We start from the raw sequence: 144,179 nt of genomic DNA, 5'->3' as shown, positions 1-144,179 counted from the left end.
TTAAAGATCGATATGTGACGATTGTTACTAAACCAAGAGTAACAAAGGAAGTAACCAGTGGGCCCTCAGGGATAAATTATAGGAAATTATAGTTGGAATGTTGTGATGGACGAATTATTAGAGAAGGACTGTATTGGATGCGAGCCGATCGTATGCTGTGGACTTGTTGTTGTTGTTGTTGTTTGTTTATGGGCAGTCGTGGAAGCAGCTAGAGGAAAGATCTCGTCAAGCCCTGGGGTTAGTGGAGGATTGGGTACCTCTGCGTTAGATGGATATTTCATTAAATAAGACCAATATGGTGATGCTTAAAGGGAAGCTTAGTGAAGGAAGAAGACCTACAAGGTCTTTGGTAGCCCGATTGCATATGTCCCTTGATCAGACAACTGGGAGTAATAATGGATGAGCGGTTAAGGATAAGTCCCTTGACTTCCTTTTTAAGTAGATATTTTTCCCTATTATTACTTATGCTTGTGGAGCATGGGAATATCACGATCTGTACAGCAATTTGCCCTTCTTGCTGTGACTGGAGCTTGTAGAACCGTTTACAATGATACCATACAAGTATTGGTTGGTAGGAAACCAGTTGATTTAGTTGTAGCAAAAAGGAATTTGTTACAAAACAACATTTGTATGAAGATTATGGGCATGAAATTTTGCCCAGAACGGGCTGGATGCCATTACAGATTAACCCTCGGGGGTAGCCCAGTTGGTAGAATCGCCGTCCTCCCCACAACGAATGGAAAAGACCTAAGTTAGTCAGTCTCAAGAGAGGGTAGCATGGTTTTCCTTCTCAGAAAGTGGGGATTTTAGCACAGCAAAACAGAAAATCGACTACAGAACACACAACTTACAGATAATATACAAGGAGCAATATGGCCTCATTCGCTGATGCTCCGGAAGACCCTAATAAAAAAAAAATACAGACTACTTGAAGCCATACAAACGACAGTTTTCGTATTCTTGAAAGAGTTCTCTGATGTTTTCATTGTGATCGACGTCGCAAATTTGTGCTTGTTGAAAGCAAACATGTCTTTGGGAGAAGCGAAGTTGATTCCACGGACTACAGAATTAGATTCCGAGTTTCTTCGATCAAAAGTGATCCTAGAAATTTGCAAACGAGCGCCACCTGCATAGAAGAACAAAGGTAGTTTGGGAAGAAGAAAGTGGAAGGAGGAATATCGAGCGACAACGAAATTCGAACCACTATTTTTATAAATATTTGACTTCGTGCCTGTAAATCTATCTAAGAGGAAAAGCGAGACAATGGCAGAGCTAAGGAAAATGTAATACGAGGGAAAAATTCTTTTCATGTTATTCAGAGACTTGCTGGAGGGTCGGACCAAAGTCGCGGTTGGGATGAAGAGAGATTGTCGATTTTCATGGAAATTTTGCAGCTACATCTAAGATTCCGATCACGAAGGGAAAGAGGAGGGCCATTAGAGCCACTTTGAAAGCAATGAAAGACATGGGAAGACAGTTTTTTTACTTATTTAGCCATGACTTAAGTTCTTCAACGTTGTTATTCAAGTAAAAAGCAGGAGCGAATGAAAACCTGCACTCATTACAAACGAGCAGTTTCCTAATTGCAAACGGATGTGCAAATGAATCCTGTGCTCAAGAAATGCACTCAGATTCCTTTTTGATGGTAAATTTTTCAGCTGTTCGTTGTGCCAAACTTTTAGAGATCTCGTCTGTTTGTCGATGGCTTTAAATGGAATCAGTTGAATGTAAAACAATTCAGTCCAGTCCGATATTATACCACTTAACGCGGGGTGGAAAGTTAGTCTACCCTGAGTGGATTAGCTTTCAACCGGCAGACTTGTGAAAGCTTTTTTACAAGGCATTGCACAATACATCTGTTCAGCTAACTGTCATTAGTTGAGGGCGTATCTGGTTCTAATGTACCAGATGCTACCTGTATGAACCAATAGAAACCTTTTAGGTAGACAGAACTCAACGGATTTTTTTAAAATTTATTGCCTTTCATCATTTCTGAACAGCTAATGCAAACTTCACTGTACCTCTTCATTGTTAACCAGTAGAATTTCTGTGAACTAAACTGGCCAAAGAATTAAGAGATCACTGCAATTAGGACAGCATACCGTATAGATTTTTGGCCAAATAGAGCCAAAAACAAAAATTCAGACGTTAAATACTCGCCCCTGTCTCATTCGTAAATTACAACCTGCTGAATAAAACCCTTCTTAGATTATAGCCATAAAGCATCATCTCAGATGGATTTTCCCGAGTTTATCGCTTAGAGAGACACTTAGAGACTGGACTGGCACAACGCCAAGTTGTGGCAGTCCACTTTCCAGTGTGGCATGGCTTAGTATGTCAACAAGTGTCATCAGCAGGTTATCGAAGTGATTCCAAGAAACTCAGAGCGTTCTCCAGGCATCCACTTTCGTAGACCACCAACAACGCAGAGGCAGGATCATTATTTCTCTTTCTTTCCCATAGGAATCAACTTGTGAAGGCTATCCCAGTAGTCGGACGCTTTGTATCGGCGACATGGATATGTTAAACGTCAACCTGCATCAAGTAGGACAGTGTCAACCTAAATGGTGAGCACAAGTACCAACTTTAGGTAAGTTCCACTGAATATCTGAAATCCTTGGGGCAGAAGAATTTGGGCACTTCAATATCGCAATTAGACTGACGAAGAATTATGCCCTGTGCTCTTCACAGATGTGGCCTCGAAGTCTACAGTCGAATTATCGTTCGATTCTAGCGTAAGATGAAACAAAAACTCGAAACAACCCCGTGTATGTACATGACCTAGTTCGGTGGAGGTAGATTGGGTATTGGGTGGTTGCACAAAATCTGCACATTAGGAAAGGGCATAGAGATGAAATTCAAAAACCCATGGTACTTCTCTCTTCTGATGCTGCAGGCGTTCGAACAAAGAGTAATGGTTCTACTATTGTGTATGTTTGCTTTCAATGGAGAAGTTACACCGTCTCTATTAGATCCCTTGAATAGAGTCTTAAAATAATATCATTCCACAAAGGATTAGATCGAGCTCCATCAAGTAGAATTCTTGAATCTTGGATTTCGTGGTGGTAACTCAACTTTTGGAAATCAGTGTATTTATACCTACAACTCTTAAAAATACATCATTCGCCATATAGTTCTGTTTGTTTTAGACAAGTGACACTAGAAGAGTCGCCGATCCCTGAACACTGGAGTGTACCTAATAAATTTGCCACTAAGTGTAATTGAGTCTTGAAATAATACTCGTCCATAAAACATTAGATTGAGTCCTCCACGTAGACTTGAATTCCATGATGGTCACTTAACTTTTGGATATTAGTGTATTTATATCTGAAAAATGTATCCTACTCCATTTTTAATATAATAATATACAGAAAAATAAAAATATGTATTTCGTAATGAGCACCAAAATCCTGGTGCGCATTATTGGGTGCTACAAACATGGAACTGGATTTCTCAATGTATTAAAAAAAATTATTTTTCTAGAGTTTGGATTAGCATAACAAATAAAAATTCACTTTAGTGAAATTTTGCTTTTTATCCTCACCAAAAGATGGCGCTGAATGACTCGCACAGCGTGCACATTTAATGCTTAGAATACGTTTAAATCAGAAAAAAAATGGAAGGACAATGTCTTCCCGAACAGCAAGAGTTCCACAATTGGCACAAATTCGAATAAATGAGCTAAGGAATAATAATGACGTTCGCAGTACGTTTAAATGAAAGGTGAAAACTCTTATAAGATCTGCCTTCTTTACATTAAAAGGCAGGGAACGAAAACCTCACCATAGCATTAAAATACGTTCGTTTTAAGCCCAGATGCATTCTGGTCTTAAACTGGCCATTTAAATATTAAAAGGCAGCCAGATGCATTCTGGTCTTAAAACTGCCATTTCAATATTAAAAAGCAGCCAGATGCATTCTGGTCTTAAAACTGCCATTTCAATATTAAAAGGCAGCCAGATGCATTCTGGCCTTAAAATTGGCCACTTGAATATTAAAAGGCAGCCAGATGCATTCTGGTCTTAAAACTGCCATTTCGACATAAACATGCATTCGTTTAACAACTAAAAGCAAAACACGGGCCATTTCAGTATCTAACGTAGTCTTATTATGTGAATAACAAATAGGTGTATTAATATTTTCAATTTAACCAAAAAACACACAGAAAGTTTTAATTATTTTTAAAATTTCTCTCATTATTTTATTATTTAACATTATATTTTTAATAAAAGTTGATATATTTTAAAAGTATTTGTTACGCTAAGTAAAGTTTTTTAAGAAGTGACTTGCAAATATTTTTAGAGGTAAATTTTATAACCATTTTAATAATGGTACAATCAAAGTTGGTTGATACGAAAATTCAAATAATTATTAGAAAATTCAATAATTTGGTAAAATTCAATTTTGTAAAATAAATTTTTTTATAGTATTGTAATGATAATTATTATTTATTTATTTTAGCTGATGATATATGTGCTTGCTTCCTTTCATCATGATCCAAGGAAATGATGCGAATTCTGTTTTGAGGTAATGTTAAAACCAACAACGCGCACGCCCTTCTATGCTGAACTCCATGTTATTTTGCTGCTTGCAGTGAGCATGCGCATTAGTTCTACTGCTTATCAAATGTTACTTGTAAATTTGATGTCTCTAGCACTCTTTCACATGAGTTATTCGCATTTGCATGGATTCACATTTAAAATGGGGGCTAATAAAAACCTATACTTTTATTAAAATAGAAAAAACATGCTTGAAGAATTAGTTACTTTAACTTTTTTATATTTTATACTTTTTTACATTGCACAGCAATACTTTTTTATTTATTACAAATATGACTTATGAGAATTCATCAGACCAATATAGCTCGCTATTAGGGCCGGAACAGATATATAAACACGATATCAGATGCATCCGAATATGCAGTCAAGTACAATAGAGAGAATGCCATATAAAATTTGCAATCCACTAATAACAGATGCTCCTCTGCTCACCTCTAACAGCATTGTCCTATTTTCAAGCGAATCCTGTTTGATACTCTTTGAAATGGGCTACGAATCCTGTTAGAATTACCAGCCCATTCCAACAGATCAAAATCCAGTAAGGAATGTAGACAACCGATATCTTCACAGGATGAAATATCCTAAAAATGCTTTGAAAGCCATCGTTAAACATATAAATTAGCACATCTTTGGCCCAATTACCATACTACACTGTAAAGAAGAACAGATCAACAATATCAAACCTCTTTGAGACCTGTTGAACTCAATGGAATTCTACAGAAGGTCCAAAGCTCCCACCAGTTGAATTTACATTCAAATGAAATGGAGCTGATGATGACATCGTGGTAGACCAGTGGAAGACCACAATCAGTCAGTCCAAGCTAAGAAATCAGCACTGATGACGGCTCAAGATGAATCCAACTGAAAATGAAGTTCAATTCAGATCTAAGTAAAAACAATGCAGTTAGGTGATGGTGGTTGTAGTGTTGATTTGAACAACTCTGTCATCAAGGCGTTCAGTTCGATCCAGCCAGATCTGTATCCAACTAAACACATTTGGAATGTTTCGAAATAGGTCAGAGTTAGAACAAGGCGTCCTAGTTCAAGAAAAGAACCAGATGCAGCCTTACAACAGCAGCAAGGATTCGAGTCTCCACAAGTCAAAAACTTTTAAAAAAAGAGTGTCCCCAGTGAATTCCTAATGTATTTAAAGTCCGTGAAGTTGCACTTGATATTAAAATTTTAGAGAGGCAACGAGAGAAGGAAATACGCTTGATCTGATTATTAGAAACAAATGTTCATTAAGAATCTTCTGATAAAAAGCCAGAATAGGTAGCAGTGATCACAACGGATTGATGTGGGATTTATTTCAAGATGTACTGTCAAGGCCAAAGAAGAAGATTTTTTGCCTTTGTAAAGTTGACTACAGTGGCGGTTCTTAGATTCTATGCAGTGGGACCAACTAATGAAGTTACCAACAGTAAATTCAAAGAATCACAGTAATCAGTAGATGCACCCGCAACAAGATCTAGATAATTTAGGCATTTCAACTGAAGTTTAAAATCGACGCTTATCACGAGTGCGAGCCGAGCTTGGTCATTGAGGAACAGATTGGCTCAAGACGCTGCGCAAATTTATTATTATTTGCTCAATATTAATTTTACAAATTGAGTAAATAATAATAAATTTGCCCAGCATCTTGCGCTGATCTGCTCCCCTGTGGTCAAAACCAGCTGGCACTCAAACGCGGTATCCTTATGGTGGAACATTCATCGATGGCTAAACTGGAGTTTTTGATCCCAGATAGTAGTCTGGGGAGAATCTTTGTGAACACAAAACTTGGGATAGAAGAGGAGTGAAATTATTTACAGAGTGTATGTAAATAATAAATTGTTTATTTCTCAGCGCTCCTCCAGGAGCTTCTCTTTCGATGGGTACTCAGCGCTGGAAGGTTGTTGACTTGGAAACCACACCAAGAACTTCGAGCTGAAGCTGACAAATAGTGGTGGGCGGACAGCATATTTGGGCATGACGTAGCCGAGTAAATGCGCCAGTTAGGTATTCACAGAAAGCAATAACCTCGGTTGCCATGGTTGCATAAGTTTTAGCAATATGATCTCCTTCTCGAGGTCCGAATGGCACAGAAGAGCGCGAACAGCAAACAGACTCGGTTTGGAAGGATAAGTTTGGAAAGCGTGCGCGGATGTATAACTTGGGAGTGGTAAACATAGCTGGGATTATAACCCCCGCTGCGGATATCGACTGGGTCAGCTAATATAATCAAACGCGGGCCATAACAAACCAGCAGCCATTAATTCAGAAGAACACGCCAAAAACTGAAGTCGAGCATCGCTGGAGTGGAGTTGGGGCGCCAGGAAACTGCCCGATCGCGTGATATTAGCTATCCTACCAGGGGGGGAAGGGGGCAAAGCAGAAATGCAACGCTTCTAACGTGCAAAGACTCCGTGACCATAAATCAAATTTCTGTACGTTTTGGAAAGTTGTGACATTGGAAGTCGCGCGCTAAAAAAAAAAGAATTGTACATCCGTTTCCTGAGAAGTGATTTCGAACCGCGTTTAATTTCATTACACATATACGTTTGCACCTCGGTAGAATAATTCATACACGGTACACGCACTGCCACGCCCCCTGTCGGTCCATTTTAATTTCGACGACAGTGATTAATCGTGTGGATTTGCTCCGAGGGCGCCTTGTTTTTCTCTTCAAAGGAGGGCGAACAGAAAATGATTGCGAATGCGTGCTTAGAAGAAATTACTCTCCACCTGAACATCTCGCCTTTGGGTTACTCACGTGACATTGGAAAGCAGTGTAGAAAACGAATTATCTACTCCTTTTCACGAATAATGTTTTTTTTTCTAATGTAGTGCAATATGAAGGCAACTCGGGGTAAAGCAAAGCTGATCTCTTTAAGCCACACTTACTACACTGTACAGTACAGTTAAAATACAATGACCACCTAACAAATAGTACTACCAAAGTGTCTTCCTTTGGATTGTGGTCTCGGAAAAACCTCTGGTCGTCTTCTGGATTAAGTCCATGGTGAAAACTGTTAATTAGAGCTGACTCATTGCCCATCTATAATATGTTCACAAATTATGTGTGTTCTGTATCGATTTTCCTGTTTCGCTGTACCAAAAACTTCAATTTATATTGTTGAACCACTTTTGCGTATTTTTCAGCGCATACTGGAAACTGGGACTGCCCCATCTCTTTGGAGGACCTACTATGTCAAATTGGTTTCAAAAAACAAACATCCAAAGGTACCGACTGATTTTACGTCCTATATCCATCGGGTATTCACTCCTGAACATCCTTGAAAAGCTGTTACACCCTGCAATAATTGACCACTGCCTCGGTGACGGACCATCACCTCACTGCACCACCGATCTACTATGACATTCTATGATACTATGGAAAAAAATGATATTCAAGCCTTAATAAAGGTCAATAAAGTCGCAAAGGTTTCGTCACCCCGACCTTGGTCTAAGCTGGGACTAAAACTTTACTCTCCAGGACCTTCTGGAAGATCCGACAGAACCTTGTTAGTTGTCAAAATACGTCCCTCATATGCAAAATATATTGAAAGGTGTCTCAAGTCCATCGCTTTATACGCATCTGAGTTATGGCCCTCAGCTCCATCAAGTATTGTAAAGAAATTCTTGTCAATTGAATGTTGGGTTCTGAGGCGGTTGAACAGGATCCATGGGAACCCGTTCACCATCTCTAGATCTATTCTACATGCAAACATGAACATGACACCATGGAAGATTAAGATTCTGGAAAACAACTTCATCACTCTTGCCAAACTATTAACTAACAGGATTGATTCTCCCAGCGTGAAAGAAATCATCTTAGCCTCAAGTATCCATCCAAGAGTGCGACATAAACAACGTTATAGATCGACTCTTACCAACCTAGTCTACCTTAGAGATATGTTCCCTGCAAACATTATGGGCAACTTCAACAATTTGCAAATTGACTCCAATCATCCCCTTTTCGAAGTTTGTCAGATCACGTCCCTTGCTCATGTTGATCAAATACATCTTATGGACTGCTTTCCACGGTTCTGAAGTGTATCAGTTACCGGTTCTCACTGCGGTGATCATAATATTTTGAATGGACAGTGTATATTTTATAAATCACTATAAGTGCATGGTATTTTTAGAGATGATTCATTTCCACGATCAGTCAGAAACACAAAGAAAGGACAAAAACCTGTCTTCCAGAAACGCTCTACTAAGAGGCAATTTTAAGACCCTGCACGCAAGTGAAGACTTGAAAAATTCGATTTTTCTCTTCTGATAAAGCAGTAAGGGAGCCTGGAACTCTCGGTGACACCACAGAATCATGATGTACTGGCGTTATCAAAAGAGAAAGCTCTGCTGCGCCACCAAACGGCTTGGAATTAAATCATAAAGACTATAAAACACCAAATGGGTCATAAAGTCCGTCAGCTTTAGGCGAATGATTAAGATCTTGGGTTTAGAAGGTCGGATTGGTGTAATTCACAGCACGAGGGGATCTGGCTCTCCATGGTGTAGTGTAACGATGAAAGTGGAAAAGTCCACAATGTCCGATATTTAAAGTTAAAGAAAAGGAGAAAGTAGGGATTTAATTCCTAAATTAATGAAGACAATACACGCAACGGCCCATGAAGGAAGAGGACTTCATTGCCGAATAACTCTCTCCAGCATATCCCACACATTATCAATAGGATTGAAATCAGGTGAATGTGGAGACCAGGGAAACACATGTCATGTTCTCCGAACCATTCTTTCACGACTCGCTGTTGCCTTGTCATCACAAAGTGGCCATCATCACCTTCGGAATAAAAGTGTAACATTGCAGAGTGCAGTATATCTGATACAAATTTCAGGTACTCCCTGGATGACATTGGACCTTCCACCAGCATCAACGGAACCAGTCCAGGCCATTGAAACAGTTCCCATACCATGATACCACCTCCAGATGCTTGGATTGTCATTCATGAGGTTCTCGCCACTCTCTCTGTCTGCCAGCAGTGTAAAGTAAAGTGTATCGTGATTCGTCTGACCACATAACTTTCTTCCATTGTTCCACTGTCCAATCCCAACGTTCTCGACACCTCAAACGGAATTTTTCTGTTTTCTCTGAAACAAGTGCCTTCCAATACCCAATTTCTTCAATATCCTGCGCATGATAAGAGTTGAAATAGGGCAGTTCTGTGGTTGGTTGAATTCAGATGTCATTTGCTGCTCACCCGTGCAGTTGTCCTTGGAGTACGTGGGTTCGCTCTTGAAGTATTTATCTGACACATTTTACACCTTGGAGATGTGAAGAACCGCTTGCTTTCCACTCATTAAAAACCTTTGAGATGGATGCTTTTGAAAAACTAGTCATGTCTTTAGTTTCTTGAATCTTGGCTCCTGCCATCTCATCCACGATAAGACCTTTCTCAAAGTCTCATAGATCACTCCTTTTCTCCATTCTGTGCAGTCTTTGCAGCTATTTGCATTTCTTCTGTCTGCAATTGTCTTAATACGAAGGTTCGTATCTTTTTGGCCAATGTTGGTCAAATACCATGATGGTTTACAGATTATCATCGTAGTAACAAATAAATAAATAGAAAAAGAAACACCAATAATTCGCTAATCCTCTATCAGGTTATTATATCAACTCAAAACCATTGAACCATGCAAAGAACTTTATAGTTTTTATCTAACGAATGGTAAACATTAATATAAATTTCACGTTTATTTGTGGTAGGAAATCTTCTAAGAGCGATGTGTTTCTGAAAATATCTTAAGAATCTCCTGGAGATTCTTGGAGATATTTTCTCCAAGAACCTTCAGGAGCAGTTGGGTAAAAAAAAAATTAGGCCGGTGATTCACTAGGATTGGAGTAGGCCTTCAACGCCACTCGGCAGGTAATTATTCATCTTTGGCGTTATCTTCCTAAGGACATCTACCATAATTAACCCATTTACGAAGACCTCTTAGCAGCTCGTGTTTGATGTTTTCGCTGTCTTCCCACTGCTAATTATAGTGCCAATGTCAGCAACACGACGTGAGAGTAAATTACTGCTAATAACTGCGCATTACCTCTCAGGACAGGCTATGAACTGCCGGTACCCGCTGATAGAGGCCACCACATTGCCAAAAGGAATACTTTGATTCAAAGTTCTAACACGCTGGACTCTCCAAACAGCCTCGCGTATCCTTTTATTCAAATTATCCAGAGTTGCACTCCCTGTCGAATAATCAAGCAATTACACGGAGATGATATAATTTTAATGCGGCGCACCATCATGCTGAAAACAAAGCATCTGATTTTTCCCTCAAGGAAATCGGCACTATCCACAATTTTTTTTTTTTTTATTTCTTTTTTATTAAAAAGTTTAAAATCGGGAAGATCATCTGAATGGTCAGTAAACTTTAAATTATCAATCCTCAATTCATTCTTTAATTCCCAATTATTTTTAACGAATGCAGTAATTCGAGATATGGTTGTTCCAATTTGATGGCGCAATCTGCTGGAAAAGTTTTCATTTTTCAGTTGATTAATGAGTCAAATAAGAGATAATTACATTTGCCAGCCCAAATTACAATTTATTTGAGTGGGAAACAAATTCCTCAGGCGATTTGTGTTCGGCTCCAAGTGATGTGATAGCAGCAGGCATTTCGAGACTCTATCGGGGTCCCATATTTCATTTTACTGTTTCATTTGCTAATGGAATATCTGTTACAATTACTGGCTGTTCTCCGCGCGCCGGCCCTCAAATAAAAAAAAACTTTTGGGGAAACGCTTTAATGCGGGGTTATTTAAAACAGATAGCTTTAAGCTCTCTTTGCAAACTGCAGAGACATGGAAGAGTCATCTATAATTGGACGACACGTTTCTCCCATGGGTTGAAATTATAATCCATTAAAAACATCGAAGAGCCCTTAATCTAATAGTTGGGGGATTTTTTATACTTCACCTCTGTCACGTGACCAGCAGAACTTTAAAAAACAAAAACAAAAAACCGAAACTGGAAGTTCTTTGGATTATAACTTCCTTTTATCTCCCAAAGCTGAGGCAAACTCATCAACTCAACTAATAGGGGTAATCAGGCAGGATTTACAGTCTGGCAACAGTAACAATTGCCCAAATCTTTAAGAATATACACTCATTGCTCAAAATATTGGAAACCTGTATTCAATATCCATTAAAGCCACCTTTCGGTCCAATTATGATCTTTAAACGCCTTGGCATGGATTCCAACATGCGGTTGAGGTAGTGTTTAAGGTTTGAACATTCTTCCATCAGGATATTTGTTCTGGTCGATAGAGAGCTACAAAACTATCCTTTCAAACAAATCTCAGACATTCTAAAATTGGATTCATATCTGAAGAATTAGGCAGCCAGGAGAGATGTTGCAAATATCGGGAAAGTTCCTCGAACGTTCAGATACAATTTTTTCAAGGTGGATAGTTGCGTTGTCTTGAAAGGATCCATCGAATCCAAGTAAAAATGAGGCACTGCAAGTTGAAATTGTTCGGATACTACAGAAGGATATTCACTGCTGGTAACATGACCATCTAATGGTATGGGAGGATTCAGTACATACCGATGGTACGTACCATGACACTACCTCCAGTTCTTCAGTGGTGGACACAAGACAGTGGATGCATAGCTTCATACGGTTCACGCCACACTTTCACCTTGTCATTGGCATAAAAAAACTGTACATTGATACTCATCGAACCACATGACTTTTACCCTCTATTCCTCAGTATAGTCTTGGCATTAGTGACACCACTCCATGAAAAACGCTTGTGGACCATATCTTCAGAAAATTTGGTTAGACTCGCAAGAAGAAACATTCCTGAAGTTCCTGGCGAATGTTGGGTCACCTTTGTTTTAAAGTGGAATGATTGGTGATTTTCATGATCTCTCGAAAGATCCCGGATTCCAGTGACTTGTTGAAGAGGTGCAACAGGGGCTTGGCCAGTTCACTGAGGAAAACTTTGAAAAGAGTTGCATGACGATTGATGTTTAGGTGTTCAACGGCGTCCTGGAAGTTGGCATCCGAGAAGATGAGCCTAAAGATGATGTCCTCGCAATTAACCCTGAAATCTGCATTGGTGGGGACTGGATTGATTAGGACGACACGATTGAAAAAAGACCTTCCAATCCAACCAAACCATCTGCAGGGAACCACATTTGGAATATTGTATTCATGGCTGGATTCAGCATCTAAGAAAAGCCATTGAGCTTTTGAAATAGTCCAAAGAATTGAGAATACATTGGTGAGAACAGAAAATGGGATGCCCACTTCAAAGATGTCTGTTTTAGAACTTGGAAATCAGTGGCTAGGGGGCGCAAATATAAATTCTTGAAATTTGTGGTTGCGTGTTAAGAGAAATTCAAATTAATTTCAAGCATTGAGCAATTAGTCTCAGATTGTCAATATCAACATGGTTTTAAGAAAACTTATTGATTTAAATAACAACAATCATACATCTCCATGTTTGGATCTAAATGGAAGGGGCCCCCTTCTCTCTATAGGGCTCCTATTATCATCAGAATTCCGAAAGGTGGGCTCTCGAACAGAGATTTCCAATGCTCAGCGCTAAGCATTCACTCTAATTATGCTGGAAGTGATGAAATTTGTCTGTCAGAAGTTAACTCCAAACAAGTTATTATTGCGCATCGTTAAGATAATTATACACTTTGTAAATTCGCGTGGATAATTAAAGGGTTCTGGATTCGCACGTGCACCATATAATCTTTGTCCAACAACGAAAATAAGAAAACTAAACGAGCTGAACGGTTTCGAGATTTAGCATTTTAACCTTTGCTTAGAATGAATTCGTTCGGTGATGGTTGGTGGTTCCTACTGGTTGTGATACTCGCTTTCGTCAGCGCTCAAAAGCTGAGCATCTCTGGATGAGAGAGAGAGAGAGAAGAAGAAGAAAGATACAGAAAGAATAATATAAACTTAAATATTTAGGGCTCTGATTTTATAAGTGAAACAATCGGAAAATGCTGTCAACGCTTTCGTAATGCAGTTTACTTATTTATTCTGGATTTTAATAATAGTAGAAATATAACGTATTCGTGTTTCTGATGTGGTTAATATAATAAGCAAATATGAAGTAATAATTCATGATTTATGTATTTAGTAAACTGATAATAAAAAAATGAACAAAAAGCAGGCAAATTTTTTGCGCGAACTGACAATATTTCGTTTTTGCGCATTCACCTCACTGTCCATTCATTACTACAACCACCGCGTGGTAACTAGCATAATGTCCACTGTTTCAGCTAAACTATGCGAGTAAGGCATGTAGGTAGCCTATGAGATGTACATATGGAAAAAATGAATAAATAATAATTGTCAGATTTGTATTAGTCTGATTTTAATGAAATTGGGAATGGCTCGACAAATCTTTTCTAAAGATATAAAATTTCATTAAAATTCATCTACCGGGAGTTGAGTTATTACATGCGGACGGACAGACAGACGGACGGACATGGTGTGGGGAAATAGGCACTTTATACATGTATGCTAACGCGCCTAATAAGTGGATAGAGAAAAAATCAAGAAAAAAAAAAAAAGAGAAAAGACAGACAGACAGACAAACAAAGAGAGAGAGAGAGAGAAGAAGAATAGGCGCCTCCTTAGCCAGGTGGGCAGGAGCAGCAGTGCGTAGCACGTGCTTCTTGATGAGACCGGGGTTCGAGCCCGTGAGCCATCAAATACGGAGGATGTGGAAAGGTCAGGGAATGACCACCGCATATCCCCGGAGCAATATGGCCTTAGTTGCTAATGCTCCTAAAAACCAAATAACAACAAGAGAAGAATAATGATAAGAAGGAAATAATGAAAAATAGAAAAGATAGAAACACAGAATAAAACTGAAAAGCTGATACACGAAAAAATATGAATACAAAAGCCAAAGAACAGGCAACAAAGAGAAAGAACCATAGATAGATAGATAGATACTGACAACTTAAAGAAGAGAAAGGAAGAGCCAGAAGAGAAAAAGGAGAAAGGAAAATAAACATAAAGAGAGAAAAGAAAGAAAGAAACAAAGAGAAAGGTGGAGAAAAGGAAGAAAAGAAAGAGGGAGGGGGAAACAAGAAAGAGAGAGAAGGAAAGGAAAGAAACAGAATGAGAGAAAAGGGGAAATGGAGAGAAATACAAAGGAACATAAGAGTGGAGAAAAGGAAGAAAAGAAAGATGGAGTGGGGAAATAGGAAAGAGAAAGAAAGAAATAGAAAGGTGGACAGGGAAATAGGAGAGAGAGAGAAAGAAAGAAACAAAGAGAAGGAGAAACGGAAAGAAACAGAAAAAGAAAAAAAGGAGAAATGGAGAGAAGAAGAAAGAGAAAGAAAGAAAGGTGGAGAAAAGGAAGAAAAGAAAAACGGAGGAGGAAATGGGAAACACAGAAAGAAAGAAAGAGAAGGAGAAAGAGAGAAAAAGGAGAATAAAGGAAGGTGGAGAAAAGGAAGAAAAGAAAGACAGAGGGAGAAACAAGAAAGAGAAAGAAAGAAAGAAAGAAAGAGAAAGAAAAATAAAGAGGAGAAAATGAAAGTAAAAGAAAGAGAGAAAGGAAAGGAAGGTGGAGAAAAGGAAGAAAAGAAAGACGAAGGGGAAATAGGAAAGATAGAGAGACATAAGAGAGAGAAAGAAATAAAGCAATAAAGAAAGAGAGAAGAAAAGAAAGAAAGAGAGAGAGAGATTGAAAGAAAGAAAAAGCAAAAGAAGGAGAAAGCGAGAAAGTGGGAAAAAAAGGAAAGAAAGAGAGAAAAAGGGAAATGAAAGAAAGGTGGAAAAAAGAAAGAAAAGTAAGACAGAGGGGGAAACAAGAAAAAGAAAGAAAGAAAGGCTGAGGTGGACAACTGCACAAAGGACAGCGGAAGAATTTCTCAATATGCCGGTAATGCCACCTGGTGCCGAACGTAAGAAGTTGAAAATAACGAACTTTTTTTGTAGTGTTGAATGATAAAGGAAGTGCCCGCCATTGAGGCCCTGACTCAAAAACAGATTAAACGCGAAAAAAAATTATCCAATGAACGATCAGTGGTGGGGTGGGGTGGGGTGTGCGCTGTGATGTGGTCTGAACATAATATTGCGGGTTCCGCGCTGTTGCGTGCGTGCATATGAAATATCCTTCCAGACGAAACAATTAACCTTCAGCTCGAATGAAGGTCACGGATATTAACTCTGCTCTTTTTGAACCGCCAATTCCAACACTTTGCGTTCTGGCAAAAAGTCAAACCGCTAAACCAACATTTTACACTTTTTCTTGGGGCCGTGAGCTTTTATTAAAAAAAAAAATCATTTTCAAGCTTGCTCGCACACGCGCCCACCTCCATACCTCGTCTTTCAGATTTCGGGACACAAAGCTGTAAACACCTGACAAAGCGGTATTTATTCCTAGTAACGACGCGTCTCTAATTGAGCACAATGTTCATTAAGGCGAATGGTGAAGAGCGCCATCTATTTGCAAGTAATAGAAGCGCACTGATTTATATAATTACTTAGTAAGAGACACCGATTCCCTTTAAATCAACTACAAACGTCACTCTCACTGGTGTTGCTTTGCCTTAATTGTCTCCAAGTTCCTTCCAACGTGGGAAATGAATCAAACGCAAACTGAATGGAGAAAAAAATCATTACTGTCCTCCACTATCTTTTGTCACGTGATCCAAATCACTTTGGAAGGGTGGATGCTACTGGCAAATTTCCAACTTCAGCAGATCTATGAAAGGACTTCTGGACAGATAGCCGTGATGACTTCGTTGGCACTGGTCCAAACGAAACTATGTCTTTAAATGCTCTACCGGCTTCCTTCTCCACCCTCTTACCGATATTGTGTCAATCTTACGACGAACGCTCAACCACGAATAAAATAAATCAGCTCTCCCAATTTCACAAACAAACCCTCCATTGTTTTTCTCTCTACTATATTTTTCTCTTTCAAAATCCTTTAACAAGCCATAGAAACCCGTTCTCCATGTCTTAACAATATTTCATTTTCAATCGTTTGGAACTTATTGTCATTTTTTTTGGAGTTTCTGCCCGCATTCCAGGGTCCAACACACATTGCACTACACAGATAAATGTGCTGATGGAACTCACAAGACCGGGGAACATTCCATCATCACTTTGAGCTATTCAAGTGTCCGAATTGGTTACCAGCAACACGTGACAGGAGTAAAAAAAAATGAAGACAGCGCTCAAAGTACCGTCCCTGTTTCTTGGCTCCACAAGGGATCATTAATCTAGCTATAGAATGAAGGATGATTCTCCCAATAACTTCCCAGTCGTGTTCGGCGTTCCTAATACCTATTTGCAAAACAGGTGGCGCCACTGGTTGCTGGTGTAAAATCCAGCAGACGATAAGTCATAATTCATACACGGCCATGGTTAGAGCCGCTGTACATACAGAACGTCAGTGACTTGCAGCGCTACCTGGAATTTATAAACAAAGCAGATATGTTCGCGGCGTGTTAATTAGATGTCAAAATAAAATCTTTTCTGCTCGCAAACTCCCCCTTCCGGCCATAACTGCAACTCTACCAACCCCTTCCCCTCCTACGCTGTGACACAAGGAATGAAATATTTTGCCACTCACACCGAATAATCAAATATTTCCACTCGTCTTCCTCCCAGCTAATTTGCATATGGCAACCACTCGTAGCCTCGAACCAGACGCACAGAAACTCCCGCGAGAAATCAAGTTCGTCATTAGCAAATATCTTGTTACAGCTGTTCAACGGTGGAATTCATTACTGCAAAGTCACGTGAGCTTAGGTGGCATCATTAGGTCACGTGTCATGTTAAATCTGTAAGCTGTAAATCCGAGATGTTGAGAATATGCCGGGCACGTGCTCTAATAAGCATATTAAAGAGCAAACTAAATCTTGATGACAACTACAGTCCAATAAAAGCTCGTTAATCATGGACTGAATTAATTTGCATATCACGTCCCACACTCGGTCATAAATTTAAGTCTGTTCCAGGAGCGGAAATATCTATGAGACCCCTGTACACGTGACACATGGGAACTTAAAAACCAGTTAAGCGCATCTGATAAAGGATGGGATGAATATTAATGCACTTTTATCTCTGTCAGTTAACCCAATGAATGAAAAAAATATGTCATTTAGGATAAAAATATGGGTGGCGACAGAGGGCGCCACTGATTCGCCCTAACTGTTATCGATTGAGTGAGTTTTCATGTTTAATTGTGATCTGAAAGAGATGGAATTGTCACTACCAACACGAAAAATCTTACTGAGGATACAAAACACGACCGATCCACACTACGCTTTCAAACAATGAAATTGGTATGGAGAGAGAGAGGGCGCCACTGATTCGCATGAACCAACACGGCTACAAAACCACTGCCGATCGACACTACACTTTCACACAATCACATCCATCGTTATCAAAACCTACAGGATAAATATTCGCTCCTCAAATTATCGGGACGGTCCTGTGGAAGGTCCCTAATTAAAAAAATAATTTAAATTAATTTAATTAATATGCAATTGTTAAATTAATTAAACTTGGACTATTGAACTCGACAAATCCATGATCTTTGGGAGAGTGCGGCCATGAATATTGAACCTTCCAGTAACAGCATTATTTAGTGACATCAGCGCCCTCTGCTGGTGGAGATTATGACCGCGCTCATGACCTTAGAAGAAACTTGGAGATGTTTGTGATCATTAGGAAACAGTCTGCTGTGCCTTATTGTCCTGCTCGATCGGCGAGTCCTATTGCTTGTAAGTGTACCAGCGGAGCCACCCCATCGATCTTCGTTGTCACCGTGGGTCAACACTCCGCCTTCCGTAGCGGAGTAATTGTGTTTTGCTTCCGAAAGACATTTCGCTTGTTTGCCCAGACGTAACGACCACCTTGATCTTCCTTCATTTTTCCTACTCTTCCACTCTTTTTCTATTCACAGGGCCGGCCCTCGGAATTTTTCATTACTTCCTCCATATATTACCATAGCGGCTACTTAGCGAGCCGGCCCTGTTGCTTTTTTTTAAAGATGAGCAACTCGGAGAAACTCAATGAAACGGAATGCTTGAGAAAAATTTTAAAAAGGGGAAAAAAAAGAACTGTCATTGCCATGGTAACCATACATGGGTTGTGACGGTTATGAAGCGGCAAAATATTGTTGGTGTCTGGATTTCAATTAAGATTGATTTGAAAAGTTAACACACTCCAACAGCCGTTTCGAGGTTAACTGCCATCTCCTCAATGGATTCATTTCTAATTAATAAATAAAATAAATTTAATTAAAATAGAAAACGCGCATGTGTGAACGAATAAAACATCTTGGACGAAAAACGTGAAAATTTTTAAAATCTAACAGCTAGAACCGAAGTTATGAACAACGTAACGTTTTATGCTCACGCCCGCTACTTACTCTACCGAATCAATAGGCGCCTCCGTAGCCAGGTGGGAAGGAGCAGCAGTGCGTAGCACACGCTTCTTGATTAGACCGGGGTTCGAGCCCGTCACCACCAAATACGGAGCATGCGGAAAGGTCAGGGAATGACCACCGTCACCGGAGCAATATGGCCTTAGTTGCTAATGCTCCTAAAAAAAAAAACCAAAAAAACCAAACCGAATCAACGTTAGTGACTGAGTTAGCGTCATTTAGTAAGTGACGTCATATGCGTCTCGCATTTACGTTATCAATAGTTTTTACTTCGGTTCAAAAAAATTCGTAGCGGTTTTTAGGAAGTGACGTCATTTAATTTCCGTCTCGCGTTTTCGTTACTAATCCGCTTTACTTAATTTAGAAGCATTTTGTATGAATGATGTAGCGTTTTGCGCTCACGCCCACTACTTACTCTACACAATGAACGTTAGTGACTGAGTTAGCGTCATTTAGGAATTGATCTCCTTTGCGTCATTTCCGTGTCGCATTTTCGTTACCAATCGGTTTTACTTCAGTCCGAAAAATTTAGTAGGTGCAGTCAAAGATGATTTCACATCAGAAATAAATTATACAATGGTTATCACCTCGTAGTGGTGTGTACGCACAATGCAGAGTCCCATCAGGGGGCCCCGTGGCAAAAAGCCCTAACACACACACTTTTTCTGGCTTTTAGAGATCGCTGATATAGTTCAAAAAAGTATTTATGGCGCAGTTGTGGGATATCATTATGTACACTGTGTTCAAAAATTCAAGGTCCTCCCCGTTTAATCGACCTCCGGATAATCGAGAGCCTCGATTATACGAAGGCAGATTAACCGGGACGCAGTTTCCTCCTCCATCGTGTTCATCCACGTTACCATAGTTACTCATTTTCTTAAAGTGCATTACTTAAGAAATTGCGCCCCTTCCATCTGCCAACAGAAAAATCCATTTGGGGTCAACGTCTGTAATTTACGTCACACTTTTGATTTGTTTCTCTCCGATAACAACACGCACCGCCACTCGCCATCGGAATACGAATCGGAAGATATGCGGGGGGGGTGAAGGGGGGGCGATTATTACCGAAAAACATTTTAGGGGTCCACTTTAATTACCGCAATATGCGTGAATTATAACGAGCGGTGCGAACCACTTACCGCAAATGTTGGCACGCAAATAAATCGGCGGAAAGTCCCTCCGCCTCGAACCTCGGTCGTGTCACCGTTCGGCGGAACAGCGACAACTCACAATTAACATAAACCCGATGACTAATTAGCAATTAGCAAAACTTTCTTTATGAAAATTGATGTCCGTAATAAAATCTAGAAAGGCACCAATCATTACCAACCTTTGATTCAACTTTACCATCTTGTTGCTAAGGGAGATCTCTTCAGGTGTTGCTAGGCAACGATCTAACTGTACTCCGAAAACTCTTTGATGACATTAATTTTTTTAATTGCGTGCGCGCATTAGTCGAGTAGAAATGGAGTCGAATCTGACGCAATTATGAGCTTCTTCGATATTCCTCCTTTATAATGGAGCGCCCTCTGTCGTCAGGAAGAAGCCAAAGAGGATGGAGAGAGCATCCCTGGGGCTGCTACTCCCCTATTCATTCACGTCTGAGCGTGTGAAACTGATGCAATTAGACCCTCTTCGCTCCGATGAATGGTACTGATTGAGCCGCGCGAATTGGACTGGCACGTGCTATAGATTTATTGTGATTTCCCTCTTTGGTAGGGGAGGTTCGCCCCTCCAACTGTGTCTATTTTCTCAGTAATCAAATCTGAGATTTCGGTGTTGAGTGCCCGGATTTAAGGTCGCTTAAAAGGAGCTGAAAGTATCACGATTTCATTGGCAGTGTTACAGACGACACGTCCTTTCTACGGAAGTTTTTCGTGTCGTAGGTAGTGGGCGTTCACCCTGCTGCTCGAAATAAAGTTCGCTTTTCTTTAACTCGATGAATTTAAGAAGCGAGCGGGGAATTTCATTCTCTTTCTTCTGCGAGTGCTTTGTGGAAAACACCCATCGGAGTACACAAACACGGGGACTTATTGAGCAAACCCTCCATGGACACAGAGAGGATGTTTGGTGCTGATGTAATCAAAGTTTACTTTTCGGCTGTTCGCCTAAGAGATGTTAACAAAGAAACAGTTGGTTTAATTTATTTACATCGAAGGCTCTTGACGATACACCGATTTGTTTTCTTAAATTTTTTCATTGTGCAAATGTTCTACGCGAAATATTTTAGTTTCTCTATTTGCTTTGCGGTATCAAAATTTCCAGAAAGAATTTTTCTTATCTATCGATTCATTCAGCAACACCGTTTTTCTTATCTTCACATTAGTTCTTGAACCCCATTTTCTAATCTACTACTTTTATTCTGCAACCCCAGTTTTATTATGTATTGATTCATTCTTGAATCCCATTTGCATTATTTACTGATTTGTTCTGGAAGCCCATTTTTCTCTTCTACTAGTTAGTTCTTGAACTCCATTTTTTCTTATCTACTGATTTGTTATGAAACCCCATTTGTGTTATCTACCGATTCGTTCGCGAACCCCATTTTTCTCCTCTATTGATTAGTTAGTTCTGGCACCCCCACTTTTTTATACACAGATGTCTTCTAGAACCTCATCTGTTTTATTTACTGATTTGCTCTGAAACCCCATTTTACCTATCTATTTATATTGATTCGTTCTCGAACTCCATATTCTGATCTACTACTTCCATTCTGATACCCAATTTTTCCTATATACTGTTTCGTTCTGAGACCCCCATTTTTTTATGTACTGTTTCATTCTATAATCCATTTTCCTTTTCTACTACTTTCGTCTGGAACCCCCATTTTTCTTATCTACCACTTTCGTCTGGAACCCCCCACTTTTCCTACCTATTTATTACTTCTGGAATCCTATTTTTGTGATCTACTACTTTCGTCTGGAACCCCTATTTTTCTTACTTACCACTTTCGTTCTGGAACCCAACGTTTCCTACCTATTTATTAGTTTTGGAACCCTATTTTTGTGATCTACTACTTTCGTCTGGAACCCCCATTTTTCTTATCTACTACTTTCGTCTGGAACCCCCATTTTTATTATCTACTACTTTCGTCTGAAACCCCCAATTTGTTATCTACTACTTTCGTTCTGGAACCCCACTTTTACTACCTATTTATTAGTTCTGGAACTCCATTTTTCTTATCTACTACTTTCGTCTGGAACCCCCACTTTTCTTATATACTATTTTTTTCTGGAACTCCATTTCTCTTACCTATTGATTAGTTCTGGAACCCCGTTTTACTTATCTTTTACTTTTATTCTGGAACCACAGTACATTGGAGCACATTGAATAGACAGAAAAGAGAATAACGAGATCTTTATACACGAGGTAACAAAAAAAAAGTTAAAATTAATAGTTTCTATGATTAATACAAATGACTTGCGATTAATACAAATTATTGAATTCCAGGGCCCTCCTTGGAAGCCATTCTGGATTCATGCATTCCATGTGTCCATCCCATTCTAGCTGTCTTCTTGTGATTATATCCGACACGGTCTCTCTGATGTTAAGTTCCCGACTGATCTCTCTCTCTCTTTCTCTCTCTCTCTCTCTCTGCCCATCTGTTCTTTTCTTCTTTCAATTTTCTCATTGAACCAAAGCTTCTTTAAGAATTTTTAGATGATTAGCAAAAAAGGGTTCTATGAAAGACTTCAAAGAGGATATGAGTGTTAGTGACTAGAAGTTAAGACAATCGAACTAAAACGTTTCTCCCTTTCCTGGCTTACATTTTATACAATTTGTGATTCACACCCAACTCCTGATAAACTAATACCGTAGTAAGAGTCTACAGGTGGCGCAGTGAGCGTACAAAATAGCACTCCCCGAAATCTGATCTTACTTCGCGCATATAACATCGACAAGGAGGTAACCTAATGATAAACGCGCCTTTGAGGTAGCCAGAAACACGTGATGCAGTAGAGCCGGCGCGTGCGTCGAAGCTATCCCCACGGTAATTGGGGATACAAAGCAAAGAAACGAACATCCGCCCTTTTTTTTTTCGGTCTGGAACACGCAGCCGACAGAGCTGGTAATTGAATCATTGCGTGTCTGTAGGTCGCGTGCCTGTTTCGCTGAATACAAAACAGCAGCCAGGAACACGAGAAGTAACACAAAACACCAACTGCGTCCAGTCCTCCCCCTCCCCCCCCCTACTAATTTCCGATCCCGTCAGAAGGACAGCGTAAGTGTCGTTTCGGATTCCACCATCTCGTGTTACAACGCCACTAATCACCATCCCCCAAACTTTAATTGACATAGTCACCAATGCAAAGACATGCTATGACATGTTTCATCATACAAAAACTGAATTAGTGTGTCATATAAACGAAAAATAGTTCTTTAGCCTATTTAAGAAATAAAACCTCACCATGACAATGTGCCAGCTCAGAACTTGCTTCCTGTAAGATAGTTTTCTAGAAAAAGGCCATCAACGTTCTCCATATTAATGGAATGGCTCAACAAATCTTTCTAATATAAATTTTCATGAAAATCCTGGTGGTACATGCGGACGGACAGACTGATCATCTTTAATTCTAAATGGCTTCTGTGTGTATAAATATTTACATAATTCTCCACCGGGTTTTAATTCACCAGCGAAGCGCCTAATTTTTCAATCGAGAACTCCAAATGGAGGAATTCTGCGAGTAATTATGGTATGAACTTCTCTGGTGATGAATTACTTGCAAATCAGTTTGCGTCTAAGAAGTTCCTCGAGACTTTTGTGCGTTGCTCACAGAAAGGTTTCGTCCAACGTCGACTTAAGGAATGCGAGAGGGTAATGACCTTTCTGGGGAATGACTGGAGTCGTGTTTCCACAATAGTTTCAGTTGCACCTAAATGAAGTGCGGTAAAAGGTTCGGGGGGTTGGTGGGGGGGAGGTTGGCAACGTCTTCTGCAATTATGATCAAGCAACCACGAGACTTATAGAACGATGGCAAGCTTTTGACGGACAGAAAAGGGTCACGTGATCCACCGAGGGGAAGAAACGCAATTAAAGGTTCACGAGGGAGGTGCCGACGTTGTGCATGTTAATTAAACACCCGCACAACGCCCGGGGGAGCTAAATTAAACTTGCCCAACAGTGGTGGGGGGATAAGATTGAGGCAGCTGGAACACAAACACTTCCCTTATTAAACACCGAAGACATCCGTTGCCATGGATACAAGCAAGCGCGGAGAAGAGAACGTGTAAAGAGTGAGTCCGTGAACCGCACGTTCACGCCTTTATTAAGTTCAAAGGTCAACACCTCTCGGTGCCTCTCAAGACGTCTACTGGCCTCCCCCTTTCAACCTAATTGGCGACCCCTCCTTGACAACGCACACATCCCTTCGCGCTAGGGCTTCGAACGCGAAATCTCCATCGCTTGTGTGTGACGGAGGTCATGCAGAAGCCACACTAGGGCAGACGAAGATCGACCTTAGTAGGGGGCAGACGAAGACCACTTGGTTACGCAAGAGGAGGTTTCCTGCGAATTATTAAAGTATGAGAAGTAATTCAAAGCAATGGGTTTGAAAGAAGGTTAAGTGGGGACCGTCTTACCCATTCAGAGTTCGGTTGTTCACCCCTAGTCACCATGACAACATCCCCAAACTAAAAAGGACCAATCAGAGCTGTTTTTTTATATTTCTTTACTGTGAACGCATTATTATAATAAAATTAAAGAAATTAAAAGTAATTTTTATTTTAAAGTAATAAATTTATAAATTCCCAAATCTTATCCAACAATTTTTATTAAAAAACAACAAAAAAAGTCTTAAATTGGTTTTAAAAGTTTAAAGTTTCTTAATGTGTATTATTAGACATTTCAGATCTTCCACCTGTGGCAGATCGAATTCACAGGTTGTTTTACTAGTGGTGACATCTGCCGGTTGTTCTGCATTTCATCATCATTAATAATTCCAAAAAATTGTTGTTTTATAGGCTTAACTTCCAGCAGTATATATTGCAGTTAGAAGCGGATATAACCGTGGAGAAGAAACATTGTGGGGGCTGTCAAGGAAAATTACTTCCTTAAAATATTTGTTTCCTCAAGAATGATGTTTGGGAGCGTTGTGGACAGACGCTAAAATGAAAATGGAGTTTCGTTGGCGGCATACCGGAAAAACAATAAAAAAGTTTGTATTTGTGCATATTTTAATACTCAAAGGATAGCAGGAGGTACAATCCCTTCATCCTCCAGGGATTAGAAGTATCTCCCTATATGGCGGTAGCGTTTCTTCTCAGTCAGTCCCCGTCCGCAGCGAGGCTTCTCTCCACAAACCCAATTTCCCAACTAACTCACAAGACGCCCTTCTTAACGATTTCTTCGGGCTGTTTGCATTTCTGTTCGCCTTCCATTTCAATGAAGACAGCCTGGAGATCCGTGTTAAGCAGCTTTTCCATCGGATTTTCCCCTCAGAAGGACTGGTATTGTCATCAGCGAGCTACATCATGCAGATACTTGAAATGCCGATCGATTTATATGATATCTTAGTTTCCCAAAATGGCAACAGGGGGCAGTGCGAACCTTTGGCTCTTTCTTGTTGTCAACCAACTTAAGAATTCAATTGTACGAGGAAGACTCAGTAAATCAGAAACAAAAATCTGAACGAATAATGATTTTGGGAGGAAATTCTTGATCCTCTCTACTACCCTGACCTTGCCCCTAGCGATTTTCACTTTCCTGGTCTACTTAAACAACAGTTTTGCAGAAAGCGTTTAACTGAAGGTTTCCTTTCCTTTGTGGTGAATTAAATCTATAGGAAAATACAATTTGATTTACAAGATATTGCTATAAGTGTATTGAGGAATACATCTTTCATTTGAGAGGATGATTTGTGTATACTGATGTTCACAATTATTCACTGCTCTTCCTCTGCATCCTCTACAGAGTTATTTATCCTCGAAATTTCCAAAAAGGAAGCGTTCCTTCATGCTGTAAGCCAGCTAACAAATGCGTCAGTCATCTGCATCCAGCATTCGTACGCAGACAACAGTTTCAAACATAACTCATAAACTTCATTTACAATTCTCAGCAACCAATCAGAGGGAAAAGTTCCCATTATTAGACAAATTGCCTCTCCCCTTTAGGGAGGATATCAGTTGGGAGGTAGTCACAGCTACGCAATGTTGTGAAAACTCCCAGGAAGAACGTCTGGATTAAAATCGCTTTTCCCAGAACGCTTTGTGAGTTCGTCGGCAAAATTCCTTAAGGCGTCTATGAATAACGCGCCTGTTAAAGTTCCTTCATGCAATGGGAATTGTGACCGATGGTAGAGATGAAACTCATCTCATCGCCTACCCCTCAAAGCAACGCTCGCATGACAAAACTTAATTCTTGTAGTTCTGTAATTAAAGTTTCTGAAAGGCGCTTTTGAAAATGTGGATAATTCATCTGGGGAGGGGGGATTAGAATTTCAGCGATCATTTCAATTAATATATCCAGGAAAGATTGATACTTGAATCAATCACAGTTTATAAGCTTCACTAAATCCCTTACAATTAATTTATACGTAGTATTTGTAGTCTATAAGGATCTATGTTCGTATAAGGCGCTCTCTGTGGGCGCCTATTTTTGATATCGAACACTTTAAGATAGCAAATCTTTAAATATTCGATTATATAGCCTCTTCTGTACATTACTTGAGTTATATTTAACTAGTTAGGACTGCAGGTAAACAAGGCACAAACGAAAAAGAGATGCTCACAATAGAAAGCGTCATTTCCCGAAATGGTAGGTGGACTATAGTTGTGCATTCATCGGTATGTGATGGGGTGGTAGAAACGTGGACAATATTAGGGTGAGGGTCATCTAATCCTGGACATCCAAAACAAGCTATTAGTGTTCAGGATACTTTAAACGTTGTTGTAAGTCAAGTTTTTCTCCATTCTGTGCACAAATGTTACCGAAAAAGATTTCTGAACATCAAATTTGCATTACTTCAAACTCAGTTCTATAAGTGGTGTTAAAAAGTTTAATTATTGGAATTAAGGTTACTGAACATTGTACTAGGGCTGTTTGTAAAGTAAGGTTATGGAGCAGGGCTGATTGCAAAGTAAGGTTACAATCCACATTTCGTCTATGTCGTCTGTTGCATTAAATTAATCCTACTTGGATGTACTCTTTCATAACTTTCTGAAACTTTTAGTTAATCAAAATCTGTACAGATTCTCGGTCTAATAACTGATAAATATGTTTAACTTACCTAGATTTACACAATGGACGTTCACTTTTTATTTTCTTTTGTTCATGCGCAGACTGGAAGTAATTTCGAGCAATTACATTAATAGACTTAAAACGACCTCTCTACTACTCCCTTTAAGACGAATGACCACAATCCTGTCTGTTACGTGATACTGCGAAGATACTCGGATGAAAAATTAATGTCGGACATTATGTGAGTCCAGGAAGAGGCGAGTTCGGGTGGCACGTGTACATTGGTAATAATGTGGGTCAATTGGGAGTCCCTAAGAAAAGAGAGGATGTTAAAGCCTTTGTTAAGAGGTTCCAGAATCGAGTTTCAGACTTCTAAAAGTCGGTTACAGTCCATGAAACGTAGTTTAGAATCAATTTTATCAACGAGAGAACGCATTACATAGGTTTCCTGCGAGCCTCAACAGAAGTGAAGTGGCAAAGGAAATGACGTAGTTTATACACTAATGGAACATACCGGAAGTGCATTTGTGGAAATAAATGAACTGGCTTCCTTATCCAGCTCTTCGAGTGAACTGGGTGCTCACAATCGATATTATTTCCTGTAAGAACTGTGGTATTTTAAAAAGATAACATCGGAAGCATTCAGGTACATTTTCTTTGCAATTGCATTATGGGTAATGGAGTGTGTCAGCTGATATTTCTCTATGACAACCACATCACGCTCTTCTAACATGCTTCATTTTAGAATCCGTTGTGGGTGGTGAATGCGAGGGGTTTTCTTTCTGATGTAATATCGAATCAAAAGAATGTTTGCAGACAAAAAAAGTTTAGCTGAGATTCAAGTTTACTGAGATAAATGGTGAATTGTATCATGGATGGTTAGAAGTGTCATAGTGAGGAGTTTTGGCCAATCTCCCTGCTCTAAGACCCTCCAAAAAAGCTTGGTCCATGATATGGAATCATAATGACTAAAAGACAGAGGATTGCCATAACTGGTTAGTTTTCAGCATGGATAGTGGTACAAGTGGAGTCCCTCAGGGATCGGTGTTGGGTCCTCTCTTATTTTTAATTTCCATAAATGATATTGATAAGATTAATTAAGGGCAGCTCTTGAAGTTTAATGCTTTTAATGTTTAATGTTTTAACGAAGGTGGGAAAGACATTGAACTTCTTTGAAAGGATCCAAAGACGGGCAACTCGCATGGTGAGATCGATAAAAGGGCGATCATATGAGGAAAAATTCCGATTATGTGGGATACAGAGCTTGGCAACCAGGCACCTAGGAGGTGAACTGATTGAGGCTCTGAGAGGGTCAGTAAAATTAATGAATCCCAAAAAATCAAATGAATGACCAGCAAATAGTACCATTCACTGATCAAACTTTTGAGAGGGCAGAAATGCTGAAGAAATCCATCCTTTCTATGGAGAGCATTTCTAATATGTTTATCTGGAATTTATTAATTTTACTAACCCCTCTCAGAGCCTTATAAACCTCAATCAGGTCACCGCTGAGGTGCCTGGTTGCCAAGTTCTCTAGCTCACATAATCGGAGTTTTTCCTTATATGGTAGCCCTTTTGACGATCTCACCATGCGAGTTGCTCGTCTATGGATCCTTTCAAAGAAACTCAATATGTTCTTTCAGATGAGGTCTCCATACTTGAACACAGTATTCCAAATGAACATAATCGTACATTTAGAAGCATTGAACTTTGTTTGCCATTTTCAGACCACGCATGCAACCGATCCAAGTCTTTTTGAATTAACATTGCGAAACTGAAACTTTTAACCATTCTTTCTACCTTCGTAAAATCATTAAACTTCGAGAGCTTCCCTCGTCAATATCATTTATGAAAATAAAAATAAAAAGAGGACCCAACACTGATTCCTGAGAGATTCCATTTGTGCTACTGTCCACGCTGAAGTCTAACTAGTCACAACAATCCTCTGTCTCTTATCTTTTAGTCATCATGCTTCCAGTGTACGATTTTATCACAACTCCAGCTTCTTCCAGTTCATGAAGCAGCTTTCCACGAATGTCCACAGAAGCAAAAGCATGGACCTTTTCTGGAGCAGGGCGATTGGCCACAACTCCTACTATTATACGTCTAACCATCCATGATACAATTCACCATTTATCTCAATAAACTTGAATCTCAGCTAAACATTTTTCTCCATAAATATTCTTTTGATTCCTTATATTTTAGCCTTTCGATTTTACCTCAGAAAGAAACCCCCGCATTCACCTCCCACAATGGATTCTAAAATGAAGCATCTTAGAATCGCGTTTCTCTGGGATTCATTCTTCTTCAACCTTAAAAAATAAATATCAGAACTGCATAAAACAATTTTTTAAAACTATTTTATGAGACATTCCGACATGAATTCTGGTTAGTATAATTCAGCAGTTTGCTTGCTTTTGAACCGATCACCCAATCATTATTGATAGGTCCCCAAGAAGGAGGAAATCAAAGCCAAAAAGGAACCAAAGACCTAGTCATTTCTGAAGCTTCAATCCCATTTAGAACAACTGGATACGTTTTGAAATCCCAGATGTCGGAGATGAGAAAATGCTCTTCCATTTCGATTAGTGTCATCCTACTCGCTGTAGCCAAACATTCCTGCTGAAGAAGCCTGTGGGATGCGAAGGACTAAAATTGGGCAGTCAAATAGCTGGGTTTTAATTTAAATAACAAAGGGATTCTCTTAGTTTCCTTTACGCTCGGTAAACACCAGAAAATGCAAATATTCCAACAAAAAAAGGAGGAGCTCTGGTGGCATGTTTTCGTTTCCTGTTGAATGGATACAATGGCACGTGAGCTGACGCATCCCCACATACAACGAACACGGTTTGCAGATAATCGGAACGCGCGGGCATTATGCATGCATCAGGGAGATGAACGCTACAGTCACTACGCTTTCCTCCCCCCCCCGCCCTCCAGTCGCCTGCCACAGTTGATCGTACAAGCGAAGAATGCGAAACTTGATCGTCGCTATAGCGTCTTAAGTCTTCTTTGATGGTATTCATTTCACCCCAGATAGCGAGATCTTTTTTATGGCTTTTGTCATGCGCTGATGAATACCACCCCAATTAAATGTGTTAATGGGAAGAAGATGAAACGAAGCCAACACCCTGCAATTAACGTGATCGATTCTTTTCTTTTTTCACCAGCATGTTCTTTCTGAGTTTTCATCCCAACTTCAAATGGCCCACTGACACCATCAAGATCCTTCTGTTCTGCAGAATAGTATCTTAAAAATTTAAGTTATTTTATATTTTGATAAATGGTTCGTTCGCATGATATTGTGGTATTACCTGCTTGACATGAATCCTAATTCTTCTTTAGTAATATTTTCAGATGGAATACATGTCCAGAAATATTTGATAACTTTCAATTTGGATTTACTTAATTTAGATGGTTAAATTGCCATTTGGAAATTATCGCATAAGGTGTGCAAGAAAAGTGAACCAAAAAAGAAAACCTATCCACTGGCCTTTGAATCTCGGAGTATTGGTTTCAGCTTGAACCTCAACAGGGCTTAGACCTCAATAGGTCCTCAATAATGTGTATGGTTGACAAACTCTGTAGCCCAAATATTCGAAGTCTTTCCTCATACTGGTATCCTTTTCTAGATATCACCAAGGAGGTTTTCCTCTCTTTGGACTCTTTCAAGAAGCTTGGTGTCTTTTTTTACTTGAACACAGTGTTCCAAATGTGGTGGTACATTTGCCTTATACGATGGAATTGTAACTTCCTATCTCTAAAAGAAAATGTTTGATACATCATTGACAGGACACCACAGTCCCTCCTTGTTGCCTGTCTATACTACGAGAACTTAATGTCTGCCTGAATCGAAACCCTCCATATACATTTCATCCCTTACCGTTTTTAATTCGTTCCTTCCCAGTGTATGTTATTTCTGAGTCTTATTTCCAATTTCGCAATCCTTGAAGCCTATCCAAATCGTCTTGAAGGAGCGTTGGTTGATGCTGATCTTCCAATCTTCACACCTGCAAGTTTCGACATCTTGTCCTCTGTCCCTTCATCCATGACATTTATGGAAACTAAAAACAACAGTGGTCGCAGAATCTATCCAATCTATCTCGTGTCCAAGAGATTACCCGAGTAATCTCTTGGACAACTCCTGAGTCTAATGAAGCCCTAATGATTGATATTAATGAAAGGTTGTGCAATTTAATAATCTCTACAACCATACTCACAAAATTGGGCACGCTAAGGAATGCCCTCGTTCAATTTCTTCTTTATAAAGAAGAAATTGAACTGCCATCTTTATAAAGAAGGTGTAAAGAATCCAGTTTCTTTAAAAAACGTAAATATTTCGGTATTGCAAATCACGAAAACAACAGTAACTTGTATAAAAGAAACTTGTAGAAGTTTGGGGTTCGTTATAGATTGTCAGGGAAGACGTGTGTGTGCCTACATTCAATTCTTTGGGTTCCGAGGAAGTTACAAGCATCAGCACTGACAAATGGCACGTGTCAACGCAGTTGACGGAGAAGGCGGCGTCGCTACCAACGACGTGTGTTTCCCCCTGCAAGCAAGAACGACATGACTTCGGCAAGTTAAATGAGCGCGTGTAGATCTCGTGCCAAATGAGACCGCGTTCCTCCAGTGGGTTCATGAAACGCTAACCCATCTATCATGTGTACAACCGAGTCCTGTGTTTGCTGTTGGAATCACGGTGATCTGGTCTTAGAACTGCCTACCAAAAAAGTGGGAAAACCAGCAGTGATAGCCTTGCATAAATATGGAAGGATAGAACTCACCCCACTCTAAACATCTTATCTTATCCCCTGAAAGTTTTTCGTGCTCCCGACTGACAAATATTTTATTTTAATCCAATTCATCTGCAAAAAAATTAGAAACCTTTAGTCAATATCTAGTAGGGCCCTATTTTGCCAGAATTACAGCCTATGAAAGACGGACATGGATTCCACTAGGTGTCTAAATTAGACTGGTTCCAGATTTGACTATTCTTCCATAAAGTTATTTCTCAGTTGCTGTACATGGTCAGTAGAGACCTGCCCTTTCCAACATAGCCCAGACGTTCCCAAATGGATTCAGCTGTAGAGAATTAGGCAGCCAGAGTAGATGGAAGTCTTGAGAATGCACTTTGAAAGATTCAGATGCAATGTTGCGTTGTCGTCTTCAAAGACTCCATCATAATCTGGATTAAGATGGAGCATTGCAGAGTAAAGTTGGTCTGATACGACAGAAAGATATTCAGTGGGGTAACACGACGTTCGAATGGCATAAGCAGACCCAGTTGGTGCCAACAGAACATATCACATACCATCATGCCACCTCCAGCTATTTGAGTGGTGGACAAGAGACAGTGTTGTAATTGTAGATTGGGGCTACGAATAATATAGATTTGCCCAAATCCATAGTATTCGTTATCTTTGATACCCGTTTAATTTACAGACACAACGTATCGGTTCCCCACCATCTTAGCTGCCTGCGCACTGGAGCTGCCTTCTTTATTGACAGCCCAATTTATTAAATTTGTTTCAGGTCGAAAGGGTCCACGCTGAAGTACACGGTTAGCGAAATGGGATTGTAGAAGTCAAAATAAATGACCGACTGACTAATTTGGCACCTTTGACGCTTCAACGAAGTATTCCCAACTGATAACACGAAAATTAATTTCAGAAACAATCTCAGAAGGAGACTCGGTATGGATCTTGGTAATCTCATTAAGATACTCACGAAGGACATGCCACGAGGTGTCTTCTCAGCACGCGACTCTATCCTCCAGCACAGATACACACCGTAGATGTTTGTGACGATATATGTAGGCGCATGATTGCGTATGGATTACTCCTGCGTCTCTACACCAGGACTAGCGCAATCAATAGACTCTTGTAAACACGGGATGCCTACCAACACCCTAATTAGCGCCTAGACACGATTAGTTTATCTTTCCCGTCTGCTTTTCGCTCTCCTGCTGCACCCACTCTAATTAGTTTAGTTTCGGTGACACAAATACGTTCATATACAACGCACCTTTAAACAACCCACGAAATAAATCCACAATAAACAACTCCATTCGTTTTGTTTTATTTTATTTGGCAACAAACTTAAAATTTGCCAACTTGTCATCTGTCAAATTGAATATGCTCTCTAAGCTCAATGACACAAATCTTGTTAGAACTGTTGCCAGTGTTGGGCACCGCGATGTCAATCAGATAGGTAGCCTTTTCTTTCTTGTCCACAAAGGCTATGTCCGGTCTGTTGTGGAGGGTTGTCTTCTTCATTATTATGGCACGGTCCCAGTACAGCTTGTGGGTTGGGGTCTCTATTACAGTCTGAGGTAGCTTCTGATGTATTATCCTGGCTACCAGGTGATGTCTACGAATGTACGCTGTCTGAGTGATCCCCTTGAATCCTGCAGTGATGTGTTGGATCGTTTCTGAGGCCAGGTGACATCTCAGAATGTGTCATCTGACACTCCTGCTCCTCGGCGATGTATTTTCAATAGCTCCTGGTGTTGATTACCCGGTCTTGGATGGGGAGCATGAATTCTTCAGTCTCGGGGAAGAGCGTCCCTCTCGTGAGCCATGAATTGGAAACCATCTTATCTATGTAGCCATGATGGAGTAGTGTCTACCATGGAGTGTCTTCTTTGCCCATCTTTCTAGCTTCGTTTGTGCCGTCTGGGCAGGAGGGGACTCCTCGCTTATGGTCGGATATTGTGGAGCCTGTGTTTTTCTGGAAATAATCCTTCAGGTTAGTTAGCACTGTCTTCTGTTACTGGATGAGATCTATCAGTTTCCTTCCTCCTACTTTTCAAGTTATGGTCAATCTTTCTAAGGCCCACTTCGAATGGTGTTGGCAGCTCTTGGTCATTATTGTTCTTGTCTTTTTTGATGATCTCCTCCAGCTGGGTGTTATTACATTCTATGATTCCGAAGGAATACGTTAGCACAGGACTGCATAGGTGTTTATGGCTTTAATGTTCCATCCATTGAACTTTGCATTGAGCAACCTTATGAGTCTCTGATGGCATTCTGAATATCTGATGGTATTTTTCAGGTAGGCCTTCATCTCCTTGTGCTCTAACTTGTGCTATTTCCAGTGATGGAGATATACTTGACATGCCCAGTTTTATTGAGATATTACCATTTTGTTTCAATTATTCTTTGAAGAAGCTTCTATTAATAGTTAAAATATTGATGAAGATTAGCGTGTCCAGAGCGACATCTGCAGGCTGTTCGTTAAAACAATTTCCACTGAGCTCTTTCTGTTGAAATATTATCAGAAAAACGCTCCTCATTACGTCTAAGGCATCTCCTTTAACGTGTCATGAGGGAACGTTAAAGAAACACAATTTCTTCAAAGAAATCAACCGTTTCCTTAAGCTTTAAGGCTTAATAAAGATTTTCTCCTCATTTCACGCTTCCATAAAAATGGTTGTCCTTAAAAAAGGGGTTGTATTGTGCAGGTGCAACAGAAGAAAAACTCTTGGGGGGATTGTCTCGATGAGGTGGTTAAGTGCTTGTGTGTGAAAAACTCGATTTACAAGTAAGGAAATGTGGGATGCTTACTGTCGGCTTAATTATTTCTATCGGGGAACTTCAAGGGGACAGAAGTGAAAGACCCCTGAATGTCGCGTGTCGCGTTTGGAGATTAATTAAATTTGTAAGACACGAAAATGCTTTTACAAGAAGGGCTGACAAAGAAATAAAAGAAATGTTCGTGTGAGGCTGTAAGAAGTACATTTTTTCTTACTTCTAAAAGCTTCTGTTGTACGAGATGTACTAACTTCTTCTTCAGAGTGTAATTACGCCATGGACGCTTCATCGTTAAAGAAGGTGACAACATCTTCCATAATTAGATTCAACATCTTAAGATATTAAGCTAATAGAAGAGCGCTCTTTTTTTTTCGCTCCCAATTAAGGCTGTAACCATTAAGGTGCAGGAACAGCCACTCACGTGATGGCCGAAGGTATTTAGCGCCATCCAACGACAACGATATGTACTTAACGTTGTTAAGTAAAGATTTAAATTGTATGTAAATAAAGTTTTCCCATTTACATATACACAACTTAAATAGTAAAACAAATATAACGTGTCTTGCATACAAAAACCCTTCAGCAACTGTGTCAATATATTGGTTTTATCTCTTTATACTCTGGGATGACTATACTGCAACAACAGATATTATTGTTACGGTAGCCGCACACGGTCCTCAGTTAAAACTATCTTCTCTAAATACACCGTTTGTATCCAGAACGTCTTCAGGTATTTACAACTTTGTTTCCCAAAATGAGAGGAACTACACTGAGCATAGACTTATGGTCAATGAACGTTCCAGGAGGTATGTTGTACCATGTCACAGGATTGAGTACCGCGGTGGGAATCGGTATTGCGAAACTGCAGAGTCAGGAACTTCACCCCATGGAAGCGAGGATCAGCAGGTCTGGGGCCTCAATCGTCGCTCACTGTAAACGATATACAACGCTGTATTCATTCCAACTATAACCTACTGGTATCATCAGGCGCTCATTGTTTGTATTCAAAGAAAACTCGCCTCCATTCAGCGTAATATCCTTCTCACTACCACCCGTGCCTGCTGAATGGTAAGCAATCCAGCACTATTGGCTCGCCAAGGGACTCTTTACCACCATCCTGGATTTCACTACTAACTCAGCAAACACCATCAAAGAAGGAAAAAAATGCCTTGCAGTCCATCTTCTTAAAGCCTGGCAAAACAGATGCAATACCACCCCCAAATGCTCCATCACTAAAAAATCCTTACTTCAAATAGATCTACCCTAAAGCTCAAATATGGTACAGCCCAGGTTTATACACCACATTCCTGATAACAGACCATGGATCTATGAATCACAAACTTTCCTTTATGAACATCGTGGATGGCCCTCACTGCCTTTGCGGTTAAAACGAAGACTGGGATCACCTATTCCTTGCCTTGAGGAAATGAACAACTTTTGATTAATGACGAAGACCAGTACCACGCTTTCTCTGCCTTCGTCCATGATCTGTTCACCAGAAGCAGATCACTGGTACAGCATTCTGGAACCAAAGCGCACTAATCAACGCCCTCTTCTCCGATATTGAACATCTCCACCAGATTCGAACGCATCTGTGACCACCTTAACCCGAATGTGACCATATTCGCCTAGATTGTGACCACTTCCACCTACTGGACTTGACAGTAGGTCGCTTGAATTGTTTCTCATGTGTCTCCCTTGATATGTAACTGCCTTTTCCACCCTCTTCTTCCACTTTTTGCCTAGGTGGGAGAAATCCCACCCATCTGCAGAAGATGCCTTCCCTTGCATCCTCCTTCTGTCTATCTACACCTTCTTTCCTTCACCCTCTTCAGTGAATCCTGTACTCTTGTACTCTATCTTTTTTTTTACTTGGTCACTTTCCAGAAAGCTCAGACGACCCCGGATGAGACCAGCCAGAGAATTATTGGCAGCCTGCTTACCTCCAGGCGGTGTGTGCGGGAAACGTGGGATCCCACCAGGGGCCCTAGGGCCAAAAGCCAGGACACACAATACTTCATAGACAACACACAACACTTTCTGGTTTTCACAGTGATACTGTTTGTCTCCACAGAGTTCATATGGCGCAGGTGTGGGAAACCACCGGAGGCGCCTTTCCCCTAACACCCTGCACACTATTGCTAAGATAGAAGCAGTTTACAAGAAGACAAGATAGAAGAAAGAACATAAATCTGCAAACATGCAAATGAAGAACGTTTCTAATATAATTTCTTACTGAAAACGTTTGGTTGGTAATATAGAGGTGGGAGGCCAATTTAAGCTGAATCCTGTAAATAATTAATTTGAAAATAAAATATACATCCTCTATCGATGTAGACATCTAGGGTGACACCATTAAAGATTAAACTGTTATAAATAAAAATAAATAAATACTTTGGTCGAATATCTCTTTGGATACTTCATTAGAATGATCTTCGCTTATGAACCCTTAATGGGAGGAAACCGAAGAGTCTCCACACATCCGTTCATGGCTGAAAGTCGAGAACAAAACTCCACACCAAATTCTGACGCTGACATCGATTTATTACACTTCAACTAACGTAAACTCTGTTTCCCAGAGGTCATCTGTCCTTGGTGTTTCATGACCTCTAGCTTCGGAGAATGTCAATATCTCTAGAGAGACGTAAAACTTTGCAGAGGGACCACGAAGTCAATAAATCTTCCGAAAGCGCAATCTCCACATTGAAGAAACAGTAAAGTTAGTGCGCAACTTATAACTTGGGGAAGAAATCTCTCAACACTTTCTGATCTCCCCTATATAGTTGATGATCGATTTAAGTTTCTTACGTACACCTTAAAGATGGCGATAGGAGTTTTTGATAAGTTGTAGAGATTACGTAAACCCATAATCCATCGCATCCTAGAAAAAGTCATCTCCTCGACAACCAATTCGTATTCAGCTGTAACTTATACATAAACTCCATTTTTAATGTCCACCCATCCACAGATTAGGCAAACCAAATAAAATAGGGAAAATTTAGAGAGGTATAGATGGATCGTGGATTTAGATCAATAAACGTAAATTCTAAATAACAATAACCGAAGCGCTTATTCTTTTTCAGGGAAAATAGGGACCTATATCTTTAAAATGTGGCAATTACCAGCATCCCATTCGGGTTATTTCAGTCAAAGATCGTTGATAAGGTTACAGCAATTCATTAACCATTTAGTTCATTTAGTGTAGACACTTACAATCGATAGCTGAGATTAACGATCCCCTGTCGTTAACTTTTGATCCTAAAATGGAATCCAAGAGTTGAATTTAATGGGATGAAAGACAGTTTCACACATCATGTAACCACGTGGATTATTGAAACCTCGCCACATAAGGACAGAGTTGAAAAAGTTCGGGAAGTTGTGGTAAGAGATCATCGTTTGAACCAGAATGATGGCTGATGAGTTGGATATGAATACAGAGATGATTCATCAAATTTTGAATGAATATTTAGAGAATTTGTGCTGCATAGTTTCACGGATGAGCAAAAGCATCAAAGAGTGTCATCATGCGAAGATTTCATTTAAAGATAATCCTAATTTCCTCGACTGTATTGTCACTGGAGATGCGCGGTGGGTGTCCCAGTACGAACAGGAGACGAAGCGTCAGAGCATGCAGTGGACTTCAAAGTCATCACCAAGGCTCAAAAACTTTCATTTACAGAACTCTAGGTTTAAGACGATACTGATCATTACAAGAAGAGATGGCTAAGGTTCCTTGCTGAGACCATAGGTAAAAACATTTCCAACCGGACTGTTTAAAAATACTCAAATCCGGTGGACTCTATGCAAGGAAGGCAGTGGTTTTGTGTCCCATTAACCTCAACGCACCGCAGAGCTGGCCGAAACTGGTACCATGAACATGCGACTTAGAGCCCTTAGAAATGGGGTAGAGTTCTGTTCGCTGATGAGCCCTACAAACATATTCTAGACTTTATTTTATCTGGAGATAACGAAGAATGCGATACCATCTCTCCGACAGCATGGACATGTGGACATGTGTATATGTAAGGGCGGCACCTAGAACGTTTGTTCAACTCCGCCTCGTGTCTCTGTGAAGAACAGTATCACTACAAATGGGCCAGATATGTGTGTGACGTACGTTTGTGTGTTTTATGTGTGTGTTCTGTTGTTATGTTCTGGCCTCTTGGCTACCCAGAAGCATCAGTCACCTGGACAGATGATTCTGGGTACTCGTCCACACCACGGGAAGGTGGGCCAGTCCCAGAAAAACACGTACTGTCTCAAGAGAGACTCTGACCCACCTAGTGTTGCCAGAAGGTGGATCAGATTCCTCTGGGGGCCCATTCCAGAGGGAGGAGATAAAGACAGAAGAGCCAAAAAAAAAAAAAAAAAAAAAAACCACCCGTGGTGCAGTTAGGAAAAAAAAATAGGAATACAAATAATAAAATAAAATAAAAAATAAAAATAGTAATAAAAATAATAAAATAAATAAATAAATTGGCTGCACTAGAGTGGGAACTCGAAGCAGAGCGCGTGAAAAAAAAAAAAATATATATATATATATAAAATAATGAAATAAGTAAATAAATTGGCTGCGCCAGAGTGGGAACTCAGGGCAGAGCGCGTGGAGAACAAATTAAATAGTAAGAAAATAATAATTTAATAAGAATAAAGAAAAGAGTAATTTGATTTAGAAAATAAAGAAAGAAAAATAAATAAAATAAAATAAATAAATGAATGAAATGAAATGAAAATGAATGAATAAATAAACTGACTGCACTAGAGTGGGAACTCCAGACAGTACGTGGAGAACAAGAAAAAAAAAAAAAATGAAGAAGATGTGCAATGCGAATATAGAACTCTTTAAGTCACTGAAGAGGTATTGTTAGGTGCAGTAACAACTCTGTAGCTCTGCTTCCTGCGCTCAAAGACTTCGGATGCATAGGATTGGAATGCCTTTAGATTGTCAGGTGTTTGGAGTAGAGGCTCTGGTTGCTGTTCTGAGATACCTGGCACAGCCTGCAGCAGGGCCCTTCTTATGTCATCGTACAACCTGCAAAAGAAGAAGAAGATGTTTCCAATTCTCTGAACTGCCGCAGAAACAGCGATCTGTTGGTAGCAAACCCAGTAGATGCAACTTTTCATTGAGGGACCCGTGTCCGGTAACCAAGTAGGAGGATTCCAAGGTGAGGGAAAGCCAGGTCTTTACCGTTTTCAGGGTTGTGAAAGTGACATCAGGGAGGAATTTTCTGGTAACGGAGCCTGTGTGTGAGGTGTTCCATCTAGACTGCCAAATGTTGACGAGTTCCTTATAACAGCGAGCTCTTTCTGCTTTGGGGTCAGCATTGAGATTTAATTCTAGGCCCTGTATCTTCGTTGGTATTTTCTTTTTAATTCTGAAGTTAAGCCCTCTGAAGATAACAAATAGATCAAGTGGCAGAGTTCCAGCTATCACCTGGATGGCAGCTGTGGACACTGTTCGGCATAATCTGTGCGTGGCCAAGAGCATAGCACGTTGAATGGAGTTGACCTTGACTTTCATATGTACTCGTTGAACCCGGTGAAACCACGCTCCTGCTGCGTAGGTCACAATGGGGATGAAAACAGCTTTATAATACAGAGAGAGTGTTTTGTTGGAGAGTCCCCAGTTGCTCCTGGAGATCCTCATGATTGCAGCTGAAAATCTTTTCGTTTTGACCCCTAGGTATTGTAGATGTGGAAGGAAGCTCAGCTTATGGTCAATGACCACCCCTAGGACTTTAGCCTGTGTCACAATAGGAAGCTGTTTTCCGGAGATCTTGATTTGTGGTGGGCGGCGTAGGTCAAGCTTTGATTTAAAAAGCATCATTTTTGTTTTGCTGGTACTGATTTTAAGCTTGTTGAGAACTGTCCAGGAGTAGAGATCTGCTAGGATAATATTTGTTTTGTTTTCAAGGTCGGAGCGTGATTTCCCAGAAACAACCATAGTCAGGTCGTCTGCAAACGCCACAATTTTGCATCCTTCAAAGGTTTTAGAAAGCCAGCTGTGCAGGACCATGTTCCACACAAAGGGCCCCAAGACAGAACCCTGTGGGCACCCCCGAGTGGTTGGTCTAGTTATCTGCAGAAGATTGGATTTAACCACGATAGTGCGCTCTGTGAAATAGTTCTGGAAGAGCTTGTAGAGATGGGAGGTACAGTTGGCTAGGCGGAGGCATGCCAATGCACTGCCCCACCAGACAGTGTCGAAGGCACCTTCAAAATCCACCAAGATGGCCAGTTCAAATTTAGATGAGGAGTTTTCAATATGGAGGACGAAGTCAAACAGCGCCTCTTCTGCAGATCGCCCTGGTGTGAAGCCATACTGCGCTGGGGAGAATAGGTTCTTTTCCTGGAAGAGTTGTGTGATTCGGAGAGCCTTGAGCCTTTCTAGAACTTTGCCTAGATTTGCCAAGAGTGCAATTGGTCTAAGGGAGCGCGGATCTCCTGGGGGTTTTCCGGGCTTCCTTATGAGCCGCAGCAGGGCCACTTTCCATGCCTTCGGAAAAACTCCCTCAAGAAGACATTTGTTGTAGAGCAATTGGAGATATAGGGGTCTAAGCTTGAACAAACGAAGGACAAAGACGTACTCAATGAGGTCCATTCCTGGACATTTTTGAGGATTGATCCTGTTGAGGACGGCTGTGAGCTCTTCCATTGTAAAGGGATTGGTTTCTTCCTCAGAAGCATAGGTTTGATTAGCTAATCGTAATGCTCTGTGCTCAGGTAGATCATCTGCTGGATTATCTTCAGGAAACAGTCTGTCAAGTGTGGAGTTGATGGAGTCGGTCCAGTTAGAAGTCTCGGTGTTCCCAGTAGTTATAGTGCCAAAGATTTCAGGCCTGAAAGTCTTTTCCCTGGCTATTTTGTATAGAAGTCCCCAGGGGTTGGAATTCCCTGAGTCTCGGACAAACTCCGACCAGGTGGTTTTCTTCTGGGCAGCTATGGCTTTGGTATATTCGTTCTTTTTAGCAATATAATTGCTGTGGAATCTAGCTACTTCACAGGGAGGCCAGTCGCGGTGGCGTTGATAAAGTCGACGGGCACGATGGACCTCTCTGCGGAGTGCAGTAAGCTCTTGACACCACCAAGAGCAGGCAGTGGGACTGATAGATTTTTTCCTAGCCGACCTGTAGGAGGCCTTCAACAACACTTGCTGCATCATGTCTGCTATTTCAGTGGCTGTGCAGGAGTTCAGGTAGTTTGGTTCATGTGGAATAAAGTCTTTGATTACAGAGTCATCAAACAAGGACCAGTCGATGCTCTTGATGGAGAACCGCACTAATGCAGGTGGTCTGGGCATCCTAGATGTGTTAGTTACGTTTGGGGTTAGGTCGAATGTGATAACTCTATGATCGCTAAGGGTCCAATCTGGTATAGTCTGCCAGTCATGGATATACGGGCCTAAATTGTTGGTGGTGACAGTGACATCAATATTAGATTCCCCTGTGGAGCTGCTGTACGTGGTGTGCTGGTTTGGCTGATTATGGACTATGAGTTTGTGGGAGACAATGAAATCCTCTAGCATTGTTCCTCGAAGGTCCGTGGTGTTGCTGTGCCAGAAATGGGATTTGGCATTGACGTCCGAAACAAGAAGGACTGACTTGTTTTCAAGGAAATTGAGTGCAAATTCTAGGTAATTCAATGAGTCATTGAAGTCTGCAGATGGTGGGCAGTACAGTGAAATAAGATAAAAGGTCAGTACTGGGCTAATGATTTGAACACAGGTAGCAAATTTGTTACAGAGCCCATGTACGACCAAGATGTCCAGTTCATGGTTGAAGACGACAATGCAGGATTTTGGGTCCTCTGGGACAGGCTGAATGACTCTGGCGATGATGGGAAAGCCCATAATCCTCGTTGATGGTCCAGATTGTATTCTAGCAGTGTAGGGTTCCTGGATGGCGATAACATCGATCTCATGGTCCTCAGCAGAGACACGAATTTCGTCAGAGACGGTTCGTGATCTCTGTCCATTTATCTGCATAATTCTTAGCTTTGCCCTAGCCCACACTGAGTTCGTGGAAGCCTGTGGAGTAGAATGAAAGTTTTTTGCAGTGGCTCTGCTTGGTTTGACTGTATTTAGACTATTCATTAGTGGTTCTCAGTCGTACCATTTCTAGTGCACGTTGGTACTCAGGGCAAGTAACATCACGGACTGAGTGGGAATGCTCTCGCTTCCGTCGTTTGCAGTTGGCACAGCAAGGCTGCTTATCTTGATGAGAACACTCCGCATGTACATACGTTGCCCACTACGTGCACAATGGCCACATGTGGGGGAGTTATGGGTACAGTGTTGGGAGGTGTGGCCATATCCTAGGCACAAGAAGCACTTTGTGACAATTGTGAAGGGTCGAAATCTGTATGCACTGCAACCCAAGAAAATTCTATCAGAGGAGAGAACTCTCTTGTAGATTTTGGGTGAAAGGCTAATGACCCTGTGCGCCGTTGAATTGGAATTTGTTTTTGTTTGAAATCTGAATGTAATTTTGCTTTTGACTTCTTCTTTAGTGTACCCATAGTCGGCCAGATTTTTGTAGTAGAGGTCGTCTAAAATTTCTTCATTAGACCAATCCTTGGGAGTATCGTAAATGAGTAGCGATGGATTAGCTTTCTTTGGTGGTGCTGCCTGGACACCAACAGATGAGAGGGAACTGCTGGAGGAGATGCTTTTCAGGTCCTCTTCAGTGGTAGTTTCGAGGATGACTCCCCTGTTCCTGATGGATCTAAGCGATTTGACTTTGACATTTCGATAATCACTCTTTAGCGTGTTAGCAACCATCTCTTGCACCTCAGTACTGGTCTTGAGGTTCGAGTCTTCACTAGCACGGAGTAGTAGCACATGCTGCATTTTCCTATCAGAAGTTGATGGGGGTTGTAGTTGCTGCTTTGCAGCCTCAGCCTGGGTCACTTTCCCAGCTTTCACTGCTCCCGCATAAGAGAATGGAGTGGGATCAGGTGTATCCAAAGTCAGGCCATTCATTCCAAGAGGGGAAGCCTGGTCGGGAGAAGGCGAGAGCTTGGAAAGGGTATCCACCACCTTCTCGAAGATAGTTGTTCTTGTCTTCAACTCATCATTTACTGCTCGAAGTTTCTCGTTATCTATTATTAATTCTGTCGCTAGCAATTCCAATTTAGTCCACAATTCCTGTACATAAGTGCTAGCCGTTTTGGTAATCCGGTTGGTGTCGTTATTCAGATAGGAGACAAGTATGAGGCGGAACTTGCAGATGGTTTGATGAAACGTAGTAGATTCAGCAGAGGTTTCCCAGTCAGTGGGTATCAGCGAGGACGAGATGGCCAATCGTTCAGAAGGTTTTAGACCCATTACAATCGTCTGATCAAGGGCTGAAGGAGGAAGCGTAGGAGTTGAGAGTTTGGGGTCCACATTGGGGCCAGTGGCTGTGGAAGCTCTCGTACATGCAGTACTACATTTGGTCTCATCAGGACCAGAGTCAGGGGGGCTGGAGCACTCTTGAACTTCTTCCTGAGAATGATAATCGGTGCGCTTTGTTCTCTTTTCCTTTTTTGTGGTTGAGTGACAGACTTTTGAGGGGTTCTTATGTTGCATGAGGCTATGATGTGCCTCTGGTTCATCCAGAGTGGTGGTAGATGAACTTTGTACTGTGCTCATGTTGAGACAGGGCGGTTACAAAATCTGGGATGAAATATCCGGGATGAAAGTGCGGGATGAAAATCCAATTGCCAACAGTATAAGTTTGTGTTGGATGTCGATAATTTGCGTTTCTCACTACGCTCGCCAAGGGGCGCTGCGAAAAATCATATTAATCTTCCAATGTTTATATGTCCAATTAGAGTTTATAACTAGGCATCCCTGAAACTGCTACAGTATTCCTTATGCTAGCTTACAATGCAATAATCAATCAGTCAACAGTTAACAATTTACAGACCAAACTACGTATCTTGTATATAATCATGAAAATCGATTCAGTATCTTTATGATAAGTAGCAATAATCAAGTACCTACTGCTTCAGCCAAGTGGTCATCCAGCGACAACAGGGCAAGATGGCGTCAAACAAAGGAGAACTCCTGGAACAAAGGCCTTTGTTCTTCACGGGGAAGAAGCAATGACGACTTGAAGCTTACTTAATTTCATGGTCAAAACAACTATAGTTAAGTTGGCAAAATATACAGTCTCAAAGGCTTCTCAATCAAATGCGGAATTACAAAAATTAGCCATACTGAACAAAAATGCAATAAAAATCAATATTCTACAGTACAAAACAGCAGCAATATCAGTTAGAAAATTCCACGAATATATTAACATTAGTCAGTCCTATGTAGGAGCAGCCATTTTGACGGCCGTTCCAACGCAAGCAAGAACAACAGAGCTAAGTTAATTAAAAATGCTTCTAGCTTCGATATCCCTACAAGATTTGACACAAAAGTACTATGAATGGACTCACCGTCAGACGAGGAACTCGATGGACACTTTTACAGCTAGAAATCACAATTTATATCACAATTTAGAGACTTTTTTTGAGGAGCTCAAGAAAGATGTACAGCATGCATGCACTAGCGACACTACTGACTCTCCGACAGCAGAGAAAGGGACACGTAAGGTGGAGGTGGAATAATTATCAATGGCCGCGCTCCTGTTCATATTTTTTGATAGGGTACCGTAATTGCGCACAGGTACCGGGAACAGATTCTTGAACCATTTGTGCAACCTTTTTAGAGGTGCGGTTGGCCCAGATTTTCTTTTTATGAACAACAACGCCTCTGTACATTGAGCTCAAGTGGCGGAGGAATATCTTGAAACTGAAGATATCCAACAACTGCCGTGGCCAGTACGATCACCACACTTAAGTCGTGTGGGACTCCACTGGGCGTTGCATTGCACGACGACAACCAACTCCTCGGTAACTTGGTGAGCTAAAGAATGGGATTTGTGGCCACAGAATGTTATAGACTCCTTTAGGTCGAACATGGTTCCTGCTATCAGGCCTGTTTAGCCGTTGAAGGGAATCATACACCGTACTGATATCATATGATCATATTTTCGAGCAACTTGCGTCGACTTCTGTAATGTGACCATTTTGGTATTTCTTATTCAACTCCTATAAATGGCCCTTATACCTGTCCAATGTTGTCTCGCTGTCTCCTTATTTCATCGTTATTCTATGGTTCCAAATTTTGTTCTACTTCATCGCAAGCTGCACGAGTTGCGCCACGTCTTCTATGTGCTCTCTTAATTTTGTCTAGCAGTGTTGTAATTTACAGCTGCATGCCAGACCGTGAACTTTACTCTGAATGTGGTCACAGTGGCTATCGATACCACAGATTGCCCAGTATCTTGTGCAGTGATTCTCTTATTGTTTTTACAAAGAGAACAAGCTTTTCCCCAAATACTCTCATAGGAAACATTTTAATCCTCTACCATCATTTTGATCTCTAGGAGTGAGTACCAAAGAAGTTGTGGAACTCCATTAGTAAGGAGGTGGATGGGGAAGAAAAATAAAAATACGACTGCTCGAGTTTCACGATGAATTTGCGTTGCCCGTTTCGAAGTGGCCCTTAATAAATGATGGAATGATTTGAAGTGCAGCATAATCCCTCCCATCGAGAGAGGTATTTGAAACTTAATGTACGTTGGCGACCACTTTAATAATTACGCGTGCTTATCGTTGCTGAAGAAAATGGAAGCAGTGGATTGTATAAATAACCACGCATTTCAAAATCGTAACGTTCAAGGGACCGCCCCCGAGGGAACTGCTTGAACGGTGTCGTCACTTTGAAGCAATCTGAATTGCAGATTGAGAAATTATTCGTTCAAATGATTCTTTTGTGCGTGGTTAATTAAAGGACCACGCGGAATAATGAGCGAGGCAGTAATCTATCTTCGACATTTGTACGCAGTTTGCACGTAAAGATGGAGCTGTCGACAACCCTTTCTGACGTTGGTGTCACCATGGTAACTGCTTCTTGTAATTCTCCTTTCATACTTGGGAAGAAATAGAAATTATGGTGGGTGAGTTAATTCCGTGAATGATGAAACACACCCCGACGCACCTTTTGTGCCTCAGTGAATATTTAAAAAGATTCTGGTAAATCGCATCAGGGACTGGCCCGCTCTAACACCAAATGAAGTTTATCAACCCTTTATTATTCTAAAAGAAAACTTTAATAAGCAACTTCCAACATAAATAGTTTATTCAACAATAAAAACCTTTGTGGACTTGCCTCAATCTGTTCCCATTTCCAATACTTGCACTGGTTTTTTTTCCTTCTGCATCAGGATTTGTTTCTTTCTGTAAAAACCTTGGCGTTGTACCATCGAATCCCACAAGTAACTTCAATGATTTCTCTACCGATAAGCTAATTATTCTAGCTTTAAACAGGTTAAAACTTGTAAATATGTACAATTAACATATTGTACGTGTCAATTTAATTCAATTAGCACATGACCAACCAACTATACTATACAATGGTCATCCCGAACTCAGCTACAACACAACAAGCTGGATAAGATGAAGTGACACTGCCCACAAATGAACATCCAAGAGACTGATCATCGCATGTAATCTCCATGAGTTAAACAGTTCAAGGAACAGCCATCCACCAGCAGTCAGAGAGCTGAACAGAAGTTACTCATATTAACCAGCAAAACCAAGCTGGAAGAAGGTTTAATTGCAGGATCAAATCCAAGAAAAACAGCAACTAAGGGTTCTTGTCAACTACGTTGGCAGGAGCAGAAGTGGACACCCACCCATGAAGGAAACAGAGTACCCACTTCTGTAAAGAAATTTCTCTGTTCTTGTATAAAAAAAATAGCATGATATTCAATGTAAATAAAAGGGTACAGTCCACCAATTCATCCATTATTCACTCTTAACTCTTCCAATTGCAAAAGAATATTCCTTCTCAAGAAAACTGAATTTACAAAATTTTGAAAGACAATACAATTTTACCTTGTTGGACACAGGCTCTCGAAGAAATGGTTGAGGTTACCACATGACATGGGTTACCATGGTCGTACAGCCATCCACAAGTTACCAATCATTCCGACTAATATCAGACGTCGTCTAGCTTTAGTGTAAGGCCCATCGTTCTTGGACAGTAGATCAATGAAGGTCAGGAGACCAAACACCTGCGAGGAGATCTGATTAAGGTATTTAAGGCTTTGAATAGATTGAATAAGTTAAACGCGGATGGGATTCTTCCTCTTGTTCAGACTACGCACCAGGGGCAGTAAATTCAAATTGAAGTAGGATGGTTGCAGGATGGATGTGAGGAAATTTTCCTTCAGCCAGAAGGTAGCAGATTGTTGGAACAAACTTTCATCTTTTTCTAAAGGGACTTTTTTACCACAGTGACCATCATTATTTTTTAACAGAAAATCAACTACATCTAACTTCTTTATTTTGATCAAATATTCAGCTGTTAACTATCTTTATGTGTCTTTTAACCATCCGTACATCATCTGTAAGAGATGTCCCTCGGGGTTCTGCCCTGGGACCACTATTATTTGCAATTTCACTAATTGTTCGATTGTTTAAAAAAAACACTTGGAAATATCTCTACGATAAAAAGGTTTGTGAGATTTAATTTCATATATTAACATTTCAAAAAAATCTGAAAAAAAAGATTGAAAAAAATTAGTAGAGTTTTTTTTACATAAATCACAATTATTATTTGCTGCTGCAACATTGCATAACAACGTACTGCTTCAGTGACCTCTAGCAGTTCATTAAAAAATGAAATTTCTCACAAAATGAGGTTTTATTTACAAAAATGATAACTGGAGACTCAACTCGAAGAATGAGATACGCGCAGAGATTTCGTGTGGTTAATTATTCCTGGTATGTTGCGTACAGAGAGTAATGCAAAGTACAATTTGTATTTCCTCTCCTTCCTGCAGCTGTTGAAGACTTCAGGAGTTCTTCTCGTTACGTTTTGGATCATTATCTTCCTGGAAACTGTCATTCTTACTCAAGATGACGTGATGCGAAAGCCAAATTGATTTTAAGAAACTCTTGTGGAGGGGAAGACATCGCTATTTATATGAGGTTATCCGCTCGAGCGAAATTGGTTTATAGTTGCTAAGGGAACAAACCCCAGATAGGGAATAGCAACGTGCTGCTTCAAGAATTATTTCTACAACATATTCAGCCTTAGTATCATCAAGTTTTCATCCTTCTAAACCAACTACCAGTTCTACCAATCTCCTTTGAGGATCATATTTATTATATCGTTGAAGGCCTGAATAGAATAGAGTAGAATTTGGACTTTTGGGAATGAAAACAAATCCCAAGGCGCTAAGTCTGGAGAATAAGATGGGTGGGCAACTAATTGAACACCAGAAGTGTGAGCCCTCGCGTTGTCATGGTGAAGCAGTATACCGCTCACTGGTGGCATTCATCCGATCTTCTAGATTTACAATTTCTACAAATCCACCTTTTCTGAAGAAACAACGGACCATTTGTTTTCAACATTTCTGGCTGGGCTAACTTTCTTGGTTGGAAGCATGAAACGGCACCATTTTAAAGAGCTTGAAAGTAATTTGAAATTCTTAAGTACGAAACTTACTTTATCAATCATCGAAATTGACTACAGTCCAGACCAAGGACACCAAACGAGAGGGATGGAGTGGAATGGTATCCCCAATGAGTTTCTGCCGATTAAAAATTATTTTAGAATAGTCTGAACTATTTTAATCTACACTCAGTTCAAAAAATTAGAAACTTTTTGCAATTGGCCTCAAAAGATTTTTTTATATAAATATCAGTTGTCACATGGTATGATCACAAGATCCTTGATATCAGATAAATGCTGCACGATTTTCTAAGGTTTCATAGTCGATCCAGTCACAGAGGTGAAAATCTGTTAGATTTTCAGAAAAGGTGTTTGAAGACCACAACGCAACTATCCACCATGCAAAAATTGCATCTGAATGGTTAGAGAAATATTCCAAAGATTTGCAACAGTTATCCTGGACCATCGTGAGAAGCGCTGTTGGTACAATCGAGGTCCTCCCCCACACTGGGTGGAAAAGAACTGAGTTCGAGTTTCCTCGATGGCGTGAGGAAGTTTATGGGCCTTTTTCACAACGTGGCCTGGTTAGTCGGTCTCAGACTCTAGCATGCGTTTTTCTCCCAGAAACTTGGGTTTTTCATCCAACAAACAGAAAAATCGACACCCGAACACACGCATTTTACAGACAGCATATACAGAGCAATATGACTTTAGTTGCTGATGCTCCTAAAACTCAACTACAACAAAAACAGCCTATCCTGGCCGACTAATTCTCCAAATATGAACCCAGTTGATAATATCTGGTGCTTTCTCTAACTCCCCATCGAGTAGTAACTGGTGAAAACATTGCTACATCTTTCCACCTTCTGTCTTTGCCATTCTAGGAATAAAGCTCATTAGGTGGAGTCATGAAAGTATTACGCTTGTCACAATAGCTGTCTTTACCCCATTCTAATTCGCACCAAGAACTAAACACGTCTTTGTCGAACAACAAAGCATTTATTAAGAAAACCTGACAGTGTGCGTAAGTAGCGTTTGACGCACACACAAATATTTGTTTGAGATCTTCTTTTTAACCCTTAATCCGGGATTTCTCTAAATTCAATATTGACATGCAGTGTTGAATGGACGTCAGGTTAACAAAGATACCTGTCAGGGCCCTTTATCTGCGCGGTATACACTCTACATGATCTAAAGAACACTACGCTGCCACCTCGCTTAAGATCATTATCCGGAGGGTGATTTATGGCGCGTGGGACCGAGTGCAAACAACAAAGGATGTCGGGAGACAATGCGAGGTTAGAAAAGCCATCGATCTTGAAATTGTTGAACCGGAAATTAGCGAGAACTGTCTGATAAACACGTTCCTATTCTACCGACCCCTTATGGGGGAGAAAGGGACGGGAAATGTGGATTTAAAAAACAAAAAAAATACGCTAAATATAAAGCTTCAGATAAAGAACTGACTACAATGTCATATATCACGAATCCAGCTTAATATGCGATATTCTGCTTACCATATTATTAAAATTTAATTATTAATTCATTTCAAATACTGATTAATAAAATAATTTTATATGCAATTACATCGCCCTTGTGGGTAGCACGGTTGGTAGGATCACTGTCCTCCCCACACCGGGTGGAAACGATTTGAGTTCGAGTCCCATTGATGAGGAAGAATTTTTATGGGCCATTGCTCAAAATGGTTGGGTTAGTCGGTCTCAGGCGAGGGTAACATGGTTTTCTCTCCCGGAAACTCGTCCAGCAAACAGTAAGTCGACTACAGAAAACAGGCAATATATATGGAGCAATATGGCCTTGATCACTGATGCTCCTAAAACCCTACTACAAACAACTTTTTGTTCAATTAGGTCAGTTAGTCTCCTCCCTCTTTCTTTCGGGATATTGTTAATCTCTTTATGGCCGGCTTTACGTGGTGTTGGCAACTCTTCGTCATCATTTTCTTGGTCGATCTCATAATCTCCGCCAGCTCAATGTCCAGTCTATGATCCCGAAGAGTAAATTAGTAGTGGGACTGCGTGAGTGTTTATGGATGTCACCATATTCACGTCAATCAGTTTTCATTTTAGCAGGTATTTTGGCCTCTGATGGTATTTCTCACTCAGGCAGGCGTTAATCCTCAGATATTTTTAGATCTCTTCCTCTGTCATGGCTTCAATTTCCTCACTGGTCTTGACATGGTAGTTTCATCCGAATGTCCTTGATGGAATCCATGGGTCTTGCAATTGTTTAGTTAAAATTGCATCCTGATGTCATAGCTAAACTCTTCGGTTATCAGGAGTAGCTGTTGGAGTTGATTTTAGGTTGTAGCATTGAGTTTGATGTCACACGTGTATATCAGGTGAGAGAGGGGTGTACAGGTTCTTCCTCTCTTCTTTAAGGGTATATGCGTACTTGCTGTTATTCATTATGGTGGACGGTGGGTTGAGTGCAAACAGACCACAGTGGGCTCAAAAAAAAAATATATATATATATTTAGGCCAACGCGAATAATTAAATTCATCTGCCGTGCTGTGTATCTTATGTCTATTAACTGCGTGTGTTCTATGGGCGATTTGTCTGTTTTACTGGACGAAAAACCCCAGTTTCTGGGGGGAAACCTTGCATCTACGCCTGAGACCGACTAACTCAGCCACGGAGTGAAAAAAGCACATTAAAGTTCCTCGCGTCATCAACGGGATTCGAACCCGGGCCTTTTCCATCCGGTGTGGAGAGGACGGTGACGATACCACTGTGCTACGCGCCCAGACTAAACCCCTTGTACCAGTAGTTGTGGATGTTATACATTCCTGAAAAATACATAACATCCATAAGAACTATTAGTACAATAAGTTATTTATTTTTTATCTGTTCGCCAGTTGTGGAACTTCCTGGTCGACTGTTCTTCTTCTTCCTCTTCCTCCAATGTTCCATTTTGTCATCTTGTAGGTCTCTGGCTTTTTTCCGTTCTAGATTAATCCAGAGGGCATGGCCGTTATGGCTAACTTCTCTGCTCCACAGGTTGCCCCACAACTTCTAGAGTGCTTTTTGGTTAGGGGATTCGTTGCCTTCCTCCTCCTCTTGTCCAGTTTTCCTGTAGAAGACTATCTGGTTTTCATAAAATATCCTGTTGGCTGTTTTCCTATGGACACTCTCCATTTATGGCGAAGTCTCTTGCTGAGTACCAGGAGTTTCTGCTTGAGGGTATCAGACTATTCTTCGATCCTCTGTTCGATGCTCCACTTCATACGTTTGGCATCTTCTTCCTTCCTGGGTCGTTACTGTCGAAGTTGCATTCAGTTGGGCTGAGTGGTCTTGTCCTTCAAGGGTGGTAGCATTCCAGGAGACAACTCCATTCGTTGCATTGTTGTGAGCGGGAGACTGTCCCGGACTTTTCGAGCCGATCCATCTGCCCAAGGATTGCACGCGAGTGACTTTATCCTGCACCGCACTCGATGCAGTACGTTCAATATTTATATTCTTCATTCAGTTATCGAGGTAGACCTGTTTTAGCTTTGGCTATTCCATCTAGTGGGATGGGTGAGTAGTTATGGATGCCACTCTCTGCGTCAGCCGTAGCTTCAACCTTAGGAGCGGTAGGTCCGATGAAGTGACTCCCTAGCTTTTTTTCTTTTTTCTTCGCTGTGGGATTCGAACCCGGGTCCACGATATTACTGGTCCAGCGTAGTAACCACTGGGCTAATGGCGCCAACTTTATTATTATTATTATGTGCTTATTTAATGCATTATTAATTTTCATACCAGCATGTTAGACAAGAAAAGAAAGCAGTCTGGATCTAATCTTGAGAATGGTGGATCTGATTATCAGCAGTGACATTTCGCGCATTAAGAAACTCCAGATAAAGAAACCACTAGGTGGAAGTGATCATTGTGAATTCATGTGGGATTTACTGTAAGATATAACGTCTGTCAAAGACAAAGGGAAGAGTTTTTGTCTTTCTCAAAGGTGATCATAATGAGCCCTCTTCGGTTGAAACAACTGTTGATGCGAATTTTTAATGGGAAACATTCAGTGAAGTAATCAGAGAAGATTAGGAGATATTGTTCAAGGTTTAGACCTAAAAGGGTGACAGATGAACTGATGATTAGAAATTATCAGAGGACACTTGAGACCTATACTAATTATAAACTACTCTGCAATCGAGTCACTAAAGGGATTAACCAAGTTAGGCAGATCATAAGAAGAAATTGGCTAGGAGTGAAAAGAAAAGTATCAACAATCCTTTGCGTATATTAACACTAGAAGGAAAGAACTGAAATGCATTGGTCCATGTATATAAATGGATAACTATTGATGAGCTCGTACAGATTGCTGATAAACTGAATAAATGTTTTACATATACATTCGCAAGGATATAGACCTGTTAGAGGGGGTGCAGATAAGTGGAACAAGATTAGATGAGGACACCAAAGGATATTCTTAAAGGATAGACTGGAGTTCTGTAAATTGAGATTTCTGGAGACTAGAATCTGCGTGGGGATTCAACTGCTACTAAATGCTAATGTCATCATCATTCCTCAGATGACACACTCGAGGGGAAATTAAATTGAAAAAGGATGGAAGCAGATTAGACGTGTGGGAATTCGAATTCACCCAAAGATGCACCCATTTGCATTCACCCAAAGAAATCTTTGGAAAGATTTTATTATAGTAATAGATTAGTAAATACTGCACATTTTTTTTAAGTTCAAAGTTTTAAAGGTTGCTTTCTTCTCTTGGAATTTCCTCAAGCGGTAGATTCTTCGACCAACTGCCCAGTTCCAAATAGCGAGCCCGAAACCATTCGTCAAACCAAGAACGCGAGATAACACGATTCGTCTGGTTTTGTAACGCTTCGCTTAGAAATGTTATTTTAAAAATAACGGAACCAGAAAACAAGAGACATCACGTGGAGCGTTTGTTTCGCGAATTTCACACTCTGGTGTACCCAGGAAGAAGCTGAAAGGCCTACCTTAAGAGCAATAGTACGAGACGAAGAAGTTTGTGTACACTGGTGATCGTAAAGTTGATAGCGTTGTGATAAGTGGAAGCGCGTATCGATATCTTCGTTCAGAATTGGCATTCACATGCTGTTCCAGCTCCTGTGTGTCCAACTCTCTATCTCCTGATAAATAAGCCTGAAAGGATCAGCCATTTTAAATATACGTTTTAATTGCAAAGTAGATTATAAAATATCGTTACGAAAGCTATTTTAATAAACCTTCTCCTCAAGCAACCACCAAGACGTGTTCTCTAAAGGGCGTGTTCTTAAAACAGCAAAGATATGAAAATGGCAGTACCAAACATGATGCAAAAGGTCTTTTTCACACGAAAATTCAAGCAATGCCTTACTGGTAAATGGTTTGCAAAATACCTGCCATCCAAAAAAGTAGATCCTTGTTTTCACAGACATCCCTATTTTCCTAGTCTATTGGGTAATGTCCGGCGAAGAGACTCCATTTTAACCCGATAGAACACCTTTTGGGTTGAACTGGAACATCGTATGAGGGCCAGGCCAGCAGTTTCCATATGGTCAGATCAACTAGCCACGGTTCTGAAGGCGGAATGGACGTTTATACCATCTACTCATGAGGGTGGAGTACGTCGTAAGCACCAAAGGGAGAGTGACAGGCTATTTATTGAAGTGAATGGCAATGACGTTAATATGAAACCGACGTGTGTCCCAATACTTTTTGCAGTTTTGTGTATGTAAAGGGAAGAGGTGACGTGATAATCCCCTGGCATTTTCTGCCCTGAAGGGAATTTGTCCCTTACCAAAGTATCGCTATATTTATATTTGGTGTGTGGCGTGGGCATAAAAGGGCTGTGAGGTCGCACGACCAGACTAGCGTCCAAATCAGTTTACTGCCAATGGAAAACCGACAGGATCTCCAAAGAGGTGCGATTTTCAATGCACAACTCTGTACATCGGCAATTACAACGGAACTGTCAGGGCTCCAAGTCACATGTTTCGATGAGCTCTGCAGTAGTGTGGAGAGTTAATGGGATACAGAACAGTGGCTTCCGTGCGTCGAGTCCTCTTGAATTGAGCCTTCTTAACACGGTCCGGTTGAAATGTTTTCACTTGTGGCCGCAGCAACCTCAAGAGACAATTGATGACAGGACATCGTAGGTCTCCGTGTTACTGTTGGAGCCAGATAGCGGTCTGTTCTGGTTGAACGTAGCCCTCGGTGATATTGGCCAGCTATTCTTGTAATGGTTCCCGTCTCCTGAAACTGCTTCCATAGTGCCGAGATGACACTATGTGACACATTAAGCCAACGTGCCACCTGTGTGCGATTGCCGGGCTTCACGTCGTCCAACAACCTGCCATCTGAAAGAACCATATGATGACGATGACTCAGGATGTCATCATATGATTCTTTGGGAATCATATGATGACATCCTGAGTACTGGAGATGTGGCTGTCCCACTGAGCAAACCAAAAAAGGAAAATGAAGTGATCTGGTTGCAACCCGTGTTTTTATGGACATGAATGATTTGCTTAATGTGCTGCTCTGTAAGGTGATAGATCGATTTCTATTGGATACTAGGAGTTTCCATGCAGGATGCCTATTACAACAAATAATCGCAAATAAAAACTCGAATAAATATTTTAAATATCCTTGATTTCCAAAAAAATATGAAAGCATATATTTAAAATGCTACGTTGCTGTTATTTCTAATGGAGTGACGCAGTTCTTGCAATTCCAGAAGTTTTGGAATTATTGCAGAAATTGATTCGCCCATAGCGAAATGCTTCTTTGAAGAATGCAGCTCATCAGGTAGAATTTTCAGTATTATCTTTATTTCTGAGGGGTTTAACCCCTGAAAAAAATGAATGCTTTTTGTGTTCACTGATAAATAACTTTCATTTCTAACATCGAATGATTCTTGGGTGGAAAGGAAAGCGTTCTGGCACGAGATTCCCACTTTGTCGCCCCGCAGTTGCAGAGGATAAAACTTTCTTCTCTTACAAGAGTAAAGAAATGGCACGTGCCGTTATCGGCGTGTACAAGGCCAATCTAAAGGCGTAGCTTACAGAGTTTCATTGTGAAAGGGGAAAAAGAAGATGATAGAAGAAAGCAAGATAGCACACATCCTTCTCTCGGGGATGGAGTACTCTGACAGTAGGGGTTAAAAGGTCATCTGTGCCCGGTTGGATAACCATTGAAAGTCTGTCGAAGGAAAATACCTCTGAGATAAGTCTTGTTCATTGTGTGCGTTGCTTTCTGTCTCCAGATAGAGAACCATTAGCTGAACTCAAAGTCTGCGTTTTATTAAAGGAAGCTAAATCCCCCCAGGGTCTCACCTCCTCCATACCTTTCACTTGGGTTCCACACATAAAGACGTCAATGCAGATAGAGAAAAATTATACCACGATAATTGCATTTGCTAAACTGTTCATGGAGGTTTCATTAGAGTATTTGAAATAATAAATACCACTTCCACGAGGACTTCCAACTTCCCTCTCAAGTTATGTCATCCTTAATTATGGTTCTGCTATGATTTACCATTCCAAGTAATCTCTGTACATCGCTTTACTTCCTAATGAGTCGCTTTGAATATTTAAATTCTTTTATTTGGAAAGCCGACATTTAAAACCGCCCCCACAGGGTTTAGTCATTTATTTTGAGAATATCAGTAATGATAAGTGCTTCTGGGAAGGTCTTTATTTCTCGAAGTTTCCACTATCACACCTAAATTGACATAATCACTCTTTATCGAAGGAGACTTTGCTTTAAAACCTATAATCCCGGTAATCTCCACGATGAAATTTGCTGACAGTCTAATCTCAGGTAATACCCGACTGGGAGTAACCCTCTTTCGCTCTGTTTTATGCAGAAAGTTAAATAAGTTCAAAATGGGCTCGCGATGTGCATATTACCTATCAAAGATCGTTTCAGTAATGAAGCAAAAGGCGCACTAATCCTAAAAATTAACAGAGAATATAAATATTTCTCTCAAATGCATTTGTTTATTTTAAGTCAAATACCACTCGCTTGCCTGTTATTCGAATTTTGCAATTAGAATGGATAAACTGAAGATATTTTTCTTTCAGAACTCAATAATCACAAAAAACGTACTTTCCGTGATCGTAAAATCGAAGTTTCGTTTCATATACCAAAATATTCGAATACAATAGACTTATTGTCCTTCGGGTAGGTTTGTAGTCCATGAACAGTGCTGTGGTTTCTCCACGTGTCACTGAGTGGACGAATTTGGTTTCAATTTTTACCATTTATGACTGGAGGATCTAATGTCCTCTTCGATCGCAGGTGGAAGGAGTAGGGTTTTATCCGTTAGTACTTCAGGGTTTTTTTAGCCGCACAACACGAAAATCAGTTGGGGAACACAGACATAATAGCCAATAGTCCAATATGAACAATTAAAATGGTCTTGGGCAGGACACATAGCTCGAAGACATGACAGATGGACTAAGAAAATAACAGAAGAGGAGCTAGAAGAAACCCTGGAAGACAACAATGGAGATGGACAGATGAAATTCATGAGTTTGTGGGTAGTAAATGGATGGCCATTGCACAAAACAGAAGGAACTGGAAAGTTGCTGGAGAGGCCTTAATCCTGCAGTGGACTGAAAATGGCTGATGATGGTCTGAGCTAGCGTTTCCGCAAGAGTGCGCTGAAGGACCTTGGAAAATATACAAATAATCCCATAATCCTATTAAAGGGAACATATAATAAATGATTTATTTTTAAAATATTGAATAAAGAGTGAAAATATATTCGTTTTTTATAAGTGTTTATTTTACCACGCAAAAGACATTGAAAAAGAGTCTCCAGCTATATAAAGTTTGGGAAAAACTAGTCTAAGTGGTTGCTAGGTAACATGTATAGACGTACTATATATATTCCGTACACTAAGTGGCCACTTTATTAGGTACAAACATGAAACTGGATTTCCAGAAAATATATCGAATGGCCAAATGCTACACATGGAGCACTCTTCTATATGGACGTTGGACCTGGGTCATTGGGAAATTACGGAACTGGAAGCCTTCGAGATGTGAACGCTCAGAAGAATGCTCAAAATTCCGTGGACAGATCGAGTCGTCAATGAGCAGGTAACCTTAAGAGGGCAAGGATCACATGGACGTTACTAACTACAATTGCAAAGAGAAAGACTACCTATCTCGTGCATATTATTAGAAACCCCCAAAATATAACCTGCAGAGAGTAATCCTGCAAGGGAAGATGAAAGGCAAAAGGAAGACAAAGAAAAAAGTGGTTTGATAACATCAAAGAATGGGCAGGGGGTCTTACGACACAAGAACTATTTCAAAAAGCAAGAGACAGAGGTGGATGGAAAATATTGGTCTCCAACGTTCAAATTGAACATGGAACATGAAGAAGAAGCTAATAGCGAGTAGGTTCCACTTTAGTCTTCAGAACAGCACAGCCTAGATTCGTCCTGATATGGACTCAAAGATGTGTCGATACTGGTCCACGTTGACTCATTGCTTCCCAGAGCTGTTGCAAATTAGATGGCTACGCTTCTCTATCCTAAGGGTTACCCCGTGTATACTGTCTGTAAACTCCTGGACAAAAAACCCGTGTTTCCAGGAGAAAAATCCATGCTGTCCACACCTGAGACTGATTAATTCAGCCACCATGTGAAAAAGGCCCATAAAATTCTTCACATCATCGACGGTACTCAAACTCAGGTCTTTTCCACCCGGTGTGGAGAGGACTATGATTCTATCAACTGTGCTACCCACAAGGGCTTCGTGATATGAGTAGATGTACCACATAACTTGGCCACTCAGTGTACATTCCATTTTTGTTTTTCTCAAATTTTAAGAGGCAGTTGTCTCAGACTTCTTTTACCTTTTCAGGATTGCCAACAATCAACTGTCTTTTAAAAGAAGTCATAAAAAAAAAACATTAAATATGACTGAAGTAGCCATTTTGAATCGAGATTGTTATCTCTATTGAAACAGCAATACAAAATGAACATTAAATTTCTTTCCCATGTATTCTTCCTCGTGTGTTGGCTTATTTTGAAACATGGGTTGGATCGCGCAGCTTCACAGATTCCAAGCTGACCTACTTGAGAGTAAATTATCTGTTTTTCTCTATTTCCTCGGTTTTACTCCGCGGTAGAATGATGGATGAACCACTAGTACGCGTCTAATGCCGAATCAGACTTTGACCGGTACAGAAACCGATTTCGTTTTCACTCCAGGGAATCTTAATTTCGAAAACAAGAGAGAACTCGGCTGAGTTCACGTCGGTGGAACGCATCGTTGGGCATGGGGGGAGATTAGAGTAGAGCTTCGAACGCGTTAAACAAGAACACGGTTTTTGTAGTTTGTTGTTTGTCAGTCCACCATAACTTGAAAGAAAACTTTAAAATCCAAACAACGTTACTTGGATAAGATTTGTTTTTATATTAGGGTTATACGGTGAAATCTGTGATGTCTTGTTGTGGAAAAGAAAACTAAATTTTAACAGAACTTTTCTTCTAAATTACAAGGCTTTTGAAACTTCTCTTAGGACATGAAACTGATCACTTGGCCACAAAATTGTCTAACTCGGACAGCTTGGCCAGTTGACATATTATTCTGTAGTAATAAGAAATAATTGAACTTCAGGCTCTTAGGAAATTAATATGTATGGTGTTGTTCAAATGAAGACAGACATTTTGGACATGCACACAAAGAATGACCAAACCCTCACAACAAGACTAATATATACTGCCTTACTGGACATCTGCATATCTACAAACAACTTTTATATACAGGAAGACTAACTAAGTGTGCAATCTTTATGAAAACTTCTACTCTCCGTAGAACACTCTCCACCAGTTCATCATGCAGCGTCTTCAGCACTGAAATGTATCTCTTTGTCTTTCAACAACATCGACCATCGAGGCTGAAGGGCATTGAAGCCCGATGATTTCAAAATGTTCTTCAGACTAGAAACCTGTAGATTTATACTTGTATCATGGTTCTCATGAGGACTATTTGAGGTCACATAGACGCTTCCATCCTGAAGTGGATTGACAATGGCTACAGGTTATGTTCAGGAAGATAATGTCAATCTGGGATCCATTGTTAAGAGCCTGTTGTATTATAAAGAGGGCATCTAAAAGATTGGTAGTTGTTGATCTTTTGCTGGCTGAATCACTTTTTCAAATATTTTGATTAGTTGTTGTAGTAGGATTTAGGAGCCGATTAAGAGTGGTACTTAAATGTTTGACCAACCAAGATGAAATATGGATTGCAATTGTTTGTCTTAGAAGAAACACAGCAGCAAACAAAAACCCATTAAGGTATGAAGGTATATTATGGCTCTGTCTGCTTACGAAACAGCATCTTCATAATCCTTCTACTCTGGAAGGTATCAACTCAATAACTGATGGAAAGAAGGGTGATTAATAATTTCCGAGTCCAGAGGGACAGACTAGCTTGCCTTGAGAGCCTTATCTGGCCAGTGGCCATTCTTTTCTCACCCTCAGTTATGTAGTACTGGGGAGGATAGTTCAGTATAGTGACAAGATCTTATTTTCAAGAGCCGTCCAACTGTGAATCTAGCATTTACTTAAATGACGTAATCAGCGTCTTATTACCTGAGGAAACTACGATTTGCTTGGCATTGTTCATCACGAACCTTCTTTAGCTCCCCTAGAGACGCAACGTTTGTCTGGTCGTGTCAGGATAAGATCGATTAACATCTGCAACTGTCTTGTCGGGTTTCTCTTTAGTATCAATAAAGGGACGTAACACGCGCTGGCGGGCGGTACCAGTTCGGCTAGCAAACAACCAGGCAATTGGCATTGTGCCCACGTGAACGGAATTCCAAGTGAGGAATTGATCGAACGGAAGCCTTCCTACCGTTCGTAGCTAAAAGAATCAGCTCCGACAGCTCACCCTAGAGGCATTGGACAACAACACTACACTTAAAGATGGTCACGTATTTTTGCTTGCCCTCTGTGAAGTTTATTTTTCGCTTTCTATGCATGACGCGTGTTGGTAAAGATGGTAACAAATCGTCCATCTCGGTCTGTTTGACCGCGTTTGATACTGCTTTTATAATTTGGTATTTATATCGTTAACCATAAAAAGCTACGAGTTCAAATATGCTTTTATGGGGGACTTCTTACTCTCATTACAATCTAGTCACGTGGCTTTTTTTAGAATACCAATCTTATAGGAAACAGAAGTTACGCCAGTCCTCAAGGATGTGAGAACCAGCACCTTATGATTTCTATGGCTTCGTGTGTCCGTTGGTGGTGACTTATATGAAATGGGACTCTTGACACCACTGTCATCATTGAAAATGGATATATGTGGGTGCCATCGAGCCACAGCGGTATTGTGGAGTGCAGTACAGGCGCGTACACACTCAATGAAGGTGTCCGTGATTTTATGCATTGCTTGCTTTCTATTTTTGCTTTCACCACTTGAAAAAGATGCTTCTGACATTGCGTACCATCTTTCTACATGCCTTTGTCTTGTCGTTCTTGTTCCATCACTAGTCACTGTTTCTCTGATACTTTGGTAGGGCCGTGTAGTTATATTCCTTGCATGCACTACATTATCATCTCAGTCGCCTCATATTTGTGGTTTGATCTATCCTTGTATCTAATCTGAATTAATCATGAAAAAGTACTGGTGCTCATTTCCATCTGCAAAATAGAAAAGCGAAAAAAGTTTTATTTTATTCGAATTTGTCTTCTGGAATCAACTGTGGGTGCGCTATTTCTTCGCTCTCCTGTCCATCCTTCATTATTTTGGATTGCGTCAGGGAAAGAAGAACGTTTCAATATTTATAGTATTCCGTGCTCCGAGACCATCCAAGTCCATTAATCACGAGTATTGGCCATCACCCAAGTCAATAATGTTTCTTTGATTCGCTACAGTTGGCAGTGCGAATTTTGGGATCATTCTCACGTGACAAATGGCCTGCCACATCTTAGTGTGATGCAAATGAAACTGCTTGATTCATTCTGGCTGTCCGCCCTCAATCATTTCGTTCACTAGACCTTTTTAATCCACCGCAACCTCTTCACTGAGAAATTAATATTTCCAGCACGATGGATGCAGTCAGAATGCCTTTTAATCGCGTGTTCTGTCAAATTTTTCTATTCCCTCTTGTCTGATGAGTACAGAAAGCATTAAATTACATTTTACAAGGTTTAATGAATGAAACACTCTTCAACACAAAGATATAATTCATTTAGCAGAGAGTATTAACCTGTTGATTTGTCACTGAATCAAGTCCTGCCTATTGAATTTGTTTTAGAAATACATTTTTAGAATAATTGCTTATGTTTACAATCTACAAACACAGTGTACAGTGTTTGTAGATTAAGCGTAATTTATGGTTTTCCAGTTTGAATATAACATAAACAATCTAAATTCTGAAAATTTGAAATAAAAGCTCTACACCGGCTAACTTGGCCACAATCTGAAAAACGACCACGAAAATTTTACCTTCTCAATTCTGTCTGTAATCGAACTTAAGCCTTCCCTTCAGTTAGTTTGAACAGAAGCAGGTCCTTCCCTTACCAATGAAGAGATTTTTATTTTATTATTATTATTATTTATTTGTTTGTTTGAAATGAAGCAATTAATGAGTGTTATTTCGATCACCAACTAACCAAAGCAATTTAGATGACAATAGTTGTAATGAAATAAAAAGGAAATATTTTAACCTAGACACTGGAGTCCATGCTGATAAAAACAATAGAAACCCACACTTTCCATCGTGGAGAGTACAGTGATTATAATCATCTTCCTCCACACAACGAATGGAAATGGCCTGGGTTAGAATCTTGTCAATGACACGAGGAAAGTTTATACTTTTTAAGCTTTTTTCACTCCATGCCTGAGTTTGCAGGTGAACAGGCGAGCGCTTCGCGGTTTTTCTCCTAAAACTCTGGTTTTTCATCCAAAACACCCACCAAAGAATACGCGCAATAATAAATATAAGAGTTCCCTATATAGTATAAACATTAGAATTAAAATGGCATAATGATGTAAAGAAAATAACTTAATTCCCACCCCCAAAAAAACTCATTATATACACTCGGTGATCGCTGAATTATGCCCATCTACTTAATATCGTATTGGTCCACCAGTCGAATGGATAACAACTGCCATTCGCCTAGACATTGACTCCCTAAACGTCTGATGAAATTCGTATGGATCTGTAGCCATGCTACCTGCAGGGCTTTCCACAGCTTCGGAATAGGTGATGGTTGCGTGTCCATACGCCCCACTTTCCGTTTCAAATGTCCCATTAGTGTTCAATTGGACTGAAGTCAAGCGAATTTGGAGGCCAGTCAAGATGGGTGATATCTTTACTCTACTCTTCGAACCACTCGTGCACAGTGCCCTATGACACGGCCCATTATCATCTTAGAAGATCCTGAGAGTCCATTACAGATTGGGTGTTCATAGTTCAGTAGTCATTGAGTGTATATCTTTCTTTAGATGCGGCTCTGAGACCTTCAGACCAAAATACGATATTCCAAGGGTGGACGTCTCATCGTCTTATAACTAGGGGTAATGACATAAATCAATGATAAAACATTATGTGCCCTTCTTACATCTGCTTACACTGCATGTTGAACTTCATGTTTTTCTCTACTTTAACCTCCAAGACTTTCTCATCTTAATTTCTTTCTCCCCAATCTAAACTCCTGAGCTTCTGTTCCCCAACTGCAGACTTTTCATTTGGTAGCATTATACTTTAGCCTTTAGCAGCCATTTTTCAGCGATACTTAGAATCAGTCCAAATTCGTTTGAAGCAGCTTAGCTGTTCTGGTCGCTAACCATCCTCCCAACCTTCATTGATCAAGCAATTCTGTATTGCTTGATCAATGTCATTTAGGAAGATAAGAAAAATGGTCCCAGTACTGATCCCCGAGGGACTCTTTGCTGCTTTAGTTCACTTTAAAAAATACCCAACAACCACCACCCTCTATCCTTCAACCAACTCCTAATCCACTGCTGTACCTCCTTGTTCTTCAGAACTGCTCTAATTTGTAGGAAGAATTCTATCAAAAGCGCTCTTAAAAACAAATAATTTTTGATTCCTTTGAAAAGTATTAACTGTAAACTTAACTTTATGTTATTATCGATTGGAAATAAACGTAATTAATTTGCAAACTTTGCAGCTGGAATTTTCATTAAAGAAATGTTCCCTTTTTCTAAGCATGCTCAGTGTGCCAACTGTTTACAGCTTGTGTGATGTTTTCCTTAGGGAATTTTCAGCCTCCCTCCTGCAATTTATTAATTCAGCAGCAGATGCCTTACAAAGTCCTTCCTTCCATTCAAGTTGGTGGAAAAAAATCCGTTATTTGTTTAACATATTACAGCAGTGGTGTAAGTTTTTTGTTGGGGTGTTCGGGGTAGGAATTTTCCCTTGCGTATGAATCATCGTTGTTGACGTAAGACGTCCATTGCTTATGTTGAGAATGTAAGTTTTTTTCCCATTTTTTCTTTTTCTTTTTACTCCTCAAACACGCTGTACAGCATCAATGACAAACATTCTTATTCTACGTCGGAGTTTGCATTGAAATTTCTTTCATATTTTTTGCTTTTATTTTTATTTTACAAAGACTCTCCTATGCAAAGACCTCCTACGGTTTTTGTCTTTACCCTTCACTGAAATTTGTGAAAGTATTTCTTAATTCTGCTCTTCTTTCTCTATCCGGACAACATAGCAAAGCCAGAAGTTAGTCCATATAGATTTTGCCCATGCTTAGTGAAATAAGATGGAGCTCTTCATATTCTGGAAGAAAAAATGTATTTCAGTAAAGATTCTAAGGAAACAAAGAGTTTCTGTTCACTCAAGCAGCAAAGGTAGAGTAAGAAACTCAGGAGGACATAGTATAATTGAATATTTTTCAAAACAAGTGAAGTCCCGGCAAGTCTTTTAACTGCTGGAATTCAGAAATTCTTGAGCTCAGTGGCTTCGGAAAGCTTCGCCGAGTGCTGTATTTAAGGTGTTCCTAGAGTGAACTGATAGAGGAGCAGTTGCTGGGTTATTGGGGGGCGCCCCACAGTCTTGGTGAACGTAGGCTGTCCCACCTCGTACGAGCTGATAGATGGAAGACGGTGGAACGACTGACTACGTTCTTGCTGGCGAATGGGAGCATCTCTGGTGCTCACATACAAGGAACTAGACACATTGACCACGTTCTTAATTGGGCATATGCGTGCTTCATATATTTGAATAAATAAACTATGATCCACATCTGTATATTTTTATTGTATTATCTATTATTAGCTGGTTCTGGTTTAATTCGTGTTTCTTAGCTAACTGTATGCTTTGTTATGGAAGATCTAATTTGGCCTTATTTAAAATCGCATACTCATGGCCTGTCTGGATTGAGGACTAGATTTTTCTGCTGGTGCCATTGAGCCTTCATCGGCACGGGATTTCACTCACCGATACTGAACTTCCATTGGTGGGTGCTTTATCTTGCCTTTAAGGCAACTCAACAATGATTTATCTCCTCGTGGAATGGTCGAGTGCCTGGGATTGGCAGCTTAAGATCCTTGGAATATCCATACCCTGGTAGCAAAGTGGCTGGATGAAAACACCAACAAAACAATCCTGTATTACACCAATGCAGGCCCACACCACCACTACATCTGGCCTTTACAGTCAACCAAATTCATACTGAATGACTTGGAGGAGTTCAACTAATGCTCCAAGAGCCGCACCAACCATTTGTATGGTAGGGCGGCTCAGATTGTCTGAAATATGAAGTGTTGTCGACAAAGGCTTATTAGTCTCGTCGGGTAAATTTTCGAGCTGAAAATCAGAACAATTGAGGGAGATTTGAATCACCTGATGGTTGATCTCAAGGAATACCCGGTTCTCAGGGTAGGGCGGCATGGTTTTTTTTTCTCCTTTAAAGACCACTCGGGTTTTTCTTCCCACAAACAGCAAATCGACTACGGAACACATGCAATTTACAGACATATTATATAAGGCGCAATATGACTAAGTTGCTGACGCGCCAAGAAACTCTACAACAACCAACCTTTCAGGAACCTTGAAAATTTACCTGGTACTCCAGAGGACAATGCTCTGAATCCAACTTATTTCTGCCTTATAGAAGATATTCGACAGTGGGACACTAGTTAATATCCAGTCTAGTAGGCATCATTTCTAGAAGGGAAATTGGTTTACATCAACAACGCCATCTGTTCTATCGACTCTGTCATACACTGGTAACAAAAACTGTCATATTAGAGACCCTCGAGTACGATCTTATTTTTCAAAAAATCAAATATTTTGATCAATTTTTTCTGTGATTTGAATTACTTTCATATAATTTTAAAAATATGTAAATACTTTTACATTTTTACAAGCCCAAGACGCGTTTTTGAGTACAGATTCTGACAACAAAAGTCTCTCTAAAATTCTCGTGTGAACATAAGGCTTCCCAGCATGTGCAGTTAGAACATTTAATGCGTATACGGGAAGATTTAGAAGATTGGTGCCTGCCCTGACTCAGAGAAGAATTATTTCTAATAACGCGCAGTAAATCTTTCGGCAGGAAGCTCTGAATCATCGAAGTCTGACAGACAAAATAGTCGCTGTTCATCGATTGGTCCAAGGTTCTGTTACAGGTGTGGAAACTCTCCCGGGTGTTCAGGCAGATGGTAAATACTAGTGGATGATATATCTGCGATTATGGAGTAAAACGCGAATTTAAAGACTATAAACCTGAAAGAGGCAAGCAAGAACAGAAGGGATTTTTTGTAGATGCTTAATAGGAAAGTGGGACTGTACTCAACCAGAAGGATTTGAAAACAGTTTTCGATGATCACAAATGGAGAAGTAATTTCTCTATCTGTATTCTGTCAATCGTAGTTGAGAAATTATAAAAAATATATATTCAAATATAAGAGATTAAGAAACCATTATCCCACGGCCACATTGAAATGATTCCATCATGCTGGCATTAACCGGATGGTAATAGTTTATCAAACAAGAGTGATTAGTCTTTCATAAGACTTTTGTTCAAGTCATAAGGAAAACAAATTTTGAACATCTTATATATTCAGAATGAACAGATCTCTTACTCTCCTGAACCCTTAAATAAACGTGAAAGTGACAGATGAATAGAGATAAATGCGGAAAAGGATCAAGGTTAAACATATTTATTTGAGTTGCTCTGAATTACTATAATTTCTGAACTTTAGAAGGCAGTTGTTTTGAGTGTACTTACTCTACCCAAGTTTCGGGGGAGCATCGTTTACTCTCAAATCTCTAGGGGTTTAGACTTCAATCTGAGGAGAAGAGAATGTTCCAGCCTTGGGTTCCATCCCTCTCTCCATTAAAGGGAAACTCCCATAGCCTCATGGTCCAAGTCGAAATGAATCGTGCCACCTTGAGTGCTGTGTTTCTTGATCAGTTGCCCAACTGTGACATGTCCATTTCGCTGGACAGTAATAACGTATAGCTGATCACGTTGGTGATTCTTAGATAGTAAGGATGGACTAACCATCTCATTATTATTTTTTAAATGATCATCAGTTATTTATATGTCTAAACCAACAATATTCTTTAAAAAATAATGAGATGGTTCATCTACCATAGCAGCCACATAAAATGAAAGGTTCTGTGACCCTCCTTAAAACCACGACTCGGCAGCAGAAATCACCTCATCAACAGCAGCAAAATATTTTCCACGAAGAAGCGACTTCAAGGGAATAAGCAGGATTCGGCAATATTCAATTTTTCATGGTGTATCGACAATATTTCATGTGCACATTGCGAAATCCCAGGATGCCCAGAAACTGCTGCATCTAGTTCTTTGACGCTAATACGACCATCTTCCAGGACTATTACCTCAATTTTTATAACACTCTCTACTCTTATAGAAGTTTCTGGGCATCCTGGGATTTCTTTATCATGCACTGAGGTTCTTCCACATTTGAATTGTGTACACAAATTTGCAACAGCAGTATAACCTGGACAGTCTTCTCCATAAACAGCGACCATTTCTTCGTGGATTGTTTTGGGTATTTTCTCCTTGCAGAAACAGGAGCGGTATCAGTGATTTGGTTCCTCTTTCACTGATCTGTATACCACTTTACCCATTGTGATACTTTACTTCAATGAAACAAAAAGAAATTCATCTATGACAAAGAACCTTTATTGGACTTTCTTCACTTCGTGACCGAGTTAGTCGGTCTCAGGTGTGAACAGCAAGGTTCACCACAGAAATTCAGGTCTTTCATCACCCTTATCTCAAGATCTTTCTCGTTTATGGTTAAATCTGCTTTGAATACTTCACTTTCTTAAAGATAGTAATGAAAGTTCATATAATCTTTCTACTAAGAGATTTGTGGCAATGTATTCAATTGCTTTGCTTAAACCTTTCATTAATTTCTTTATAAGATTGCACCTGCTGGACATTTAATCATTCGTGTCTAAGAAAAAACTTACTAACGTGCCCCGAGCACAAACTGTAGGAGATATTTCACTGACTCGTGCAATTCTATCCAGAAAAGAAATTTCTTTGCGTTTTATGACTTGTAATGTATTCAGCTTTCAAGCAATTTGAATTTCATGCTCTGTGAGCAAAATATTCGTGCAGTATTTCCATCATGCCTGCAGAAATTATCGTTTTCCCTGGCTACCCCCTCCTTGCCCTCCTTCGTCGTAGTATAAAAAATGATAAAACTTAAGAGCAGCTTTCTAAGACAAACCTCGCACTGCCTTATGTAAGTTGTTGCTTAATAAAAGGAATTTCTAATCCTGAGAGCAGGGAAGCATGAAATGCGAATGTCGGCCACTTGATTAATGACAAGAAAATCCAATTGTTTTTCAACTTTCTTGTCCGAAGTCTATCAGGACCTTGAGAAGTGTCGAAGAACATTTGCACACTCTCGCAATTATGATCACATGCTTAGTGCTTCGTGAAAACTTTCTGCTCGGAAGTTTCTGTTTTTTTTTTGGATTTTTTTGGGAGGGAAAACTCGCATCTTGCCTCCATTAACACGTGACAGCATCTTCATAAGTCTGCCATATTTAAAAATGTTTTTAAGTGGAATGCTGTGGCAGCCTGTTTCTTCCAGAACGAAGTGTCACAAAAGAATTCATTGTGAAAAAAAAAAAACATTAAGAGCAGTTGGGAAATTTTAATAGTGCCCCGGGTTCCCTAAATTTAATGGAACAAATTCACGATTTAAAATGACTTTTAATATTAAATAATTATTAATAAATAAAGTTTTAGTTTAGGGGTAACAGATACATGAGTCCAGAAAATATACACTCAGCTGGCTTTGCATTAACAACAACCCCTTGTGTAGGAAAATACTAGTCGGACGCTGGTGAAGGATCAAAGTTGGGAACGGCTGATATAAGATAACTTAATAAGATAACAAAATGTGCAAACCCTGCACAAGTAACTAATTGGTTCGTATTGATATCAAAATATAATTTATTATCTAAAGAAAGGTATTGTGTTTAAAATTATATACAGTCCACTCATAAACCCTTATCTTCCGACAATTCGCCTTCTTTGGAGAAAACCTCAGTGGAAAAACAATGCAAAGCCTCAAAATTGTCCTTGGAGTTCAAAAGTCTTTTTACGTTTTCTTATGGCAACGAGCGAATAATAGTTACTAATTTTCTTCTATCCTGCTCAAAGAGAGGACAGTAAAGTAATGCATGCAGCCAAGAGTCCTCAAGGTCGCATGCACAGAATGGATCTGGTTCCAACCAAAGTTCAAATAATTTTTACTTAAGTGATCCGTGTGCGGAAAGAATGTACGTTGTGGTCATAGATGGAGAATTCGACCATTTGACCCTAAATATATCCGCTGCAAGATCAACACCAGGAAAAAAACAACGAGTCACATTACCATGACTCTCAGTCATCCATCTCTGCTGGCTGCCATACCTTATGCAGTTTTTGCCAAATGCGTCTTTTTTGCTGTTTTAAAGTCTACAGCCTGGTTGCAGTCAATTCCAAATTTTAATATTGGTAATCCCTTCTTCAGATTCTAAACAGCTCCTTTGAAAGAGGAGCGAAGATATCACCCATCTTGATTGACCTCAATCCAATTGAACACCTGTAGGATCTTTTGGAACGGGAAGTGAGGCGTATGGACACGCAACCGTCATGTATTCCGATATTGTGAAAAGCCTTGGCGGTTGCATGGCTACAGATCCATCCATATTAGCATTTTAGCATTAGTAGAGGCATTCGATGCAAGAAAGGAAGCTTATGCAGCATCAGCCAAAAAAAAAAAAAAAAAAACACTTCCACTTCACCCCTCTGTTCGTTCAAAATACCTGTCCAGCTGAGCCTTAAACTTATTTAGGCTATCAACCTCCACCACAAGGGATGGCAGTCTGTTCCACCGACCAACCACCCGCTGGCTAAAGGCAAATTTCCGCACGTCTATCCTACATCTGTCTTTCCTCAATTTGAATTTATGCCCTCTCAGGTGATTCTTCCGAGCCAGAGGAAGAATCCCATCAGCATTGAGCATGCTTAAACCATTCAAGGCTTTATACACCTCTATCATATCACCTCGCTGGTGCCTAGTCTCCAGACACTGTAATTTGCAAAACTTAAGCCTTTCTTCGTAAGAGCACCCCTTTGTTCCATTCACTAATCTTGTTGCCCTTCTCTGTACTCGTTCCAGCAGCTCTACATCCTTCTTGAAATGAGGCCTCCAGACCTGTATACAGTACTCTAGGTGTGGCCTGACCATTGCCTTATACAAGGGAATAATCACTTCCTTATCCCTGCTGGAAAAATTCCTGTATATCATTGACGATACTCCATGAGCTACTCTTGCAGCCCGTCTGCACTGCTCAGAGAACTTCATATCTGCCTGCACAATCACCCCCAAGTCCCTTTCATTCTCTACCACTGTCAGTGTAGTACCACAGAGTTGATACGTTGCTCTGGGGTTGCTGTTTCCCATATGTAGTACTTTACATTTGTCAATGTTAAACTTCATTTGCCACCTCTCAGCCCATCTGCTCAACCTTTCCAGATCCTGTTGCAGCAGCATAGTGTCAGTAGTGTCCTTGACAACCCTGCCAACCTTTGTATCGTCTGCAAACTTGGACATTAAGCTTGATATACCATCATCAATACCATTTATAAATACAGAAAACAATAATGGACCCAACACTGAGCCCTGAGGGACTCCACTAATAACATTAGTCCACGATGAGCAGTGTCCATTGATTACCACTCTCTGTCTTCTCCCCCTCATGCAAGTCTTCAGACTTATACTGGAGTGAACGTCTAGACGAATAGTGGTTGGTGGCCATAATTTAATGATCATTCAGTGTCACTCAGTTTTAAGAAGAGTTTCGAGTCTAATAATATTCCAAAACTGCACTAAAAGGTTGGCCTTGGTCAAGGATTGCCAGACGAGAGGATCTCAATGCTGACGTATTCAGTTATTAGCTGGATTCAGTTTCAAGTTGGACGTAAAAAAGAAAGTATGATGATTAACTTGGCACAAGAAACGTTAATACCTCGTTGTCCAAAAAGCATGGAATCTCTCTAATGATCCTTTATTTATATTTTAACTACTTAGTTTGCAGATGATACAAAGATTGGCAGGGTTGTTAATGAGAGTAAAGACGTTATGCTGCTGCAACAGGATCTGGAAACTTTGGGTAGATGGGCTGAGAAGTGGCAACCGAAGTTTAGCATTGACAAATGGAAACTACTGCATAAGGGTAGCAGTAACCCAAGATAAACGTACTAACTTTGTGGTACTGCACTCAGGGAGGTGGAGAATGAGAAAGATCTGGGAGTAATTCTGCAGTAAGATATGAAGCTCCCTGAGCAGTGCAGACGGGCTACCAGAGTAGGCAGCCCGTCTGCACTGCTCCATTGGAAAATCATGGAGTTTTGTTAATGATATATAGCAATTTTGCTAGCAGTGACAAGGGGGTGATTATCCCTTTGTATATGGCAATGGTCAAGCCACACATTGAGTACTGCGTACAGGTCTGGAGGCTCATTTTAGGAAGTATGTAGAGTTGCTAGAACGAGTACAAAGAAGGGCAATAAGATTGGTGAGAGGAACAAAGGCTTAAGTTCTGCAAATTGCAGCATCTGGAGAGTAGGTACCTGCGAGGTGATCTGTTTGAGGTGTATAAAGCCTTGAAGTTTGAGCAGGCTCAATGTTGATGGGATTCTTCCTCTTGATCAGATCATGAACCTGAGGAGGAACAGATTTAAATTGAGGAAAGACAGTTGTAGAATAGATGTGCAGAAATTTGCCTTTAGCCAGAGGGTAGTTGATTGCTGGAACAGACTTCCATCTGTTGTTGTGGAAGTTGATAGCTTAAATAAGTTTAAGGCTGAACTAGACAAACATTTGGAGTGTGACCGGATGGGTGAAATGGGAAGGGTATTTGTCTCTTTATAAATGAATTGCTAGAAAAATCTACAAATAAACTTTCAGAACCACGAGTAGAGAATAATAAAACTGGTGTTGAACAAAAATAGAAAAGAAATTTGTAATTTGTTTTCAAGGGAAAATAACCAGAATCGACTGTTCATAAATCACGCGAACTGTCCACCACCCTTCATAAACCACACGAACTGGTCACCACCCTTCATAAACCACAATAAATTAACGATTATCCAAATATAAAATCCGAGGCTTGTAAACTGCGTATGTGCTGATGAGCTGTATTCTCGGTTTGCATCATTCAAAATTCGAATTCCTTGGAAAAAATAAAAATAAATAAATAAGAAAAGAAAACGAAATTTTAATCAGCTCCAGATACTATTCAGTTCAAATTCCATTCAACTTCGATAAATATCTGTACTCTCGCTATCTCCAAAACAAAACAAAAAACTGACTAAAGACGCCCTCTATAATTTCAAATGACACAGGAGTTTTTTCTTTTGGAAATTATTTCTTCTGTTTATTTTTGGGAAAGACAATTACGCTTAAAATAGAAGTTTTGGACTGTAAATGCCTTTACACGAAGAACAGTTATTTTCCGCGAAGAAAACAAAACCATTCTTTGTTCTTTATTGGCGATAATAAAGTTGGAAAAAGAAAAGTTTTGGTTTTCTCTTTAAGGAATCCGAAGTGCATTTGAAAAACAAAAGTGCATCGCGAACTTTATACTAACTTGGAGGAGGCAATCAATCATTCTCTGTCAAACTAAGTTATTAGAGTAATATGCAGTCATTTCACCGGGTACACCAAACACTTTCTCTTCCACCCATATTTCGCAAAGAGCAGTGGACACTAAGTACGTATTCAGGGAAAGAGTTATTTTAATTTGTCTTCAGGGTGTGTAGGAGAATTTAGGATAATATGGCGAACTGTAGTCTTCTTAATGCATAGTTAAAATTATTTTTGAAAGATTCCTATGAAATGTATTTTATGTATTAAAACTGTTTATAAATTAATAAATATTAATTCAATTATCTAAAATAACCTTTAAATTTTTCTAATTTTCTAAATACACCTTTCAATTATATATATATTTTTAAGAGTGATATAAATATGCCTTTTATGTGACATTTTATTAAATTTTATAATTTTTGTCTGATGCAGCGCCACCTACTTGAATTTATGTTTTATATAACCAAAAAATTAAAATAAATAAAAAAGTTACTGACCCTTGGTGAAAAAAATTATTTTTGAAAATCGTAGTACACTACTAGTTAAAAACAAGTTTCTCCTGCTGATCAGGAAATTATTTGTTATAAAAACCAGAAAAAGGAAATGGTGTACGGGTTGAAGATTGGAAAGACAGAAGAAGAATGCCGAGTGGTCAGGGCCCGAGTGCATAGGTCCACGTGTCTTGAGTGACCAGGGTTTAAGCCCGTGACTAAATTTAGTTTTGGCCACGTGATTCTATAACGGTGCCATTGGGCGTGGCCAACGAACAGCCAAAGTGAATGACGTGTTTCTTCTCCCCCCTCCTCACGTGACCAGTCACAGGCAAAGGGCGCATGACGAACAGGAGATCACGTGACGGACCTGAACTGGGGAAAAATTGTTCCAATTAGAAACAAAAAGATAATTAAGGAGCAAAATGAAAAGACAATAATTTAATAAAAATATACATTTTTTTATGGGGTAAAAAAAATATACATTTTTTTTTCACGCGTGACCTTCTGTTCTTCACGCGACACGAAGAGAGGAGGAGCAATCGCGTCCTTCACTTGGACCGTTCTTCAGCCACCCCCAGTGGCACCAGAATCTAAAGTTTAGCCAATTTCTTTCATCAACTATAAAACAGAGAAATTACTAGCAATTTTTAAGCAAATAAACTTTGATTTCTTTTTCAAATATCTTTTTATAGAAATAATTCGAGTATGCTATTTATAAACAATAAATTACCTGAAGAGAAAAGTTAAACCATGTTATGAAGTCATTTTACTGCCGAGTTACAAGAAGAAAGTCTATTTAGAACAATTATTCTCAAAGTTTAGGTTAAATATGTAAAACGATTTATTTTATTGCCAAAAATAAAATTTTTAATTTGTTTCTACAGGAATATTAACATTTTATTGCTGAACCATTTAATTTAACAACTTCCTGTTTGAAATTATAATTTATTCCAATTTTTAAAATAATCAGTACAGTTACTTCCGGTCACGTGATTCCCATGTACCAATTATTTATTTGTAAAAATAAAAGGTGTTTTGATAAATCTCTTTTACCAGCTATAAAAAAAAGAAATTGCTAAAATCTTTTACAAATGTAAATTTTCATTTCATTCTCAAATATATTTTATAGAAATAATCTAATTATATTATTTATAAACAATGCATTACCTGAACAGCAAAGTCAAACCATGTCGTGACGTCATTTTACAACTGAGTTTGACAAGAAGAAAGTTGATCTTGATGTTCCCTGAATTTTTAAATATTGTGATCGACTTGTGCAGTCCTCCACTCGTCTTTTACAGGACAATCGAGAAATATCGATTACGTCTTGTAGGCAGGGCTGACATGGAGAACGATGGCAGCGTAATGTAAAATTATGAAACAGTTACTTCAAGAGTTAATCGTGTGATTTAAGGACCCGCAGGATTAATTGCAATGTATGCTAACGATGCAAGCAAATGGTTGAGAATGCTGGAATCTTTTAAGAGAAGTCACACAGTATTGCATGAAAAGCAATCATTCTTAGCCTAACGAACACTGCATCGTTTGTTAGAAAAGTCATTACAAAGAGAATAAATCTGAAATGACTTCTTACATGGGGTGCTTAATTTAAAGTACTTAAATGGAAATGCGCTCGTTGTCTTCTAAATGAATGCGAGCATGTAACGTGCTTTCCATGGAAAAAGAACACTTGTAATGACTGGCCATTCGCTTTGGATTTCTTCTTAAAACGTCTACATTTCGAAAGTTTTAGATTTTCATTGGTTCCAGTTAGCATTAAACGGTTCCTATTTCGTATTCCACAGCTGAGATTTGATGAATCTCAGTTCACAATAACATTTTCCTCTTTTTCGAGTTAAATTCTTTTTGTTTTTCTCCTAAAACGAATACTACGAGACCAAATTGCTCTCTTATAATGTCTTGGGAATTGAAGTTATAGACGTATGACGTAACATTCCTTATATGGTCAAAGTTGATCATTTGCAATTTGTGGTTAACTGCATTTCGATTGGCTGAACTGTGAGTAAGCTGGTAATCCATACAAAGAAAAACATTACATTTAAAAACAATAGTCCACAATAATGTTTTCCTCTTCTGTTTTTTTTTTTTTTTTGTTTTAAAAACGAAAACTAAGAAACGAAATTACTCTTTTATAAATTCTACGTGTATCTGTAGTTATAGCCATATGACGTCACATTCGTAATATGGTTAAGATTATCGTTTGCAATTTGTGGTTAAGGGAACTTTGATTAGTAGAACTATGGCTGTAGATGGTACTCCACAAAGTGGAAAACATATTCACAAGCAATAAAAATTGTTCAAAATGTATTTTATTATTTTAAAGCCAAATATTCATATTAAAGAATTGACATTTATTACAAAGCGTTTTGTTTTACGTGATATATAATATTTTGGATGATGTAGCATTTGTTAGATTGATTCATTTTAATTTTGTTATTCTTTTTTTTTTTTTCAAACTGTTCGCATAAGCAGGAATAAAAACCTATTAACCTACAACAAACCTACACTGCTCGATAAAATTAACAGAACATGTAGAACATGGTGTAACACGTGCAGCTTACCATGAAGCAAGACAAGTATTTCGTATGCTGGTGTACCATAGAATCACAATGAAATGAGAAGACAGCGAGAAACTTCAGATGGGATAAAGGACATTTATAGGGGTTGTAAAGAATTACCAAAAAAGGTCACATTACACAAGTCGGTACAAGATGCTGCTCGGGACGCACGCACGGCTCACTGTCCCTCATTTAATAGCAGATTACAATCAGGGTATATAAGATAAACGTTTCTTAGCGCTACATCCAGTGGACGCTCCTGTGGGTAGATCAATGGAGTAGGCAACCTGTTCATGTGCCCATGTTAATTGACCTTCTTGGACGATTCCTCCTGCAGTGGGCAACTCTGTACCGTTCAAACCTTAGTCCGAATCAATACCGAGTTAGAATCTGGCAGTGGGGGTGTATTCAGTGGGAATCATTTCTTGGACATTAATACAGTGATGTCCATAACCCCTCCCCCCAATCCATGATACCACTTCCGTTGGCCTGTTTTCGTCCAACCGTGCAGTCTGCTTGCAGCTGTTTACCTTTTTACTGTCAAATATTCACCTGTACAGCGGCATGATGGAGCTGGGACCTTGATTCATCAGACCAGGTAACTCTTTTCAGTCGTGCAATGTTCGGTGGACATTGGAAGAATGAAAAGCAGGTGAACTGCTGCAACCAGACTGCACGGTTGAACAAAAAACAGGCCGACAGAATTGGAATCATGTTTTGGTGGATGTTTTCATGAACATCACTGTATCCCATTGAATACATTCCCACTGCCAGATCCTACCTCGGCAATGTTTCGGACAAAGTTTTACCTTAGATGGTGACAGTGTATCCAGATGGCAATAGACTCTTTCAAAACGACAACGCCTTGTATCTCAAGGTTGGCATTGTGCAGCAATGGTTCTAGGATCATGTACAAGCATTTCGTGTTCTCCTCTAGCAGCTAAATTCCCTCGACATCAATCCAATCGAACATTTGCGAGATGCTGCAGAAACGCAGCACTAGCCAATCGACAACAGTGCATCTTTCCGTTGCCGAATTATGGGTTATCCTTCTGTCTAGAACGTTCAGGATACCCGAGGACACCTTCCGTGGTCTCCTGGAGTAGATACCACGCTGGGTGCAGGCTGTTATCACGCCTTAAGGGGCCAAATCTATTAGGTATCTATGGGATGACCTTATTGAGGTGTATAAGATGCTTGAAAGGTTTGAGTAAACTAACTATTTAGATAGCTAAATTACTCAATGTACACAAGGGGACAAATTTTTGGGAGCGGATAATTGTAGAACTGATGTCCCACAATTTTCCTTTTATCAAAGAGTGATTAACTGTTTGAGTAAAATCCCACCTCCTCATATGGAGGCGGTAAGTTCTTGGAAATTTAAGGAGGGATTCAATAAACATTGGAAAGAAGTTGGAAAATTAAAGAAGGGAAGGGGTGGCATAAGTTACTTTGTTTTATTTTATTTTATTTAAAATTCATTTATTTATTTCATTTATTTAATAGTTTGGAGTTGATGGAGCTGTGCCCAGTAAGTATATACGATGTTGTTAGGCTTGGAGAAAACCATTGACGGACGTTCTTGTTGAGAGAGAAGGTAACTGCAGGAACAAAAGAGCGGGTGACTTGACCAGTAGTAGTGGAATCCCATCATGATTGCCACACACTGATAAGTTCATTCCAGATTCTCCGTTTCTCGTCTTTGATGTTAGCAGTTAAGTTGCATGAGATGCCAAGAATCTCGCCGGGAACTTTGTGCTTTAGACGATAGCATAGTCCTTTGAAAATGACATGCAAGTCTAGTGGTAATACCCTAGCAAGGACCTGCAGAGCAGCAGAGGACACTGTCCTGCAGACCCGGAGCATGGCAAGCAGAATAACCCGTTGAATGTATATGAGCTTGGAAAGGAGTTTAACATTAACGGCTCTATGAAACCAGACTCCCGAAGCATATGTTGTTATTGGTACGAATACTGCTGTATAATATAGTAAGAGAGTCTTCTTATTTAGTCCCAGTCCGATTTGGAAATGAGGATAATTGCTGCAGTGAACTTCTTAATCTTCGAGGAGAGGTGATTAATGTGAGAGGAGAAGGTTAACCTGTCATTTAAAATTACGCCAAGATGTTTTAATTCAGCTACAAAAGGGATTTGCTTTCCGTCTATCTTTATATTTGGAGGTCTTCTGTAATCTAACTTGCCCTTAAAAACCATCAGTTTTGTTTTTGTGGCAGATATTCGTAGTTTATGTATACTTGACCACTTGATGAGCTCAGAAAGTTATATTGGTGATCGTTCTAGTCGAAGACGCGATAGACCTGGAATTAGAAGAACCAAATCATCGACGTAGGCGAAGGAAGAGATATTGTCAGGTTTTTGCATGAGCCAACTGTCCAAAACTATGTTCCAGAAGAGGGGTCCCAGAACTGATCCCTGGGGGCATCCTCTTGAGATGGTCCTTAAGAGAGACTGCTGTTTCGAGATTACTTGGATGAATCTATTTTGGAAGTAGCTTCTAATAACTTGGAATAGTTGCTGAGAGCACTTGGCTTTGGTAAGACGATTGAGAGCGCTCTCCTACCAGAGGGAATCGAAAGCTCCCTCGAAGTCAACAAATATGGCCATTTCATATTTAGCCCTCGAAGCTGATATGTGGTTAACTAAAGAGACCAAGGCGTCTTCACAGGATTTTCCCTTCTTGAAGTCAAATTGGGATGGAGACATTAAGTTTTGACATTCAATTAAATCTGCTACTCTGGGTGCTAACAATCTTTTAAATAGTTTGCCAAGGTTTGCCAAAAGAGAGATGGGTCTGTATAGTTTGGGATCAGATTTATTTTTGTCCGGCTTGTGAATAATTTTGATCAAAGCTACCTTCCAGAGATTAGGAAATATTCCCTCAGTAAGACATTTGTTATACATAGAAGTATTTCTGGAAAGATTTCAGCAAATTTGATAATTACAGCATTTTCCTCAAGATCTAAATCTGGACATTTATGGATATTTATTTAGCCATTGGAGTGGATCATACGACGTAATGATGCCATATGACCTTATTTTCCATATGACCTTATTGACCATATGACCTTAGTTGGCATGTGCGTCCCGAGCAGCACATGCCAACTGCCATTCACCCTGATTGCCAACAACTCGTGGTCCCGGAATGTTGGGTGGTTATGTTCCTCTTCGGACCATTCCGACCACATCTTCACTACAAGAGTGGTCATAATGTTTTGCTGTGAGTTTAAATCATAGACGAAAACTCATGAGCTATCTAACAGTCTATCTACACTGTTCAGAAAACTTCACGCCAGATTGTATAGTTACCTTAATGTACTCTTCATTACAGAAATCTTGAAATGATTTGGAAGGCTCAATCTTTTCGCAGATAATGTCGATCTACATCGATCTTAACTTCGATGAACACGAGGGTCACCATCTTTGAACCAGGCGAAAACGGCAGCAATTAGTGCTGAACTGGCTGTCATGTTGGAAGAGGGGTGAACCCAGATACCGACTTCCTGTTATCAAAATCTTCTGAATATATCCTTTGGAACGTATAGGTGTCCTCTAACTTTTATCAGTTTAGTGCGTATGTATATTTTGATAAAAGAAACACTTGTATTCCATGTCAACTACTGTTTCGATATCGGTGATCCCTGACGATACAATTTTTTCTTTATATTCCGTTTCGCGTGGTCGACTTGGCGTAAGTTACCCCGAAGCGATGCCACACGACCCGAAATCCTTGTCTTACTTTCGCCCGCGTTAGCATAAGCGCGAGGCATCGATGTTGACACAAGCAGGTGCCGTAATTAGTTCGTGGATGCGCGTTCTGCTCTCAGGTATGCCGTGACACGAGACTTGACGGGTGTGATTAATGATTTCAATTTTCGGTGTATTCGATGCCCGAACGTGTAAAGCACACTGCTCGAAGCAGTTAGGACAGAACACTTCGTGCTCAGGGCCGGCTAAAAATTTCATTAAAAGTGCCAGCAAAATTGCATCTCCCGATATGACCCCTCGATGATGGATAGTGGTTATGGTTGCTACAAAGAGGGGGAGATGAATCTGCGTGGAAATATGGGATGTACACGTCTTCATAGGGAATTAATTTTGAATAAATAACGGGTTCTGAGTAGGGACCGATGGTAACACAAAACCGAACTTGGCGAGTGTTGACTTTGCCAGGGAGAAGAAACACGAAAATTGAACCTTTTCTTTAATGGATTAATCCACGTGTAAAACTCCATCAGCCTCGTGCTGACTCTGGTTTTGGTTGGCTAGAGAAGAGAAAATGCTAGACTATACAAATTTTGTATTTTCGATAAATTTGAATTGAAATTATATTTTAAAATAAATTTTTATATACCAAAAGCAGTACTGTACTGATGATGGGATTATGCTAACAAGTTTTGTACTAGATGAGGATTATTACGATGGGCGTTCAATAAATTATCTACCTAAGGTACTTCCCACCATAGTTATATTTCAATGATTCATGATTTATCATGTCCCTACATATCTCAACTTGAATCATACTAATTTTGATCCCAATATGTGTTGCTGTAACAGAAAGAAGGAAGACACCTGTATCAAATTATGGATTTGCTGAAATCGTTGAGTCATCGAGTTTCTCATGAAAGAAGGAAATGGGCCCGCCATTCATGAAAGGATGGTGGTTGTGTATGGTAACAGTGCACCTTTACAGTACCAGGTGAAATTCTGCTCAAAACTATTCAAGCGGGACAGAGTCCATCGAAGATTATCCACGTCCAGGAAGGCCTGTGATAGCGACTACTCCAGAAATGGACCAGGCTGTGGAAACCCATGTGCCGAATGACAGACGCTTAAAGGTGACTCAAATCTCTAGGGACTGTGACATATCTGATGGAACAGTTATACCTATCCTCCATGAACATGTGGGGATGAGTATGGTCAGTGCAAAATGGGACCTAGATTTCTGACCCCTTGCAGAAGCAATTTTATGGTGTTTTGAGGAGAATTGAGAGCTTTATGGAAGGGATTCTGAAATTTCATCTCCAGAATTGTTACGGGTGAGGAAACATGGGTTCATCACTGGGATCCTAAGACCAAGCAAGGATCAAGGCAATGGAAGCACAAGGGTTCTCCCCCACCTAAAAAATTTCGGACACACCCTTCAGCTGGCAAGATTATGGCCACCATTTTTTGGAATGCTGAGGGAAATTGTGTACATTCACTACTTGGAGCACAAGCAGACAGTCACTTGGGAGTCATATGCATCCCTACTGTACAACTTAAGGGATGTCATAAAAGATAAACGCAGTGGAAAACTTTACAGAGGTATGCTGCTTCTTCAGAACAACGCACCATTGCACAGGCACATGCTGTTACTGCTTTGAGAGACTATGATTTTACACAACTCACCCTTTCGCCTTACGCCTACAGGGGATCCACGATTTCCAAGTAAATTCGTCTCTCATCATCTCCTGACAGTTGAATGCTGACACTCTGGAACAGTTCCTTCGATTTCCATACATGTTTGCTGCGAAAACGATAAAGAAGAACAGTGAGCATATTGCCTTCTGCCATCGCTGAACAGTCCATGGGAAATGATGTCCACTGATGCTCTTCATATTGTCGGACACACAGATGGGCACTGGCGATGCTATAAAGGTCTGTACGCAGAAATCCGACCTGTTTTGACCATATTCATGAGGACTCGTTGCCAAGTGTTGCCCTCCTTTGTTGGTCTGTTGCTCTTTGCAATCTGGACTAATGATTAAACATTCTAATTGCCGAGTTCCAGTGTTCGATTGCGTAACTGTTTATGCTCATAATACTGGATTCATAGAACACCAGAAGACTGCTAGGAAGCCACCTTCCTATGGAACAAGTCAGTTACGTATGTGTGGCATGTTCCAGCTTTGCGTACAAGATGTAGGGCCCTAGTGACCAATGAATATCGGACGATATTGCATAGATTTTCATCCAGCAAAGGGGCAACCAAACCATAGATGGCGTGAAATTTACAGACAAACACACTAATTTCTCATAGCCTTAAATTCCTTGGTGCTGAAGTGAAGACTATGCAAGTATAACTTGCTACCACTTATTACAACAACAGATATTACTAGTCAGTTAAATCTAAAGCCATATTGCATTGTGTCTGATATCGGAAAATCAATGCCCGGATAGTGAAAATCAATTTTGTCTTTGAAAATCATGTATCCAGCATCCCGGGTTTGGTCATGTTTCTAATAAATTGTCAACTGAGTGTATAATAGTTACAAAACAACAGTTTCGTTGCTATTATTATAAAAATACACCACAACCCAAGTCAAGAATTTTTTTTCCAACTTACTGCATATCAATCCAGTCCAGAATAAATTTATCAAATGTACGCCATCCTACAAAAAATTATGGGATCCTTGTAATTATTAACAAAACTTGTATTTATTCAAAGAAATTAATACCGTATTGGTGTATTGAATTAGTGGTATTGTGCCATTCCTCTTGGGAATTATTTCAAGTATGTGTTACACAAAGGAAAGTGGCAGACCAAGAAGAGTCCAGGATAAATTCGATTTATCCTCTGTTTTTTCCAATAATATAGAAAGTTATACAAAGATTTGTTTATTTACAGTAGAAAAACATCATTTGTTACATCACATGAACATTTTCAACATCTGTAAATACAGAGAGGGGAAAAAATGAAAGACTCTGCTGGTCCCTTAGTTCTGAGGACCCTTCAGGGATTGGCCGGCTCCATACAAGACTCATAACTTCGAAGAACATTTCTTTTCTTTGTATTTGCAACATAACCTGAGTCACACGGTTTAGTCTTCTTGTAGGCACTGAACTGAACAGTCTTTTGGGATCTGTCACCGAAGCCAGAACAGCAACACCAATATGAAGATTATTCGCGGGCAACACCCATCTGTGGTACCATGACTCAGCAACTTTTCACACTCACCTGACACGATAAAAAATATGATACTTATGAACAATTGTATACTTTATTATACACAAAGTAACACCATCCAATACATACACTATCCTCTGAAAAGTATTCGAACACAAGGACTACCTTTTTTTTTTTTTATGTAAACCCCAAATACGAGAGATATTAGAACCTGTAGTACTTAGCACCGTGCTTGGGTTGGAGGTTGAGAAGACGAAAGAAGATATATGTTGACATTGGACTTCTGTAGACTAATTTTCAGGAAAGACATATGAAGGAAGGATGTTCCAAAAAATGGAAGTTGAATGAATAAACGAGAAAAATGAAATGTTGGTTCTGTGAATTTGTAGTTGGACAGTAAACAGATGTTGGCTGGATGTGTTCGGACTGTTTTGAAAGAGAGAGAGCGGGAATTAAAGAAGCTAATTCAGAAGAACAGTGCCCATGGAAGTATCTGTAGAAGAGGCATGCAGCAGAAACAGTACGTCTATGAGACAGCGAGTGGAGAGACTCTGTTAGAGATGAATCATTAATTAACCTAACTGCCCTCTTCTGAATGGAATCAAGAAGCCTGAGAGAGGTTTTGGGGGCACCACCCCAGATGTGGGAACAATATTCCATGGCAGGGCGGATTTGCGATTTGTAAAGAGTAAACAGCTGTTTGGAAGAAAAGTAACGCCGAGAGCGAAAGAGAAAACCAAGTTTTTTAGATGCGGAGGAAGCAATATTTGTAACGTGCTTGTGGCAAGAGAGATTAGAAGTCAGGGTAATCCCCAAAAGAGATATATCATTTTGTCTAGAAATCGGAGTGTCACTAAAGATAAGCATAGGAGAAGAAGAATCCTTTTTGCGAGATATAAGACAAGACTGAGTTTTAGAAGGGTTGAAATCAACTAAGTTGTCTTTGCCCCACCGCAGAATTACCTGAAGATCGGCATTTAAGGAATTGGTACCGGATATTCGAGAAGTTGAAGCTGATTGAGCAGGACGAGGTTTCTCAAAATGGAAAGTGGAATGCAATGTGCTATCATCGGCAAAACTATGGATAGGATTTCCAGTCAATGGAAGAAGGTCATTAATATAAAAGAGGAAAAGAGTGGGGGAAAGAACTGAACCTTGGGGGACACCGGCATTAGTGGAGAAGTTAGAAGACAGAGAGCCATCTACCATCACCCTCAGTGAGCGATCAGAGAGAAAACTGGATAACCAATTACTAAAAACAGTTGGCAAACCATAAGATGGAAACTTGTTTAGAAGACCTTTAAGCCAAACACGATCGAAAGACTTTGAGATATCAAGAGCAACTGCTTGTGTTTCACAGAACCTTTCCATTTAATTAGTCCATAAATGGGTAGCATAAGCCAGAACATCGCAAGTGGATCAACACTGACGAAATCCATACTGGCGATCGTTGATCAGATGGAAGGTTTCTAGGTAGTTTAAGAGTTGGCGGTTAATTCATTTCTCCATTACTTTAGAAAGAGTAGAAGTAATTGCAATGGAAAGATAATTGGATGGGAGGGTTTTGTCACCCTTTTTATTTTTAGGAACTGGCTGGATATGAGCAAATTTCCAAGCAGAAGGAAAAACACATTTGGAATAAGAAAGTGAAAAAAGGCTGCAAAGAATAGGATTAAGTTTAGGAGCACACGTTTTGAGAAAAAGTGGAGAAATACCATCGGGACTTTGAGCTTTCTTAGCATCAAGATTCGTCAAAATCCTTCTGACATCCTTTTGACGGAAGACCACAGGAGGCTTTGAATGGAGTGTGCTGGAAATGGTGGGAGGTGTTTTACCAAGATCGTTAATATATGAGTTGGAAGAAAAATGGGATGCTCGCAGGTCAGCTTTATCGTTGGCTGAAGTGACAACAGAACCATCTGGTTTGGACAGAGGTGGGAGCAGAGATGGGCAAAAGTCGCGACCAATAGCTTTGGCAAGGGACCAGAATGCTCGGCTAGCATTAGGGCAAGAAGCAAGTTTTCTACTATTAGCCTGTTCAAACTCTAGTTTGGACTGATTAATAACTGCTTTACAATTGTTGCGAGCTTTGGTGTAGGCAGAAAATAAAACTGAAGAATTGGAAACAAGCCAATTACGATATGCAACATTCTTCTCTTGAACAGCTTTAGCACATTTATTGGAAAACCAAGGTTTACATAGAGGACGAGATTTTAAAGTGGAGTGTGGGATAAAGGATTCCATTCCTGCAAGAATAATTTCACTGACACGATCTGAGCAAACGTTGACATCAGAAGTTTTGAAACAGTAGTCCGACCAAGGAAACGAAGAAAATAAATCTCGCAGGTCATCCCATTTTGCATTCTTGTAATGCCAAACAACACGAGGTTGGGAATAGCCATGAGATAAAGGTTCCATTGGAGAAGAGACAATCACCAAGTTGTGATCTGAAGTGCCTAAAGGACCTCTCACTTCGACCGTGTACTTAGAAGGGTTGTTTGTGAGAAAAAGATCAAGCGTGTTGGTTGTATGATTAGGATTGTTCGGTATTCTTGTAGGTAAATGAACAATCTGTGCAAGGTCATCAGTAATTGCAAAAGCCTCAGCATCTCGACCAGCTGGGTTGTTGTGACTAGAAAACAGAAGCCAGCTGGAGTTGTGAACATTAAAATCACCAAGGAAAATTACCTCACTTATAGGAAAGTTGGACTGGAGAAACTCAAGTTGCAAAGAGAGGAAGTCAAAGAGCTCCAAGTGATTAGTGGAGTTGGGAGAACGGTAGAGACAACAGATGAATTTGACACAATGAGGTAGAGAGATTTTAAGGCAGAGAAGATCAAAGAAAGGAGATTCCAAATTGCCAAGTCTCTGACAGGGAATATAAGAACTGACATATGCACAAGTACCACCGTTGAGGCGAAAGGAATCATACAGCGAATAATTTGGGCATCTGAGATGAGCAATAGTTGGATCAACCGATAACTGAGATCCTGTCAGAAAAAGTACATGGGGTTTGGCAGACTGCAAGTGGAAATGGACATCGTTAAGATTAGAATTGAGACCACGCATATTTGTGAAATGAATTAGGAAGTGCTTGGTAGGTTTAGATCTTTTCGTAGATAAGCTTGCTCTATTAGTTTGACAATTAATGGTGCATTCAATTGTAAGAAAAAGTGGGTGGGACATGCTGTATGAAGTAATGAAATTTTTGGATATGGCGTACACGTGGTAAGAATATACCCAGATCCTTGACATAACGTGGCCTCGACAATGCTCCCCGCATACACACTACTCGGACTCCCTCCAGTCACTATCTGGCAGAGTAGAGGTAGCAAGATTATACACCAGCTGATCCGGAAGCTTCCTAGAGAGTTACCAATAGGTTCGGTCCAGTGTACTAACTAGGGGCTGGCCTGCGAACACCGGCCGCTAGTTAGAGCTGTACCCTCGAAATGTAAGGAATATTGGATCCCACCACGATGTTCATAATAACCTCAAAGGTCATCAATCATACTGCATGATGGAAGAGTGGAGAAGGGTTGAGCGGAACTTAGCTCTAGAGACTAAACTTGGGTTCCACCACTTCAAGCCTCCAATAAGCAAAGTGGTGGTATCGCACCGGTTGATGAGAGTCATCTACCACCTAGTGCTGCCTGGTAATATAGAGGGGTGGCATTCCTCCATGTGGTGTGGGCGCTACACTTCGACCCCTGCTTACGTTGGTTCACACCTGGGTGGTCACGCACCATATACTTGTGCATGGGGGTTATACACAGGATTACTAACAGTCACACCATCGTGAAGGTGCAAGCAGAGGATTTGGCTGCCACAGACCATCCGGACATCGCCGAAATTGGGTCCACTTGACTTGAGTGTCCCCCGAATATCAGTTCCATCAGCGTTTTAGACTCCCCAGGTAGCAAGTGCAGCTTGTCTGGCATATCTGAGAGAATGTCTGTGACAACCTCAAGGACCTGAAAATAATTTCTTGTTGCAGGATGCTGTACTCTTTTGTTTACGTCAGGTGAAACCAAAAATGGTTGCCCTACATGAAACGAAAAATGACGCACTCATTTATCCGATATCGGAATAATGAGTGTGCGAAGTCCAGAGTTGTGGTATGTATTGAGGCCTGATGGCCGTTTTTTCATTCAATAAATGTCTTCTTCAACTGTGTCCGAATAGTTTTTGATAGGATAGTGTATTTTCATTAGATCAAAATAACATCAATAAAGATGACATAGGGTTTACAAAAGACACAAAACTCAAATTTATTTATAATATGCTGGAGTGTAATAAGTCCCAATCCCAATCTGTCCCAAGCAGTTTAAGGTGAAGTTGGTCGGAAAGGACAGAAAGATATTCATTGTGGGTAACATGATATTCTAACCCAGCAATCTACCCGACAAATCATGAATCCTTAGATTGTCTCATCTTTTCAATTAAGTTTCTGAAGCTTCCAAAATGTGAATTCTCAGAAAACTGAGAATTCACATTTTGGAAGCTTCTAAAATTCACATTTTTGGTGGTAAGATGCTTAGAATAAATCATGGGTTTTGTGTGACTCTACAAAAGGAATGGTCCGGGACATTGGTGACCGTTAAGACAAATCCATTGGCAGTTACTCCATATTTCAAAAGTAAGATCAGTGGGCTGGTGTCTCTATCGTGCATAAACCACATCCTCTGCTGATTTTCAAGGGTGTTGTTTTCTAATAGTTTCCAGGAACTGTTCTGCAGAAAATGTAAATGCCATTTCTGAAACGTTTGCTTTTAAAGAAAAATAGCAGAAAGTATAAAAATGAAAAATTAAAAGATAAAACTTAGTTTTGGTTGCATTATGTACTTATTAAAATTAAAGTTTCTTACCTGCAGAGGTAATATTGAACGTAAGGTTTCCATGAACACCTGGGAGTATGTTGCGTTGGCAAGTGTCAGAAAATCCTGAGAGGCTCGTGACTTTAGGTATGGAAAAATAAACCTATTGAAGAGAGAGAAATTGAAGATCATTACAGACTATTGAAATATAGTATTTTATGAAATAGGATGTACGTATAAATCTCATAACATAATGATCTTGTATGAATACAAAATAAATGAAGACACTCCCAGAAAACTAAAGTCGTTAAAAGTAAGAAGAGCCAAAATGCCCTTCCTCACCACGAAGGCTACATCTCCAGTACTCAGGATGGCAAGTCAAAGTCTTTCAGATGAATCTTTGAGATGGTGGGCCGTTGGACGAGTTGAAGACGGGCAGTTGCAGGTGGCACGATGGCTTGATGTGTCGTCAAGGCACTATGGAAGCAGTTTCAGCAGACAGGAACCATTAGAGGAATAGCTGGCTAAGGTCACCAGAGTGCTACGTCTAACAAAACAAACCGCTATCTGGCTCTAACAGCAAGAAGGAACCCTACGATGTCCTGTCATCAACTGTCTCTTCAGGTTACTGCGACCACAGGTGAAAACATTTCCAACCCGACTATCTTAAAAGGTTCAATTTAAGTGGACTCTACGCAAAGAAGCCTGTGGTTTGTATCCCATTAACCTCAAACCACCGGTGCGTCGAAACTGGTGTCATGAACATGTGACTTGGAGCCCTCACGAAAGGGGATACAGTTCTGTTCTCTAATGAGTCCAGTTTTAGCCTACAAACAAATTCTAGACGTTTCAAGATATTCCTCCACTGAGGAATATGGTACCATCCCTCCAACAGCAGAGAAAGGGACAGTTACTGCTTGTTGAGCTAAGGTGTTCGCTGGTGGAAGGATGGGATTTTTTGCAACAGAATCTTATAGACACCCTTATATCGAGCATGGGTTACGGTTTTGAGGCCTCTTTAGCCGTTAGAGGGGATCATACGTCGTACTGATGTCATGTGACCATATTTTAGAGCATCTTATATCGACTTCTGTAATGTGCCTTTTTTGGTAATTCTTGTACAACCCCAATAAACGTCCCTTATACCTGTCCGAGGTTTCTCGCTGTCTCCTTATTTCATCGTTATTCTATGGTATACCACCATACGAAAAAATTTTGTCCCTCTTCATTGCGATTTGCTACTCAACCAAATCTTTGGTTGAGTAGCAAATCAAACAGAAATGTTAAAGATAGCGTTAATAACTCAGTTTCAAATTATACTTTGAGCTTCAATTTTTATTATGAAACCGCAAACATTAAAGTTATTAGAATTTATAGTACCGCGCATGGGTTGAAGGCTGAGAAGACAGAAGACGCTGGTTGGCATTAGACCTGAATTAATACAGAAATTAATTACAGAGTTATAATTCGTTATAGTTTTAAGGCCCTGCCATTATTTTATGAGTATGCTGTACACTAAATGCTAATAGAAATAAAGACGTTTCGTACTACACTCACTGGCAAAGATTGGAAACCTTTATTGAATATCTAGTAAGGCCACCTTTTGCCCGAATTTATGACCCATACACGTTATAACATGGATTCAACTGGAATTCTGAGGGAATCTAGCTCCAGATTTTACCATTCTTCCATCAGGATATTCGGCAGCTTGTGTATTGTGGTCAGTAAAGTACTGCGAAGCCGAATGCTTTTTCCAACATATCCCTGTTGGAAAAAGCATTCGGCTTTTTCCAACAGGGATATGTTGGAACTGTTGGCTTTTTCCAACAGGGATATTCAACATATCTGAATCCAGTTGAGAATGTTCTCAACTGGATTCAGATATGTTTAATTACAATGGGCAGGTTTCATGTCTGAAATCTTGGGACTGTTCCAATCTTGGGAAAAATCGAAGCATTGCAGGGTGAAGTTGGTCCGATACGACAGAAAGATAATTCTTGCAAACATTATCTGAATCTGAGGAACTCGTGGGCATACCACGTGACATCTTCCATCCGAATACTACGTTTAATTATCTGTTGACGCTAACTGCACAAGGTTTCTATTTTTTTGGCCAGTGAATGTAGGAATATTGTATATGTCAGCGTTATACGAAACAAAAAATGATTAACAGAAATAGAATTTAACTTACAAAACAGAGGTTAGATTTTGATCCTTTTAACCCAGCAACAAGATAATTTCTTCCATTTTCTTCCCACATTCCCTCGCAGCTGAATGCTGTGAAAAACAGAAAATCTTTGTAGATACCTAACACAAGATATATATGTACATAATTCAGGCATGCATGCAAAATATTGCTTTTAGTAAAAAAAATATGATGCAATATGCAGGGGCGAAACCGTGTAGTAAGGGCTCAAGTGGTGAGTTATATCACACTGATATCGGAAAATCACTTGCCTACTCAGCCCTAGGGATCTTTCAACACAAATCCCCTTTCTGGGGTGACTGAATTCTAATCGCAGCTTTCGAGAGTTTCTTGAATATCGGAGAAGTTTGGTACATCTCTTTGAGGATGCTTGTCCTGCAAATTTTGTCACTACAGTGGGTCTCGCTGTCCAATGGTATTAGCTGAAAACATTCTTCACATACTTTGTCGCTGAAAGTTGTTTGGAGAGTCCAGTCTGACAGTGAAGAGTTTATCCAGAGTTACACTATTACGTTTATTGGGAATCATCTTCCATTGTGTCCAGTCGACACTGGCATAAGAGATCCCTCTATTTAACGAGCGTATCAGCCAATATTCGATGTTAACGAAGTTGCTGAGTGTATTGGTTTAGCTGATGGGAGGATGACAGATCCAAACAATGCAATCGGAAAGACATACCTGAAAATGTACTGGGTGAAGAGTTGTGGATTTGTCACACCAAGTTCTCGACATTCTCTACAAAAGCAGCCAAGGTTCTCTTCTCTATTGTTTCAAAATGCTGATCAAAAGAGAGACTTTCCTCAAATAACTCCAAGATCACGCCGGTTTCATACTTTATTGATTTATGCTCTGTGTAGATCGATGTATCATTTCTGTTTTGGATGGATTCAGCTGTAATGCTAACCCTTTTAGATATATCTGAATAATAGTCAGATTATGAGCTGCAAGGTGGAGGTTAATTTGTTTGAATCAACATCACGAATTTCAGTCTGTTTAACCCGGACTTTTTGCATGTGTGCATTATCATGGAGAACGAAACCCGATGACCCAACTTTCCTAGTCTTTTCCCGAATTGAAGCTTTTAACTTTAGCATAATTACAACAACCCCTTTGTGTGCCACAAAATTGAAGCCAACCCTTTTCCGGCTGATTGTTGTGTTCGAGACTTTTTTTGGGTGCTTGAAGATCCTTTCCTTTGTTCTTCCACTGCATGCTTTCTGATTTGGATTCAGGATCATAAAAATATAGCTAAGTTCATCACTAGACACTAAACGGATTAAAAATCTATCTGAATTAGCAAGAATTAATATTAAATTCTCTATTGATGACCGCATCCTCTGATCTTTGTCTTGAATACAAAGGTTTCTGGGAACCCATCTTGCACACCTTTGGACATTCCCAAATGCTCATGTATTATTTTTTAAAATGCTTCCATGGGATAAGTTAAGTACTTTTCCAAGCTTTGTAACTCTGTTTCCTAAACTTTTTTCTTCAACGATGGCAATTGTTCCAGAACTGATTGCTTCAGATGGATGACTAGCCCTTGAATCATCCTGAACTCCGTCCTCTTTTGAACCTAGTCAACATTCTAAAATTTATTAATATACCATCGGCTAGCCACCACTGAGTTATATTATAAAATCTAGAGAAGTATATTAACACCACGGGCCCCTCCCCCTATAAAGAGCTGGTTAACATATGCACTCACCCATGTGTTCTCTTCGATTGGAGCAAGCAGCCAGGAAATCTAGCGTCTGCTCGCTCCTACATCCTACCACAGTAGCAGAACTATCGGGGCATAAATCTGTTCGAAGCTGAACTCTGCCCGCCTCAATTCTCAGGCCATCAGTATGCGCAAGGTGGGGACACGTGTAGGCAGTGTCGGACGGTGCTATGGAAACAAAAATAAAATAAAACAACGGATATGATATAATACGTTTTCAAATCTACAGATCTCCTACAGCATCTGTACAAAAGTAAAGGTAGTGATTGAAATTTGAAAAATACTCACCCACTAACGTTATATATTCTGTAGATTGAGGATCGAAATAGGGGGACAAACACGAATCTTGAAGTCTTCTAGAATATTTTCCTAAAAGAATATTGAAAAGATTGATCACAAGAGTTGTATGCGAATGGTTGGGACTTGTCGAAACATGTTTTTAGACTCGTTTAGACATATTAAAATGAATCAACCGTTTATCTACAGTCAGTCTGAATTACTGGACGTTGAGTTTTAGCCAGCCATTGTTTTTTACTTATGATAGAGATTGTCTAATTTAAGGTAACACCAGATGGCCAAAATTCTCTCCTTTCGTTTGATTTATTTTGTTTTAAATGTGTTTTACTTATATTTGACTTTGCAGTTAAATTTTAATACCATTTACATTGATAAAAGCCTTGATCTTTATTCCCATGAAGTCTGTTTACCAGGTGACCAAACACCACCCCACCTTTTCAAGCATTACGTTAATCTGCAAAATACGTAGAGTTGCCATGGTTTCTTTTTATCCAACAGTCTTTTCATTGATCGTTACCCCACACAGCAAGGGATCTTTGGATATAGCAACTCTCAGAGGGAAGAATGCCAGAAAAATATCCTAGACAAGCGACAGTTCAAGGTCAAGCTCATTCTCCTAACCTCCCTGGTCCCATAGAAATGTTTCCAAATCAGCAACCACCACATCAAACCTTGGTCTGAGTATCACCTGCGCTTGTAGTGTGTTGACCTCGGTGCAGGATACAATCCGTGAATGTTAGCTGATGTGGGGTCTCAGTTACAATGAACGCACAATTTGTAAGGCAAATCGGATACTGGGCTACAGAATGAGCTGGGTATTCAGATATCCACGCTAAAGTCAAGGCGAACAAAGGACGCTTTGAATAATAGGAGAACTCAAGTTGGAAAACTGGTCTCATGGCTAGTAATTACACTGCTCGGCATCAACTCCCTCCTTGCTATAATTTCGACAGATTTTCGTAGGAAATGTTCAAAAAACTCAGATATGTGTTTAAAAAGTTGGAGATGGTTAAAAAGTTCTAGTTTATAGATTTCTTTTTGCATTTTGTCAAAATCGCAGTTGAAAACAACGAGGAGGTCAACGAATGGAAACGCAATTAACTTTATATCATTTCCGTTTTGGATCTTGGATTCGAAGTTTAGCAAAAAGTTTGCGATGGCAGAAGCAATTCTCGCACCCATTGGTGTTCAATTCCCCTGTGTCAATAAAATTGTTAAAGACGCATAATTCTCAAAAAGGTGTTCCAAATTTTATAGTACACTGCTCAACAAAATGAATATAACAAAATGTTTTTCATGAATATTTGATATAATAGGCATCCTGGCATGCAAATTCAAACCATCCAATAGAAATCGATCTACCAGAGTCGCACATTAGCAAATTATTTATTCAAATTTCAGGAGACGGGAACCATTACAAGAAGAGCTGACCAAGGTCGCACGAGGGTTACATCATCCAGAACAGACTGCTATCTGGCTCTAACAGCAAGTCGAAACCCTACGATGTCCTGTCATCAACTGTCTCTTGAGGTTGTTGCGTTCACAGGTGAAAACATTTCCCACTGGATTGTGTTAAGGCTCAATTCAAGTGCCATACAGATTCTAGATGTTATTTCATCTGGAGACAACGAGGAATGCGGTAGCGTCCCTCCAACATCAAAGAAAGGGACACGTACGGTGGAGGCAGGGTTCTCGTGTGGGACAGAATAATGATCAAAGGCCGCACCCCTGTTCGTGTTTATGATAACGGTACCGCAATTTTTCACCACCATTTTTGAAAACAAGTGAAGAAGTGCCAACAGGACTTCCAGCTTTCTTGACAGAATGGTTAATGCGATTTTAAGTCGGAGGAGGTTGCAGATTAGGAAGTCTCTGACAAGAAATATCAGAGCGGATATATGCACAAATACCACCTTTGAAGCAAAACATATCATAGAGCGAATAATTAGCACAACTGAGATGAGTTGTGGTTTGGGTAACTGATAATCGAGATATTTTTAGGAAAAGTAACCGTGGTAACTCATATCATGCAGCGTCCTGCGCACTGTTTAGTGCTGATGTGGGTACTAATCGTCTCATTGAGGGCCTGCTAATTGTTTCAAGGCATTTTTCTAGTTTCAGCATCTGCCTAGAAGCATGGAGGTTTATATCATGGTTCTGATGAGGATTATTTGCACTCTCGTAGAACTTCAGGTCGTCAGCATAGGTAACAAGAAAGGCTCCAAAACTGTTGAGGTATATAGGTAGTGTATACAAAAAAGGCAACTTAAACATAACTAATTCATTGAAATTATTTCTACTTACCCATCTGTAATTCGATTACGTGAGTGTTCCTATGGACGAAGGTCAAACATACAAAGCCATTCAAGCTGGAATACAAAATATATTAGCTTTTAAATCTAAATTTGATTATATATTTTGTAAAAAAAAAAAAGTTTAATCAGTTTAACAAATCATTTAATTCATAAAATTTGATTTATTTTATGGATTTAGCAACATATCGATTACAGAATTCCACTCACTATCACACAGTTTATTTTTACAGATTATTATCGAAAATCGACATTATTTTAATTTTCCAGGAAATTATCTTCCATAAAGAAAGGAATTGGTGGATTGATGGTAAAATAGATTAGACTATGGTTGGAGCTTGAGGGGAGAATTCAACGGATTGTTGTTGTTGTACTAGGGTTTTAGGAGCATCAGCGTTTAAATATGGGTTCAAATTTAGAGATTGAAGAATTATCGAATTAAGAATTACAGATATCCAAGAAATATTAGGAATCTTAGGAGCGGCGACTAAGGCCATATTGCTCCTTGTATTTTGTCTGTAAATTGCTGTATTCTGTGTCGATGTTCTGTTTACTGGACGAGAAACCCGAGTTCCAGGAGTAAAAACCATGTCACCCTCGCCCGAAACCGACTAATTTTCATGGGCCTCTCAACCAACTGTGCTGGCTGCTACCCAAGAGGGCTAGCGTTGATGAACTAGCGAAATGGAAGGTGACATTATCCAGTAAGTTATAAATAACATTGACGACTGATTCAGGCTCCTACTTTTAAAGGATATTCAGGGATGAAGTTGGCAACATCGAGACATTTCTGAGAGTTCAGTTTTCATTGTTCTTTTCTCAATAACTGAGTCATGCAAATTTCCCAATAAAGATTTCACAGACCATTGCATCAACATAGAAGAAATGTTCTGCGACAGTTTAAATACGAGTACTGTGAGAGTAATTTCTAAGTCGTTGTTGTAGTATTGCTTTAAGACCATCAGCCACTAAGGCCATATTGCTTCATGTATACTGTCTGAAAGTTGCCTGTGTTCTGCGATCGATTTTCTGTTTGCTGGAAGAAAAATCCGAGTGTCCGGGAGGAAAAAACCATGCTACCCACGCCTGAGACCTACTAACTCTGCCACGTTTGGAAAAGGCCCATAAAAATTCCTCGTCTCCGCTGAGGGACTCGAACTCATCTTATAACTAATCCTCTTATTATAATTACATTCATTAGCAGTCTTATAAAAATTAATTTATTTTAAGGGAGCGTTAATGTTTTAAGTTAATTATTAAATAAATTAATTTTATTATTATTATTTTTTTAATTTTAATATACTAATTTAAAAAGTGCTCACCATCCCTGCATGCTGTAGACGATCATGGTTGTGGAATTAGGAGATACTTCCATCTCTTCAGCACATACCATCTTGATGTCTTCTCGCTGGGCATGTGGATGGATGACCTTCAAGGTGTTATTTCTGTGGCTGAAGACGTATGACTTTCTCCTGTCCAGAGTGTGCCAGCTCTGCGAACTGGTGGCCCAGGACGGAAACTGGCAACCAAAATTTGGATGTCTGCCTAAAGTATCATCAGGCAGGTGAGAAACTGTCCATTACCTTAAATTGGAGATTACATTAATAATTCATTGCATTTGAAGTACAGATAAGCTATTCCCTTAATTCATGGTAATCCTTTGGAAGATTTTTCAACAGCGCAAATGAGTAACAGTGAAACGGGTTATTACACTCACTGGCCAAAAAATGGAAACCATTTATAATTGGCATCAATAGATAATTAAACTTATAGGGTGTAAATGTAAGTTGTCCCATGGAATGATCACAAGTTCCATGATGTCAGATAAATACAGCACGCTTTCCTCCGGACTTCTTAGCCGATCTTTGTCGTGGGGAACCACACAGGTGAACCACACACTTTTCTGCCATAAGGGTAGGATGAAAGTGTACGTGAATCTCATGAAGCCATGAATCCAGACCGTATCTTGCCCATCATCAAGCGGTTGGAGATGGTATCATGGTACGAAGTATGGTTCTGTTGATATTGCTGAGTCCACGTATACCGTTAAAAGACCGTGTTACCTGCAATGAATATCTTTCTATCGTATCGGATCAACCATATTGGGATGGGTTCTTTCGACACGACAACGCAACTATCCATAGTACAAAAATTATGGCCTGGCCATCTAATTCTGTAGATCTGAATACAATTGAGGATGTCGGGGATATGTTGAAAAGGGAAATTATATAGCAGTTATAGAGTTATAGCAGTTACTAAATATTGAATAAAGATTTCCAATTTTTTGGCTAGTAAGTGTATAAACTCCATTATAATTGAACCAGCACTGAAATGTATTAAACAATTAATGCTTATTTTTAATACTGATTGAGTTATTTTTTTTTTAAACTAATCTTTGATTCTTTGACAGAAAACATGCACGAAGTGAAGTACATTAAAATAGGTCTTCGGGAAAGGAATTTGCTGATTAATAAACTATTTAAAGTTAAACTGGAACCATAAAAGAACTTCACATAACTCATCTTTAATTTGGTAATGAAATATTTTTGAAAATTTTAAAATATTCCATGTGGATATTGGTCTTGCTATTCCAACGTTGTACTGCGTGGATAGGTGGAGCATTATACTGGGTCATTGCTGAGTTAAGAGACGAGAAACACCACTCTCACCATGGGCGCTGATCGCACTTGGCTGTCCCACTTACAACCTCTGGCTGGTTGTTCGCCAGCTGTTGAGCCAGTCTTAGTAAACTCGTGACCCCATGCAGCGGGAACACTTAATCATGTTGGCAATTGTCCAGACACTGGCACCTGCACGCATTTCCTCCACAATCATTCCACGTGAATTCGGAAATATCTCTCAAAAACTATAACCAGATCCACAACCAGCTGTTGTTAAGCTCTCTCTCTCTCCCCAAAAGTGAAATATTACGCCCTTTCAATCCCAAAATCCTTGGTAGTGAAAGGCATTGTGCCTTGCATCTTGACACTGGCCACTGTCTTTACTACTGCTCTAACTTTGACATTTCTCCTCCAAGATCTGTAACGCCTTCACCCATTCCAGCGTCAGCCAAAGTCCACCCTAAAAGTGTATACACTATTCTGAAGAGTTCGGACACCAAAAATTATTTGTCGGTTGCCTATAGCCTTATTGATAGCAGTGATCCTTCATGGAGGACTGTTGACAATCCTACCACAGCAGCCAGGTTGAATTTGGCACCAGTTATTTTTCAGCGGCATCACCATTACAGTGGATGAAGTGGGCTGAATTGTCCTCGCCCTGATCCAACATTGTAGCTCATTTCAAAAGAGACATCTAAGACTCATATTCGAACAGCCACATTGTAGAGCTTCGTTTTCCTCAAGTCGGGTGCCTACGAGTCTGGCTTTATGAGACAGAGGATTATCATAGGATTATCATGTAGTAGTATTAAAAGTAGTAGACTCTTACTTTTCCCTCCCCATAAAGTGGCTATCAAATTGCACCTTGAACTGTACCAAAATCGCCTCAACCACCATGGCTGAAATTTATTCCAAAGACCTGCAACGCTCTACCCAAAGGTAAACTTCATGCTGTCAATTCACTTGCATATCTAGATAGCACTCACTTTCAGGAAGATGTCCAAATACTTCTGAGATGATAGTGTATATGGAAGTAGCAGACCACAGTTGAAGTCTTGAATCTTTGAAGCTGCTCAGTTGTTTTTCTTCAGCAAAGGCAGGAGTTAAATGAAATCAAAACTTGAAAATACCTTTTGTGTTAAGAACCAAAAAAAAAAATGTAAAATATTTCTTTTTATATCTATTGAATTTTATTTTGGTCCTTACTGTATATATTACGTATAACCCGAGAGAGAGAGAGAGAGAGAGAGAGAGAGAGAGAGAGTAAAGGTTCTAAATACATAACGGAAGAGGTGCACTCACATACTTTTGACGAGCGTCATTATTCGAAAACCTTCCCACGATGCCACAATACCATCACAAGATGCATCAGCCGATTGTGACACCTGGTAGCCGGACCTGTTGGCCAGGTGGTCATAAACCTGAACAAAAGAAATGTTTCTATTAGTTAATTCCATTCTTCATATTCTAGGAAATATGATTTATTGTCTACATAAATTTATATTCTTGGAAAATACTTATATCAAACAGCCCCGTGTTGCAAAGTAAGAAGTAAGAACAATTTTAATAATAATTAATATACTCACTGGCCACAAAATTAGAAACGGCATAGCATCGGTTCTATTAGGTGTCTGAGACTAGGATTCAATCGTTGGAATGTTCCTTGAACCATTCACATATAATTTTTGTCAGTGGATGATTGTGTTGTTGTCTTTAAAGAATCATTCTCAATGGGGATAAAAATTAAGAACTACAAGTGAAGTTGGCCCAATATGAAGAAGATATTCATGGAGAAAATACGACCTTCTAATGGTATGAGCGGACAAGTCCACTAGTTCGTATCAACTAACATATCCATACCATGATACCACCTCCAGACGTTTGAGTGGCAGACAGGAGACAGTCTGGATGCATGGTTTCATTAGGTTCACGCCACACTTTCACGCTACCATTGATGGAAAAGAGAGTAAAGATGGACTTGCTAGATCACATAATCTTTTTCCACTGTTCCACAGTCCATTCTTGGTGTTGGCGCTACCAACACTCCAGTCGAATCTTTTGCTACCAAACCCAAAATTTTTCAACTCCTGCTCCATAGTTCTGTTGGAAATGGGTCTCGCTTTGCTTAAATTCACCATCTTCCCTGTGACCACATCGACTAAGAAGCCCAGGAAAGCGCAGTGTTTATTTCATACCATGTACAACTCGCATTTGCATACAGTACGTTTTTAAAGAGTCAAGTAAATTTTGGAGAAAGCCCCATGGGAGGCGAACTCCAACACACTATTGTACAAGTAAAGCACACCGAGTGCAAAAGACCTGAGTTCAGATCCCAACGATGACGTGAGGAATTTCCATGGACCTTTTTCACAACGTGGCCGAGTTAGTCGGTCTCATACGATGGTAGCATACTTTTTCTCCTTGAAACTTGAATTTTTCGTCCAGCAAACAGAAAGCCAACCAAAGTACATGCAATTTAAAGACAATTACACGGAACAATACCGAGAAGACTCTCAGCGAAGAGTGATCAATTAAGGAAATTCATTACTTCCTTGACTGATGAAGCATTTCAAGGAAACACCTTAGAAATGGTTAGAAAAACGCCGAATTAAGTTTGAACTCTGATAAATGAATTTCCTCTGCAAGTTAAATCGATACTTACAAAGCATCTGTAGCTGTGTTCTAGTTCTTCGTTAGTGGGGATGGTGCCGTATTTTTGTGTCTTCATTTTCCCGATAAGATAATGAGATGACCCTTCCTTCCAAGTAGCGAGACAAGTCAGCTCTTCCACTAGGACATAAAGTTTCATTTTCAACTTTAATTAAGACACAAATGAAGCTTAATTAAGAAGCGTTTTTAATTTAAAAAGTTTACCACACAAATTAAAACTGCTGCAATTATGATGAAAGTTTAACTTAAATTAGAAATATCATAACTTACCAAACGAATTTTTTTTCTCTTTTTGGTTTCCTAAAAAGGAAGTTGTGTAAGAAAGGCACTGTTCACACATAATATTACTCCCAACAGACGCACTACACTGAGTGGCCACTTTTTTAGGCACGCGTATCGTTTTCAGTATCATGCATTCGTACCATTCAATTCCTACCATTCCTTTTACTAAAATGGCCTTCCTAATCACAAGATGTCAAACCAATCCAGCCAGTACTTGTAGTGTGGAGATCTACAAATATCCTTGCAACAACAACTGCAGCAAGCAATTGCGTCCACAGATCAGGATCTCTGTAGTACGCTTTTAGTAACTGGCTTGGTCCATGCCGCCACGAATCCAGTATGTTCTGTGGGCTAAAGGAAGGTGGAACCCACTTGCTATTACGCGATGGAAAAAACTGTTAAATGAATCCTTTGATGAACAGTAAGGTGAAGTCCCAGAACCGCTGGATTGGTGATGGCACTAAGTTATTGCCGGGATATGAGTTCATCGAGCTAGTTAAAGCTCGAGTGAATGTTTTCCAACTCTTTCGAGGACCTGACGAGATCGTAGTAATAATAGGAGCTGCAGAGCTGGATGTAATGCAATTGAAACATTGGCTCACGTTGCCGAACTTTGTTATTTCTACCACAGTGCTCGGATTAAAGCAGGTTAATTAACATCATGGCTAATACTCCAACAAAAAGGTTGGTGCGTCTTGATACAATAATACTACAGAACACCCGATGCCTTAGAAAGCAGGATATGATCTGGGTCAAAGAAGATCGAGTGGTGGTTTTGGATGCGCAAGTCGTTGGACAGAGCTATGACCTTGACGTTTCCCACAGATGAGAGTATGACTCAAACATCAACCTAAAGAACCAGATCAGAAAAGAATTTGGATACCCACCAGTCGTCTCAACGATAACGATTTCATATAAAGGCATCTGGAGTGCCTTCTTGGGTCGCACAGTTGGTAGGAGCGCCGTCCTCTCCACAGTAGGTGGAAAATGAGTTCCAATCCCGTCGGTGATGGGAGGAATTTTTATGGGTCTTTTTCACTACGTAGCTGAGTTAGTCGGTCTCAGGCGAAGGTAGTATGGGGTTTTCTCCCAGAAACTCGAGTTTTTCATCCAGCAAACAGATAATCGACCTCAGAATCCAATTCAGAACGCAATATGGCCTTTAGCTGCCGATGCTCCTAAAAAACCCAATAACTGCATCTGGAGTAAAGGCTCAGCCTTCCTACTCCAGACACCAGGACTTCAGATTTCAAGATCCTGGCCATTCATGATTTACAAGGAATTGTGTCCAGTTGGAGGATCCATCAGCACATTGTCCATGATTCGAGTGTGATGACCCTACCATGTTGTTTGATTTTGCTACATTTTTTAGGCTACTACAGCCATTAATTATGGGAATTATAATAAAATAATTTAAATTTAGAGAACGTTACACGGTTACCATTACTTTCAGAAACATGGCAGTCATTGTCCATATTTTTGAAAATTTGAATTATGTATAAAATATAAATAATGGACTGAAAAAAAAATGCTGATTTTAATGATTTCACAGCGTCAAAAAGAATGTCCAATATGGAGAAATAAATAAGAAAGCATTACTCCTTTCTTTCTTTCTGACAGAATAAAGAATCAGAGCCAATTATGTTTGCTGTTGGCACACTTTTATTAACGCGAAGTCAAACTTCTGAAAAGAATGGAACTCCAGAAAAAAATCCCGGTTTAATGAGGCGTGCAAGAGACTGAAAGAAGAAGAGAGAAAAGACGAAACAAAATTCTCACTGCATCATTTACGAAAGTAATTCCATTTTGATGGAAATATTTATTAATGAGGGCCCTCTCCTGCTTTTGCTTGACAGTCTGTGTGCTGTTTGATTGTCCGTATAGACATCCTCCTTAAAGAGAACAAGATTTTCCTAAAAAAAAATTACATTATTTATTACTTTTCAGAAAAACATTCAGCAAATCAGACAGGTAAACAGCAGCTTATTTCGTATAAATGAGAAGAAAACACTTGGCAGCAAAAATAAACTACAACTTGTTTTCTTATTACATTTTCCTGATAAGAGCTCGCAAGTGTAAATATTCTATTTTTCTGAATTATTGTGCAAGTTTTCTATAATTCCAAAATAACTTTCATGATTTATTAAAAAAAAAAGGCAATAAGCAAAATTTCGTTACTGCGCATCCGCGACATTTTGATAATTGATTATAAAATTTTGGAAGACTTTTAACAATCGTTTTAAAAGATGGAAATATAAAATTTCATGAAAATTCATTCACTGGGAACCATGTTATTACATGCAGACGGACGGACAGACTGACAAAGAAATGATAACTGTCGAATTTCTATTGGTCCGATTTTTATCAAATTTGGAATGGCTGTACAAATCTTTCTGGAAGATACAAATGTGAAATGGCATGAAAATCCATCCACTGGAAGCCGAGTTATTACATGGCGATATTTAACTCGTCAGCCATCTCACCAAGGCTCAGAAAGATTGGATCGCTGAATGATGTTACCATGGCGTTGATGGAGAAGTTTTCGGGAGCAAGTTCCATTGCCTTGTGACATGGGTCTAGGGAAAGGTCGATGAAGTGTGGTCTTCCCATAATGTTTATCAACTTGTAGAGATCGTAGTCCAAGGAGTGTACTGCAGCATTTGCATGGGTAGGAACCGATCAGAGATTTATGATGGTCGATCTTGACTGAACAGCTTAGTGAATCTGCGGTGGCTGTTGTGGTTTTAGTTGGATGGTAACCGTTCTCAGAAGAGATTTCTCAAAGAGCTTTAAGCTCAATGGAGAAGAAATTGGGCAGAAGTGACTGGGTTAGGGAAGAAGGAATTTTAGGCAGCAGTCTTACCAGATAGACATGCCTTATAGGAAGGAAAAATTTCTGATCTTGTTAAATAGTGACAGGATTGGATCAACAATAAATGTACTCAGGCATTTCAGCATGAATTGAGGAATCTCGGTGAGGCTAGATATGGCCGTAGGTGTGCTAAGCTATTTACTGCATTGATCAGCTCATCTTTGGTGAGATGGACTGAATTTATTGGGTCTATTGAAATTGAATTGAGTGGAAATTCCATTGGTGTGGTGGATTCTGTTTCAGTAGAAGACCTGATTGTATGGGCGAGCCAATTGCTAAGGTTGAGTGAGCTAACGGCGTCCTTAGGTTGGCTTCTATGGAAGGGCTTCCCCTTATATATGATGGCCTCTAGGTGAAGTTCTTTGCTTCCTTCTTGTTCCTAACAAACAGCACCCTAGCTCGGGAAAGGGAAATTCTACCTGAGGGTGAGCCGGAGTTTCTCCACTTCTTGTGCATATCCAGTTTCATATGGAAGCTTTTAGAGAGTTTGGGTTCCATCAGGTGATCTATGATTGTCAGTTTCTTTCTTGTAGCATAGACAGAGACAGTTTTTACCACCTTCTCAGCAGGTCGACTCCGAATTCGGAGTCGCAGTCCTCTAGAAACCCCATGGGATTGTCTGAGAAGCATTGCTGGGTTAAGGTACTTGGGCGCTGTAACTGTCTTGGTTGGGGCTTTCCTTCTACCGGAGGTTAGGGATACTTTTATTTGTAAAGAGAGAATGATGGGGTTGGGATCTGACTGTATGTTGCTTATAGAACTTTGATTAGCTGCATACATTGCACCGGTGCAAATTCGAGATCCAGTATGCTTTCGTCCCTCGTGGTAGGTGTGCTAACCAGTTAAAGTCCTAATGTATTTAGACCATGACTTAGTCTTCTCTTAAGGTTCTTCAGAGTATTTAGGTGATTAAAGTCTCCACACACGAGTTATTTCGTTGAATGGAGATGGTTAAACAACCGGTTCAGGAATTCATTGACAACTTGTGCGACCAGAACTGGCGAGATACACACAGCGAGAGAAAATTGTTCTGGTTGTTGTTTTTAGTGCAACTAGAACTACCTCAAAAGAGAATCAGACTGAATTGATACTGAGTGAAGATAGAAAAACCTGATCAGAAAGGCAATTGTTCTCCTCCTCTCCTGCGGTTTTCTCTTAACATGCACACCGTCCGATACCCTGCAAGCTATGTGGAGGTGATTGTTTCCTGGTTAGGGTCATGCCAATTTCTGCGAAGCAAATCACGTCCATTATACTGGACAGCAAAAGCGCCTCAACTTCATTAAGTTTATTCCTTATGGATCGCACATTTTGAAATGGGGCTTGGAAGGAAGCTGTTCTCTTTACCGTTGTGGAGGACGTACGTGGCCTGATCTATCTATAATGTTTCGCTGGTTTTCGATCTGTTGATACCATGACAGAGATCGAAAACTTCAGAGATGGAGATCGTCGCTGATTTTCAATCTGATCCTTTTCATTCACAGTTGGGAACCCCTTTTCTTTGGGTTTGTCAAGGGAATGCATGAATGTGGCCTGTTTCTACTGCAGACGTTTTCCTGTGGGTTGTTAATAACGAATAGAAATATACCATCTAGTCAGGGTCTGGACTGTTGTGGACACATCTCATGGGCCTCTAAAGTCATTACTTTTTTCTGCTATGTGAGTCATAAAATGGCCAAAGTGAGAAAAACAAGCTGTTGGGTGGAGGTGGGGAAAGTCTGGATGATGAACCATCCTCTTCACATCTACTAAGTAAAGTGTAAACTTCTTTTCTTACTTGGTCTGAGGTCTGAGCCATACGCGGTACTAATTGGTAAGTGGATCTGCCCCGTAGCATAATTTTGCTCTTCAGGTCTGTTCTGGATTTCCAATAAGCTGATTTCTTTCTAATTTACTCGTGTATATGCAAATGTTGCAATTCCTATATATGTATATGCAAATTATGGGAACAGCTTACCACTGCTCTGGGATCCCTTCACATCAGAGCACGCCTGGAACCGAAAAAGAAGCCTGGAATCTTCAACGCACGTGTCCAATGTCGAAACGGGATATTTACAGTCTCCAAGTCCATTAGCATAAGAGAACGTAAATGGCCCTTTAAAAGGGCAAGGGACAGGGGCAGCGTTCACTGAAAAATATAAACATGAATCGTATTAATGTAGAAACCAACATTCGCAAAAAATGGTTATAATTATTCTATAATTAGCAAAATGAACAGAAATTGTCATTTAATGGTCGTTTAGATGATTCCTTAAGATGGCGAGCCATTGGACGACTTGAAGCTGGGCAATCGCAGAAGGAGGTGACACGTTGGCTTAATGTGTTACGCAGTATCGTCTCGGCACTATGAAAGCAGTTTCAGGAGAGAGGAACCATTACAAGAAGAGCTGGCCAAGTTCGCCTGGGGGCTAAGTCAACCAGACCAGAACGCTATCTGGCTCTAACAGCAAGGCCGAACCCTACGATGTCCTATCATCAACTGTCTCTTGAGGTTGCTGCAGTCACAGACGAAAACATTTCCAACCAGACTATTAAGAATACTCAATTCAAGTGGACTCTACACAAGAAAGCATGGTCTGTATCCCATTAACTCTCCAAACCACCGTAGAGCTCGTCGAAACTGGTGCCATGTGACTTGGAGCCCTGACAAATGTGGTACAGGTCTGGTCTCTGATGAGTCCCGTTTTAGCCTACAAACAGATTCTAGACGTTATTTCATCTGGAGACAACGAGGAATATGGTACCATCCCTCCAACATCAAAGAAAGGGATCTTACGGTGGAGGCGGTGTTCTCATGTGGGCAGAATATTGATCAACAGCCGCATTCCTCTTCATATGTTTGATGGTGACCATAACTGCGCAGAGGTACCTAGAACAGATCCTCGAACCCTATGTGCGACTTTTTAGGGTTGGGATTGGCCCAGATTTTCTTTTCGTACACGACAACGCCATTGCACATAGAGCTGAAGTGGTGGAGGAATATCTTGAAACTGAAGGTATCCAACGGTTGTCGTGGCCAGCACGATCACCAGACTTAAATCCGATCAAACATGTGTTGGATGCCCTTAGGCGTTGCAATGCACGCCGACAGCCAACTCTTCAGATACCTCTACTGTCAGGACCTTTGCTGATGCTGCCCGTTCCACTGCAAATGTTCCTAAAGTGAAACCTGACAATGTTCTTAATTCTTAGAACTTATAAAAACAATGATTGTAAGTGGAGTGCTGACGTTAAGACATTGGTGGCCAAAACTCTTAAATCAGATTTAAAATACGTTAAGATCAAGTCTCTTAGGCTAGCGAGGAACAAAGGAGTCTTGCTGGTAGCGGCCTCTAAAACAGATCTGGAGTGTTTTCCCTCCTCGGAGTCTTTTACATCTACAGGTATCAGCTCAGGTGTTCCTCGCAAGGGAAACACCACTGTGCTGATTTTTGATGTCCCAGAGGAAAAGACACGTGACGAGATAATTGAAAATTTATATAATAAAAATCTTGGCGATTCTGATTTTACATTTGAGGAGGTTAAGAACAGAACTTTCTTTCGCTTCTCAACTAAAGCAAAATCAAAATTATCTCTACATTGGGCTGTTAGTTTTTCTCCCAAGATTTGCAAACATATAATTACTCTTTGGAGCGCTTTTTCTTGCCTGGAGCTGTCATAGACCCAGACCTTATACTGTTGTGACGAAGTGCTTTCACTGCTTGGGACATGGTCACACCACTCAGTACTGCACGCACGAGTCCCCGTCTTGCAGTCACTGCCCTGCTGGTGATGTTAATAGTACGAATTTGCCTAGTGTTCAGTCTATTAATCGAAAACTTATGCAGATCAACGGGCATCATTCTACAGTTGTTTCAGACGAGATTGGATTAACAGCAGAACAAAACTCAATCGACATCATCACTATTGAAGAGCCATATTTTGCTAAACGGCGAATGGTAGATTGTTCAAAGATCACGGGTTATTCTCTTTCCACCCGAATAATCCAACCTGCTCACCAGCAACCGAAGACTGTTGTATTAAACGACAAAATTGATGTACCTGTCATTAATGGTTTCTGTCACCTTGTCACATATTCTACCATGACCTTTTATATCATCTCAATATACTGCCCTCCATCTGAAGACTTAAATAATTCGTTAAATTATCTAGAATCCACATCGAATTTTCTGTATCCTCATAATGTCCTAATTTCAGCGGATGTAAACGCCAAGTCTAAGTTTTGGTTTAGTGCACGCTCTGATGCTCGAGGACAGTTACTGAAGAACTTATTATTAATAATAATATGAAGATTTTTAACAGGCCTCAATAGTTCACTACCTTCTCCAGCTTCTCCAGCGAATCAAACATTGATATCACTTTCTCAAATTCCTTCTGTAATCTAGCTATCAACGATTGGACTGTACAGCCTAACTGGACAACTAATGACCATTGAACAATTTCGTTCTCGGTCTCCATACCTGGTCGTCCCTCAGTTTCGAGTATCTGTGTGCCTGATTTCGTTTGCTTCTCAATTAATAACATTAACTGGGACATATTTGAATATTCTGTAAATGCTGATTTCTCCAAACTGACTAACTCTCATTTTGACGCCTTTATCAAGTTGATTAGGAAACTAGACAAGTCCCCCTCAAGACCCGAAGTCTTCTCGACCTATAGACTTATTGGACAACCTTGGTAAGCTATTAGAACGTTTAATTGCCCTGCGATTAAACAACTTTTTATTGGAACAGGGACTAATTGTGACTAATCAATACGGATTCACTCCTGGGAGGTCCTGTGAGGACGCCCTTGTTGACTTCATTTCTTCTGTTGAACACTCCAGTTTCAAGTATACTCTTGCCATCTTTATTGACTTCGAGGGTGCTTTTGATTCCCTTTGGTCGGAAAGTGCCCTCGAACCTTTAAGTCATGCCGAATGTTCCCAGCATACAGACAAATTTTGCTTCAGGTCTTTCGAGGGTGCCCTCAAGGCTCCATTTTGGGACCACTTTTCTGGAACTTTGTTTTGCAAGGTTGCATTACTCGAACCTTTCACAACGTGAAGATCATGGCATAGGCGATGATTTGTCGAACAGTTTCAACACCTTCTTTGCAGGTTTTAGCTGGGACGTTACCACTCGATCTCTACGTAATTTTCAGAGGCTTATGTTATCGCTTGAAACATCAGATTTCCACTCAGATCCTTGGAATTTCTATTAACACTCAAGTCGATGTTAAAGCTGAACGACAAAGAATTTGGCAAGAGTTGATCAATTTGTGGCAGAGTAGATGGGATGGCACAACACTGGGCAGTGTAACACGTAAGTTTTTTCCTGAAGTTGACTCTCTTATGGATAAACAATCTACAGTCTGGTTTAGCCTTGACTTGTTTACCTCCTATTTGTTATCAGGACATGGATCATTAAATAAGAAACTGTTTAAATTTCGCTTGTCTCTTACGGAACTCTGTCATTGTGGAGGTGTGGAAGATTGGCAGCACGTGTTGTACTCTTGTCCCTCATACAGCGAATTTCGAGTAACTCTGCAGAATGCAATTTCCAACCTTTCATCATTATTAGAACCTAATTTTGTATCAAACGCCACCAGTTACCAGAAGGAAGCCTTCAATAAAACGCTTGCAATTCTTTCTGCAATGACTGCACCAGCGAATGTTTCAAATTCAGCTCAAATTCAGCACCTTCACTGCAATGACGTCCATTTTCTCAACAAGATCTACAGTTCTTACTGGATTGCATTGACTTCTGTAATGTGACCTTTTTGGTAATTCTTATTCAACCCCTATAAATGTCTTTTATATTTTTCCAAAGTTTCTCGCTGTCTCCTCATTTCCTCATCATTCTGTGGTACACTGCCACCAGACCAAATTTTATCCCACTTCTTCGCAAGCTGCACGAATTACACCACGCTTTCTACATGTTCTATTAATTTTGTCAATCAGTGTACTTAAAGAAGAAAAGTAATTTGAAATGGTACGTTTGAAAACCAACACCTTTTTCAATAGAGAGGAAACGATTATCCAAATGAAAGTGAGAGTTTATATCCAATGTTTTAATATCTATTAAAGGTAATATGAAATGTGCCCTTGCAACGAGGTTAATTATTCTTTCAGACATGCTTCTGGACGATGGATGAATCTTTAGCACGCGATAGACTGCATATATTAAGGGATTCTAGTTACGCTTTTTGGGTGTTGGACCTGCGCAGTTGCCCACCTCAATAAACGCGTGTCGTCGTGTTTCCAATAATAACTGGCTTTGGAGTAGACTTGAAGGGAGGGGGGCAAACTTCGTCCAATCGATAAATGCCCCTCACAATTTAATCAGTCACAGTCTACTAGGTCTAGCACCAAGTTGACTTTTTTGGCATGCATAATGGATGTCCTTGTCGGCCATATTGGCATCAATTAGCAGCACCACGTAGTGGAGGTAAGACACAGTTGGTTGTCTAATGCGCGCCTTTCATTAATCCATTAAGCGGAAAATTGAAGGCAAACGTCAAAAAGGAAAACAGTTTTTTGTTTTAATCCCATTTTGTTGTTATGGAAGTGGAAAGGGGCCCCGTATACAGTTGAGATAAAACATCGGATGGAATGACATAACCATTTATAATTCATGGTCATCATGATTGATACTGAGTTGCCACTGTGGCAAATTTATGTAATATAACAGTAATATGATAATGATTGATGGAAAGCTAAGATGGAGATCTTTTCCAAGTCAATCATTATGACTCAAGCATGAAATTCAGAATTGATCAGCATCAGTGGAAAAATCACATTTTACATTTTAGGAGTAATAAACGCTATAAAAAACAGTTTGGAAAGGTTTTATTTTCAAGTAAAGAAATGTTAGAGACAAAAAGAGAAGAGAAGCAAGAACAGGAAGAAAGAAAGATGAAAACGGAAAAATAAGAGAGAAAAAAAGGATAGAAAAAGAGAAAGAAAAAATATAAAAACGGAAGAGAGAAATAAAACCCAGTAAATAAAAAATAAAGAGAAAAGGAGAAGAGAAAACCACAGGGAGAGGGGGGAGACGAAGAAAGTGAAAATTAAAAACAGAAAGAAAGAAAGAAGACAAAATCAAAAGAAAGAGAGAAATAAATTAAACCCACAAAAAACAAAAGATAGAGAAAAAATAAAATGACAAAAAGTAAGCAGACAGAGAGAAATACAAAAATAACAAGAAATGAAGGAAAACGGACAAATCAGAGAAAAGTGAAAGAAGAAAACAGAAAGAAAGAAAGAAGAAAAGAAAAACGGAAAAAAGAAGATAAAAAGAGAAAGGACGTAAAAGACAAAAAACCAAAAGGAAAAAGAAAAAACTGAAAGAGAGAAAAGAACATAAACACAAAGAAGGTGAATAAACAGAAACATTAAGGTGAATAAAGGAAAACTGACAAATCAGAGAAAAGTGAAAGAAGTCACAAAAAAGAAAGAAGAAAAGACAAACGGAAAGAAGCAGATAAAAGGAGAAAGAAAGAACGTAAAAGATAAAATCCGAAAGATAGAAAGAAAAACTGAAAGAAAGAAAAAAGAGACAAAAATATGTGAAGAAACAAAAATACAAAAATAATAAGAAATGAAGGAAAACCGACAAATCAGAGAAAAGTGAAAAAATAAAACGGTAAGAAAGAAAGAAGAAAATGGTAAACAAAGAAAGAAAAATCAGAACAGAAAGAAAGAAAAAAGTAAAAGTAAGCAGAAAGAAAGAGTAAAAGTAAAAGAACGCATAAAGAAAGAAAGAAAAGATAAAAAAACAAAATCAATAGAAAGAGAAAAAATAAACCCACAAAAACAAAAAAAAGAGAAAAAATAAAAAGACAAAAACAGAAAGAAAGTAAGCAAACAGGGACAAATACAAAGATAATAAGATATGAAGGAAAATAGACAAATGACAGAAAAGTGAAAGAAGAAAAGAAAAACGGAAAAGAGAAGATAAAAATAGAAAGAACGTAAAAGACAAAAAACCGAAAAAAAGAAAAATAAAAAATTGAAAAAAAAAGGAAAACCGAAAGCAAGAACGAAAAAAAGGTGAAGAAACAGAAAGAAATAAAGAAATAATAAGAAATGAAGGAAAACTGACAAATCAGATAAAAGTGAAAGAAGGCACAAAAAAGAAAGGAAAAAAGAAAAACAGAAAGAAAGAAAGAAGAAAAGTACAACGGAGAAAAGAAGATAAAAAGATAAAGAACGTAAAAGACAAAAACCGAAAGAAAAAAGAAAAAAGAAAAAAACTGAAAGAAAGAAAGAAAAAGAAAAACCGAAAGAAAGAAAATGACAGAAACAGAAAGAAGGTAAAGAAACAAAAAGAAATAAAGAAAAAATAAGAAATGAAGGAAAACTGACAAATCAGAGAAAAGTGAAAGAAGACACAAAGAAAGAAAGAAAGAAGAAGAAGATAAAAGGAGAACGTAAGAGGCAAAATCCGAAAGATAGAAAGAAAAATAAAAGAACTGAAAGATAGAAAGAAAAATAAAAGAACCGAACAGAAAGAAAAAACGAAAAGAAAACAGAAAAGAAGAGGAAAAGTAAAAGAAAGCAGAAAAGAAGAGGGAAAGTAAAAGAAAGCAGAAAAGAAGAGGAAAAGTAAAAGAAAGCAGAAAAGAAGAGGAAAAGTAAAAGAAAGCATAAAGAGGAAAAGTAAAAGAAAGCATAAAGAAAAAAGAAAACATAAAAAGACAAAATCAAAAGAAAGAGAAAAAATAAACCCAAAAAAAAAGAGAAAATGTAAAAATACAAGAACAGAAAGAAGGTAAGCAAACAGGGAGAAATTACACAAAAATAATAAGAAATGAGGGAAAACGGACAAATCAGAGAAAAGTGAAAGAAGAAAACAGAAAGAAAGAAAGAAGAAAAGAAAAACGGAAAAAAGAAGATAAAAAGGGAAAGAACGTAAAAGACATAAACCAAAAGAGAAAAAAAAGAAAAAGCCGAAAAAAAAACAGAAAGAGAGAAAAAGGCATAAACAGAGAAGGTGAAGAAACAGAAAGAAATAAAAAAATATTAAGAAATGAAGTAAAGCTGACAAATCAGAGAAAAGTGAAAGAAGATACAAACAAAGAAGTTAAAGAAAAACGGAAAGAAGAAGATAAAAAGAGAAAGAAAGAACGCAAAAGACAAAATCCGAAAGATAGAAAGAAAAAGAAAAACCCGAAAGAAGACAAAAAAAAAAAAAAACAGCAAGTGAAAAAGCAAAAATAAATACAAAAATAATAAGAAATTGAGGAAACTTGACAAATCAGAGAAAAATGAAGGAAGACAACAGTAAGAAGAAAGAAAAAAGAAAGTAAGTAGAAAGCAAAAACCGGACAGAAAGAAAGAAAAAAATTAAAAGAAAGCAGAAAGAAAGAGTAAAAGTAAAGGAAAGCAAAAAGAAAGAAAAAAAAAGACAAAAACAAAAGATAAAAACAAAAAATAGAAAAAAAGGAAAAGACAAAAATAAAGAGAAAGTAAGTAAAAAAAAAACAAGGAGAAATATAAAAATAATACGAAAAAGGCAAATCGAAGAGAGGGGCGAAAGTGAAAGAGAAAATGAAGGACACAGAGAGAGAGAGAGAGAGAGAGAGAGAGAGAGAGAGAGAGAAGAAAATAAAATGAAACCGAAAGGAAGACAAAAAAGGAAAAAAGAAAGAAAGAAAAATATAAAAATAACAAGAAAGAGATAGAAAAAGAAACTGGGAGACATACAAAACCAGATAGATAGAGGGGGAGAGAGAGAGAGAGAGAGAGAGAGAGAGAGAGAGAGAGAGAGAGAGAGATATCTGATAAATGAAAATAATTTTTTCTTAAAACCTAAAATATCTCTAAAGAACAAATTAAAAGAAAAAATTATGTTTACTGAATTAAATGTTGATACCTCTGAAGATGGAGTACAAGTGAGCATCCACGTTGAGCAGCGTGCACGCCTGGCGCAGTGAACTGTACTTGTCACAGTACGCTACCAAAGAAAATCCTACAGTAAGTGTCGAAAAAAAATGCACAAATCTCATAAAAATTGTAAACATTTTATTTTAAATAAACAATCGAGGGAACTATATTTCACGAGAACGCAGCTAACTAAACTGTACACGCTCTCTTTCTTAATTAATTACATTCCTTCGTGGCTTCCTTTCGGATGACGAATCCCAGTGGAAAGTGGCCCGGTCAAACGAGTCATCAAACTCCTAATTATGTGGTCGTCTAGAGTGGGGCCAACTCCAAGAAGTGCAACCAGAAAACATCTTCGGAGCTCGAACACTATTTGTGTGAGTGGACATCACTAATGGACAATCACATAATCACCCAGGACAAACACCTAATGACTAACTCAGTATACCAACTCAACTGAGACAACTTATTTCTGGATAATGTCTGTCACATATTTATTGCAATGTCCGTGTTGATTGCAAATATTCAAACTAGATGGAACTATTTTTGTTCCATCTAGGTTGAATTTTTACAACAGTGGCAAAAGTGCATTGCCCCTTTGGAGGCAATGCACTTTTGCCACCGATGCTGCAATCCGTTGATTCCAGCTGTGAAGAGAGTTTCCTCTTCGCCCTCCAGGTTTGGTGAATATAGGGAATGGTACGAGATTTTAATACCTCACTCACACAGTGCAGCCAAAGCAATCACCGAATTCTGAGCAGGTGGGTTGTCCTGGTGTAACAAGACTCCTTTGCTGAGTTTATATTGTCGTTTGTACTTGATCTGCTCAGGAAATCTCCTCACAAGTTCCGCGTAATATTCCTCCTGTGACTGTCTAGCCTTTCTGAAGTAACTCCACTAACACTCCATTAGCGTGGCAAAATACTGATGCCATCACCTTTCCAGCAGAAGGAATCGACTTGGCTTTCCTTGGAGGATAGAAGAGCTATATTTCCACTATTTGGACTGCTCTTTTGCCTCTGGCTGAAAGTGATGGATCCACGTCTCAATCACACACGTTCAGATGAGATGCCCACCCACGACGCCGTTAATTTACCAAACTGGTCATCCATAACTCATCACGGGTTCATGCACACTGTCAACAACTTCTGCAGTGATGAATGTTGCAGGTCTTTCACAACGTGGGTCATCTTCCAGCCTCTCCCTCCCCCGTTCAAATTCTGCTGCTCACTTCTTAACGGTGGAATACGAAGGTGCATCCGCTTCCAACGTTGTAACCATATCTTTATGAACTGCCTTTGGTAGTCCCTTTTTCCAAATTTTGGATGACTGCACAGTGACTGATTTTGTCTATCTTTCCTCATTCACACCTCATTCACAAGGACGCATGCACAAGATATAATAGAGCATTGAAGACCATAAGCGCTTCTCATTTTAAAGTATCAAACAGAAAATCGCATGGACAACAATTGTACTTACTTTCTCGATACTGCAAGACATTGCGATGCTTCTCATAGATCACAACACATCGAAAACATTTTTCTTCTCTGAAAAAGAAGAGTATTTCTTGTCGGATGAATTAAATTATTATGGTAAAAAGATACTGGAATATTTCCATAAAACATATCTTCTATGATATTTCTACATGAAATAACCAACTGGTGTACAGAACTGTGATGTGCCCTCAATACAAGTTGCTTCAGCAACTCGTCTTGAGTTGGCACCAGAGTTCTGTACACCATTTGCGGTGTCCCCATAAGTTCAAAACCTGTTTAGCTTCGGAGTGGGCAGAAGGGACACGCAGTTCGTCCCACTCCCGTGATGACCAATCTCCTCTGGAGGATATTTTCATTTAGCCAAGCCCTTGGACAACTTCAACGTAACCTTCATCAGGCTGAATTACCACTCCCAAAAGAGGATTGGATCCCTAAGCCACAGATGGATGATATCAAATTATCTAGAGAGCCTTATTGATATCATAAAAAATTACCATTCCCACTTTTCATAATTAAAATATGCAGCTCACACATAATATACCTTCTCCTTCACATCTTCCAATAAATATTCAAGTTCATTTTTGCTCCCCCAAGAGCACGGTCTGATGATGGGTTCGGTAAGATACCCGAAACGTTACCTTAATGTATAGTAGTTTAAGCGAATACTTAATAAATTATATTATTAATTTTGCGTGGTATAAGAGTGGTATTATATTTAGTAATAATCTAAGGAGGATTTTTATAAAAACACTGTAAATTATAGATTTCAGCAGTTGGAGCATGCACGTATAAAAAAAATACTTGATGTAAGGCAGATAATTTGTTAAACTTAAGAACTATTTAGTGGAGATATTTAGATAAACAGAAAATTTAAAGCTAATTAATGTCTATTAGCCCATAAAGTGGTGTCATGTGACGTACATTCAGGAGCAAAGGAGAATTTTTATTCCATTTTCAGCCTAAGGAGATAATGGAGAAATTAGTAAACAATGAAGCAAAACAAATACTAGTCAGCCATGTGAGAATAGAAATTATGTTTTGGCAGCCAGTGGTAGTAAAAGTTCGGACAGACAGTCAGTATGCTGTTGGGGGGAAATAAAGGGGGAGGGAGTTAATAGCATCATTGACCGCAAAAGTCACACAACGTGACGAGTAAAGAAACCCCTGTTGTGGTCTTAATGTCGTCTATCCTTGCACGCTTCAACCAGCAGCCCTTGTAGCCAGAACTATTAACAAAACGAGATCATTTGTCACTAGCAAAAATACCACTATAGAGGGCGTACCATGTCTCGCACCGGAAACTCCCACTGCTCATAAATTGTGAGGGCCAGAGGCATTTTGGCGCCTTCATCACACAAATTATATTCGCTTCTGAAAATAATTTTCTGATATAAAAATTATGAAATGTTTTATTTATTTAAATATTTCGCTCATTCCACCTCATTCCTTAGGTACAATTCAGTACCTAAGGAATGAGGTGGAATGAGCTCTTCAGCGTAAAAATACGCAAACGTCCAATAGTTGAGTCATCATGGACCAGCGTCAATATGACACGCTTTTCAACATCTTGTTTTTGAGTCCATCCCACTATGAATTTCCTCTGGAATAGGCCCCCAGAGGATCCTGGCCCATCTTTTAGCATCACTAGGTGGGTCAGAGTCTCTTTTGAGACATTACGTGCTGTACTGGAACTGGCCCACCTTCCCGTGGTGTGAACGAGTACCCAGAATCATCTGTCCAGGTGACTGATGCTTCTGAGTAGCCAAGCGGCCAGACACAACAACAGAACATACACAAACCTACGTCACACATATCTGGCCCATTTGTAGTGATACTGTTCTTCACAGAGACATGAGGCAGAGTTCAATAGACGTTCTAGGTGCAGTCCTATACATATACACATGTCCACATCCCACTTTGAATCCAGTCCATCCCACTATGAATCGCTATGAGCTGTGCGTAAAATAGTGGACATTCAGGGTAAGTTTGACTTCTGTGGCAAAGGAAAATTATGAATTACTTCAATTGGGAGTAATTGTGCAATTTCAGAAAGGAGGTGGATCTGTTGGAGTCAAAGACTTGATTTCACTTGGGTGAAACCAAATGCCTTTTTAGGAGCAGTTGCTAAACAATTTTGGCTCCACTGCATTCGTTCATCTTTCTTTTGTATATTTTCTAACTATAAGAAAATTTCTTGTCCTGTTCTCTTTTCCACTGCTGGTGGAAATTTCCAGACCACCTTTTCGCATCTTCTTGATTGGCCACAATACTCGAAGTAGAGGATTATACAAAACCGTGGTGGAACCCACCAATTTAGGGATAGAAAAGTTTGCCCGTTTTGGAAAACTCATTACCAGCAAACCAGAACGCTTCAGTGCCTGCCCATACCTGAGTTTTAAAATTTGACTGATGGTACCAACTAAAGAGCAACCTAAACAACTTTCTAGTTTTGCAAATGGGGTACAATTTCTTCGAATCATAAGATAACTCAGAAATTTTAGACCCTTTTGTTTTCGGAAAAGAGTACGTCATATGGTCCAAAAAATACGGTAACTTAGAAGAAATAATATTACATCCATAATGATGGCACGAAAGTAAATAAATCCAGTGAAATGGAAAACAACTCTTCAAATGAAAATGCAACGAAGAGAATAAAATTTCTGATACATAAAAAAATCAAGCCGGGCCGGTTAATAACTGCCAGATATGCAAATGGATTCTAAGTACACATGCGAGATAGACAGTTCTCCAACTAAAAAAGAACTCGTTCTGCTAGTTTGGCTACTCGACTTTAGTTGGCTCTCGTTGCTATAGTAACGGATAGAATTTTGAGTCGATTAAAAAAGAAAGCGAAAGCCATTGTATGCAAATGAGGTTTTCAAACTATAGAATGCTTGAGCGATTACATTTAATTGGATATTAAAATTTAATATTTTCGCAGGCAGCCGTTAAGCCGAAATCTGAGATGAATACTAATTTCATGGATTCGCTTCATCTACCTTTCGTGTTTCATCTGTCCCGTGCGAGGCAGCTACACAATTATTGATTCTCCATTACGAGCATTCAATAATATTGATCTGCCTCGCGAAGCAGATTGCACGTGCATACTTTAAATACGGTTCGTCTTCCCCCTATGCCGTATCTGGCTTGACAGAGTTAGTCCATTAAACAAACGCTTTTAAAAGAGTGCCATTTTGAATCTTCATTAGCATTTTGTTTTTTTATACTTCGGTAGGCAGTTTGGGGCATTAGAGAGCAAGTGGTGGGGACGTTGAGAATCTAGGAGAAAGAAATTGCACGCCATGTACCAATTATCATTATACAAAATCCATGCGTTAATAACTACGTTCTGATACCAGGACTTCCTTTGACTTTTAGAATCATAAGAACCAGTGAAAATGGGAATAACTTCGTGTAAAAGAGTGCTAGGGACAGTCTCTAGAACTCTTTGAGAAGTCTAGTCTGTAAAATTACGAATGCGAGTACGCAGTGCAAGCAGTAAATCATTAGGCATTGAGGAGTGGTGTTCATGGTGGAATACAATAAGACAACTTCAAAATACAGTAGTCATTTAAAAATACTTCAGCAAAAATAGTATTATTGCTCAATTCGGAAGGTCACTTCCCTTCCGAATTGAGATCGATGGAGTAAGAATAGAACAGGTAGATTACTTTAGGTATCTGGAGTAGTTTGCACAGGACATTTCATGTCAAACTCAGATTCAATCCAGAATTGCAATGGCAAAACAATCTTTCAAGAATAAACTGTCGTTGATTACACAGAAGATGTCACAGGAAATTAGGAAGAAGATAATAATGACATATATTTGGTCAGTGGCTCTATATGCAGCAGAGACATGGATTCTTAGAAAGAGAGACAAAAGGAGACTTGAGGCCTTCGAAATGTGGTGCTGGCCCAAGATGGAAAAAATTAAATGGATTGATAGTGTCAAATTTGGAAGTATTAAGATGTGTCCAAGAAGAAAGGAAAATTCTAGATAGATTAAGATCAACTAGCCTCAAATGGGCGGGCCATATGATTCGATGGTGGTTTGCTTCTGGATGATATGCAGGAGACTGTGGGAGGAAAACGCCCTAGGGGAAGACCAAAAGATATCTTCATCGGGACATTGATGGATGAAGCAGGACTTCGAAATTTTGAGGAACTAAAACAAACAGCACAGGTGGAGACAGCACATCAGAGGAACTAACCATCACAAGACTGAATTACTGATGATGAGGGTACCGTCATGATCTGCGCTGCAGAAACGTATCAAATGTTCAGGGGAAACTGGGAATGTGAAGATTGTTTTGGAAACTCCTCTACACTCTGTGAAGATTAGAGTGTGGTGTGGAATAAACTGCAGCAGGGTTGCTGAGTCGATTTTTCACAGAACCTCTCAGAAGTACATTGACATAATCCGTGAATTCCAGGACAACCTCACTAAGGACGAGACTGTTAAAGCGTGATTTCGGCAACATAGCAGAACAAGTTCAGAGAGCGCATAATTTCAAAAGGAATAAGATCAGCAAGCTCCTAGATTTGTGGTTATTACAATTCTTTTAGTACAGCTATCTCAAAGACAATGCCTACAACCTAAATCTACGCACTCTGGAAGAAATAAAAAGCAACATCTCCAACATTATTTCCAACATCACTTCCAACACGCTTCGTCAATCAAAGTGATGTTGTAACTGGTGAATTTCATGTCTCTAACACTCTTTTACTCAAAGATAAGTGTAAATACAGAGTTACCAACCCAGCGTATTCGAATTCTCAGTTATGATGCACTTCTTCAATATCTTTTTCCAAGAGAAAACAATTAGGAGGATTAACCCAAAACCTTCAGAAACTAGATAAATACAAAAATTATAGAAATTAAATATGGGGAATTGAAAGGTCACAGGGATGCAGTTGTGTGCCAACCAAGAGCTTTTGGAGAGAAGTGAAAATTCTATTACTTCTGGAGAGAACTGGTGAGGCCTTTGAATTCATCTGTGTCTGCTAACAAAGCCAGTTATAAATTAAGTTTGCTCACTGTTGACATTATTTTAAATAACAGTTTGGAAAGCCACCGAAATACGATTGTTCTGATTAATAAACTCATTACATGCTCAATTCTATTACTGGCGCAAATACCTTTGCTGGTTAATCAAATCAGAACATGTTCGAGTACGTTTACCTGACTAATCAGCTTATCCATTAACATTTCAGTTAGGGAACTGAAGGGACCCAGGGTCACGTACAAGACTTCTCTCAGGTGTAACAAGGAAGACAGATTATGCTGAAGCTCTCGTATAACATCCATCTCCTTGACATGAGGCACTGGCAACCGTGCTGCATGCACAGTAGGAGGAACTGTCTGTTCTCTAGTAGAAATTGTTAATTCTCTATTTGAAGAAAAAGTTATAAATTTAACAAATAGGATTCATTTATCATGTTAATTAATCGAGGATTGTCTGCAGTTTCATAATTCTGCCGATAGGAGGGGCCATATGTGGAAACCTTGGGGATTAACTCAAGACTTTTAGGGTGAAATTTTTATTAGCGTTGTTGTTTATTCGTAAGTAGAAAGAATATATTTTTAAGAGACTAAATACATTTCAACAAAGGTGGTGCAAGGGTATTTGCTAATATCATTGAGGAAAATGCTAATTAGAGAGGGCCAAGGGTAATACATACATCGATTCGTGCATGACATTTTAGAAGAGCCTTCTGATCGTGGAAAATGTACCAATGGCAACAATATTTTAAATGAATGGAAGCGAAGATGGCAAATAAGGTTCCTAGAGAAAATACTGCTATAAGCAACTCTATGGCATGTGCTAGAATCAAAACGAATATAAAAAGGTAGTCACTCAATGTTTGCATGCTAATGGTAGGTGAGTGGTTAATAAATCTCAGATATTGGTTGTCAACAAATGCAAACATCATAGGAATAAGAACTAATGATATTAAGAGTAGGAGATCTCAGCATGTACTTAACAATAGAAGGTAATGTTGAGAAAAAGTCGCGAGTTAGGACTGAAATTGAAAGTGTCTGCATTTCTGCCCAGACACAATAGGAGGAAGTACCTTGTCAATCAATTCGGTCCTGGTGAGACTGTGAAGGGTCATGGGGTAGAATTTTTTCCAGAGTGATCTGTGTTTGTTAACACGAAAGACTGTTTCTATTGGGATGGAATGCGAATAAATAGAAGGGGTGCAAGAATATTTGCCCATGCTATTCAGACAGGGTTAGGTGGGTCGGAAACTGATAGCTTGGAGGGGAGAGATACAGGGACTAACTAATAGATATTAACGGCAGCAGCTGTAGGCAGAAAAGCATTTTATATGGTCCCACACAAACAATCACTGTTTAAATGAGGAATTAAGTGCAAGTTACTACTATGGATAAAGGTCTTTTAACTGGTGGGAGACAGGAAATAGTTGTAAATGGTTACTAATCCTTATAGATTAATGTTATGAGTGGAGACCACAGGGTTCGGTACTTGGCCCTTTACCGTTCTAATATTCATTAATGATATTGATGTTGGTATACGAGGCTTATTGTCTAAGTTTGCAGATGATACAGAGATTGGAAAGGTGGTTAATAGCAGTAATAAGCTTTTGCAACAAGACATAAATTATGAAAATGAAAGGTTTTGAGTCTGAGTAGAGCAATCCAATAAAACGTACCATTTGGGCACCACCAAACCGAAGCCTGTAGACAATGAAAAGAGACTTGGTAGTAGCCATACAATTTAAGTTTAAGTTTCCTGAACAGAATAACCAGACTTGGTGCAATGTACTTTATCTTTTATTATTTGGATTTCTTGATTTCGATATTTACGATTAGGTAGGTGGGTATGTCCTCTCTTAGGGCCAGTAACGCCGCCACGTGGTGAGGACCGGATCCTATAAGGCCTCTGATCGTTTCAGAAGGCACGTTGAATCAGGTCAGCAGTATTGTGTCCCGTAGATCTGTGACAGTCCGTGGAGGACAGTCCAACCCAAATAAATTAATCCATGTAACTGCAAACTTGTTCTTTAGCAATGGGTGGTGGTAAGTATGGGGACCTTGAGCTAGCACCTATTCTCGAAGTACGAATGAGGGCTCGTTGGATCGTTGTCTTGGAAACACTGCTGATCGTCTCTGGTTAAAGTCTATGGCCATGTATGTAGACAGCGCGGCTCCTGGAACATTAGTTCAACACCAATAGGTCATTTTGTATAAATACAGGTCACTGTAAAGGCTAGATGTAGCGGTGGTATGGGTTTGCGTTGATAGAGTGTAGGATTGTGTTGTCCATGTTTTCAACCGGCCAATCTGCTACCAAGGGATCGCAATGCAAAGAATCTTAACCGCCAACCTTGGCATCCGACCATTCCACAAGGAAGCAAGCAGGCAACTACTAAACAATTGTGGGTTGCTTGAAGGCAAGATAAAGCACCCACTGATGGAAGTAGCACTCAAAGGAAGGGAAAAAAACTAGTGGACGAAACAACACAAAAGATTGGGAAAAACCAGAAATGGCGGCCCAAACCCAAAACAAGCCAATGAATTAAGGAAAGATAAATTAGCAAAAAATACAACAATATTCACAAAACCATCTGAACCCATTAAACTTACTAAACAGACTGTTCTCCAGTAACAGCTAAATCATCCAGCAGGTCCTAAGCATATAAATTAAAATAAGATCTTTGGTGACTAAAACATGTTCCAACTCTTCAAGTTAGCTAGAAACGTTGATTAAACCAGGACTATTGTTCAAAAGAGGAGTAACATTATCGGGAGCAACATGTGGAGCAGATAATAATAATAAAGTATGTCGCAGATCAACATATACAGCCAAAAGAGAAGAGCTTTAAATTCCAGGACATGTCCTGTTACAAAGTATTCAGCACAAAGTCCAAGTGTAAACCATTTTAGTTTTCTTGGAAGTAAGACTAGTCACGTGCAGAAGAAAAAATGCGTGACAGAACCAGTGGGAGAGCTGTCCCATCTGGTCTGCGCCACTAACAAGTTCTAGCCAATACTTGAATTTGTTTTTTCTTTTTCACATCATTGCGGATATTGATTTAGATGACGAAGAAATCCGATGGAACCTACCTCTTGATCCGACAGCAGAGAACACGGTACACGACGTGCAGGTCAAGAGGTAAAGTACCTGCCAGCGCCTGAAGTGCAGCAGTAGACGCTGTACGGCACACTCTCAAGATTAAGAATAATATTTTTTTCTGGATAGCCTGAAGCATGAACTGAATCTTTCTATTAAACACCCGATAGAACCAGTAGCCAACAGTGAAGGTAACCATTGGGTCGAAAACAGCCTTGTAGCATAAGAGCAATACCTTTAAAGAGTGGCCCCCATCTGTTTTTTTGCAACTCAACGAGAAAATCATTAAACCTGCTGGAAAGATGTTTTATATGAGAAATAAAACTCAAGCGATTATCAATCAAAACTCCTAGATGCTTTAGCTCAGAGGCAAGTTAATTGCTGGCCATTGCCATGGATTTTAATCTGTGGTGGTCTTGTATAATCTAAATTTGTTTTTGTTGGGCTAATGGCCAATTTATTATTCCTGGTTCAAGTGAGATCAGCCAGAACAAAAAATCCATGGTCAATAATTCCACCGAAGTATGCGAACAGCCTACAAAATCGCAGTTTCCTTAATACTGCCATCCTTGAATCGTCCCCAGCAGTCATCCCTTATTTGAAGTCTGTCAGGAGGTTGTCACCGCGACACGTGTACCAAGAAGTTGGGATGGAACAGTTGACTGCTGAATTAAGGGGGTTGTCATAATATTTTGACTGCAGTCTTCAATATTACCTAACAAATTTTATAATTATATACACTCAGTGATCAGTGAATTATGATCACCCTATTAGTAATGGACTATGGCGCATAGTTCAAAGTATAAAAAGCCGAACAGCTTCGTGCTCTAGAGTAGTGGTAATTTGCGTCTAGTCAAGCAAGTCAAAGTGACAAAGTAGTAAATGTGGGGCGTAGTAGAGATATCACGGAATTTCAAAAGGGTATGAATGTGCGAGCTGGTGCATCGGGTGCTTCAACAGCATGTCTTGTCGGTTGCTCTCAACCCACTGTGGTAAAGGTGCACAAAAAATGGCGTCGAATGAGTCAAACCACCTCCCGCTGACAGAAAGGATTACGCAAGGTGTATGTTGGTGGTGAACGAAGGGTGCAGCATGTTGTACGGTCTAAACAGCAGTTCACTGTGCGACAGTTGACATCGCAATACAATATGGAGAAAGCAAGAACAATATTCCAAATGACGATGAGCCACACACTGAGACGTATGGGGTTCCACATCAGATGACTCAAGGGACACCCTCTCCTCACCGGTGATCATCGTCAATGGCGAATGCTGTGGTGTCAACAACAAGCTGTTTGGACACTGGACGACTGGAAATGAGTGTGCTGATCGGATGAGTCCAAATACTTGGTGAAATATGCCGAAGGAAGCCTCTTCGTATATGGCGCAAGCAATGGGAGTCCATGGACCCATTGTGCACGGTGCACACTATCCAGGTGGTGGCTCAATATGGGGCATGTTTTGCTGACAAAAATAGAACCCCAGGTACGTATGGACCAACGTTTCACTAGTAGAATCTCTGTAAAGGTCAGATAATGTGTACATTATTATTATTAGCCATATGGTACAAGGAAGCTTGAAGCTTATACTGCACCAGCCAAAAAAAATTAAGTACCTTGAGAGAGAGAGAAGTAGGAAGGAATCACCAAAAAAGAGAATGATGATATCCAGCTCAGGACCTTGGGTGTGCCAAGTCCATACTCACCAGATGTGAGCCCCTGGGGTAATATGTGTGATTGCGTCGTACTGTGTTAGATTACGTTGGACTGTTGTTTCAACTGGGTCCTTAGCCATGGGACCCTTGGAAGTCTACCGGCAGCTGCTCGGAGACCATGTACACTTTGACATGTTGCATTTTCTTACCGGACAGAAACGGGATCTTCCGAGCGCGTGTCATCGAGCTCGCACAGTGCACAAGTGGTTCGAGGAACACAGTGAAGATATGAACCATCTTAATTTGCCTCCAAATTCGCCAACTGAACGCCTGTGGGATATTTTGGAAAGGGACGTGAGGCGTATGGACACGCAACCGTCATCTGTTCCAGCACTGTGGAGAGCCTTTCAGATAGAACGTCTTCAGACATCTAGTGGAGTTCCTATCCTAGGCGAAAAGCGGCTGCTAACCATAATTCAATGATCACTGAATATACACTGTACATACATAAATGTGATTACAAGAAGGTAACGAAAATGTGATGAAATGCCTCAAAAGTTCATTAGTCGTAGCTTCCATTGGGAGTTAATTAGTTTTAATTGAATATCTATTTACTTCCGTTGTTAAGAAATTCTTAAGAACCTTTCATCCTACAATTAAACACCCGGAAATAAAACTTAAAAACGTTTATTTTCCAAGTTTAATTAAGGAAATTTTATATGGGGAAACCAAAGCAGTAGATTTAAATTTTTAATCCACCGTGGCATTCTTCAGCACAAAATCCTATTATCTTTAAAAGTCACCCGCTTCCACTCTTTTCCATAATTCACTTGGTAGCAATTTAAAAGCGAAGCTCCTTTACTCCTTAAGCTATATCCTAACTTGTCGATATTCCTACACAATATCGTTAAATATTTATTCCCTAGCTACGAGTCCATTAGCGAAAAGCTAACCGTGCAATATCCCATCACAATCTTTCGCAGCTGCTCAACACTTTGGGCTTTGTTTTTTTTCTTTCCCTCTCTCCTGCTAACTGGTTGCGCAGTAAATCCATATTTCTGAAGATATTTCCTCCTATCTGCCACTCTTATGGCTTCCATCGAGCGCTGAATACGATAAAGAAACAATTCTTCCCCCAAAAGCATAAATGTGTTTGGAGATTCGTATTTATACCGGGTGATATCGAAATACCTCTTTCAGGGCCGGCTGACTGCTAACGGTTTGTTGGATAAAATGATCGCTACAACTTTGTGGTTATAGAAAATCGTTACTGGTCTGGCAAATATCGATATTCACCTAGCTAACTACACTCCCTAAAGTTTAAAATATTACTTTAAGTCGTGTTAACGCTTAATGACTATTGATTTACCACTTTGTTTTCAAAAGATAGCATTATTTTTAAAAAATAAGCAAAAAATAAACGTAATTTGTTAAACTAAAGCGACATTTATACATATTCAATTGTTTTAAGCTCACGTTGGAGATATAGAACTTTGTGAACGGTGCCTAATTTCTTACACTGACATCATTGATTAATTACCTCTAATTAACAAATAATTAGACAATGTTGTTGATTTTCCAGGCGCATCAACGACTTTGGGTATTATGTGTGTACCAGTGCGTGTTCATCACCCCATTTGAGCCCCCATTATGTGTGTACCAGTGCGTGTTCATCACCCCATTTGAGCCCCCATTATGTGTGTACCAGTGCGTGTTCATCACCCCATTTGAGCCCCCATTATGTGTGTACCAGTGCGTGTTCATCACCCCATTTGAGCCCCCCATTAGGTGTGTACCAGTGCGTGTTCATCACCCCATTTGAGCCCCCATTATATGTGTACCAGTGCGTGTTCATCACCCCATTTGAGCCCCCATTATGTGTACCAGTTCGTGTTCATCACCCCATTTGAGCCCCCATTATGTGTGTACCAGTGCGTGTTCATCACCCCATTTGAGCCCCCATTATATGTGTACCAGTGCGTGTTCATCACCCGATTTCAGCCCCCATTATGTGTACCAGTGCGTGTTCATCACCCCATTTGAGCCCCCATTATGAGGGCTGAAAAACTCGGGCCTACTTCAATCCTACATAAATTGTGCACAACCTACCTGTCTTCTATTAGGAACAAATAGCCCGAATAATCAAGACATACTCCCTTAATCGAAAAGATTTCGCCTTCTATCTTTATCTCTGACTGGATGCCTTTTTGGAACCAAGTCCCGGACCACCTTTGTGGAAATCTGCAGCCATCAGCAGCTATGAAAGAGAGAGAAAAAAAAGATTAAATTAACTATTTAATAAAAATGTTTTTAATAGCTACAGTTTATATATTAAAATGTGTCTCAGATACCAACTTTCATCTTCCTCAAGAAAGCCCTCGTTGGTAGCAGTTTGTAGAGCCGCTGTCCTCTTCACACCGGGTGGAAAAGACCTCAGTTCAAGTCCCTGGGGTGTTCTTTAGGGGATTTTTCTCAATGCGGCTGAGTTAGTCGGGCTCAGGCGATGGTAGCATGGTTTTTTATCCAAGAAACTCTGGTTTTTTCATCCAGCAAAACAGAAAATCGATCACAGAACACACGAAATTTACAGACAGTGTATACAAAGCATTCCACTTCCTTAATTCGGATGTTCAATCCTCTTTTCATGATAAATGTCTCTGTTTCAGTTTCTCTAAATTCCTCTCTTCCTTCATTCAATAACTGTTCATAATAATTGGCCCATTTCTCCAGCTCTATTATTTCCAGTCCATACTCATGAGGTTTCCTTAAACTCATCAATACTCTTCACGCCTCTGCAGATCTCGTGCATGGCTGTTGAGATGGATTTTTGGCGAAGATTGGCAAGTCTACGACTAAAAAAGTTAGATATCACGTGATAAGGAATACATTGAATTTCCAAAAAAACCATCATTGATAAAATAGAGAAAAGATTGGAGTGGTTTGGCCATGTGAAGAGAATACAGGACAACGGATTGCCCAGAGGAGCCATGGAATGAATACCATGGAGAAGGAAAAAAGAGAGAGAGAAACACCAAGAAGGACGAGGATAGAGCAGCTATGAATGGAAGAGGACTGGTGATTGGGAAGATGGAAGAAGATGGAAAAGAAGAATAAATGAATGACTTTTCGATGTTAGGTCGAGGAGAACCGTTGTAATAACGGAATAAATCTTAAGAAGAAGAAGAAGAAGAAGATATACGGAGCAATATGGCCTTAGCTGTTGATGCTCCTAAAACTACTACAACAGCAGCGAGAACAGAATGGTTTTTTCTCCCGAAAACTTAAGTTTTTCATCCAAAAAACAGAAAATCGACCATAGAAACACACGGAAGTTACAGACAATATACACGGAGCAATATGTCCATAGTTACTGATGCTCCTAAATCCCACTCCAACAACAAAGACATCGACTGGCAATCAATTCTACTCCAAAACATCTATAGAAATCGTAAAAGAAAAAATCTGGAGAAGAGGTAGCAGATAGTTTACACAAGACGTTTTTCATTGCACACTAAACTCTTCAATAGATGTCGCTGCAGCTGCTTTTATACGTCAAGTTCCTCCAGGATATCGTTGCATACATGGTAACCATTTAAATAAATAAAATCGAAATTTCTCAATTATATGAATCATTCTAGTTGGATATTTTCCCGGTTGGAAGCATTTGCATTATTGTGAATCACCACAGTAGGTGTGTCGGATCTTCATCAACTTGATTGCTCAAGGGCTTTGGACGAGATTTTTTCCTTCTATAATGAAGCTACTTTCTGATGTTTAAAAGGAATTGTGCAGTTATGTAAAAATTTTATCCAATAGTCCTCTCAGTTGCGTGCTAAAGATAATAACTTGGAGTTCTGTCCCTTCCATGAAGGCTACCTCTGACAAGATCACGCGAGATGATGCCTCGATTTTTTTTTTGCCTTGTTTTTCTGATTCGATTATAGCATTAACTTTTACATCCTGGAACACAATCTCTTGGAACAAATCCGAAAATTTAATAAAAAATGTCTTTCCTGAGCTGCTAAGAGCAATGTTCTTTACGTGTACCTGCAAATCAGCCATTAATGAAAGAGGAAACCCGATTACTGTACCACAAAAAAGGTGTTTATTGAACATTCTACTGATATTTAAAGATTCTTTGCTTGAAAATTAATTATCTTCATCGTAAGAAGAGTAACCTCCTTTTCAAATTCACGAAATTGAAAAGAAAGGGAAAAAAAAGGATGAATGTAATATTAAACAATAAAAGTTTTTGTCATTGTCTTAAACGACACCTTTGAAGACTACACTGGTTCCAAGAAAATAATCCTGTAAAACTGCACGAAAAACCCCTGGAGGAGTTGGTCTTGTTGCAGAGAAAGTCAGAGGTGTGCTTGGGTTGGTTGGTTCTGTAAATTGCTTATGTCCTGTGGTCGATTTGCTGTTTGCTGGATGAAAATGGGATTTTATGGGAGAAAACCCATATTACCATTGCCTGAGACCAACTAACTCAACCACGTTGTTAAAAAGACGATAAAAATTCCTTGTGTTTCGAACTCAGGTATTTTCCAGCCGGTGTGGGAAGGACAATGATTATGCTACCAACGAGCATCCAACTCTTCTCTGATGCTGTGTTTTCTTTGCTACCAGTCTACCAGGATTTTCTACCAGATTGCCATTTCTGTTTGTAGTGCACTGGACAAAAACACCAGAAGCCTATATTCCATATCTAGAAAGGCCACCTTTTGCCCAACTACAGTGCGTAAACACCATGACAAGGATTCCACTAGATGTCTGGAAAAGTCCAGTCCTGATTTCATCATTCTTCCATCAGGATATTTGTCAGCTGCTGGGTGTGGTTAGCAGAGAAGTGTGGAGTCCAACTGCCCTTTCCAATATATCCTAGATATTCTCAATTTGATTCATATCTAGAGAATTCGGCAGCCAGGGTAGATGTTGGAAATATTGGGGATGTTTCTCAAACGATTCAGATACAATCCTGAAAGAATTCATCGCAATCCGGAGGGAAAAATGGTACAATCAACGACCTTCCCACACCGGGTGGAAAAGACCTAAGTTCGAATCCCGTCGATGACGTGAGGAATTTTATGGGCCTTTTTCACAAAGTGGTTGAGTTCGTTGGTCTCAAGCGAGGGTAGCATGGTTTTTCTGACGGAAACTCGAGTTTTTCGTCCAGCAAAGGGCAAATCAACCACAGAAAGCACGCAATTTATAGACATAAAGTCACAGGAAAGCGTATATTATTTATCTAATACCAACAGTAACAAGACATTGAAGAAGTGGTAGAAAATAATGCCACGAAACGTAAGGAAATAAAATCTGTTCTAACGCAAGAAAAAGTGCTCCTTTACTTAACGTAGACATTATACCTGTGCAAGATGCCACTTATGGATCATATCGGATTTATCCCCTCCTATCGGTAACACACGGAACTAATTTTTTTTCTCTCCAGATAAGTCTTTTCCAGTTAGCTGCAATACTTCCTCACATAAGCCTCTCTGTACATCCTCTGCAATAGGCTAGTTTTAATTCCGGTCACTCTGCTCTGAGATCAAACTATAATCTTATAGCGTTCCTAATAACTTACTAGAAAGGGGCCCCGTTTCCGCTTTAACTGCAAGTCCCATTAGCCTTAATCCAGAGCTGAGTTAGCACAATCTACGTATTGCATGGTTCTCTTACAAGCGACATGCTCTAGCGGTTGTTGAAAGAAGTAATTCCAAGTCCGCAGCATGTTTCAGTAATTCAACTGGACCCAGAAGAAGAGCTCGGTTTCCTGCAGACAGATCATCAAGGAAATGTTTGCTGAGAGAACAGCCCCGGGGGATGTGCAAACAGTTGTTTCAGGGTCTCCAGTAATTCCCCTTGCACTCGAGAACTGTTGGACATGTTCAGCCTTCATCGCGATGATATGAAAATCCTTTCAATTGTGTTTGGTAATCTTATTTAAGGTCCTGGAGGGGGGGAATTTGCTATAAAGTTAAAATTATAGATTTCTGTCCATAAATGGACAAAATTGTTCGTTTATTGGAATAATTTTGTCCAGAGTTACCAGGAGAGAAATGATTAATTTTAAATTGAATAAGGCGATCCTAAAGGAGAGGATTTAATCTTTTTGAAAGACATTGATCGGTAGCCCTGTGGATTTGAAAGCACTCAGAATATTAAACAGCATTATCTTCCAAATGAACAGAGAAAGTATGGATTGTTATGCTCCTTTATATTGAAAATAATAAAGGAGCATTATAAGGTGACTTGTAGATGGCTGATTATTATTATCTCCCTCTAGCGAGAAAATGCTGCATTAGAAGAGGCATTACCGTATTTACTCGTGTATTTGTCGCTCACATCATAATTGTTCTATCTCAATTTTAGTATGGAATGTTATGCGCCTTTATATTAAAACTAATAAAGGAGCATTATAAGTCGACTACTAGATGGTTGATTGATTATTATTGATATTATCTCCCTCTAGCGACAAAATACTGCACTATAAAAGGTATTACCATTTTTGCTTGTGTATTTGTCACTGTCATCATAATTATCATATCTTGATTTTACAACAGAGAAGTGCAATTTCAGCATTTTATTTAGCTCCCCCTAGTGACAAAGTACTGCACTAGAAAAGATGTCAGCGACCTTAAGTGTGTTGGTGTATGTAAAGCGACAAAGCAACTAAGGCTATTAGGCAACAATATTTTGTCTGTAAATTGCAACCTTTCTGTGGACGATTGGGTCATTTGCTGGATGAAAAACCCCAGTTTCAAAAACCAGCTACCCTCGCTTGAGACCAGCTAACACAGCCACGGGTGAGCATGAAATCACGTTTTACATCACTTTTACTTCAACTGACTCTTTCATTCTGAAAACAGCTGCAGTTAAAGTTTTTTTTATTTCTTTTTTGCTTCAATTGATTTCAAAAAAGAAAAAAAATTAATTCCAAAAAATACCCTTGGGGACTCTTTTTAAGTCCATAAGTGAAATAATACAAGTAACAGTACCGTATTTAGCAGTCTAAAATCACGGATAAACACATAAATATTTGTAAAAAAAACGACAATACCTCCCACCATCAGGAATTAAATCTGCTTCTCAGGTATTTACAACTTTGTGTCCCAAAATTACATGTATACAGATGGCTCACATAGGGACTGGTCAGAATGGAAGTGTAGTACCATACACGTTTAAGTTAACCGGGATTCGAACCTACGTGACTGCTAAATATGGTTTATGATTGCATTTTTGCCAAAAAAAAAAATTAAATCCTTCTGACTGGAAGGGTTTTCAATTTTTAAACCCTTCTAATTGTAAGGGTTTACAATTTTTAATTTTTTAATTAAAGTTTTGGCTGAATCCAGATTATGGGTACACAGTGTTGCAGGGATGGCCCAATTTGGGATGTATTTCAGCAAAAGAAGTGTGGGTTTTTCACTAACCAAAAATTTCAGTTTAGGTTAGTGAAACAGGTTAGGTTAGTTTACGATTATGATTAAAAAAAAATTAAATTCCAAAAAAATTGTTTGGGGAAACTTTTAAAGTCTATAAGAGAGATAATACAAGTAACAGTACCGTATTTAGCAGTCTAAAACTGCATATAAACACATAAATATTTGTAAAAAAAACATATACCTCCCACCATCGGGAGTTAAATCAGCTTCTCAGGTATTTACCACTTTGTGTACCAAAATTACATGGATATAGATGGAGACGCAGGGACTGGTCTGAGTGGAAGTGCAGTACTATGTGTTTAAGTTAAACAGAGTTCGAGCCTACGTGACTGCTAAATAGGGTTTATGATAGCACTTTTGCCAAAACAATTAAATTTTTTTTTTTTTTTAATTTAATTATTTAATTGCAATTTTCGCCGAACTCCAGATTATGGGTACACCTTGTCACCGCGTTGCGGGGATGGCCCAATTTGGGACAGATTCAAGCAAAAGAAGTGTGGGTTTTTGACTAGCCAAACACTTTCATTTTTGACTAGTGAAAAAAGGTTAAGTTAGTTTACGATTATGATTTCAAAAAAAAAAAAAAATTTAATTCCAAAAAAAAAAAAAGCTTTCTGGGGGCTTTTTAAGACCATAAAAGAGATAATGCAAATAACAGCACCGTATTTAGCAGTCCAAAATCATGGATAAACACACAATCGCTCCCACCATCAGATATTTACAACTTTGTGTCCCAAAATTACATGGATACAGATGGCTGACATAGGGACTGGTCAGAGTGGAAGTGCAGTACCATATGCGTCTAAATTAACTGGGGTTCGAGCCTACATGACTGCTAAATAGGGTTTAAAATTGAATTTTTGCTAAAACAATTTAAAAAAAAACTTCTATAAACACCCAAAGGACAATGTTTGGCATATACCACACTAAGACCGATAAAGACTTACCAATTGTGTTTACCACCAGGACCATAACCAGGAAACAAGTGGCAATCGCTCTGTTCCAAACTGACTGACCTTCCGCAGTATACATCAGGTTTCCGAAACGGTGGGGGGGTTGTTAATACAGCTTAAACTTCTGCTCACAGCGAACTATTAACAACAGCAAACATACTCCATCGCAGCAATCGAATGTTATTAATTAAAAATCGGCGAGAGGGCAAGCCTACGTTACGTTTGCGCCGATGGCGTTAGTTCCGAAATAGTACCGTCGTGTCACACGGCCGTAGTCAACGTTTCCGTACACACAGAGCGTTCCAGAGGTTAAAATACGTCCGTAGTTCGCTCACTTGCATCCTAATGTCAAAGATCTCGTCAAAACGTAAAATACAAACTTCGATTGAACCGTAATTGGCGGTAATTTATCGGAAGTCGTCGACACACATGCGATCTTACGATGGAAGTTTGACGAAAGCTGTTTTGACAATTTAACTATAGAGGGCGCGACCAGCGCATGTCATTCAGCTGCAAACTGAACACATAACTAGAGATGTTTATACTTGAAGCAGTTTTTTTTTTTTTTTTTCTTATTTTCTGGCTCTACGAATTCCGGTATCGGTAACCACCCTAAAATATAAACTGAGCGTTCTAAAAGGTTAATTCTTTGACCTGTCGAAGCAACAAGTATTTGTGCACATACTTCGCTTTATTTATGTGTAAATAAGATTGTCGAGGACAGTCAGCGCCATCTAGTGTGAATTTAAGACACCGAAAGAAAAATCCATGATAAATATCGATATTATTCACTATTATAATTACTGTTTTTTTTTTTTTACTCCCAATTTTTTTTTCTGTTTTAATGAAACTAAGAGGCAATTAATCAGTTATATTTTTAACGTTGTAGAGAGAATTACTTCAACTGCCTAATTTGTCATTTATTTTTACTACAGAAAGCTAACAAAATTTCAATTTTCTAGCGTTGCGTATTGCGTAACTGAAGCTCAAAGATGATGTTCTGCAGATGGCCCGGGTTTAATCTCAGATCAAACAGAGAAGATAAGTTAGTTATATACACCATTACCCTAATAAAATTTGGAAGCCCTCTAACGATAACCTGTGAAGGAACAGTACACTGCTCGACAAAATTAACTGAACGAAATGTTTTTCATGAATATTTTATTGTGAACTGTGTTGCATCCTGGCTTGCAAATTCCGATTACCCAATAGAAATCGATCTACCACCTTGCAGAACAGCACATTATACAAATTCCTGTCTATAAAAACAAATTACTTCATTCCCGTTTTTTGGCTTACTCAGTGGGATAGCCACATCTCTTTGAGGTGGTAGGCTGTTGGACAACTTGAAACAGAGCAGTCGCAGGCGGGCTGGCTTAATTCCGAGATGACACTGCGTGACACAGTCCGGTTGGAACCAGTTTCAGGAGACAAGGACCATTACATGAACAGCTGGCCAAAGTAGCAGGAGGGTTACGTCAACCAGAACAGACACCTTTTCTGGCTCTAACAGCAAAACGGAACCCTACGATGGCCTACTGTGTTAAGAAGACTCAATTAAAGTGGACTCTACGGAAAGAAGCCAGTGGTTTCTATCCAATTAACCCCAAACCATCACGGAGCTGGTCGAAACTGGTACCATGAACATGTGACTTAGAGCCCAGGAAAATGGGATACAGTCCTGTTCTTTGATCAGTCCCCTTTTTAGCCTACAAACAGATTCTAGACGTTATTTCATCTGAAGACAACCAAGGATGCAGTACTACCTTTCTATCTTCAGAGAAAGGGACACTTACGGTGAAGGCAGTGTTCTAGTGTGGGGCGTAATAATGATGAATGGCTGCACCCTCTTCATGTTTTGATAGGGATATCGTAACTGCGCAGAGGTACCGAGAACAAATCCTCGAACCTTATGGGCAACTTTTTCGCAGTGTGGTTGGCCTAGATTTTCTTTTCGTGCACGACAGCACCATTGCATTTAGAGTTCAAGTGGTGGAAACGGAAGATATCCAACGACCACGTGGCCAGCACGATCACTACACTTAAATCTGATCGAACATGTGTGAGACGCTCTTGGGCGTCGCATTGCATGCCGACAGCCAACTCCTCGGTCACATCGCGACCTATGGTCTTCGGTGGTGGAAGAATGGGATTTGTTGCCACAGAATCTTATAGACACCCTTATATCGAGCATGGTTCACCTCTGTCAGGCCTGTTTAGCCGTTGGAGGGGATCATACGCGGTACTGATGTCATGTGCCCATATTTTCAAGTGTGTCCTTTTTGGTAATACTTATACAACGCCTATAAATGTCCCTTATACCAATCCAAAGTTTCTCTTTTTCTCTTCATTTCATCGTTATTCTATAGTACACCACCATACCAAATTTGCCCCCCTTCATTCGCAAGCTGCACAAGTTTACTAAGTGTTCTGTTGATTTTGTCGAGCAGTGTATACAAATTAGCCACAGGGAAAGCTTATGACCTTTTATAATTAGCAATGATATATTCGTGTCAGCTTTAGAAGGAAGAAATGTAGGCACAGTTTCACTTTGCTGGTTTTTAGTTACCTCTTGGATATTTTTTTAACATCATAACTCAGTAAGTCAGTCTTGAAAGAGGATTGAATGGATTTTTAATCAGCAAAACAGACAAACCGACATAGAGTACAGTTTATGGCTCAATGTATTGAAGCCTTATAGCCTTATTGGCTCCATACAAATTTCAAACAAATAATCAATACTAAACTATTCGTACAAAATCATTACGGTGTGGATTCAAAAATTCAAGATACTTCGAATTGAAAAATATTTTTATAAAAAACTATCAGAAAAGCTTAGTAATAAATCACAGATATGTTTCTATTGTATGTTTATTGTCGACATTGATCAGTAATTACAATTAATTATATCATAATTAATTGTAATTACTGATCAGTATCGACTTGTCTCGGTTTAAATATCAATAGAATGAATCCTATCCCCAGTTAATTCTACCTGCATATATTTTTTTGCCAAAAAATTATACCCAAATTGATCTTTTGACTCAAGTCAACTTATTCCATTCTGTTGAATTGATTTGTTGTCTTTATCATTCTACCAACTCGACAAATCCCTCTATTTTTCAATTCCTTTCTTTCTTTGAAACTCAACTTTCCCTACTCTAAGTTTCCTAGTACAGTAATTTTCTGTGGCATTGATTGTTTCAATATTCTATTCGATAGACTCGGATGGTAGAGATTCTAGAGCGTTTTCTATTACCAATGATGTCCTACAACTTTTTCCATTACTTGGTATTGTCTACAATACCAGACAATCCTAACCACGCCAACTCTTGGTCTTTTCCTCACCTTAATCCTCACCACAAAGAACACACTTAATATTAGTTGTTTTAAGGTACCTCTGATCACAACTGATGATAATCCCAATTGGAGCCTTTGACCATTATTAGTTTCGTATCATTTGGCATTACAACAATGGATAACGAGATTATCTGTGCAAATTCTATTCTCTTTTCCTTAGTTGCATTACTGTTTTTAAATCTTCTGATCTAAATATTTTCTGAGGTCGTGTAACTGGAATTATTCATTTACGAATTTTTTAATCTCATCCTTTAGCTAAACGATGGATTCTGGTAGGTCTAAGAGTAAAAACTTGCTTTTTGTCCAAATGGTAATCGAACATTCTGGTCTCTTGCCAAAGCTATTGGCCGCACCTTCTGTCCATCAGTACTCCCACCTTTGCTAGAACGTGATGGTTCTATTGCATCCTCAGCTAAAGACAAGACCGACTTACTAACATCCTACTTTCCTACTAAACCTTGAAGTGATGACCTTGGTGAATCTCCTCCTACCATACTTAACATGTTCCATTGAACGCAGCTGTTGCAACAGAAACATAATAGAAGAATCTTGAGTATCTGCCGCTTATTCTTAAATTCTGTATTCCAGAGTTCACTCTTCTTTTGTGCCACCTTCTGATATTCATTTACTCTATTGGTGTCTCTCAATCTGCGGGAAAATATGCTCATGTATAGCTAATTCCTAAAAAGAGTGGGAAATCCTTCCCTTCCAGTTAACTCCTAATTGAACTTGCCTCTACTCTTTACAAACTAATGAAGAAACGCATCAATCGCAAAATCTTATACTATCTTTAAAACGTTGGTCAGATTAATCATTATCGGTATGGATTCAGTCGATATCAATCCACTAGTGATATTATGTTTTACATTAGTCTTTTCCTCATAATGGCTATCCTCATCCTCCATTGAGTGGAAATCCTATGCATAGTCTTGCCGATGATAGTACGCTACCTCCGAATTTTATTTCGATAAATTGCTGCTCTGCAAAAAGACCACCAAATTCTCCGAATATCCACCATCAATTTTTAAATACCAATCTCCAGGTTAATTCTCGGGTAGATAGAATAAAACTTCGTTAATTTCAGTCCTCTTAAATTCCACCCAAGAACTAGATGACATCACAGTACTCACCTTACTGGAACCATTAATAGGAAATGATCACGCAGTCCTTAGTTGGAAGAACTACAGAACTGTAGTTGTTAAAGGTAAAGGCTTGGGGTATAATTCAAGGAGAGTTTAAGATCTTCATCAATTCAGGATAGCACAGAGATGGCGAATACATTAGAATTATGGAACATCTTTAAAGAAATAGTCACAGAAAACACGAATGGCATGAATGCCTTAATACCATAAAGAAAATATAGCACGAGGGGGTTGCTGAGGTGGTTGCCGAGGGGGTCAGTTTAATAGAACAAAAAATAACAGCATAGGGTGGTTAAAGAGCATGAAAAATACCGAAGCATACGCCAGCTACAAGTTGGTCCGTGATAAAATGTTAGAATAGGAAAGGCTGAGTATGAGTAAGGCTAAGAGAGCAAAGAAAAAGGACAGGGAGATTTTCACGTATGTGGATATAAAGAAGAAGAAGAAACGGAATCAGATCGGACCCTGTGCTGGAGAGCTTTAGGAAATCCAGCTGATTTTGCTGATAAATCGAACAGGTACTTCGCATCAATCTTTACACACGAATGATCATTCATGATGAGGAGAAGCAGTGCGTATGAGGGTGAGCAGTATGAAATTACCGATGATTGTTTATTAGATTAATTAGGCCCTAGTAAGGCACCAAGAATTGATGGCCAGTAATTTGGATGGAGGCCGCAAGAGAGTGAATTGTACTATTAAGGCCTCTAAGGGTCGGTTCTGTTATTTCTCACTGTTGGCTATAAGAATCGTTGGACTCAGGAAAAATTCATCTGGATTGTAAAAGTGCCAAAGTATCACTAATACATAAAGGCGGTCCCAAGAATGAAATGCGTAAGTACACACCAGTTCAGTCTGAATTCATTGGTAGGAAAAATCATGGAGGAAAAGACAAAAAGTGCAATGTAGGAACATTTAAATAGAAATGAAATTCTGAAGGATGTACAGCACCATTTTGTTAAGGAAAAATCATGGTTAACTAATCTAATTAGTTATTTTGACACAATTACTCATTAGCTGGACGTAGAAAATAATTTCGATATTGTTTATTTGGATTTTAGCCAAACATTGCCTGAGTCGCTCATTAGAGATAACTGCTCAAGCTGGAACACGTTATGATCACTGATAAGATTTTAACATGGATTGCAGGGTGGCTGCAGGTCAGGAGACAGAGGATTGTGATTGATAGTTCTCTTCAAAGCGGTGTAACCTTTGACGTTGGCCTCTAAGGGTCGGTTCTGCTATTTCCCACTGTTGTCTACGCTGTTGTCAACAGTAAGTACAAGATTATAGTTGGACATGTCTTCGGGAGGGCGGAGGTCTGATGACATCAGAAGAACCTCAAAACGGGATGATCAGTGGATCCGCCGAATAGATAGAGATTTCTAACATCCTAATTCAGACTGTACTGGGAAGCATAATTAGCAGGCGATTGGATAATGGCACTTAACACGCATATAAATGTGAGTGTTAAATGCCAAAGAGTAAAAACACAGAATTTCTAAAAGAGGCATGTGAATATATAAAGATATGTTTCGTCTATTTTACACGTATACATCATATTGTCAAAAGTAAATGGACAATTCCAACGGGGGGTCATCATAAGATGCCCTGTTAGGACATCTTATGATGACCTAACATAAGGTCATCATTTCTCGTGGTTTGGGACTGGACCATTGGTGGTTGGACCAAAGCTCGTTGAACTTATAAATACGGTTAATGATTCTAATTTGTTAAAATGATTGGTTGTTAAATCCTCTGACCTGTCTGGTCGTGTCATTCAAATAGAACGTGTTTGAATGAAACGTGGGAAATGTGAAACTTTAATTTTTGCAGCTGAGTGCATATTGGTTACTTTCTGAAACACACATGTACCAAATAAGAGAAAAAACATGATATTAGTAACTTCGAAAGAAGGAAGAAAAGCCGATTTAAATTGTCATTGGCAATAATCACTAGCTGATTCGATTGATATTATTATTAGCATAATGTGATTTAATTAATTATGTGTATCTATTTTTCATTCGCGAATATTCGCTTAAGCGGTTCAGGTGTAAACAAACATGGTTGTTGCTAATAGACTGTGAGAAGACTGTCACTTTTGACAACCTGACAGCGACGTCCCTATTTGTCGCCCCATTATACTGCTATATAAACTCTTGAAGAATGCCTTAGGTGAGTGGCATTCAGGCAAAGCGGAAGAGGAGATGACACCAACAAATTAGGTCTGTGACCTGAGGCTCAGAGATAAGAGAACCCCATCAGCAAGTCACCTTAGGTTGTTATGACAACCAACCAACCCACTAAGAGGATTAGTTTCCCTAGTTTGGTTGGGGGAATTGGGGGGAGGGGTGAAGGGAAGGATGTGTATCAGAGAGCTCAGCCAAGTGAGGTAAACAGTGTAAGAGGCATTTGGTCCAGCCCAAGGCGGTTTTAAATTGCGTGGTAATAGACAGGATGAACGAAGGAAGACATTATGGATGGATGGAGGTGAGCCAAAAAATTTAGGGTCGAAATTTCTTAGGGAAGATAGTGAAAGAATAAAAGTAATATTCCTTTTTTTTTTTCATAGCCAAAGAAGAAAGATTTATTTCGAAAGCATGCATAAAATCGAATAGTGTATGTACCTACAGATGATCATACAAAACCTGAATCATGTTTCGCTTTCAGGGAACCGTTTATGAGTTCCTCAAAAGCGAAACAAGAACAGTAAAGAACTACCACACAATGATATACCGGCCTTTAGAACTCTTGTAATATTATGGATTCGCTTAATCTTCCCGTTTATATATTTGACTAACACTTCGTTACAATTAGGGTTCTTTATGGGTAAAATCAAGCCCTTATTTTCCTGATGGCAGATCCCATGCTTTAGAATATAATTTAATGACACACTTGTTTCATTTAGTTTGAGGCAAGAGCCTCTTTTGGTTTAGGAACCACTTTAGAATGTTTCTTTCTAAGTCTACAAGTGTGTTATGCATAAAGAATACCATGAATGTGTATTCATGGTATTCTTTGCAGAGGATGCTGCTCTTCGCTCAATAGACACCTCATGGCTCTTCTCTAGGTGCTTTGCTGTTTAGTATCTTTGATACTATGGCAGAAGTCAAGCATTTTTCTTCACATTGCCAATACTGAAAGCAAGTTCGGTAAACTACCAGGTGTGATAATAAAGTTCGCAGAGTGGTTTTGTATTTTTAAATTTGGGCTTTGTAGTGAGACACAATTTAATGCAAGATGTTTGGTGACTCATCCAGATATACGAGGTGTGGCAATGAAGTTCTCTGACTGGTGCAATAAAAAGGACACAAACTGAAGACGCTCAAAAATGGTTTTATTTTTATTCAAAGTAATAACCACCTGGTTGAATTCACTTATCACACCGTTCTAAAAGGTTCTTAAAAGAGTCAAGAAAGGCGTCCAAAGACATGATGTTCAGTTCGCCGGTTACTGTTTTTTTTATATCCTTACATCCAGAAATCTCTTTCCTTTGAGGGCAGTTTTCACCTTGGAAAAGAGGGGAAAAGTACACTGGTGGTAAGTCGGGAAAGTAGGACGGATGGTACATCTGTATAATGCCACGTTTTGTCAGAAATGTCTTCACAGAAAGTGCTCAATGGGCGGGGGCATTGTTATGGAACAGGAATCAGCTTCGTTCTCAAAATTGCAGCTTCATCCTGGAAATTCCCTTCTTTGAAGCTCTACATAGAACACAACATTAGCTCTCTCCCCTTCAGGTCCAAATTCCTTATGAATAACACTCTTTTTGTCGCAAAACATGATCAGTGGCGTCTCGATCCTGTACTTTTGTAAATGAAACTTTTTGGACCTTAGTAATGATTTCAAACGTCCACTGAATGCTATGATTCTGTCTCTGGGTCATACTGAAACACCGAACACTCATCTCCAGTGACAATAGAGTTCAGCAATTTGGGATTGTCTTGATAAGTTTGGATGAAATCTTCGCATGATGACGCCCTTCGTTGTTTCTGCTCATCTCTAAGGCTGTGTGGCACAAATTTTGCAGATTTGTTCTGTCCCCCTAAATTTTCATGCAGAATTTGACTAATCGTTCTCTTATTCATATCTACCTCATCAGCCATCATTCAGATGGGCCAAACAACAATGATCTCTTGCCACAATTTACCGAATTTTTGCAAATCTGTCCTTTGGAGAGGTTGACAGACATCTAATTCTTGGTTGTTGATTGTAATAGGGTTTTAGGAGAATCAGCTACTAAGGCCATATTGCTCCGTGTATATTGCTGTAAATTGCATGTGTTCTGTGGTCGATTTTCTGTTTGCTGGACGAAAAATTAGAGTTTCCGGGAGAAAAAACCACGCTATTCTCCCATGAGACCGACTAACTCTGCCATGTTCTGTAAAAAGGCCTATAAAAATTCCTCACGTCATCGACAGGACTCGAACTTAGGTCTTTTCCACCCGGTGTGGGGAGAACGCCGATTCCACCAATTGTGCTACCCTAGAGGGCCTAATTAGTATTAGTATTGGCAATGGCTATATGGTGCAAAGAAGCCACTGCACCAGCCAAAAAATAAAAATAAAAATAAAAATAAATAATAAATAAATAAAATAATAATAAGAAGAAATTTTTAAAAAAATAAATAATTAATAAGAGAAAAGGAAATAGACAACCTATGCATTTGCCCTCCTTTCGTAGGTAATTATTCAGCTGACATTTGAATTTCCCCCAACTGTCAGCCTCCACTACCAATGTAGGTAATTTATAACTCGTTGGCTAACATAAAACTTCCTGCAATTCAGTCTAAACGTTCTCCCCGTAACTTGAAATTATGGCCCCTAGTTCTAGAATCATTTATAACTGTGAAAATTTTTTCCTCATTCATTTTACGTATGCCTTAAACACCTCAATCAAGTCTTCTCTAAGTTGCCTAGTTTCCAAGCTATGCAACCCACATATTCGAAGCCTTTTCTCATATGGGCGCCCTTTTACCGATCTCACCAGGCGAGTTGCCCATCTTTGGACCCTTCAAGAATTCCAAATATGGTCTTACAATTGCCTTCTACGGTGGGACTATGACCTCCATGTCCCTACAGGATAATGTTCAATAAATCATCTATAGAACACCATGTACTTTCCTAGTTGCCTGTTTACACTGCTCAGAAAACTTCATATCTGCCCGTATTATAACACCCAGATCCCCTTATTCCTCTACTGTGTTTAATTCACCCCCACTATGTGTATAATTTAATTTGGAGTTATTGTTACCCAAGTACCTTGCATTTTGTTGCATTAAAACATAGCTGCCATTTTTCTGACCATTCTTGCAGTCTGTTCAAGTCAATCTAAAGGAGCGCTACTTTGTACTGATTATTAACTACTCTATCAATCTTTACGTCACTGCAAATTTTTACATCAAACCTTCTATCCCATTGTCGATGTCGTTTATGAAAATGAGAAACAACTGTGGTCCAAGAACCGATCCCTGGGGTCCTCACTTCTGACTTTACACCAGTCTGAAGGATACATATCCATTAATCACAACCGTCTGCCTTCTGCCCTGAACCCACCCAGTATACCTTAGAATTTTTTCAATAATCCCATGGTCCAGCTTATACAATAACTTCTAATGATAGACTGAGTCAAATGTCTTCTTAAAATCCAAATAAGGTATGTCGAAATTGGTCCCTACATCGTGATTAACTCTCTCAAAACAGCTTATTAAATTAGTTAAACATGATTTTCCCTTAACAAAACCATGTTGTTTGTTATTCAGAATGCTATATCTATCTAAATGTGATTTTTTATAAATATTTTATAATTTAAGTGTATTCATCCTCACCCTGCAATCCGCCCAATTAATAAATGCCATATAGCGCCTTAAATTGTCTAAGTCCCAACTTCCGAAATTAAAACCCGTGCCTTTATCTTTAACTACTTCACCTTTCTTCATCTTCCAACCGATCACTACCAGCCGGTGGTCCTTGTATTTTAAGCCATGATGCCATATAATTCGTCAGTAATGATGAAGTTAAGAATATTCTCATCCTCAGTATGATCTCTGATATGCTGGTACAAATAATAATCATGTAGTTTATTTAGAAAAATATTTTTCCAATGCGAGTTACCCTTCCACTCAGAAGCGGCCTCAGGTCTATTAGCGTCCTGTTCGAGATTTTTTGGTGCATCCTCTCCGACTTGAAATTTACAGCAAATCAGTGAATTTTCGGGGAATTTTGCGCCCCCTAAATTTTGGCGTCCTGCTTCCACTTATTCTAATCACTCTGGGGAAGATTGAAGTCACCATAGGAGTGGTAATAGACCACAAGCTGTCTTTCCTGCCGCAAATTGCCACTAAGGTTAAGAGGTCACCGCAGCCATTGTTAGAGTATCCAGAAGTGACTGGGGCCTCTCTAAAAGAACACTCCTGATATACTGTAAAGCGGTTTTTCTACCTATTGTATTATACGTTGCAGGAGCATAGTTTCACCGAGCTGTCTTGGTAAGAATGAGAAATAAACTCCAAACCATCCAGAGAAACACGATTCTTGCCATCCACAGGATCACTCGCACTGTATCCACGGCTGCCATCCAGGTAATTGCAGGGACACTTCCCCTAGATCCTTTCATTATCTACCGAGGGCGGTTTTAGACTCAAGAAAAGAATCCCCACTTCCATTCTAGATATGCAGATCTCCCTTGAGGAAGATATAACTAAAGAAAAAAACTCAGCGTTCCACCGAGCTCGTCAAGGTCTGGCAGACCAGATGGGACACCTCGAACCTCGGGACTGTGACTAAAATATTCCTCCCAGACATAACATTTAGAATGAACAAAGTAGTGGGATGGTGGTTTTCACTGAGCCTTGAAATGTCTTTCCTGGTAACGGAGCACGGTTCCATTAATGAGAAGATGAAGATGTGTGGAAAAAGAGAACTGGTTCCATACTATCTTCGACTGCACTCAATATGAAGAGCAGCGAGCACAACTGAAAACTATTGCAACAAACCTTGACCCTAGCCATATTGTCAATTTTTTTTTTATTTATTTATTATTCAATTTATTCCATATGCTTCACCCCTGAACAGCCTTCAGCTAGGAGGGTGCCTATATAC

General features: G+C 39.5%; 1 protein-coding gene across 1 annotated transcript; it reads right to left on the bottom strand.

Annotated features, from left to right (window-relative positions):
• Positions 1-83,047: 83,047 nt before the first annotated feature.
• Positions 83,048-133,013, bottom strand: LOC150086261 (uncharacterized). Its single transcript, XM_090373792.1, has 14 exons — positions 132,572-133,013; positions 126,286-126,433; positions 114,408-114,475; positions 112,918-112,998; positions 105,018-105,188; positions 99,899-100,026; positions 98,543-98,657; positions 95,938-96,160; positions 94,608-94,672; positions 92,295-92,375; positions 91,992-92,174; positions 90,269-90,354; positions 88,129-88,240; positions 83,048-83,311 (listed from the first exon to the last, which is right to left on the bottom strand). Exons 1-14 carry the CDS (start codon positions 132,654-132,656, stop codon positions 83,220-83,222), a joined length of 1,638 nt encoding a protein of 545 aa, XP_090229918.1. The 5' UTR covers positions 132,657-133,013; the 3' UTR covers positions 83,048-83,219.
• Positions 133,014-144,179: the final 11,166 nt, after the last annotated feature.

Source organism: Mastigoproctus giganteus, chromosome 5 (genome assembly GCF_048544385.1).
Source record: "Mastigoproctus giganteus isolate SK-2022 chromosome 5, ASM4854438v1, whole genome shotgun sequence".
Lineage (NCBI taxonomy): Eukaryota > Metazoa > Arthropoda > Arachnida > Uropygi > Thelyphonidae > Mastigoproctus > Mastigoproctus giganteus.
Note: the sequence above shows the minus strand (reverse complement) of the source record. Positions and strands in the feature narration are given on the sequence as shown.

Excerpts from the sequence above, each read along its gene's own strand:
- LOC150086261 (XM_090373792.1), bottom strand. The coding sequence starts at position 132,656 with ATGTATACTGCGGAAGGTCAGTCAGTTTGGAACAGAGCGATTGCCACT. Across the intron at positions 112,999-114,407 it reads TGTCTTGCAGTATCGAGAAA|CGTACTGTGACAAGTACAGT; the intron begins GTAAGTACAATT and ends TTTCTTTGGTAG. Across the intron at positions 96,161-98,542 it reads AATAATGACGCTCGTCAAAA|GCAGACATCCAAATTTTGGT; the intron begins GTATGTGAGTGC and ends ATGATACTTTAG.